We start from the raw sequence: 144,179 nt of genomic DNA, 5'->3' as shown, positions 1-144,179 counted from the left end.
AGTTTCCATGGCTTTGACCCAGCCTTTCCTGAGCAGGGGCTGCACTGGTCACTGCTGGGGAATAATGTTCTTCTCGGGCAGAGATGCAGACCTGACGAGAGGACAGCTCTTGCTTAAGAAGCTCGCGTGCTCTGGGGTAGTCCCTCAGATCCTGCTCATGTGAGCCCCTAAATGGCCAGCTCCCGAGAGCAGAATCCACAGGAGAGCTTCTCTTACACTTTTCCTGAGGATCTACTCTAAGGCGTGCTCCCTATCAGCTACTAGAAGACCCAACATGTCCCAGGTCACTTAGTTTCCAGAGCCTACAGGACTCATAGCAGGTAGGCAGCAAAAAACAAATTATAGAGCCAGGGGAATGATTCTGTAAGTAAAATGCCTGATTTGTAAGCATAAAGATGTGAATGCAATTCGTGTGAAAGCAAGGCATGGTGAGCATCTGTAACCCTAGATCTGGGATGGAGAGACAAATAGATTCCACGGGATCCCTGGTTAGCAAGTACAACTGAGCTCTATACTCAGTAAAAAAGAAAAAAAAGCCCATTCCAAAAAATAAGTCGAAGAAGGAATTGAGAAAGATTTTGGGTGGCAATCTCAGACCACCAAACATGCCCACATGGGCTTGCATACCTGTCAGAGGCATAGCATCTCCTGAACCCTTGCTTTTCCTGGATTGGCTTTTCTGCACCTCTTTGAGGATTATTTTCTAAATACCTGCATAACTCCTACTGCGTGCTAGATGTGGAGGAATATAGCTATGAGTAAGATCCTGGGCTCAGCTTTGATCGGCATGGGAGTTTTGATCTGTTCCATTTCTGACCTGGGACATTTTACCTCTCCTCACCCCAACCTGGTGAGGAGAGGTAAAATGTCCAAATCTCCAAATCTCATGCTTAGCTTTGAAGAATTTGACATATAGCCGTAAAAGTGAACCAATCACCTACTGAGAGCAGTAACATGTTTTGGAAACAGTAATACTAGAGACGGAGCAAGCGGAGGCCTGTGCATAGCGGTGGGTTGGCCCAGGGCTTCAGAAGCCAGGGAAGGCTTTCGATGGGAAGGGTCGAAATGGAGGCTGGCTCTCCTGGCTGAAGGAGCGACTGGAAACAGCACCAGAGGCCTGGTTGGAGACAGTGAGTACAAGGAGCTGGCAGGCGGATATGCACAGCTCACTTTTTTTTTTTTCGGGATTTGCACACTGGCTGCACCACTTTATTTCCCCCCTGAGGTGGCTGCACAGCATAAACTCTGAAACGTGACAATCACATGATTTCTTCAGTAAGCTCCCAGGTAGATCCTGGCTCTCCTGGAGCTTGGAGTCCTGAGGTTTCAAATGTCAAAGCTTTCACCACAGCCACAAGTTTCTGTGATGTTGGGGTTATTGAAAGCAAACTCACTGGATAGTTTCTCCTCCATGTAGTCCATTTCTATTAGCAAATGCCAAGAATCTTGGACTTTACTCTTCAGGTAACTAAAGTAAGGGCTTAACTGGGGGAGACGATGTTAGTGAATGAACATTCGGGCAGGGTAAACTCAGATGTTGAGTAGAGCATGGTTGTCAGGGAGCAAAGGAAGTAGGGGAACCATTGGGACAGTGTGGCAGTAACCACAACAGGGTTTAATGTGGTATCAGGACACAGAAGTAAAGCCAGAGGTCAGAGCTTCCTGGAGGAGCCATTGAACAGGATGGACAGATGGGCTGCTACGGGGCTGGACACAGAGAGAACAGCGTAAAGATAGCCCTTGGGACTCCAGCTTGAGGGGAGCGGTTGGTGGATGGGCGAGGAGCCCCATTTCACCTTGTTTGTACTTAGCCACACTTCTATCCAAGATTGGATTCTTGGCTTAGGTAGGTGAAGCCAAGAGGCTTCTGCACTCAGAACCATCCAGGCTAAAGTCCTGCAACAAGGACGAGGGCTGTTCCACCGAACTAAGAATCACACAAGTCCTCTACTGAGCTCAGCTTCGTCAGCAGGCCCAGAAGCCACAGCAATGTTTCCCCTAAATTACATTTTCCTCTTGGAAAACAGCCTTTGCAAACAGAACGTTCTTAATTGACTAGATATTTAGATCTGTGTATCACTTGTAAGGTGCCCAGCTCCCCATGGTGACATTTTAATGGCCAGGGACATGGGGAGGAAGGTAAATATTCTTTACCTTTGTTGCAAGCCCGGGAATTCTCCTCATTTGTCAGATATGATTAGCTGTTACCCTTCTGGTCCCATTGTTATTCCGGTCCCCACTTGTCACCGTCACACCTCTTCGGATGCTCATGTCTTGCTTTCTCTCCAGCTCTCTTTCCCTCTGGTGGCACCCTGACTGGCTAGTAATTTATGTATGACAATATGAGACTAATTCGGTTATTATGTCAAAGGGAAATTGAATCTGGGGTTTTAGTGCCGCATCTGGGAGAAATCTTCCAATGAATCTAGAGTGGAGAAAAAAGCCTCAGACTTCGATTCATCCGCTTGTCACCCTGTCGACAAGATTAAGTCATTATAGAGGGCTAAGCTGGGCCAGAAATGGGACTGTAGAGGAAGGAGATAAAGGGAATGAGAACGGGGTGGGAGCAGTAGAGGGAAGAGGACCAGGGCAAGCCTGGGCCGGTGATGGGGAGCAGAGAGCCCAGCAAGATGAAGAAGGGCTCTGTGCCTCTCTGCTCCAGGGAATCTCTTGTTTATCCACACGGCGGCCTGAGCAGTGTGGCAGCTAAGGGACAGATGGACAGGGAGGAAGTTCAGTGGGAGGACATTTATGCAAACAGTAGCATGTCTGTGCTCCCGGGTGTCTTAAACACTGCGAGAGTTAAATCTAGCTTCCCGGTCCAACGTGAGATTGGAGCATTCTGTTGACTGCCAAGAACCAGTGACATTTTTTTCTGGGTACCTAGGCCTGGGCGAGGGGCTCTCTGGCTTCACACAGCAGTTGTGCTTAGGGTTGCAAAGGTCTGGAAAAGTCCTGGTGTGGGAGGAAGCACCCACATCTAAGTAAATGTTGGCATTTACTCTGGCCAGGAAAGACGAGAATGATAGCATGGAATCTTGGGAGCCTAAGTTGAACTGTCGAGAAATACGGAACAGCCAGCATGGAATACAAAAGCACCCGATTCTCAGGGTCTCTGGAATTATTTTATTAGCCTTTTCTACCCTCCAAGATACTCCAAATCTGCTTAATATATCCAGTTATTAACTAGACTGATCTTTTCTGTGATTTGTCCATCCTCTAGCTCTCTGGAATGGGCTTCCTTTTTCCCTTTATCCTCATGGTTCTCCCATCCCTGGCACACTTGGTCTCCCTTTTTACCTGTGGGACTTTTTCCCCCACAGGAAAATCACGGGGGCTTGGCAAGGCAAGCTGCATTTGCACCGAGAACGGAAGCTGCCATGTTAGTTTTGTTTTTTGTTTTTTTTTTTTTGGTCGTTTTGGTATCTGGCTTTTGAGTGTTTCTCTGAACCTCAATTTTTGCTTCTCATAAACTAGGACCACCCACTCACATGGGGAAACTGAATTGCATAGTTACCATGACTACAAGTTTCCCCTCAAGCCTCAGGGGCATCATTCTTGCCTCCAAGAAACCTCTAGCCAAGATTCTTCCAGCCCTGGCAGAAGATGCTGGGGGTCATTTTGGCCATGTCCCTGCATCTGGCGAGATTCCAAAGACAGGACCAGAATGGGAACAAATTGAGGCTCTATCCACCAACTTCCTTGGCTTATCCGCAAAAAAACAACTTCTTTTCAAGAAAAGGAGGTCGTTCAAATGAGAATGAGAGAGTTCAAAATAACCCTCGGTTCTTAAATCACGTCAATTTGATTGTTTCTTCCAACACCCACACATCAGCTTTGACCAGACATCCACCTACCAGTACTTATGCAAAAGATATTGGCAGTTGCTGATAACCCAAGAAACATCTCAGCTCTCCAAGCGGCTTTGTTACCAGCCTCTCTCAGTTCTGTGTCCCCAGAGCTGATTCCTCATTGGATGGGGGGGTGGGTTCTAATGCCCCCAGGAGTGGTCTCAGCTGCTGCAGCTCTGCACCTTCACCCCACTTAGCAAGCAAGATTGTATACATATCTGTCCCACACCCCATCACAGTGCTAAATACCATGTTCTTGTTCATTGGATTGCATCATCTTGAGGGTGGTTATTAATAGATATTCAGAGCCCCGGGGAAGTGATGATAGCCAGAGAATCTGAGAGAAGGCAAAGAAAGGAGAGCCTTGACAAGGGTCAGAGGAGGGGTCTGTTTCAATTCTAGGTACACTGCACCTTAATAATGGTGGAGAAGAAAGTCCATCACAGTCACTGGAAAGAGACCTGCTCTGCTGATGTCAAAGCAGGCAGCCAGTAAGGTGGACACACTCAAGCCACTGAAGAACAAGTGACATCCTGGAGGCCTGGGAGGTGAGGAAGTGCCTCACACCATTCTGATAAGCTGTGGGTACCCAACTAGCTAAAGAAAACTGGTTCCAGGAGCCTTGCTGATTTCAAAGTATTTGTTACCAGGCACTGTGGGGGCCTCACATAGGGTCATTATCAGGGGTCATTTCATTTATCTTCCTGCCTTTGAGCTAGCCACATATAAAGTAGTCTGAAGAGCTAGCTTGGGGTGGCAAGCTCTCTTCCTTCTAGAGTTTTCTGTGCAAGAGCACGGCACAGCTCCCTACAATCCTGCACTACAGTGCCTCCCTCCAGAAGCCCTCCCTAGAATATGTCACACTGCAGATTCAGTCAGAAGAGCCAGATGGTCAGGGAGGTCTGAGCAGACAGTGAGGGGCCTCGTGCTCGTCCCCTGCTCCCCACCTGGATTGCTTACTGGCTCCACTTGAAGGATGCCCCACCAGAAGACTGAAAAGAACGCAACACTCAGTCAACATAGGGCTTTTGAGACTTCCCATCTTCAAGATGAAGAGGTCACTGTGGGTCTTATAGACCAAGCCATGGCCTGGAGGAGGGGGACAAGTCCAGTATCTCTTGCCACCTGTCCCAGCCATGGGCCCAGAGACTCTCCACGTCACGTACCTACTCTTAGTGGTAGCTTCGCAGGAGGTCAGGGCAACTGAGCTCATCAGACAGGAAGAGGAGGAAGTGACAGAAGAGCACCAGGAAAGGCCCCTGGGGAACATGGGTAAAGACATCAGGGTCTTTGTAGAGAGTGATCTGGGGTGGGGGGAAGGAAAGGCCCCTGGGGAACATGGGTAAAGACATCAGGGTCTTTGTAGAGAGTGATCTGGGGTGGGGGGAAGGAAAGGCCCCTGGGGAACACTGGGTAAAGACACCCAGGGTCTTTGCAGAGTGGCCTGGGGTGGGGGACTGGACACCAGGCGACAAACCTTCATTCAGAACTCAGGACTCCCGAACTGTACTTGATGGCTTCTAGAGCCCAGGACAGTATTGCTGGGGCAAGGCAAGGCCTGAGGGTAGAATAAACTGAAGAGGGAGGAGGGAAACAGACAGGGAAGGCCAAGTGCCAGACAGTCTGTTTCAGAGCAGGACTGGTGGCCAGGAAGAAGAGCTACCCAAATAAACCGAGGCTCGAATTAGGGATGAGTTGCATTAGAATTTGTTGCTGGCCTTGTCTCTCCAGCTCTGTTTGGCTTGCGAATTTATTTACTATGTTATCATTGTTATTGAGACAGGGGTTCACTATGCTCCCCAGCTAGTCTCTGGTCTTAAACTCCCAGGCTCAAGTGATCCCTCCCAAGTGTGGGGCCCACAGGCGTGCACTACTGCAACCGACTAGAATGTTTTAAATTTTTAATTATATTAGCAGGCAGACATTCTTAAAATCATTCAAATCATGCAAATGAAGTAAAACTCAGGCTTTTTTCTTCTCGGCCCTTTCCCCTTCCCCAATTCTAGGACCTTCTTTAAAGGAAATAACAATATCTGATTGTTGTTAGCACGGAGATATGTGGGCAGATTGATGATGGATAGATACATAGAGAGGTAGAACATATGTGTGTGGCTAGAATTCACTTCCCAGTATTCCTTGGTGTGCTTCCAATTCCATTATGGAGAGGTCCACGTGTTCAGTTAATTGTTCTGTGGAGCTTCATCCACAAAGGGCCCCATAGCTAATGCAAAATTACTGATAGATATTTATCTTGTTGTGTTTATTTATTATGTTGCGATAAGCATCTTTCCTCACAATTTGGCAGATTTTTAAACGAGTTCATAAGTGACTAGGGAGACAGGAATCTCTTGGGACAGTCCTGGAGTGTAGAGCAACTAAGGTGAAAACAGATCCCTGAATGGTTTCTGGATGACCCAGGGCTAGGAGCTTCAGGCGCTGCATTTCCAAGGTTGGTCCTTGCTGATATTATGGCCGCCCATGGCGCAGCTAGTCACATCTACACATGCAGGCCTTGCAGGAAAAGGCGCAAAGTGCATGCTGGCCAGACCCAGGCAGTTAAAACCAGAGTCTGGCACTGGAACATGCCTGACAATAATCCTCTCGCTGGACCGGTTTCCTGCAGACTCTCTCCCTCCCGAAAATGATCACAGGCAGTATTCCTGCAGCAGCCCCAGCTGAGGGACAGGTGCTATTTTGAGCTGTTTTCTGTAATTGGTAAATGCGGGGAACGCGTGGGAGGAAGGCGCAAGGGCCTTTCTGGATGCAGTGTTGACGTCACGGCTGAGTTTTTAGAGATGCGGTTTCCTGTGTGGTTTGGGGAATTGAGGCTTCCCTAGTCACGTGATCCTTGGACAGTCAGTCAGCAGGTGACTCCTTTGTTCTCAAACCCTAGGACACCTTGGACTGTGTTCTCAGCCCAAAGTTATAGAAAAGATACAAGCAGCCTGCCAGGAGACCAGGAAAGCAGCCTTGAGGTGTCTGTCTATAATGGAAACTTTCCATAGTCCCCCTTTCTTCTCCTGTCCCCATCTGCTTATTGGCCGTGTTTTTTTCAACAGCACTTGAAGTCACAGCATCTGATAGGGGCAGAGATTCCAGGACTGGGCACTGACCAACAGCACAAACTAAGACACAGCAGGAAGGAAGGAAGGAAGGAAGGAAGGAAGGAAGGAAGGAAGGAAGGAGAAATATTAAAATCTGTGGGGCACTTTCCTGATTAATGATAGATGTAGGAGGGCCAGCCCACAGGAGGTGCTACCACCCCCAGGCAAGCGGTCCCGGTTATATAAGAAAGCAGATGGAGCAAGCCATGTGGGGCAAGCCAATAAGTGGCATGGCCCCCAGGACTTCTGCTTTAGTTCCTGCCTTCAAGTTCCTGCCTTGAGTTCCAGCCCTGACTTCCCTCAAGGATGGACTGTGATGTGGCTGTCTAAGAGAAATAAACCCTTTCTTCCCCATGTTGCTTTTGATCATGGTCTTTAGCACAACAATGGGAAGCCAACTAGGTCACTGACAAATGATAACAATAACTTGTGCTCCCCCAGAGCTTGACAGTGAGGGTTCAGGAAGAAGAAGCACAGTGGGTGGTGAATCCTTCAAGGATGATGTCATTCGTCTCCTCAGGTTGCAAGACTCTCTGGCTGTGTCTTCCACCCGCTTGGGTTTTTCCCAGAGACCCGATCTGTCTTCCTCACTGCCTGATCAATGCGAGACCTCACAAAAAGCTAAAGAATACGAGGTCTGGAAGATGATAAAGGCCTTGATTTACAAATCCTTCCTTCACATGTTGGAGGCTGTTTCCCATCCTTGGTTTAAGCAGGTTGCTAGAATGTTCTGAACAGTGGAAGGCCATGCAGGTGATGCCACGTGACCTCCAAACCCCAGACCTTTCTGTTTCTGCTCCTGGTCTCTTGCTGCCCATGGACGCCATTTAAGGAAGTCCAGGACAGTGTCCTATCCTGTAGCTGAGGGTGAGAGGTGATTCCAGGCCTAAGAATGAGGTGTTTCCAGCTTACCCACTGATGTCAGCTGTGCAGGTGACCCCAAAGCCCTGCCCGAGTGGCAGAATCTGCAGTAAATGGATGGTTTCTATTTTTAGCCACTATATCATAGGGTATAATTTTTTCTTCTTTCTCTCAGCAACAAATAAATGAGAGCAGAAGCTCGGGAACAAGTCATCTCGGAGTTCCTAAGAGACAAAGGAAGTCATTATGGACAGAGCCAGAACGGACTGTAGAGTTCCAGACAGGGAGGACTGCCTGGGTACAAAGAAAAGGCCATCACTGTCCTGGGGAGGATGCCTCAGGAAGGCAGAGAAGTTTCTCAGATATGACATTCTGATGCTGTCAGCCAAGGAACACAAGGAAGAAAATATTGGGGTGGACGGAGAGCCCCAATGAGGAGCTCAGATTATAAAGCAATGGAATAGGAACACATTATCCCTCAACCCTAAGCCCAACATAGATCTGCTGAAGAGTACCAGTGGCTCCACAGTCCACAGCGAGCTGGGAATTGCAGGGATAATGAAGGGCGCACATTCAAGACTTGAAGCAAGAACAAGGGGAAAGTAACACCATAATCGAGGGGGAACATTGAGATGCTGAGAAAAGCTCAAGGAAAGCAAGGCTCTCCTTTGCTTGCTTCCTATCAATGAAAACTCTCCCAAGTCTGGAGGAAGTGGACCAAGACAGGGCTAAAGCCCATTTAAGACAAGGCCGGGGTGGTGTACATGGTTCTGCTTGTGCATTTGCATCCCCCAGCCAAAGTAGCTTCCATCTCTGAGCTCCAGACACGGACACAGTGGGCACACTCTTACTCACTGCAATGACATTCTTCTCAGGAGTGTCCATCTGCCTGCATCAAGATCCCCCAGAAATGTTTGGCAAGAGCACAGATTCCTGCCCACAACCTCCCCAACTCCCCATCCAACCAATAATGTAAGGCTCTGAGGCTGGGGGTGAAATCAAACATATTTAGCAAACACGTTGGCACGGTCTCCTCTCATCTCCATGACAATCTTTTTGTCTGAAGCGTAGCATCCAGAAAACTTCAGAGTCTGTAGCATCTCAGCTCTTCCGGAACTAGGGATATTCAAGGGGTGCTGACTCTGATGTAGCCCAGAGCACTTAGCAGAGGGAAGCCAGCAGGGCTGGGGCTAGAATATGAGCATCTCCTCTAGTTAGGCCCCGGGCCTGTTAGCTAAGTTCCTCTGCCACTTGTCTATTGTGAACAAGCCCCACAGGCTTACCCCTGTATGCTTACATTTGCAAACTGTTGTTCTCAAGAATTCTGGTAGCGGGTGGGGGGTGTGATGTCTCCAGCTTCAAAACTGAAGAAATAAAATCCTTAGGACAGCCACAAGACAGGTAAATGACTATGGTCACTAGACTGGCTGGTTTTATATGTCAACTTGACACAAGCTAGAGTCATCATTGAGTGAGGAAGCCTCAGCTGAGGAAATGCCTCCATGAGATCCAGCTGTAAGGCATTTTCTCATTTAGTGAACAATGGAGGCGGGCCCAGCCCTTGGTGGGTCCTGCCATCTCTGGGCTAGTGGTCCTGGGTTCTATAAGAAAGCAGGCTGAGCAAGCTGAGCAAGCCATGGGAAGCAAACCAGTAAGCAACCCCCCTCCGTGGCCTCTGCATCAGCTCCTGCCTCCAGGTTCCTGCCCTGTTTGAGTTCCTGTCCCGACTTCCTCCATTGAGAGACTGTAAGTCAAAGAAACCCTTTCCTCCCCAGCTTGCTCTTTGGTCATGGTGTTTCATCGCAGCAAAAGAAACCCTAACTAAGACAGTCACTACGAGAAAGGGAGAGTTACAGGAAGTGGCATGGCTTCACTTGGCAGGCATTAAGTTCCAAAGCTCACTTAACCTTACTGAGAGCAAGGTTGGACCAGTGTATGGAAAGAGTGGCTAACATTTCCCATTATCCACTCCACCTACTACACCCTAATGACTGGCTCAGTTTGGGGGCAGGTTGAGTGAACTGAGCCAATGAGATAGTGAGACACTTTCCATCTCCTCAGATGGGAGCAAAGAAGTATATTGTCACAACTGGAAATAATGCCTGGTGACCCTGAGGTACCTAGACTTTAGATTATGCTACCGTTATTGATAAAGAGAACCATGTAGAGCCCCGGTCTTTGACAATATCGTCAAGCTACTGTGTTGACCAACTTGAAGCTGTCTCCTTCTCTGAGAGTCTTGTTATGTGAGACCCTCAGCTTTTGTCCTATTTCAACAAATTAATTTAGGATTTTAGGAAATGCCTTAGACACAATGCATTCCAACCTTTAAAAGTTGCCTATAAACTCAAAGACAGTCTTGTAAGCAAATCAAAGAAACCAGTAGGAGGTCCCAAGTTGATCGAAGCCAAGGAACTCAGGCAACCAGGTACCCATGCAGAAGGTTGCATGCTTGTATTTTTAACAAGCATCCCTTAGCAGTCTTCTGGAATTGGTGTGGACACTGCCGGGAGCACCTTCCTGTGTCTGTGTATTCCTTGGCCTCGGCCCGCATCTGGCCTGTGCTCCCTTTGGTTGCTGATGGAGCAGACACAATTGCACTTTTGCCCGTCAGTGGGCCCAAGGTTCTCAACTTTGGCATCTCTCCTATCACATTCCCCTTTCCTTCTGTATGAGAAATGAAATTTGCCCTCTAATGCTTTAGAAGGGACCCCTGCCACATCTTTGGGCTTAGTCCAAACCTACAGTTGTGGCTGGCATTTGGCATCAGAGCCATGCTTTGTGGGTCAATGTCACTAGATAGGTGGTCTCTCTAGTCGATGAAGCAGAGTTGGCCCCTGAATCTTGGCCTGACTTTGATCACTACTCGGCAGAGAAAGCTTGCTTAGCCAATTTGCAAATGTCTCAAAGCTGCTAGGCTGGCTAGAGCACTGGCTGACAGGCTAGAACTTCACACGCTCTTCTGAGAAGCTGAAATCATAAGCCAAGCACATATTTTTTCATCCCAACTACAGAAGTAGCTGATAGCAGTTTATATTGAAAAAAAAAATGGGCTAACTAAAATCATATGAAAATCCCCAGCTTCCTTAAAACAGTAAAAGATATGATATGGTTTGTTCAAAAAGCCAATGGCATCTTAGGAAACAAATTAAAAGTCCAGTGCCCAAGCAAGGGGACAGAATCCCTTGGGAATTCTTTCGGGGATACACATTTGGAAGAGGCTTCCAAGAAGGCATCAAAAGGAAGGACAATGGGGGAGGGGAAATGCCTCTTCGAGACTCCAGAACTCCACCCAGGAGTCAACCCGTGAGACTCCGTGACAGCAGAGCAAAAGCTCATCCAGAGGCCCCGTCCTACGCAGCATAACTGTCCATGACTCAATCCATGCAAAGCCAGCCCCCAGCTGTAACCCCAAGTCTGCCCCATGCTCTAGTGCACCACTGAGGAACGTCAGCAAGAGACTCAGTTTGAATTTTGGTTAGATAGAGAAGAATATCCAGCTTGCTATTGGAAATGGTCTGTCTCAGGGTTGGTGGCTTAACACAGTGCCAGGCACATGGTTGGCAACCATCGGCCTATGGTGATTAGCACCAACCAGAGTGACCTAGTGCTTTCCCGGTAGGGGAGTGGGCTCCCCGGGTAAGGAGTATTAAGCAGAGGCATCAGATCAACACATCAGGAATGTTTGAGAGCTCTAGGTTGGAACTTGAAAAAAACTGATTTCTGGCCAGTTTGGGGACAGTAATCTATTATGAGAACCGAAATTCCCCGCAGGCCTGAGAGTCCAGAAATCTCACTGTTTGAATTACTGTTTGTGTTTGCTCAGTGTATCCCTGCAGGCCTCTCTCTCCTCTCTCTCTCTCTCTCTCTCTCTCTCACACACACACACACACACATAAACAGAGAGAAAGAGATGGAGACAGACAGAGAGAGACAGAGACAAAAAGACACACAAAGAGAACTCTAGCTGTGTGTGAGAGAGAGGCAAAAACCTCTAGTTGTATATGTGCATGTGTCTGAGAGAGGAAGAGAAAGAACTCTAGTCGTGTGTGTATGAAAGAGAGAAAAAGGTCCAGTTGTGTGTGTGTCTACATGTGTTTCCATGGGGAACTATACCCCACTCTGTGAGACATCGGTTGACCATGCATGTAAACACTCCATTTAACAGCACCGATTCTAAATGACCAGGCTCACGTTTACTTCGGCTCCTCTGCCAGGTCTTCATCCCAGCAGTATGTCCCCTGCCTGAGTCAGTACTGTCAGGTTTGGACTAGAGGGAGCTTATCAATAAGGGTCTTAGACCTGCTGATTCTTCTCAACCTTGGAGGGTCAGACTTGGGGGCTGGGTTTGCTAGCATGTGACCAGTAGCCAGCCCAGAGTGATCCTTCCAAAACAATTCTGTAAGCACCCATAGTTTGGCCTCAGTCCCACTAGGCTCCCTTTCTAGGAGTTCTGTGTCTTTTTTTCTTTCTTAAAAAAAATGATTTATTTCATTTTTCATCTCTTAGGGTGTATGTCTTTACAAGTATATGTCACATGTATGAGGGTCTCTGAGGAGACCAGAAAGGGGAGTCAGACCCCTGGAGCCGTAGTAGCAGGCTGTTGTGAACAGTCTGGTGTGGGTGCTGGGAATTGAACTCAGATCCTCTGCAAGAGCACACTCAATGCTGAGCCATCTCTCTAGACCATTTTGTGCCTTTTCTCATCCCATCAGAAGTCTCTTTCTGTTTCTTTTGACAAACTGTTTCAGTAACCCCGCTTTTCAGGAGAAAAAGTACTATACTGCCAGATTGGTTCTCAGAAGCAAGTTCCTAATAGGGCTGGGCCTATAATGTGCCCGTTGCCAGCCAGTAGGGCTTATAACACAGCAGGAAAATCAGAGGCAACGCCCCCCCAGAGTAGGAGCTCAGCAGTGCCTGTGTGGAGGCCAGGGCTGGGTGGGGAGTAAGAAATCAGTTTCATCTCTCTGAAGGTGTGGTCTCCTCACTCAGCCCCACCCTAATAAAGGTTAGTGAAGGAAATCTGCTTCTACGGTCACTAGAAGATGGCAAAGCTATTTTGGGATATTTCCCATCATCCCATGTGAGGAATATTCTAATAAAGACGAGAACACAAGGATATAGAGATGGCTTGGCAGTTAAGAACTCTTCCTGCTCTTCCAGAGGACCTGAGTTGGGATCCCACCACTCATGAAAGGTAAGTTTACAGTCACCTGTGATGCCAGCTCCAGGAGACCCAGGGGTCTCTTCTGGACTCCGAGGACACCTGCACTCACGTGTGCACAGACTCGCACGGAGACACATACATTTACACACAATTTAAAACTAAAGATGGGAGCAGCAGAGAGGCTCTGCAGTGAAAGCACTTGCTGCCTTTGCTGAGTATGAGGGTTTGGTTCTCAGCACCAACATGGCGACTCATGACTGTCTGCAACTCCAGTTCCAGGCAATCTGGTGCCCTCTTCTGCCCTCCCTAAGCACCAGGCACACATATAGTACACAAGCATGCAGCCAAAGCACTCGTACACGTAAAATGAAATATATAAAAATCTTTTTAAAAATACCTTGGTAAACTTTACAGGAGGCTTCCAGGTCCTCTTATAACTGGCGTCTTCTCACAGGGACTATACAGAGGTCTAGCCTTGTCTCCAACTGCTACTAAGAAGCCCAAAGCCCTGGGAGGTTATGACACATCTCCAGTGGGGATGTGCCAGAGCCCACGCTTCAAACAAGGACTTCACATTTCAGGCCTTGTGTCTTTCCTACACACCTCCTCTCTATCAGAAACAGCAGAGCTATGTGCTGGTACAGCTGACCCATCCTTCCATGGCTGAGTTCTTCTCTAACCTTCTAACTGGCTGCCCTAGAGTCTAGACATCTCCTTAACGGTATGTCGCTGGGCTACCTCTCCCAGGGCCAGTACTGTGCACAATCCCAGCAGACTTCTTGGCTTACCCTCTTCCCTCATTTCTAGTCCCACCTCCCACATGGCTGGGCCCCCTCCTCATTTGCAATAGCCAGGGCCTGTAGGCTGCCTAGCCAGGGAGCTGGGTGGCTTGGCCAATCAAGCATGGTAGCTGGGCTGATGTGGGCAGACAGAAAGACTCTTTCTATTCCCGAGCTATCTAGTCCTGTTACCACGGGGTCCTTTATAGACTCCCTCCTGAGTTATACACTACTTATTGTTGTTATTGCTATTGATCCATCCTCTAAACAGCAGAGGTCCCAGGGCTCAATTTAAAGCATCAGTTACATCGATAATTCCTTTATTTGTAAGGTTGTTACTTCTGACACTCTTTGGATGCCTCTCAAGACCCAAGAGAAATGTCAGAACTATTCTCTTAGGAAAACTGAGGTACATAGAGATGTGGAGGTTGGCCAAAGGCCCCAGAGTGGAACTGGCTACAGGATCCTGATAAATCACTAGGTTATTTGACTCTGGGCCTGCCGTCTCCCCTCCACTAAGCTAAAGAATGCTCAGCATTCTGCTGAGATCCTCAGGCTGGTCATGGGCTTACTATAGCCCACAAAAGCAGTGTTCCCTCTGCAAGACACTATAGGCATTCAAGTTCCCCCAGCCCAGGCGGTCCTCAGCCCTGCCCTCAGCCCTCTGTGCCCCAGCCGCAAAGCAGAGACAATGAGGAGCTTTCCCTTTTTCCTTTATCTCCACCCCCAGGTGCAGAGATCTGTTTTGCAAGAGCTGAAAAGACTCTTTCCTGTAAATGGAGGGGTGGGGGTTGGGGGTGGATGTAACATCACAGATGCTTGCCTTTTCCATTATGAGAATATTGGCAGGAGAAGGAGAGTTAAGGTGGTACGTGGGTACCCGAGTTTCCTTATACGCACAGAACAACATGTCTTCCGGTGGGGGCACTGTAACCTCTTGTGGGAGCCAGTGGGAAACAGGTTCTCTTTTCCCCAGGCCCACAGGCCGACAACAGTGGTACCATCCGGGCCCTTCTGTTGTGGGGTAGAAGCTGATGGCGAATGTGGGCAGCGTTCGTGCCGTTACTCAGCTCCAAAAGTGTTTATAGTAGCAAGATCCAGGATGGCCTCCACGGGGGATGACAACTGCCGAGTATGTGCCTGTTCCCAAGAATACTGGCCCCTTCTTCCTGAGCCATGTGTGTCTGGGGCTCTGATGCCCCTTTTCTGGTGTCCTCTCTTATGTGCCTCGCCTTTGAGCTTCAAGGTAAGACTCACCTGTTGTAGGAATGGGTATGAATCATGCCCATCTTTGTAATCCTCCAGCCTCATAAATTTGCCACATTTGCAAGGTAGGGTGGCCCATCCCTTATTTCATCTCAAGGGCTGGGACGGGGGCAGGAACAGATACAGCTGACGGATGAGAAGTTTAGAAAACGAAGTCTTACAGATCGATAGAAGAATACACAAGTGATGTATCATGTGAGTGCCTCGTGTCTGTGCCACAGTAAATCAGAAGTTACGAATGGAAGGTTTTTGCAGCACGGGACCCAGGCTGCTCCTGGAGGCCAAGGGCTGGCCTTGTGAGCTCATTCTCACAGTCCGAGCACTTATTTTCTACTTCAGTAGACCTAAAAATAAACCTGGATACTGAACTTTTTTTTTAATATCTCTGCCATCCACCCCCAACTCTTTCCCTCTTTAATCTCCATCCTGTGGGCACTTAGCGTCCATGCGTCCCTTGTAAGGAGCCACATATTGCAAGATAAGCTGCCTCAGTGGCTCAGCCCATACGAGCCCCCTCCCGTGGGCTGTGTTACTGTGATATTAACAAGTTCAGATCTGCTGCCGTGTGAACACCTCAGCGCCTCCAAAATGATTATCTCTGAGCTTCCTTTTACCTGGGCCAAAATGGTGCTCAGGGAAGTGGCTAGGACACAGGGCTTGATGGGATTGGCCACGCGGCTGGGCCTCAGCTCAGCAGCCTCTGTGTCACCCCTTGCCACCACCTAGTGTCCTCCAGCTCTGACTGGAATTCCTGTGTCCTGCTTCTCCACAGCCTTCTCACATGGAAGCTATGTTCTCTCCGTGGTCCCTGTGCCTGGAGGCAGAGTAGGAGTCCTCCTGGCTCCCATGGCTCAGCTTCTTGCCAACATCCATCCCTCCTCTTGAAAAACACCCCAAGCTGAATCTCTAGTCATAAGCTCCTGAATGCAGCTATTTACCCACCCCAGGCCCCTCTCCCCTTTCCTTAAACATTTTGGCCCCTGGATTGTGGTGACTCTTGCCAATTCGCTCTCACTTCATTAGCAAGGAGTTTCCCAAACCCCGGGCCGCCTTGCAGTTTTAGTTCCTCACCTGAGGTGAGTTGGTCTTCAATCTTTCTCTAGCCACTATTGCATGATCTTGCCTCAGACCTTGTCATTACCAGCAGTTTCTATCATTCTATAATCCTAGCTCAAGACTGCATGCTCCATCTCAAGACCCTACACCCTGTCTTAAGACTCCCTACTTTGTCTCAATTCTCCATACCTCAACCCAAGACCCCATACCCTGTCTCAGGACCCAACATTCTTTCTCAAAACCACTTACTTCATTTCAACAATCCCCACCTTGACTCAAGATGCTACACTCCCAATCTCAAAACCATACATTCTGTCTCAAGACCCCACACCTCATACACAAGCCCCACACCCCATCCTAAGACTCCATTTCAAGAACCTATCTTAGACCCCACACCTCATCTCAGCTCCTCACACCCTGCCTCAAGATCCTACACTGTCTCAAAACTCCGCAACCCTTCTCAAGACCCTGTTCCATCTCAAGAATCCACGTCTTATCCTGAAACTCCATATCCTATCTCAGAAACCATACCTACCTTGCCTTGAGATCCTTCCTTCTATCTCAAGACCCCACACCCCATCTCGAGACTTCCTACTCTGTCTTAAGACCCTACATCACATCTTCAGATCCTACATCCTATCTCATGCCCTGCTTCGAGATCCCTCGTTCTTTCTGAAAATTCTACACCGTATCTCAAGACCCCCAAATCCATCTTAAGACTGCATTCCCCATCCGAAAACACCACATCTGGGGCTTTAGTTTCCTACCTCAGGTGTCACCTCCCAGGTGTACCGAAACAGGAATTTGTCAGCAGGACCACCCCTCCCTATCCCTTTACCCTTCCTCATCCCAGGCCTCCTCCTAACCCAGTTGCTATTTCCTGATGAGTCACTGCAATCTTCGCAGTGAATGCTCTCAACTCCTGTGCCCCTGTCACCTCAGTCAAACCTCCAGCCGTGAAATCCACCTTTGGCCCTCCGTGGTGACTGCACCTACGCCAGCATAACACAGCTGTGGACGAATCTCCAAGCATGCTGGTCATCTCGCTTTGAATTTATGATCCCTGAACTTAGGTGGGTGTTGCTGGCTGCTGTATCATCCATCATTTCTGTGGTCCAGTCACTCTCCCCTCTCTTAGATGAGGGATCACACCTTCCCCTCTCTCCTCCAGCCTCCACGTCCTCCCTCCTCTGTCCTTGTATTTCCTGATAACCTTGCTTTCTAGTCACTGAGCAAAACGGGAACAAAGACAACTTCCACAAACCCCCACTGCTGCCCTCTTGCCTGTGTCTATTTCTAACTCTTCCATCCCCCTGGTTCTGTGGACAGACTGTATCTGCTTCTAGCCAAGGTCAGGCACCCTGTGTCAAAGTCCTGCAACAGTATCACCCCTCCCTCCAATCAAGGACATTGATGGTATCCTCCCGGCTTTGCCCCTATCATACCTTGTTTACTTATTTCTGGCCTACTCCAATCAGCATCTAAGCCTGCAACAGTACCCCCCCATTCAAAGACATTGATGGTATCTTCCTAGCTCTGCCTGTATCATGCCTTGTTTACTTATTCCTGGCCCACTCCAATCAGCATCTAAGCTTGTTCTTACTGTTCCTGTCTTTAAAGAAAGGACTAGGACCTTCCAGACCTATTTCTCCCTCTAGCTATTTTTAGCAATCCTCTCTGGAAGAGTTGTCTCCTACTCTTTTCCTCTTATTCTCTTCTGGATCACTTAGGTTCTCATCTCACTCTCTGGTCCAGGATACCACTGTTCTCTATTGTGTCAGCTCAGTAGTGACTTCAGGGCCTGTCTTAGTTGGCCTAGCATTAGCACGTGCCACTATTGATGGCCCCTTCCCTTCTCAAAAGTCCAAGATCCTGCTGGTTCCCAAGAATCCTTCTTCCCTGGTCTCTTCTGACTTCTTAATCGCTTCCCCTTCATCTCACCTGCTCCTTGACCTTGGAGGCATCCAGGACTCAGACTGTGAGCTTGTGAAGCCATATCCTCTGAATGGATGCGTCCCATTCTAAGGAGGCTCCTTAAGACTCAGTAGTTACATAAAACTCACAAGGTTTAGGGAGAAAACAAAACTCACAAGTCTCAAGAAACTCCTGACATTTACAAGACTCATACCTCCTAACCCCAAATTAAATAAGCAATAGCAATTTCTGAGTGTGGGGGGGAGACCCTGACCAGCTGAGATGCCTGCAGAGTAGGCAGGGGACATTAGTGGCATGACTTTGTTGAGTTGTTGCTGGTGCTGGGGTTAGCTTTCTTGTGACGTAGCTTCTGAAGTTACCTCCCCCAAAGAACCCTCACTAGAGTGGAACTTTCTTTTGGTATGTCTAGGGTGAGATGTTTGTTTGCATCTCCCCAGCAAAAGTCAGAACAGAACCTCTTCTGGCTCCCTCTTCACACAGAGCCCCTTCTTCATCTCATCCAGATGTATAGCTTTACACTGGTTCTCTACACCGTGTCCGTGGTGACAACGCCAAATATATAACTACTCTGACCTCCAAATTCTTGGTGTACAACTCTCATGCCTAAGTGCTCCAATGACTGCCCTCTGCCTGAGGGGTAAAGTGCCAAATCTTCAAAGGACGTGAAAGCGCCTCAATATTCAGCCCCATCTCATTATGGCCCATAAGTGACACTGGGCTCTCATACTGCCTGGTCTTCTCATGACCCTCTATTCTGTAAGTTGCAGCTCACCTTAGCCCTCTGCACAGTAGTGCCCCCTCCAGGCACCCCCTGTGCTTCTCCTCCTTGGCTTTCCATGTCTTCTTTGGAAGACTGTGTGCTGGTCAAGCTTCCTTGTGGCAAGAGTGGCCATGTAGCCAGTCCTGTCCCATGGGCTGCAGGTTGATAGTTCTGGGACAGCTTGCTTTTCTAAGGTCACCACTGCTGCTCCCACTTTCCTTCTCCTGCTGTGGGGCTAAAGGAGAAACAGCTGTTGTGACCCTGAAGAGTAGGCTATGTGTTAAATAGCTACGTGGAGAGGTAGTGAGAAGTGGGGACATCAATGACATCATGAAGTCTACAGCTCTGGCGTCTGATTCTAGGAATGTGAAACCAAACAGGAATGCCCCTTCTCCCCCAGCCCTTCCTCGGTGTTTCTGTGACACACCACTGATTCAACACCCCAGGGTAATGGCTGCTCGAAGACAGCTCAGTGGGCTGAACAATTGGGCAGTCTGCCTATCATGCTTGCTTTCCAGCCTGTCTGGACCACTCACTTCTGCCCTTCTTCACTTGCTGATGGGAATTTTCTCTCTCACATCCCACTGTGAATGATGCCCCTCAAGCTGGCCTGACCCCTTCCATCCTACATATGCCTGTGTTTATGAATGCTTGTTATCCTTACTGAGCCTGGTGTGACATCTGGATAGTGGATCAGTGAATTTACTCACCTCCTCCCTACGTATTCCACAGCCACACACCCCAAGTAATATAAATCTCTGGTTATCATATTTCAGTTGAGATCTGTGCCTGTTCAATAGTCTAAGACACCTCTTTTCTCTGCTAAATTTCTTCTGACTATGTCACCTTACACTTTGTTCTACTCTTGGTAACAGAATATCTCGCCTTGTCCTTGTTTCTGCTGCCTATGAATATAGTGAAAGTTCAGGTTAGACACAGTTCCCACCTAGCTCTGTTTCTACTCTCTTCCCCATTCCTAAGATACCAGGGGAGGCATGCGTGCTAGTTAAATGCCTGAATGCGCCATGTTGCTTGTAGCTGCCGCTGCTGGGGTCCACTCCCTCCCTTTGAAGGAGTTTAGAGGACAGTCTGCCTGTCTCTCTGAAAGTTGTCCCAACATAGCATTGCTTTCCCAACCTGGATCCCAGGCCTCATGGAGAGACTCCAGAAATGTTCTGGGAGACCTGGCTCTTTTCCCTCGATGCAGATTTTCCAGAACTCATCCAAGTTCTTGGAGGCACAAATTCTGTAAAGCTACACACACACCCAACTCTTCTCCAAAGTTCTGCAATGTCATCTGCTCCCTTCTTTTTTCAGATCACCTATAGCTACAGACAAGCTTTGCATTTGGGGGACAGATCGACTCTAGTAGTCCCTATAGAGGACTCCTTGAAAATGGACCAACTGAAATCCTAGGATTTCATCCTGTAGTTACCAAGGCAAGAGAGGGTCTCAGGAAACAGAAGCATTAGACCAATGAACTTGTTTGTGTGTGTGGCAGGGGGAGGATCTTTACCCTAGGTTCATAGAGACAAAAGCCTGCAGATGGAGCAGAGGGGCTAATAAACCAGCTCCCCCCAGTGTCTAATCTCAGGTGACACAAAGACTAGGAAGTGCTGTGGCGTCTAGATGGTAGATGACAATGACAAGAGACATTCTCCTCGTAGGCTGAAGACTGTCTTTACTAGGATTCTTCAGAAAGCAGAGCCTGAGCTGGTTCTGGAAGGGGTGCTAGAGTTATAGGTACAGGCAGAGACAGGAAGGACAAGAGACAACATGACTGTCTTCATCACTCCAGCTGCCTGTGGACAACCCCTCACCCAAGAAGCTATAAAAACTCTTAGTGGGGGGGTAGATGGACTCCAGCATCCCACTGAGTGCCACGCTTCTTTCCCTTCTGGACTGTGAGCTTGAAAGGTAGTATCTGTCCCTTGGCACTCCTTGCCATATAGCCACGGTGCAGGAGGAGAGAAGCATGTGTCAGGCCACACAGATGTGTCCCTGGTCTCCTGGCAGAGCTTTCTCCCTCTGGTGAAAAGGCAGGTAGGCAGCCTCAGGGACCCTTAGATGTGCTTAAGAAATGTCTGCGGCAGAATATCTGACATTGTTGCCACGCCTCCAACTTTTCATCAGGGCCGGCACTCCAGCTTGGATAATGGGTTTCTTGGTGGGAAACAATGTTGAGGGATAGTATACTAGGAAATCAAGTATTTTATAACTCAGTTACTGGCATTACTTGGCCTTCATGAGCAGTTTTCATGTACACAGACCGACATCCACATTAGCATTCACCTTGGTGAAGATGAATTGCTGCCCCTGGCAGAGTTCTGGGGTTAGATGCAAGCAGTGTGCCAGCAGGTGCCAGCACATCTTCTTAAGAATCCATACCACACTAAGAGATCAGCATCACTCTCTGCTGATGACTGTTGGCATGTTCACTAGGGCAGTTACAAGGTTAATTGAGGGAGGAAAGCCACAATGTTGGCCCACGCCTAGCCTCCATCCTGCCACCATCATCACTATGTACCGGCACAGTGGTGGGTGACAGAGATGCCAACTGACACACCTGGGATGTGGCATTCTTTTCTTCTAACTGCTTAGCTCCTTCTCTGATATAGATGCTTTTGGTGGCTATAATAGGTACGATGTCTACATACTTTATGTTCACTCCATAGACAAGGCTTTCTCTCCTTGACTTTCCAAGGACTTCCATAGGTATCTTTGTGTACCACACAGGGCCCTGGGGATATGTTTGTTTAATGCAGCTTGCAGCAGCAGCTAATCCCCCTGCATAGTTCTCTGTCAGTTTGGGTCCTACTAAAAGCAGGTAGCTTGGACTGACAAGGTGGCTCATTGGGTTAGGATGCCTGCCACCAAGCCTGATGACCTGAGTTCAATCCACATGGTAGGAGAACTGAGTCCAGTAAGATGTTCCCTGACCTCCATATGAATGCCATAGCATGCACTTGCTTGAGTAAATACACACACACACACACACACACACACACACACACACACACACAATATTAAACAAAAATGAAAAGGGCACCTAACTTTCCATCCACCACACAGCATTCTCACCTGCCCTGTATTAGACACTACCTCAAATTCTCAGAACATTGCCCTGCAAAACACTGAGCGTCTCCCTACAGAGAAAAAGCCTACAATATGACAACTTGTATTTTACCTTAGAGGGTATGTCCTAGATCTCCAGACTACTGGATCCTCCCCAAACACCCCAATATCACCAGCCCCTGGCTCTCTCAGTGGTTTTCTCCACCTCTGGTTTACCTAAACCTTACTTGAGCACCTGACAACGTTTTCTGGGTCTCCCTCACCAGGCTCAATTTACAAGACACCGCCCCTATCATGAACCAGGGTAGTGCCCCACAGAATTCACAACTGGAGGCCCGCTTGGGCTGCACTCTTCTGGAGTGCAGGAAGAGATCTCTATCCCGCGAGTGAGACAGCAAATATGTTCCAGCCATATGATGGCGAGGAAGAATGTATTTGCTTAAGCTATAGCCTTGTCCAGGTGCCAGAGGCAGTTTGACCTGCTCCAGTAAAATGACCACCTCTGGCATGGAAACTGCAGTTGGTATTGCCACCAGGGTTAACAGATGCCCACCCAAGGTCATTCCTAAGATTGCTTTCATGTTAGCAGTGGGGCAGGGGCACTTACTCTCCATCTTGTAAGTTGGTAATGTGGCGCTAATCTTCGCAGTTTTGTCCGGAATGTGCCAATAATTCCTCCAATTTATTATCTTGTCTGAGCTGGAGGGTAGTTGCCGGGCCTCCCGCTTGGCCCATCCAGTCATAATGGTCCTTTATTCACCATTTGTATGATCATGTGGGAGGCCTCTGCAGGCTCTGTGTCACTACTATCCCAGTTACATACTCGAGGACCAGTGGGATAACTCCAGGTGGTAATAGACCCCAAGGGACCCCCCAGTCCATTGCTGGTGCCAGGCCCGACTCTGCATTGAAGAATCTTTAGGTTCCTGTAGAAGGATGGGGAGTGTGTATCATGCACCTATACTGGCACTGGGGGGCCCTTTCTCCAGGGCACCCTCTTCCCTTCCCCCAGTGGCTGCTGGCTCTGGCAAATGACACAGCTAGAAGTCAGGGGAAGTCTTACACTTCCCTTTACTTACTGTCTCTTGAGATTTTTTTTACAGGTATTTTATTGCTTTATTTCTATTAATAAAATATATACTTTACAGTAAAGTTAATATAACATCTTCCTACAATTGTCAGGTTAGGAGTGAGAAGCCATCTGTTAGTCATAATCAACTTTCTAGATGTCTCATAGCAGGAGAAACAAGGTCATACTGTTGAGTCTTCTTATCTTCCCACCTACTGTCTGCAGCCAGGTCAACAGTTGGCTGCAAGGCACAATTCTGTGCCCTGACAAAGATAAGGTTGTGCCCCCTTTTTTTTAACAACATGTTCAGCAACTCCCTTGGCAGCTGAACATTCTGGCTGACTGATCAAAGCCTTAGATGTCACCTCAGCCTTGCTTCTCACTCTACCTCTGAGGTAGGAGCCCACCCTTGGCCTCTACTCTTCCTGAGTTCTGTGATACCCAGGGCCGCCCACCATCACCCCCAGTTCACTGAGGGTAGCTAGTATGGAATTTCTCTCCAACTTGTTCTTCTCTAACCAATGGCTGCAGTTTAGTTTGGTTGGATCTCCCAAAGTTCCATTTCCACATACATCACTTTGCAAAGACCAGGTGTTAGATTTCAGTGCATCCCTTTGGGGGTCACAATTGTAACCCACAGCCACAGCACAGTCTGCTCTAGATTGCTGCCTGCCTAAGCCTCCGAGCCCTCTTTGGAACTGTGCTGAGGAAGCCGAATTTCACTATCACACTGTCATGACCAAGGTCTGTTTGGATCAGTTACACACCAGGGCCTATGTCGAGAACAAGCGTCCCTGTATCAACACACTTGACCCCATGCAGACCTCTCAACACCTCCCCCTTCTATCTATGGCAATGTCCAGGTGCCGGGTTCACGGCCCAACCCAGAGCCTCATCTTAACAAGCACCTCTTGTCCACATGCTACAGGTGAGTGCTTTGACCACTGTGGTGCCATTTTATGTCCAAGTGTTTACCCCTCAACTAATCATTAACCATGAAGTTCTTTTTTTTTAATATTTATTTATTTATTTATTATGTATACAGTATTGTCAGTATTCTGTTTGCATGTGTGCCTGCAGGCCAGAAGAGGGCACCAGATCTCCTTACGGATGGTTGTGAGCCACCATGTGGTTGCTGGGAATTGAACTCAGGACCTTTGGAAGAGCAGTCAGTGCTCTTAACCTCTGAGCCATCTCTCCAGCCCCTAACCATGAAGTTCTAATTGCTAGAACCCCGGTACCAAATCCAACTGGTACCCTCCTAAGGGCTGATTTCTAGGGTTGCTCCCTAATATGAGCACCGCCTTCTCCTGTGCTCCCCGAAAAGCAGAGCCCGAGGCAATGGCAGTACTGATGTCCTCTTCCCGCCTGAGGAAGCACAGTCTGGGGCTGGAGGGGGTAGGGAACCACTCGAAGGATGCATTACGGAGCTGGGCTGCTGCTGAGTACGACTGATTGCTCAATCTTGCAAGACCATTTCAAAAAGCTGTATGTCTCAGGAACATCTGCTGGGAGGGAGCGAGAGGGAAGAATTTTCCACTAGCTCCCATTTTCCATTGATCAAAGTTTTGCCTCGCTGGCCATTAACTCCCTGGCACTTTCGGGTCATGCACAGTGGGTGCTGAGCAGAGCTCTGCATCCTCTGCCTCTCAGAAGGGAAGCCTAGAGCTTTGAGGCCCAGGTCCGAGGCACCTGGGGCAGGCAGCAGGCATGGAGTGTCTATTTTTACCTGTACGCAGTCAGTGGAGCCACGGGGAGCTGGGAGTTGCTGGCATTCTAGAAGCTGGGGGCAGAAGAGGCTGAGAGGGACAGGAATAAGAGACCAGAAGGGCTTATTGGAGAGATGAGGGGATGGGGGCTTGATGGCCCATGTTTTTTGTTGTTTTATTTTGTTTTGGTTCTTTCAAGGCAACTAGTTTTCCAAGTTTTCTTTCAAGTTCACACCATGCACATTCAAAGTATGCAGGTCCAAATATTGCCCATGGATGCCCACTAGCTTGGAACAGTTGGGAAAGAGGGCCAGAAGGAGAGAAGGGCCAAGTACCAAGGACTTGGTGCCCAGTTCTCTGCATTGTAGGTCAGTGCTTTCTCCTTTACTTTTAGAAGGCGAGTCTTAACATTCATTACTTCTACTGAGCTCAGTGTTCTGTCCAGAGATGAAAGATTATCATCCTCTGTCCCACCTAGGGCCCCAACTGGCTCTGAGCCTCCGTTTGGGGGTTCGGTTCTTTGGTTCCACTGATTCTCAGCCTCGTTGGCCTGGCTATTGAGATGAAGCTGGCAGATTCCCGCCACAGCGCCAGCCCAAGACCCATCAATCCTGCTTCCCCATTGCAGAGGACACTTCGTGTGAGGGATGAAAGGCCCCGGCCATGAATCATCTCCCTTACCTTTCTCCATCTCTCAGCCAGCTTCTCAGAGCCTGAAGATGAATGTCTGCAGACTCTCACCTACCCCCCTGAATAATTTCCCTTTAAAAGAGGCCACTTATCAGTAATTCATTACTTACCTTTGTTAGCACAAAAAAGGCCTGTGAGGTGGGATGGAGAGGTGGGGCTTCCTGCTTATCCCATCATCCCTCAGGCAAGGTTGGACCCCCAACCTCAGCTGGCCTTCCTTGCTGTGGAGCAAGGCAAACTGGGACCTAGTGGGGCTGCTCCAGCTGGTGGTACCCACCCCAGCAGATGGCATACAGATGTTTCTGGTGATATCTGGATGAGCACAATCAGATCCAGTTGACAGTTTCCTTTAATCTTGAATTAAATGTCAAATGTTGACTCTCTTTTATGGCCTTCCTACATGTCTGTCTGTGTTGTCTGTAACTACAGAGTAACATATTCCTGACCAGGGACCATTTCTTGGAAAGTCAGTCTTGTCCCCGTTCCTTCTCTGTTTGTTGGAGCATAAAATGAACCCTATAGTGGGCATGAGGGACGTGGAACAGCTCAACATCAGAATGACAAGGCAAGGATCATTGATTTGAGCTCATCCTGCTACCGCACAGCCTTAGGTGGCTGGGGGAATGTGGCATCAACCTGGGTACTGGGTACTAAGTGGTGGTAATCTCAGCCGTATATGGTTTCACAGATGCCATTCCAAGAAGGTAACCCTGCAGGGGGGTGAGAACTGGCCCCACCTGGCACAGAGAAAGGGAGCTAAGAAGAGGACAGCAGGTTCTAGCTTAGTCTGTAAACCGAGGCTTGGTCTTATCCGTCACTATACAGGGACCAGGAAGAGGAGGTTCTTCTCTGTGCCTCACCCCACAGGGACCATAGCAGCATGGCACACAGTATTCGGGGACAGCTTATCTAGCTCTTTTCTCTCAGAACCACTCTTCATCAACTAAAGGGGCATCTTTGAAATTATGAAACTGATCAGTTCATGCCTGGGATTCAAATGATTTGATGACTGTCTTCTCATTGCATCAGGACCAGGTCCCAAGTCTTGAACATGACCTGTGTGTGTATCCTGGCTTCCTACCACTCTCGACTCATCACGCTCCACCCCCATCATACACATCTTCATTCATTCTAAAAGGGAGCGATTTGCCCTTTTCTGCCACAGAGTCTTTGCACACATCGGACCTTCACAAAGCAGCCTCTCTACCATCCTCCCATTTAGTCAGCCCCTGCTCATTTTCAGGTCTCAGCATTAGAATCAGGTCCCCGTGAAAGCCTTCCTACTGTATCAGACTAAACAGGGCACATTATGTTCTCCTCACCTTACCCTCAGTCATTCAGTGAACTTCGAATTCTGCCTCCCACCAGACTTTGCATCCATGAGTGGAGTCTGTTTCTAATGCTGCTGCTGGCTGTGCACTGAGCACAGGCCTGCCCAGAGGGACCGCTATGGAATGAACAAATAAGTCCCAACCAAGACCTTCACAGTGGGCCTCAGTGCAGATTCCTTGTTCCCAGCCTCTGGCTCCTTCTCTGCCATTAAAGACCTCTGTCCTTGTCTCCACAGCCTCGGCTATCTCTCCTAGTCTTTCCTGGTGTCTGGTAATGCACAGTCCCTTCTAGGACCTCACACCTACCTCTGTTTTGCTTCGGAGTGAATTGAGTTACCTTAAGGACTCAGGACCCCAGCTCCCCGAGCCCTTTCTGTCTGGGAAGGTTTCTGACAGTCCAACACTTTGTGTCTTCCACGCTTGGTGGCTCCAGGTCTCCCCAGCCACAGCGCACACCCATTCCCAGGCAAACTCCCGGTGCTCACACTGCCCATCAGCAGCTTCCCAGACCCCGACCCAGGGTCACAATCTCATCCAGACAACATAGCCATCGATCAGTACAAAGGCTGCATTTGCAATTCAAGTGCTGCTCTCCCTCCTGTCACCAAGACCTGAAGGGGACCAGAATGCAGCATGATTTTAAGGAGGTCTGTTGATTTGGCTGTTTGCCCCAGGATGGTGGTGTGATGACTGGACTCCTGGCTGCAGGAGGCCAGATGCCCAATGACATCCATTAATATTCTTTTCTGGGAAGCCTGAAGGAGGTTGTGCCATCATTTGCATAGATTAGCATATCCTGTGCCGCCATCTATCCCAGGTTCTTTAACCTCTGTCCAGGAACTACACTGGCTAGGGGGCTGGTTTTCTTTGGCAGACAGCCATGCCCTCCCCTCAGCTCTTCGCTGCAGCGAATACAGTGGCTGTATTACCTCTCTTTAAAGCCCCCGAGAATGGCTCTTCAGCTTCCCACTTTTGAGTAATGACAGCATAAATGTATCTCACAGCCTTGCATCTCTGGGACAGGGCGGGGAGCCTTCTAGCCCTCTCTATACCAAGTGGAGAAGGCTTGGCATCCTGGCATTTGTGCATCCATTCAGTGAGTAATTTATTGAGCACTTACAGTCAGGTGCTGTGCTGAGAAGTGGGGATAAAAACAGAGTAGATAGATCACCCTGGCACTAGCTCAGCCATTGCCTCTCAGTCCCAAGGGTCCCATATCCTAGACCTAGCCTCTCCCATGTCAGCCCTCATAATAGACCCAGCCACAGTGTAACTTCTTCTTCAATGCCACCAGCCACCTCTATCCACCAGGAGTCCTTGGGCTGCCTGATGATGCCAGTGACATCTGGATTGCAGCAAGGTAAGAACCCTTCCTGTTTGGTACAGATGTGGACCATATCCAAAGATCACTTTGGAGTTTGTTTCTCGGTCCAGTTGGGAAGTTGAGGTCCAGTGGTGATTTTACTTTCTTGAGCTTCTGCTCCAAAAACAAGACAGGCAGGGAAGCATGGGGCCAGTTATAGAAGGCACACTCCCAACTGGGCCTTTGGAGAGGGGGAAGCAAGAGATCTCTACCCTTCTGTCTTGGCCTCTCTGATCTGGACTGTGTTGGCCAATTCCCAAGAGGTTATGGGAAGCACCTTTTTCCAGTTCTATGCAGATGGAAGCTGTGTGACATATGCCTCCAGCAGCCCTGTTCCTAATTTCTGTTGGTCTTGTGTACTGCCATTGCTCTGGGACAGAAGCCACACTCTTTCTACTTTTCTCCTAGAGTAACCCCAAGTGCAATGTGTTCTCACATACCATCCTGCCACGTTCCATGCAGATGTCTGTCTACTCTACCCTCCTGGGCCACTGATGTTGGTAAATCCCCACCCTGCCCCCTCCGCCTGCTGTTACTGCAGTCTTCCAGTTTGATTCAACTTAATCCACTGCTAGATTAAAATCCCAAAAACAAAGTCCCATAGGCACCCCCAGGCTGTGCTTCCAAGAGAGCAGTCTGCTTCTCTGCACCATCGCTGCCATTAACACCTGAATGGTGCCTTTGGCAGTGATCATACCCACAGGTAGCATTCCTGCATCCCTCACCGCATGCCCAACTCTGGCTTAAGCAGGTGTCCTATCTCAGTTAAATCACTATGCACTCCTAGAAAGAAGCTTTCATTTGTAAATTTCATAGAAAAGGCACAACGAGATAAAGAACCCCACTCAGAGCCAAACAGACCACAAATAGTTGTACTAGGATTTGAAGCCTTGATGTCAGAGTTCATGTTCAGGAACCATGCAGAAATACCCTCCTAGGAGCATATACATATATATATATATATATATATATATATATATATATATTGTGCATAAATAGGAAATGAAATGAATGGGTAAGAACGTCAAGTTCCTCCATCTTCCAGGCCACCAGATAAAGGCCCTGGCATCTTCTAGAACAGTTCTCCTGCCTTCTAAAGAGAGGAAGGCGAGCATAAAGGTTAGATGTAGGCTACACAGTCAAAGATCTGAGTTCAAATCATGTTGTCAATATTTATTGGGCATGGAACTTTGAAAAAAAAAAGTATTTAAGCCCTGTGGCTTTTGTTTTAACTTCTGAAAATGGAGCCAAGACTTGCCATGACTGTGGGTACATGGAAATGGCCCAACCCATAGCCACAATCATTCCTGTAGGAGACTGTCCCTTGTCTCCCTGCTCTTGTAGACAGCATAGTCCAAAGAGGGGGATTTAAACATGCAAGAAAAGGGTTGTTCTCCGTCAGTAAAGACAACAGGTGGATGGATAATGAGGTAGAAAAAGAAGAAAATAGTGCATTCTAGGTGAATAAAGGGACCCTGGGAAGAAGATGATCCAAGATCCAGGAAAAGGTCCTCCTGGCTGAGAGGGAGCTCCACCGCCTTCTGCAATTCTCTCGTGAGACTTTGCCAAAGCAGCCTCGCTTCCCTCCCCTGTGCAACATGAAACACGGCACATGGTAAGAGTTGATGAAGTCATTTTTTAAGCCATAAAACACTGCAAACACATTTGTATTATTTTCCCTGCATGCCAGTGATGGGTTGTCTCCCCACCTCCCACCATCCTGATTCTCAGATGTTTGGCAAACACAGACTATTTTCTCCAGAATGCAATTTTGTGGATGGATACATTTTAAAATACTATGCTCTGGTCAAACCTTCAAATGACTGTTTTTCTTTATTGACTTCTCAATTCAGTGGGTCAAGGCTGAGAAAACCTACCTGGAAGCTAGAACTGTCTGTAACAACACCGGTATGACCCACACTCCAGTCATCTACCAACTGGGAATAAGGACTGGACCTGCCTTCATCTTTAGCTTAGGAGTCCCTTGCCCTGTCCACAGCAGGCTAGATGCCTGATTACTACAGACTAGGTTCCGGGAGCTCTGAAGGTGGCTGTGCCAACTGGGGGAAGGTGTGTCAAGCCTTCAAAGCTGGACTATTTCATCTGCAAAGTGGGGCAATCCTATGCGATGACATTATTATTAAGTTTTCTTCCCCTTTTTCCTTCTCTCAACTCGATATTTGGCTGACATGGTCAGCCATGACATGGTGATGGGGTTTAATCTAATGCTAGGACCCGCTGAGGTCATCATGCCTTGGGTCACCGCTAAATGCACTATCTCCAGCGATGAAGAGTTGGGGCAGTAATGTGAGCACCTCCCATCTACTCAATGACGTCACCAGGAGAAGCATGGCTACTGCTGTGGGTGGTTAGTCTGTAGAGTGGGGGTGAGCCAGCATCTGGCTGTGCAGCCCAGGTTGGGTGTGAACTATCAATCTTCCTGCCTCTGCTTTCCATTGCCAGTGCTGGGATTGATTATAGGCCCACATCACCATGCCTGCCTAGATGTTCCTGTTTTTAGGATAGACAGGGAGAGGGCATCAGGGAAAGGGCATGGATGAGAATAAAGTATAACATACACACACTGTGAAGATGCTACAGTGAGACCCAGTTCTTTTATGTTTATCAACAACATTAAGGAAAAGAAAAGATGGCTACACCGAGGTTTGAAGTGTGCAGGGTCACATAGATAGTAAGCATCAGGATTCAAATGCGAGACTGAGTCACCTAGAATCCAGAAAGTTATCTGAGGTGACAGGATAACAGAGGGAGATAGGTGACTTTCAAGGTTAATGTGGGGGCTGTGAGGTTAGAGGCAGTCACTGAGCAATGCATTTGTTTGGAGACCCAAACACGTGGTCTATTGATGTAATGAGACAAAGGTACGCTCCATTCCTCCTTCCCTCCCTCCCTTCGATCCTCTCTTCCTTCCTTCCTTCCTTCCTTCCTTCCATCCTTCCTTCCTTTCTTCCTTCTTATTACAGTCTCCATACAGTCTTGTATACCCCAACCTGGCCTCAAGCTCTCAATCCTCCCACCTCCATCCCTGGATGCTGGAATGGCAGGTATCGCTGTGAACTTCTAATGCATTTCTTCGTGTGTATGTGAGGTGGCGTGGGTGGGTGTTGTGCTCCAATATGGGTGTTCACATGTGTGTACATGCATGTGCACCTGTGGAAGTCAGAGCAGAATGTCTGGTGTCATCGCTATTAAGATGCCGTCTTAAGATGGACTAGAGAGCCTGTTGAACTTGAAGCTTGTGGACCAGCCAGTCAGCAAACTCGCTGGATCTACCCAGCTTTGCCCACTCACCACCACAGGCTTACAGGCATGCGAGCCATGCCTGCCCTTTGTCCACATATGCAGGAGACTCAAGTGTGGGTCCTCAAGCCTTCAGAGTAAGTGTTCTCACTCACTCGTCCGTTTCCTCAACCCTTCTGTGTATTTCTCAGGAGCTAGTCTCTGAAAATGCTTCCCCCTGCTCTGCCCTTGGGCAGTGCCCTGCTTGTGAGCTCAGCCAACTCCATCGCTTGAGCTTGGCCAGCGACTTGTGCTAGATGTGACCCGGTGTGATGTCTCAAGAAGCTAAGCCACAGAGCGGCCTTGTCTTCTTGGAGGCTCACTATGTCAGAAGATGGACATTGTGAAAGCACTCTCTCAGAGCCTGACCCTGAGATAATGTGCCTAAGGAAGTCGGGCCAGCTTTGTACAGGAAGCACACAGGGTAAGGGAGGAGCCTGACTGGGCCTCTCGGACGCCTAACCAAGGCATTCACGGTGAGAGGAGAAACCATGTAGATGAAGCCAGGCCTCCATCAGACTCTCACTGTATGAGAGACTCCAATCATCTCCACTGTATGAGAGACTCCAAGTCATCGAATAGCCAGATACAATGGCACATACCTGTGACCCCAGCACTTAGCAGATACAGCCAGAAGGACTGTGAATTTAAGGCTAATCTAGACTGCGTAAGGAGACATTGTCTCAAGATTTAATCCCAGCACTCAGGAGGCTGAGGCAGGAGGATTGTTGCAAATTGGAGACCAGTCTGGTATCCACTGCAAGTTCTAGACCAACCAGGGTTGTAGGCCCTGCCTCTAAAAAAGAAAGAAAATTAATGGGACAAAACCATCCAACTAAGCCCAGTGAGCACACATCTGCTCGGATGATAATAGTTTTGAGTCTCTAAATTGACTCAGGAAAGCATTATGCAATGGTGGGAAACGCAGAATAGTCACCAGGATTATTGGCAAAGGGCTCTTGTCTGTTTTCACACATTGGGCTATCTTTATAGGCCTGGAGAAACTCCCAATCTCTGGCCAGTCTACATGGCTGTCATCCATTCTTCAGTCAGAAGTGACATTCAGGGCCTTGAGAGCTGCTCTGGCAAGAGACCCTTGTTTGTTTCCTGGTTCTTCCATCCCTGGCTGCACGACCTCACACAATCAATGCTCTCTGCACCTATTAGCTGCCTACAAAGTTAGATAGTGGAGTTCAAGATGCTTAAAGATTTTTCTGTTTCTGACTGGCGAAGATTCACACTGTTGTCTGGAAGACCAAGGTGCTGTGTGGCATTTGCCACACCCCAGGGCCCTTCTTTGCCTTACTCTGAGAGTGGACACAAAGGCACAAGGAGAAACTAGTCCTTCTGGACTCCGGAGTCTCTGGTTGGCCAGTGAGCCCCAGGGAAGGCCAGACAGGCAAACAGGTACCAATCCTCCATCCCAGTACCTCAATCTCCCTAGAGGTTTTCAATCCTGAAAAGGGTATACCTCTGCCCAGACCAAGGTGACTCTGGAGTCCTTGCCCTACCTGAGAAGGGGAAGCTCCCTTCTGACTAGGAATAGGGGGAGGGAAGCTCCTGGAGAAGCAGCTTCTAGGGAGACTGGTGACAATACTTGTCTCTAAAAATACAACAGCTAAGAATCAGCTAATTACAGCCTCCGGAGTCATTCATAACTTGGCATTTCTCATCATGCTTGCTTTTCTCCCCATGCCCCTCAGCCACAGAGGAGGCTACCCTCAGGTGGAAACCCAGAAAGGTTGGGCCCAAAGGCTATGGATTCTTCTTCCTTGCTACCCTGGTCTGAAACTGGTGCACTGACTTCTCTGATCCGCTGAGTTCTCCCTGCCTCACCTATGTGCACTGACTTCTCCGATCTGCTGAGTTCTCCCTGCCTCACCTATGTGCACTGACTTCTCCGATCCGCTGAGTTCTCCCTGCCTCACCTATGTGCACTGGCTCTGGCCTCTGGCCCACAAGGGTCCATGCAGTTCCGTGGGTCCCTTCATAGCAAGCCCAGGTACAACCTCATATCCGTACAGTGGCTGTCTATTCACAGCGAATACTCAGAGTTTGGACGTCATGGGAGGGCCTGTGGCAGGCTGCTACCTGGGACCTCACAGCCCTTCTGTGAGCAGCTTTTTTCTCCAGGATTTCTCAGAGGACTTGAGTCTCCTTTATAAGGAGGAATGGTCTTGGAATCAAGGACATGGAGAAGGGGTGGGTTATCTGAGGATATAAATAAATCCTAGTCTCTGCTATTCTTTAGTCTCTGACAGTGGGGAGGTCATGGTAAAAGTCAGGGAAGGGACTTGTGGGAGCTTGTCCTTTACCCTGTCTGCAGCAGGGAAGCATTTTGAAAACACAAAGCTTGGCTACAGTTTACCCAATATGTTTCACTTGGCAGGTGCCTAGTGGGCACAGGCCTAGTGCTGTGTGGTCCCCACATCATTGGATAGGACAGTTGTTATTTTACTATTATATCCCCTTAATAGATAATTAAACTGAGATTTGGAAATAGTAAGCGCTCAGAGTTATCCAAGTCATCACTAACCTCAAGCGTAAGACTTTGTTGCTTCACCTCTGTCCGTGGATCTTGCTGAGCCTCAGGTCCAGCCCCAGTTCCCAGTCCATCCTTGAGGCTCCACGGTCAGCCCCAGGGGATCCTCAGCAGCAGAAAATGTCACACTTGGGACTTCCCCCACTCAACTCTAAACCCAACCCAAGCTCAGCGCTCTCGTGCCTCTCTGGCTTCTGACAGCAGTGAATCCCCTTGACTTGGGGAATCCTTTGGCCTATGGTCTACCAGAAATGAGCCAGAGATTAAGAGCAAGCATGTACGGAAGAACACACGAGAGGGGGCAACTTCAGGTCTTGGGGACAGTGCCCCATCTGTTGTGGTCAGCACTCTAGCAGGCTACTGGGATGGGCCAGCTGGGGCTCTGAGTGTCAAGAAAGAGCAACTCTGAAGCCTGGTTGGAGAAGGCCAAGACCATGGACAAGGTCTGTCCAGGCATCATCAGCCCTGCACTGGGACAGCATCTGTGCATGTATTGGCTGTCCCCACTCCGTTCTCCCTAATCACAGTGGGGCAGGATGAACTGATGTCTTTATACTCTTAGAAAACTCAGCTCAGCAATGACTCCAGGCTCTGCATGAAGAATGAGGATGGCTTTGACTCCTAGAGTCACAGAAATTAAATATGAAAAAGGAGGCTGAGGTCAGAGGCGCTGTCCCCAGGGGCCATGAGCAGTTTTTTCCTCGTAATAAACTTCTGCCCCTCATCCATCCACATCTGCCTCCCTGAAGTCCGCTCTCCAGTGCTTCTCAGAGTTCACATTGGTGACAGAAAGGAGAGGCCCTCACCAATCCCTGCAAGATTTGTCTTAAAACGTGTTAATCATCAGAAAGTGGGTGAGGAAGGCAATACTGAGGCGAACCCATCTTGTAGCCAGTGTGTGGGAACCCTTGGCTTTCCAGCTTTCTGGCCTGACAGCAGGGGTCGGTGCAGGCTGATTATTTACTTTCTATGTAACCTCTGGTAACATTTTAACTTCCCTGAACCTCAGTTTCCTCATCTGCAGATGGAAGCTGGTGATACTTAGTCAGGGTGTCAGTGGGCAACTAAGGAAGTTGAGGCTGACAGCTCTTCACAAAGTACCTGCTCTGTGGGATTCACTGACAGTCACTATCTTAGTCACTGGTCCATGAATGGTATCTGCCATAGTTAGGGTTTCTATTGCTGTAAAGAGACACCATTACCACGGCACTCTTATAAAGGAAAGCATTTAATTGGGTGGGTTACAGTTCAGAGGCTCAGCCCAGTTATTCTCATGATGGGACATGGCAGGATGCAGGCAGACAGGGCGCTGGCTACCTTGATCAGAAGGCAACAGGAAGTGGACTGAGATACTGGGCATGGCTTGAGCATACATGACACCTCAAAACCCGCCTCCACAGTGACACACTTCCTCCAGCAAGGACATACCTAATCTAATAAAGCCAACACCTCCCAAGAGTACCACTTTCTGTGAGCTTATGTGTGGGGGGGGAGATAATTACATTCGAACTACCACAGTATCTACAAAGGGGAACTTCATTGGTATCTTTAAAATGTCATGTGTCAGTCTTGTCTCTCCAAGTCCATCCTGCTGTCTGTAAAAGAGGAGCTGAGTCCCAGGCTTCTGCTTACCTCATTTCGTCAGCACAGGCAGAGTTTCTGCCATGTGTTGAACAACTAAAAAATGTGATGATGACCAAGATAGACAGGCCCTCTACACCAGCAGTTCTCAATCTTTGAGATTTTACTGGGGTCACCTAAGACCATCCACATATCAAATGCTTACATTATGAGTCAAAACAGTAGTAAAATTACGGTCATGAAGTAGCAACAAGCTAATTTTATGGTTGACGGGTCTCCAGAACATGAGGAACTGTATTAAAGGGTCGCAGTACGAAGAAGGTTGAGAACCACTGTTCTAGGTCCACCAAACTCACCATCTGTATTACTGACTTTCCTCCTTGCTGAAGCAAAATAACCAGCAATGTGACTTAAGGAAGGAAGGAAGGAAGGAAGGAAGGAAGGAAGGACTCCTGGCTCACAGTCTGAGGTGAGCGAGTCATGGAGGAATGAGCATGAGGCAGATGGTCAGTGTAGCGCATATCACACCCACTGTCAGGAGGGAGAGATGGATGCCGGTATGTGGCTTGCTTTCTTCTTTTTACGTAGTCTAGGACCCCAGTCCACGGGCTAGTGTTGCCTGCATTTACAGTGGATTTGGCTGCCTTAGTTAAGCCCATCTTAAAAACTCCATTGCAGACATGCCCGCAGATTTGTCTCATAGGTGGCTATAGATCCCATCAAGTTGGCAATATTAACCATCAAACCATTTTTATGAGTTTCCAAGTTGCTAAATGCCAACAGGGACACTGATTATCTGATGTGATAGTCTTCCCACACAGGTGTGACCTTCTTACTCACTGGGGACATGGAAAGTGTCACAGAAACAGAGAAGCTTGCAAAGACAGTGAGGAGTGTGGTTGTCTTGGCTCCCAGCCTCGACTCCTACAGTTGCATGACTTCATCGCCATCTTCTCTCATGAGAACTCCCCTTCCTACTGCTCTCCAGAGGTCTACCTGCAAGGTGATTTTACATGCACAGACCCTTCTAATAGTATCTAGATCACACATAAGTGACTAGGGTTATGCAGGAGTGTGTTTTACCCATGATGCAGCTGGACTCAGTTGTACCCAAATCAGAGCATGGTGGGAAATACAACATTCAAATTATTTATGTCTCCCCAAGTTCTAAACAGTGGCTGTCAGAGGAAAAAGGTAATAAATTCTGATCTTTGTTTTGTTTTTCCACTTTGTTTAGTGTAGTGCATGAATGCTTACACATCTGTGAACACACAGGTTCATACGAATGTACGTGCATGTGTAGGCCCACGATTGATGTCAAGAGTCATCCTTGCATACAACTTCACTTTATTCATTTAGGTAGGGGTCTCTCAAACCCAGAGCCCACCATATGGCTCAACCTGCTCTAGGAATCCCCTAGAGTCAGGAGTTAGAGGTGGGCCACCACACCCACCCATCACTTTATGTGGCTTCCGGGACTCCGAACTTTAGGTCTCACACTTAAGCAGCAAGCACCTTAACCACTGAGCCATCTCCTCAGCCTGTTCTTCTTGATCATTTTGAGACGGGGCTCTCACTATTCAGTCTGTATTAGCCTCATAGCAATGATCTTCCTGTTCTGACTCTGGAGGGCTGGAGTTACACATGTGGACCACCATGGCTAGTTTCACTGTCTTTTCAACAGCCCCCGATAGCCTCAGTTTCCCTCTCTGGGAACCGAGGATGCCTGTTAACCAGGCTATGATGGAGGTGGGAAGATTCCAGAAAGACCTCACAAAGCCTGCCTAGATGACAGTTGATCCTGTGACTGCAAGGTAGAGACTCCCCGGGAAGGAGGTGCCAGTCAAAAACCTGTCCTTGGGGATCGGCTTGAAGAGCATACAGAACCCACCAAGTGGCCACCCCAGCTGAACCCTGCCTCTTCACCTCATCCCCCCTCCTCCACCAAGGCTTAGCGCCACTATCTCTAGATACTACTGCGTTTCTAGTTCTTTCTACCTAAAAAATATCGGTCATCCGCAGCCTCAGTCAATCACAGTGAGAGCCTTATCTGTGAAATGTGAGCCAAGGTCCTTTGAAGATCCCCACAGGAAAGTTGGGGAGGGAGGTACTGGTCTGAGACTAAAGGCAGGAGAGACTGGAAAGGGGCCAGGGACAGCGTCAAGAGTGGCGTCCGGCTTGGCACCTGTATCAGACCTTATTGCAAGAGGAGGCTGAGCCAGTGTGAAAGCAGTCCCCTCTCACCTGGTTCATGACCTACATTGGAAGCGACACACGAGGACTCCGAAATGCTTGCAAGGCAACATGCTTGCAAGTGCAAAGTGGTGAGTCAGGCTGAGGAAGGGAGTGAGGGAAACAGCTGGGTGAGAAGCGGAGCTGGGGAGCTGGAGGGAGGTGGTGCAGAGAGGGCCTGAGAGATGGAGTGGGAGAGGAGATTGTGACCTGATAGTGGGCAGAGAATATGGGAAGGTAAGGCTTTCTGCATGCAGCAGGGGGTTGTTTTACGAAAACTTGTTTCAAGAATGTGTGTGCTGTGTCCTGATTGAAAAACCTCTTACTATGAATCATGATCTTAAAAAGCGGGCATAGATTAGAGTCTATACTCGGAGTGGTCACCATGATTGCCAGTGCTAACCACCAGTTTAGCACATTCTAGAATCACTGGGAAAGGGATTCTTAAGGAGGGATCACCTAGATCAGGTGGTCTGTAGAGGAGTCTCTTGATTATGTTAATGGATGTGGGAAGTCCTGCCCACTGTGGGTGGCATGATTCCCTAGGTGGGGGAATGCACGATTGTTTGTGAGTAGATAAGAGTTCTAGCATGAAGCTGTCACTCCGTTGCTCTCTACTCTTGACTGTGGATGTGTCTCTTCTTGCACACTCCTGTGACCTTGGCTTTCCTGTGATGAGGTTAACATGACATCATGAGCCAAATAAACCCTGTCTCCCTTAGGTTGCTTTCGTTGTGGTATCTTATTGCAGCGACAAGAAACAAAACCGAGACTAGTCCCTAACCAAGCCCCCACAAAACGTGTGACCAAGCTTTGGGTTTTAGAAGCATTTCACTATCCAAACATGGACCAACACTCCCTACCCTCCTGGTCACCTCGCTGGATTGGCTGTAGAGCCGTGATAAGTTATGTGAAGGCGCTTCATCAACTAAAGACTCCGAGGGAGAAGGTAATGTTTAGCGGAGTTCTCATCCAAAGAGCTAACACAAGAAAGAAAAGGAGCAGGTGTGGGTAGATGGAGGGATGGTAGGAATCCTTGGAAGGAGCTTGCTATGGCTGGTGGAGACACTGTCCTGGGGTGGCACAGAACACGGTGGGGGGAGGAAGCAAGACACATCAAACCAGGATGGTAAGGCTGGGTGCTGGGTGTCCTTCAGCACAGGGACAGAGGAAGAACTGGTAAGAGCTGGAGGTGTCGAAGTCGCCAGCAGAGGAGTGCTGAAATGTGCCCTCCGTTTTCTTCCATCAGGAGAGCAGGCGGCCATAGTGTTCCTCTGAACTGTGTGAGTCCTCCCACCAGCACAGAGGAGTTGTGAGAAGGCAAGGACTGTCCTCCCTCCAGTCCTAAGCCTGTGCTCAGCTGCACCAGCATCTCTGGACCACAGAAAATCTGGAGTCCTGGTCCTGGGCCAGGTAGGCCCACACATATCTCAGATGGCCATAGTCCTTCCTGGCTAGAGGCTCCTGCCCACTTTGGCTGAGGCAGGGGATAGTGGGGAGTTGTGATCAGGAGCAACTGACGACCTGAGACAGGAAATTGGAAATGCCAATCTCCTAACAATGGTTTTTTTTCTACACTGCATTTCAGGAAGAGACGGTAAGTGCCGAGGAATCACAGAGGTCCTGTATGTGCTCAGTATTACCAGTCAGATCCCGCTAATGCAAGGACCACGGCAGTGAAACTTTCCATATGACAAAAGCAATTTCCCTGGCCTAGCCGATGGCCCACTTATTTCAACAATATTCAATGTGCCCACGGTGATAGCTCTCTTCTCCCGGCACTCAGCCTGCTCATTGTCTGTCCTGATCACGCTCTAAGCACTTGTCATCGAATGCCAGTCCCTGGTGTTTGACACTTATTCTTCCTGCCTTCCCGCCTGCATGAAGACATCCTCAAGGCTGTACGAAGCTGGTCTTGCAGCAGAGACAGGGACATAGACTGGCCAGGCCTTCGTCAGTTCCCACTCTGAAGGCTTTCTCCTCACCCATAAGTGCCAGTCACCTGGGAGATGCAGATCCCACTCTCTGGGGCGCCACAGGCCAATGCCAGAAGCAGACAAGTGGACTACTATCGTGATTCAAGGTGAAAGGTCTTTCCGCGGAGAAAATTCAGAGCAGGGACCCACGGAATCAGCATCTAACACAGGCAGCCGGAGTCCAGGAAGACATCTTAGAGGAAATGACATCCTACATCAGACTTGAATGACAGACAGGAGTGATCCAAGCTCAGGGGGGGGAAGGGTCAAGGCATTGGGGAAAAATGACTGGACTTTTGGGTGTGGGGCGTTGTAAACTGGTCAGTAGCTCAGTTAGATCGCAGACTTACTTTTTTCAGGAACACAACAGACGTTTCATATGCATGCTAGCATCTAAGCCTGACAGTGACCCCCATGTTCCCATTCCATGTGGCAAAGAAAATAAAGAGACATATTGGGTGGCCCTGAGTAGCCTGAAGGCCATGCTTTGTGGTTTTGGAAAGGCCGCCCTGGCTTCATTGTGAATAGCAGACCCAAGCGAGTGCTGTTGGAAGCAAGGAGGTGCACAAGGGGACTGTATTCGAGTCTAAGCAAGAGACAGGAAGCTTGGTGTGTGTTGAGAGGAAGAGATGTGAACTTGAGCCTGATGGGGCCTCACTCACACACAGTGGGGAAGAGGAAGGAACTAGTCACAGCGGCTGGTTCCAGGATCAGATGGAGCCCCCGAAGCTCCCACGATCTGTGCTTACTGGACTTGAGAGGAACAAAGGGCTCTGTGGGTGGCCGGACCGCTATGTAGAGGGTATCTGAGTGGCAGGTAACCGCAGGGGTCTCATCAGGTAAAGCCTTGGTGTCTGCAGGAACAGTCCTTCTCTCAGAGATGCCAGGCACCTGGTGCAGCCAGGCAGACTTCCTTCACGAGCTGCATAAGGGGAAAGTGTGGTCCTGAGAACAAGGGCCCCGTAATCAACATGGGTGAGATGGTATAGGAACAGCAGGGTTTACAATCCCAGGGCTCCCCCAGTTCATTTTTTGCAGGCTACCCATGGGATTTTATACAGTGAAAGGATTCCACAGACTTGGGTGGATTACTTTTCTTGGCAATGCGGCAAAATACCTGAGGGAAACAGCGTAAGAGAGGGGCTGTCGGTTTGGGCTCACAGTTTCAGAGGTAACAGTCTGTCGTGGTGGAAAAGGCAAAGTGCTAGAGCAGCTCTGCCTGTGACTGTGGCACCTCTGGCAGCTGTGGTCCGCTCACATCTGGATAGGTCAGGGAGCAGAAAGCTCAGGTCAGAAGCAGGAGGGGATGTCACCTTCAAGACTCATCCTCAAGGACCTACGCCTGCTAGCTAGTCCCTGAGTCGTAATGGTTCTTTGATTTCCCCCAAACAGTGCCACCAGCTGGGAGCAGGGATTCAAACACATGAGCCTGTGGGAGGACATTTCAACAACAAACCACAATACTGGGGAATTTATAAACAGGAGGATTGTTTGTTTGATTGATTGGTTGTTTTTTGGCCCACGAGTCTTGGAGGCTGGAGAGTCCAATGCCAAGGTACTGATGGTTAAGATCCAATGAGGCCCTTTACCCTGCATCATGCCATGGAGGAAGACAGACGGGCAACAGCCTGAGGAAGATGGACATGCATGAGGCTGGAAGGCTGAGGAAAGTCATCCTTTTGCCTAGAATCGATTCTCATAATAACTCGTCTGTTTCCATGATAGCAGAGTTCATCATTAATCTAGGAGCTGCTCTCCCCATGGTCTCCTCAGCCTGGAAATTCTCATCTCTCAACCATTTCGCACTGGGGGATTAAGTTACCAGCACACAGACTTGGGGGAGCACATTTGAGCCCTGGTATTAAAGTACCCGGCAGGGTTCCGGGCTAACAGAAGAATTCACCTTATCCTTCCTGAGAATCAGGGCATCGGGAACTCTGTCTAGGATGAGCTAAGACAGGAGTGTGGTTTTGTCTCTTTCTTGGGGTCTGGCTTGGAATGAGACCCATGAAGGATTTGGGGCGATATGATGAAATCCAGCCTTCAGCGTCATGTTCCCATGCACACTGCGCACTCCACGTTTGAAGTTTGAGGTATTGATAGAGTGTACTTTGGAAGTTCTGCCAGGGGGAGACATCGCACTCAGGGGGCTGTTCTAAAATAGGCTCGGGTACTCCCCAGCCAATATGTTGTCTGTTGCTGGAAGAGAAATATTTCCAGAGAGCACAGCATCAGAGCGCCAGAGCAAAGCTCTGGAGAATTTAGTGCCTCAGCGCCTCTTCTCCCTCTCATTAGGAGAGAGCAGTGGTGTTTTAAATGCTTTAAAGTGGCTCTTCAGTCAAGGAGGAGTTTATAAAAATAATTTCTGTGCAGGGAGGACAGAGGATGACAGGCAGTAGCTGGGTGAGGGTTGAGAGGCCTGGGAAGGGAGACTAAGGAGACCGCAAGCAGGGGCTGCTGGGTAAAGCCGGCAGGCCGCTTAGCCCCCAGGTCAAGTGGAAGATGCTTCACCATACTTAGCCTTGGGTGCAACGAAGCATGTAGCAGAGAGGCACTCAGGAGGCCAATGACCCAGCTGATGGCCTTCCACCGGTGGACTCTAGAGCTCAGTTAGCCTGGCACCAGGCATGGCAAGGGCGGGAGACCTCTTTAGGTGATGTAGTTCTGCCTCAAGGCACATGGCCAAATCAGTCCCCAAGTTCCTTCTTGTCCTGGTACCCTAGAGTAGAAAGAATCTGCATTCCTGCTCACAGCAGTCCCAAGGAAGAGGCTGGGGCTTGTCACTGTGACATTCTGGAAAGTGGGGCCAGAAAACAAGTCTGGAAATCATGGTGGTCCTTTAAACGAATAAGGAAGAGGAAGAGGAGGAGGAGAAGGAGGTGGAAGAGGAAGGTAGGGGTGGTGATCCAGGAGCAGAGAGAAGTACTGATTAATCAAAGCAAAAAAAGAGGGCAGGGAGAGGGGTGTGTCCTCTTAACAATCCTTCATCGGCAAGAAGCTCACTAAGTTGGCACTCGTGGGAAGGGGAAGGGAGCAAGTATCTACAGCTCAGAGCTCTTTCCGCTTGCCCAAGGTTTCTGGGCAAGGATGGGGGGAAAACCGCACTCAAATGCAGACCACCTGGCTTCAAGTTCATGTCTTCTTAAGGAGCCTCAGTGTGACACACTTTCTTTCAAGGTAGGTATCAACACCTGCCCCCCCACACACACACACAAAATCTGTACCTTTCTGCCTCTCTCGCTATCAAAAGGGGACCATATATTTCCATTCTCTCTGAATCTGGCTTGGTATTATAACTCGCTTTGAGCATCGGAATGTAGATGTGGTACCACTGGGGGTCCAGGCATTGACCTAAGAGGCCCAGAAGCTTCCACGTTTGATCTAGACACCATGGTGCTATGGTTTGAACATGATTTGTCCTATAATAAGGCTAACTCTTTATTGTGGGCTGTTAAAAGGATGAAAACTTAATCTACTGTGGGGAGGTGATGGGATTAGGTGAGCTCATTGGGTGGAGCTTTGTAAAGGGTCTTTGTAAAAAGAGGAGGACAAACTGAAAGACATCAGCATGTAACTTGCTTTTTGGTCATCGTGTTTCATCACAGCAATAGAAACCCTAACTAAGGCAAATTGGTACCAGGATCATGGGATATTGCTGTGAGAGACCTGACCATGTTGTTTGGGGGAGGATTGTGGAACTCTGTGCAAAAAAAATTCACTGAGTATTCAATGCTTATGGTGACCTTTTCTGTAGAAAGATAAGCATGTTGAGGGCGATGCAGAAGATGGAGGCCTGGCTGGTGAAGTTTGCTATTTTGAATGAAGATTCTGTGATTCTGGTTACCTGGGGCTGAAGCATCAGTTATAATGAGCAAGATACCAGAGCCACTGGGATCTCAGTTGCTGGGATGCTCCATGCTGGTCAGCTGGAGCTGAGCAATTCTTGGTGATCAGGAAGACAGCAGCATCACTGAGGTGAAATCTTCTGAGAAGTGTTTCCTCAGAATCAGGGCACGCACAGAGCTGTGGTCCAGAGGCAGCCAAAGCTGTAGCTCATGAGGGCAGCAGAACTTAATAGTGTGGAGCCACCCAGCTGGTGCCAGTTTTGAAGGCATGAAGGAGTCTGAAAAAACCATTGAGACTTGGCACGCTGAGAGGCCCGGGGAGGCCATTGGTGGAGGTACAGCCTCAGTGCCCATTGAAGGCCCAGGATTGAAGGGGTCATGCGGAAAATTTGAGGCTTGACACCATAAAGAGAGCCTGTGAGAGGCTATTGGAGAAAGAGCTGCCCAGGTACAGCAGAAGACCCCGGGGTTTTGGAGATGCCAGGACCATGGGACAACAACCACCAAGAGCAGCAACAGAGGAGTGGAACCAGCCAGAGCCTAGAAGACAATCTGTGTGGTCACAGAAGGCAGAGTCGGAGAGTGACCCAAACCCCTTCCTCAGAGGAGCCCAGATGATCATGAGTGGATCCCAGACATTGAACATGAGTTATTTACACTTCTGGAGTTTGGTTTTGCTATGATTTGATTGTGACTGTGCCCTGGCTCTTCTCTTTTGAAGTAACAAAGTGTTTATCTTTATTTTATTTTACGGCAGCCCTCACTTGAGAGACTTTGAATTTTCAAAGACTTTGGATTTTAGAAGAGATTGGCTATTTTTAAGAAATTGAACTTTTAGTGTGTTTGAATTTGTAAAGATGGTGGGATTTTTTTTAAGTTATTTATATTTTTTAATGTGAGATCTTGGGGCTGAGCGAGAAAAGAAAGGTTGTGGCTTAACAGTGATGTGTTTTTGTATCAAGTTGACAAGGGGTCACTTGTGCTGGACAAGTCAGCTTGACACAAGCTGAAGTCATTTGAAAGGAGGGAACCTCAATTAGGAAAATGCCTCTATCGGATTGGGTTATAAGCAAGACTGTAAGGTATTTTCTTAATGAATGATTGGTGGGGAATGGCCTAGCCCATAGTGGATGGGTTCATCCCTGGTCTGGTGGTTTGGGTTCTATAAGAAAGCAGAAGAACAAGCCATGAAGAGCAATCCAGCAAACAGCAGCCCTCCATGACCTCTGCTTCAGTTTCTGCCTCCAGGTCCTTGTCCTGTTTGAGTTCCTGTCCTGACTTCCTTCAGTGATGAACAGTGATATGGAAGTGTAAGCCAAATAAACCCTTTCCTCCACAGCTTGCTTTTTGGTTGTGGTGTTTCACTGAAGGAATGGAAAGTCTAACTGAAACAGCCTGCATGCCTACTGTCTGCTCTTACCTTAGAATGATCTGTGCCACTTCTGGATGCTGCCATCAAAAAGGCCAATACTAGACTCGGGCCTCCATCAACCTTAAACCCTCAGGACCGTGAACCTAAATAAGTCTCTTTTCCACAAAGCCTACCCAGTCTGTAGGATTACACTGTTGGCGATGGAAAGCTGATTGATAGGCATTGTGATAAGCATGGTGAGATGTTCTTGTAAAACAGTGGGTACATAGATCCGTGGGTCCCATGACAAGGAATGGGACCCAGATGCGCCAGCAAAGCCATATTCATGCTCTAGCCCTCAGATAAACACGGTCTCAGGGATGATCCAACCTGATATCACGTGGAAGGTCTGTGAGTCCCAGCCTAGACACCCCCAAAGAATCATGGACGATAAGAATCACAGCTGCTTCTTCTGTGGTATTGGATACTGAAGGAGCTCATTAGCACAGACTTCCTCCCTGGCATTGGAAAGACTCACCCAGCCTGGCTTTCTGGTTCTGTGCACAGAACAACACCAAACAGGGTTGATCTACAGTTCTGGCTGCCATTTATGATGCTGTTCCTCCCCCAACCTTGCCATTCACCTGAGGCTGAGTTCCCCGCCCCTTCCCCAGCTATGTTCTCCGGCTCACCACAGATGGAGATCCCTCAGTCTCGTACATCTTTGCTCTGCTTCCTCTCCAGGCTTAGAGATACTTCTCTATACATGAAGCATCCTTAGTTTTGATGTCATCTGTCAGCTGGTCTAGCTATTAGGTTAAATGGCCAAATCAGACCCGACTGCTAATTCATTGCAAGTGCCACTCCACTGAGTGGCTTTTATCAGTGGTATAATTCAATTTCCTTTTTTAATATATATTTTATTGCCAGCCAAGAGATCTTGGTCCAGCTGGGCAGAGCAGGGTTTTCCCACGGCCACTGTACTGTTCCTTGCACCACAGAGGCCACTGAGCAATGGGCCACAAGGGGAATTCAGAGTACTCCCTACCCCATGCCACCATCTTCTAAACTGGCTGTACCTTGTCATACATGCTGTGCCTCCGCTAATAATGTGTTGTCATATAAATTAATTACAAAATGATTAATGTTAATTTTCCTTTCACCACAGATGGTAGAAGGACTGAGGACCTGCGGAGAAGAGAGGAGGAGAGTGGAGGATGGGAAAAGATGGGGAAAGGAGCTCCCTCCTTCCCATGGAGAGAGAAATGCCACAGTATCCGGGCACTCCCTGCATCTCTCCACCTTCAGCCACCCTGTGAGCCTCTGCAGGGAGATTTTTCTGAATAATGGACCATTTTCTTGTTTTAATCAGATGCAATTTTGCAAGCAGTTTTTATGATTTAGCAAGTCCATTAAAACTGGCATTTGTTCTGCTCTGACACGCGAAAGGGGCTCCACAGAGCATAAACATTGGAAATTACTTATAGGGAGAGACAATATTAAAATTCCCCAGCCCGAGCCTGTTGTCTGAGAAATTCTGCTATCAAGCATCATGCCAGCCACCATCAGAGGCGCCCGAGATGGAGATGTATACTGCCTCCTTTTTACACGCCGACTGGGGGCTCAAGAACTCAGGCAGCAGTAAAGAGGCTGCGGCTTTGCCTTCAACACTTTAGGCATCCGGAGAGAAATGGGTCTTAAAGAGAACTCGCTGGAAGAGCAGGTCACAAGTGCAAGATCTCAAGGAAGAGGGGGAGTGAGGCCGCCTTTAAGAGCCAGCGTGGGAATTGCTTTCCTGCCCACAGTGAACGATAGGGTCTATTGGTACATAATTAAGAGGTTGTTTTTGTCGATTTCACTTGTAGTCAATTCTCAATTATCCATGTACTAACAGATGACCTGTTCAAATAAAAACTCCCATTTCTGGCTCTCTGCTTTCCATTAAGGCTTCCGGTCTCCATAGACCCAACCCGAAGCTGTGGCCAGAGAGGCGTTTGGGGAATGTTATGGCTTGGGTCAGAAATAAGCTCCAAAGGCCATGGGTGGAAAGCCTGGCCCCCAGCTCATGTTACTGCTGGGTGGTATGCTGTCTTTAAGAAGAAGAGCCTAGTGGGAGAAGGTTGTCACAACACCCTTGGTGGGGGATGTTAGGACTCCAGTCTCTCTACCTCCTTCCCATCCGCCGTGAAGTCAATAGCCTTGCTTGTCATTCACTGCCCACCATGATGTTCTGACCTCCTACGGGTCCCAAAGCAAGGAAGCCATTAAGCTTGGCTCCATTGAAATCTCTTAAACTGTGAGTCAGAATGCATCTTCGCTCTTTGATGTCATTTATCTTGAGGGTTTTGTATCCGTGACAGAAGGCTGACCGGCACAGGAGCTTGTGTCCTCTCTGAGCCACTGTTGAAGTTCCGAAAGGTTGAATGAGCAGTGTATCGAACTCCACGGAAGTCAGCAAACTGAGGAATAGCTTTTGGGAAGAATGAGCACTAAATTAGAATGTACTGGTGTTCAGTATTTCGAGGTGTTAATGTCTTCAGAATAAGCATTAGTATGTAACTAGATCGGAGCATTCTAGGAGCCAATACGGAGGGGGCTGGGGAGAAGAGAGCAAACGAAGCAGGCAAAGGATGGAAATAACGGTTTTTATGAAGCAAAAGACTTGGGAAATGAACATATGTTCAAGAGGGCAAACTCATTTACAATGCAAGAAACATAAAGACAAAATAACATATAAACATGGAAAATGAGACGTGTGTTTATTTTCTCTCCCTCCTGAATTATGGGGTTTTCTTTAACACAGAATTTTGTTGATTATTTTGGGAATTTCACATAATACAACCCTGATCACACTCACTTCCCAGTTTTCCCAGGTCTGCCCCACCCTTGTGACCTCACTCCTTCCCCCCAAATAAAGAAGGAAGGAGAAGAAAGACAAATTTAAAAGTCCAATTACATTGCCCATATATTCAGTGGGACACGGTCAACACCCCAGTGGCCAGCCTCTTAAAGAAAATCGAGTCCTTCCCCACTCACACCCCTGCCAGAGGCCATCAGTTATGAAGAGCTACACTTTAGCATTATTATCGCTATTTATTTATTTATTTATTTATTTATTTATTTATGGCATGGTTTCTCTGTGTAGCCCTGACTGTCCTAGAACTCTCTCTGTAGAACAGACTGGCCTCAAACTCACAGAGATCTGCCTGCTTCTGCCTGGGATTAAAAGTATGCTGGGATTAAAAGCCTGTGCCGCCATATCACAGTTTTTAAGAGTTCTCTTTGACAGTCTACTGTCTAGGCTGTGACCTTTGTGGGGGGAGAGGGATGGGTTGTCATGGATGCCTTCTCTGACTCCACTGTGAGTCTGCAGTCATTAGTAACACTGTAAAAATAGCTTCCTTGCCTACTTTACAGTCATCAGGAGCACGGATCATGGGCTTTCACATAATTTCTGGTAACAGCTCGAACCACGAACATCCACATGGCCTCTGCATTAGCATGTGCCACAGGGCCTCAGCATGGTCTTCAGTGGCAGTACAGACCACAGACAGCAACATGGTCCTTTGCCATAGCATGTGCCACAGACATCATCATGGCCATCTATCAGAGACAGAACAGGCCACTGATAATCAAGGTGGCTTTTGGGGCAACAATGTGGTCTCTGGGGCAACATGGGCCACAGCCAGCAACATGGCTCCAGGATGTGACATAGACCACAGAGCTCTACATAAGCTCTACATACATAACTGTGGTAGCACAGTTCACAGAAATCAACACGGCCCCCAGCTGCAGCCGGACCATAGACCCCAACATGGCCCTCGGTGGCAGCATGGACTCTGGACATCAACATGGCCTCAAGTGGTACCATAGACCACTGAATTTTTATTGAAATTAAAGCAAAACACAAAAGAAAACTCTAAACTCACAAGAACCAAAAGAGCAAAAAAAAAAAAAGATCATGGCCATCAACGATGTGAACGGCTTCAAGAAGACAGAAGGTGAGTGGCGGAAGCATGTGAAGAAGAGGGCCGACAGGGAGCCAGCTGGTCCATCCCCAGAACTCCGCAGGCACTGGACCCAGAGGGTTCTTAGTCTCAGGAACAGCCAGGATTGCCCTCAAGGCAGATCAGCAGGCTTCAGACACTGGCAAGAAAGACACAGTGGAAGGTCTTGTTGGGATTCAAAACTGAGGAAGAAGGGCAAGATTGTTTGTTGGTTCCAGCAATGCAATGGCCCAAATAGCCACAAAGTCACAGTGGAACGTCCGTGACAATGACCTAGAAAGGCAAGCATCCTTTAAATGCATAACTGACCTTTAAGAAAGTACAACTTACCCGCGAGCCAGACACAGAAGAATCTAGAACAGGAATCATGTGTGTTGACACTGTCTCCCCTGCAGCACCTTGACAGCTGTGGGACCAAACATATGGGGATAAGGCTCACAGGGGACCCAGGGACTGGTAGAGGCATTTGGTTTTCTGAAGTGGAGTGCTGGGACTGAGATTTTTGGTAGATCCTTCACCTACAAATGATTACGTCCCATGAAAGAACTCAATAGAGATATGCTAGCTGCTGGGTGAGAAGGATGATAGACAGTTGATCTGCCTTGATTTCTTCAAGTTCTCATGAGGTAACTTATGACTGCCAAACCAACTCTGCTTGTGGATTTGGCCTCTAACTTTATTCTAGTGTCTTAACTCAGAAGTAATGAGTTGACTCTATTATATTTAAAATTTGGGCCTGGGTTAGTGATGTATTGAGACTTCTAAAAAAAAAAAGCAAACAAAAATGCCCTTAAAATATCATATCCTTATGTAAACATCTCCAGAATTCCAGAGACACTTCAAAGAAAAGTTTACACTCAAAACTTCAAAACCACCTGGAAAACATAGATGTGTAGGCTGGGGATTTCGCTCTTTGAAGGGGGCAGAGGCAGGCAGATCTCTGTGAGTTCAAGGTCAGCCTGGTCTACAGAACTAGTTCCAGGACAGCCAGGGCTGTTACATAAAGAAACCCTTTCTCAAAAAATAAAAACAAAACAAAACAACAACCAAAAAGAGTTAAAAAGGACAAGAAGAAGTGATCACATTCGAGGTTGAGGCAATCATTTTCTTTAAAAGACAACGGGCTGTGACTAAAAAGAAAAAGAAGAGGACTCTGGGTAATAGAAATCTTCTATTTCTTGGACAGAGGAAGGTATAAAAGAGAGAATTAAAACCATGAAAGTCACTGAGAAGGCAGGACAAAAAGTTTGGTCTCCCAGAAGTCTGGAAAGAAAAGACATAGTTAATAAAGTTTAAAATTCAATGGAAAACTTAAATAGCATGTTAAGTTTGGTGTGATGGCACAAACCTGTGCTGTACCTATGATCCCAGTACTTAGGAGGTCGTAGCGGGGTGGTAGGAGTTCAAGGCTAGCTTCTGCTACAGCAAGCGTGAGGATAGAGGAGGCCGTATCTCAGGAAAACAAGAAGACAAGTGCATTCAAGCATGGCTAAAGAATTCATGAAGTAAGGTGAGACGACCAGGTGTGGTGACCAGGTGTGATGACCAGGTGTGGTGACCAGGTGTGGTGACCAGGTGTGGTGGTATAAGCCTGTGAGCCTAATACCTGGGAAACAGAGACAGGAGGATCACAAGATCAAAGCCAACCTGGTCTACACAGAAAGTTCTAAGCCTATATAATGAGATCCATTTAACAAACAGAAAAAAAAATCAATAAAACGAGCAAACAAAAGAATTGGAGAGCTATAAAATAAACCATATAAAATTTCCCAGAATATAAAGAAATTAAAAAAAAACAACAAAACCTCTTAGCAGTTAAGAGATGGAAATGACCCATACATAGATTCAGCATATACACCGTAGGTGAAAATGGGAAAAGAGCACCTAGACAGAAGAGGCCGTATTCTGGCGATAACAGTCAGAAACTTTCCAGAACTGGAGATCCTTGTACTTGATCCGCGGCACTAAATGCTTGCCTGGCAACATTGCTGTAAAGCCTGCGAGCAGCAAAGGCGAGAGGACCCCTGGAACAAGCGAGATGAAAGGTATGTGTTTCCTACAAAACCGCTGCCTGCGGGTTCCTGGAGAGCAGCGGGCTCCGGAAGGCTCAGGCTACAGTTCCAAGAGAGAAGAGCCAGCAGCCTTCATTGTAGACATCACTAAAGCGTTTTTTTCAAGAGCGAAAGTGAAGTAAAGACATTTTAGATATGTATTTTTAAGGAAAGTGTCTATAAAGCTTTGAGGAAGATGCTCTAATGGAGTAACTGCCAGAAAGCCCGATAAAAGCATAACGCAGAGCAGGGCTCACGCCAATAGTCTGAAACAGGCTATGCTATTAAAAACAAAAGCAAATTATGTGATAATTACTGGGGTTATACATTGGAGGGGGATTAATCTTCCAACAACCTAACATGTAAATTGAGGAAAAGGTGGGCATTCATTGAGTTCTGACATCTTTTTTTAGATGAGGAGAAAGGCATAGGGTGATTTGCTTTGTATTTTGTGTGAAATATAAATACAAACATTTTAAAGGTATTTGTTTAAAAAATAAAAGAGTCTATAACTCCCAGAATAGTAGGTGGAATATGTGGGGATAATTTTTACAAACCTCAGTCATTCCAATAGAATGCTAAAGGGGGAAAAAGGACGCAAATGAAAACTAAGGTGCTAGATTGAACTTTATGAAAAATAACCCAATAATATGTCTGATCTCACAGGCTTTTCTAGAACTTAACCTTGTCTAGCAACAGGTAGAACCCTTTTGCTCCTGTTTTTGGACTTGGGAAGCACCCTCCCTCCTACCCTTCCCCATCCCTCTCTCCGAGTCTCTCTCTCACTCCTTACACACACACACACACACACACACACACACACACACACACACACACACAATCTTACTCTATAGACCAGACTGGCCTCAGATGTGGCCGCCACATAGTGAGGACCCCAGCTATACAGAAAGATTAACCATGCATCATACAAACTGATAAATTCCGCTAAGGTCTCAGCACCCAGCCACCTTTAACTACAAGACATATGCCAAAGAACAAAACTACAACAACTGAGAGAGCTTATTTGGCTTTATTTTATGATTCTAGGATTGGGCAACACTTCATTCCATAAACTAGAATGCATGTCCCAATGGTCTAGGCATGGGGCTGACTTTACAGACAGAGATAAAAACAGAAACAAAGGACAAAGGGTCATCAGTTGTTTGAAAGTTCCTTTCCTTGTAAGACAGGCGTAGAGAGACAGAACATCGGGAAATAACTGTCAACTTCAGGTTACTTTTTAAGAGTTTAAAGGACACAAGGATTTAAATAGAAAGGATGTCTTTGTGCCAACTGTTTGGAATATTTGGGTGGCCTTCGTTCTCCCAAGGCTTCTGACGGTCAGGAAATGACTTCATTTTGTCTTGGTAACTTGAAACTTCAATATGGGTGATCTCTTTATTTGGATTGTTTTAGATGCGGTCTTATTTTTAGCCGAGATGCAGTGATAGCGTGTATTCCTGGGACGCCACACTTCGCTCTTGTGCACAGTGGATAATGATGGGATTAGGGTAAATGCTGTCTCTATCATGTCAGGAAATGATCATTTCTTTGATTTTTAGTCTGGTCTACTGGGGTACAGCACAGGAGTCTAGTTCAAAACTATGGTTTCCTGTAATTCTTTTTTAACACATATAAGTAAATAAGTCCTGGGATTATATCAGCCTTTGTGGCTCCAAATGAGGGTCCAAACATGTAGAGAACTAGTGAGCATGTCGGAATGCTGTCTTAGACCCCCGAGGTTGGGAGAACTTGGTAAACAGACACAGTAAGGGGAATACAGAGTGAGTAAAAGACACAAGATAAAATAATGATATTCAGCCTGATAAAACACTGATTATTTCCTGATGGTCACAAAAATGGAAGTGGCCTAAAGTCATCTGCTATAAACTGGGCATGGTAATGTAAGCCCACATGCAATCCTGGCAATAGGAGGATAGAGACAGGGAGGGCTTGAATTCAAGGTCATCCTCAGTTTTACGGCAAGTTCTAGGCCAACCTGAGATATATGAGACCCTGTCTAAGTAAACATATAAATAAAGAGGAGTGGGAGATGCGGCTCAATGGCTAGAATGCTTTCCAAGATGAACAAATCAATCCAATACCCAGTACCACATAAACTGGGCATGGGGGCACATGCCTGTAAGCCCAGCACTTGGGAGGTTGAGCCATGAGGATCAGGAGTTCAAGGCCACCCTTGGCTATAGAGCAGATATGAGGACAACAAGAGATATATGAGACTTTTAAACACATAAATGTTACTTGTTAAATGACTTTCAAATCAGTACTTAAAATAAGGACATGAAAAAATTGAAAAAAAAATTAGAAAGGGCTATCCCAGTCATATCCCAATCTAAAAAAGACTGAAGCACAATTATTTTGTAGTATGTTATTGAAACATATAGATATCACATAATTAAAGGGAACCATTGCGGTGAATATATAATAGTCTGAAATATATAGTAGTGCTAAAATATCAAATATGAAGCTGGTAATATAACCTTTTTGCTTGATTGGCTGGGGTTTGAGGTAGTGTCTCACGATATCCCAGGCTAGCCTGAAACACAGTATCTTCTGCCTCAGCACAGCTCTGCATTAAATACACACATAAAGCAGCGAGGCATGGGTACCTGTACTTTTATCACTTGGAAGGTTGAGGCAGGAGGAATACAAGTCTGAAATCAGCCTAGCATACATGAAAAGACACTACCTTAAAAAATGTGTGCATTTGTGTGGTGTGTGTGTGTGTGTGTGTGTGTGTGTGTGTGCAATCAAAGCTACTCAATTCAAGGAGAAATTTACCTATTTAAAACCATAATGACAATTACAACACAGTACTTAGCAACTGATAGGTTAAGCCAATTAAGAAGAGCTAGGACAAAAGGATAGAAAAATACAGCCAGCAGGCTAGACCGCACCTACTAAGAGGTGAGCACATATTCTTTTCAAGTATTAATAATGTGTCTGCAATAGAACATGAGCGGGATCCTGGAAGAGGAGGCTCAACAAATACCAAGGAGCTAATATCACCTGGACCATACACTTGAGCCATTGGGTAATTAAGTTAGAAATATACTTCAGAAGTATTTTTAGCATATTCTACATGGTCATACATTTAAAGACTTTCACATAACTCACAGGTCAAAAAGAAATAAACATGGAAATTAGAAGACACTTGGCCGTAAAGGACAATCAAAACAGAACACATGAAAACACATAAGATGCAACCACAATAGCTATTCATCAGAAATATACAGCCTTAAATGTCAAAGTCATTAAAAAAGGAAAGATTAAAAAGCTAGAGGTTCCTCTTAAAGAATTGGAAAGGAATCAGAAAGTTGAAGTAAGAAGATAAGATAAAGGCAGAAATTAACAGCTATTTTCACTTACTTAGTTATTAATGAGAATGCTGTAAGCCAACAATTCCATAAAACCAGAACCATCGGAAAGAGTAGGAGAGGGAGGAGGAGAGAGAAGAGGGAAGGAAGGGGAGGGAGGGGAAGAAAACTCAGAAAGCAGAGACACAGCTTTGCATAGAGCAGAGAGAGTTTAAATCTTAATATGAATATCTTCATAAGATATACTAAGAAATTATAAATAGCAAATACAATTTTCTAGACAAATGAACCAATAACCCTTACTCAGAAGATACTTAAAAATCAGAATGGATTTATTTCAATTCCATCGTTAAAGAAATTGAATAAGCAGTTGAAATTTTGCCTGTATCCAACAACGGCAGCTACAACTAGCAAACACAAGTTTCTGGTGGTTGTAGAGAAAATTATACCAAATGTTCAAGAGACAGAACCCCAGCCTTCTACACAATGCTCTAAATTATGTTTCTCAAACTAAACCGTGCAGTCCAATCACTTGGCCCTCACTCAGATAAATATTGTGGTCCCGCAGCTCTGGGATAGAACTTGAGATCCAGCATTTCTGACAAACTCCCAGGTTACTCCACATAAACAGGCTTCCATAAATCAATGAAGTAAGTAAGCAACTCAATAGGAAACTGGATGGAAGGTATGCTCATTCTGTCCACAAAAGAGAAAACCTTGAAAGCCAACAAAGACATGCTCCACTTGGCTGTTATTAACAATTGTTGACTAAAAGTGACATCCTGATTTCCACTGATCCAATTAGCAACTGTGCAAAGGAGGAAATTTACCAGTTATAAATAAGTATACTGAGCAGGAAAGCCCTCTGGAAGGTGGGGTGGGGGTGGTTTAGCATGCACAAGACCTTGGGATTGATCCTGACACTAGTGGTGGGGAGGGGACTGGCAGCTTTAATAGCAGAAGGAGGATGAATTGATACAAATACTTTAAAGGCAACTGGCCACAGCCTAATGAATTTGAAGAAGTCAGTGATATGAATAGACACAGAAGATATATCCAGATTTTCATATGTGCTCAGGAAGAAACCGTATCTTCAGACCAACACACCAAATGTGCAGGTGAGCGGTTGGAATAGTCTAAACCTCCATGTCCAGGAGGACGCTGACTGATTAAACACTAGAGAGCAGTGAAGGGACCTGTGGGGCATTAACAGACCCAAGACATTTTTGAAAAAAAATCAATTTGAAGGTTTGTAGGTGTCACTTCAGACCTTTAAATGAAAATGCAAAACATGCAATATAATAGCATCATGTATCATGTATATGTAACAAAAGTATTGATGTGGGATTCCCTTCTGTATACTGCAAATATCATTGGTTAATAAAGAAACTGACTTGGCCTGATAGGGTAGAAAAGAGCTAGGTGGGGAAAACTAAACTGAATGCTGGAAGAAAGGAAGTGGAGTCAGAGAGAAGCCATGGAGATGCCATTGGAGACAGACACGCTGAAACTTTGCTGATAGGCCACAATCTCATGGTGTTACAGAGGTTAATAGAAATAGGTTAAATTAATATGTAAGAGTTAGCCCATTAGAAGCTAGAGCTAATGGGCCAAGCAGTGATTTAATTAATTCAGTTTCTGTGTGGTTATTTCGGGAGTCTGGGTGGCCGGGAAACAAACAAGCAACCTCCTACTACAAAGTATAAACATTCAGAATTAGAAAATACCAAAGTTGTAAGAGTGGTTTGTAATCAAGAAATGGAAGAAATAGAATGAGATTAAAAAATTTTTTTTGTAAGTAAACCCTAAAAATATTCTAATCAGATCATCAAGAAAATTAAAACACCGGTGTGTGTGTGTGTGTGTGTGTGTGTGTGTGTGTGTACATGCACAAGAATGGAATTCAATTTAAAAAGAAACAAAATACAAAGTATGTATTGAAATATGTAATATATATGATCAATACTTTGTGATTTAAAACGGTCAGTGGAAAGCTAAGATGATATGGTCAAGGGAATCTTTTTGAAAGAGAAGAAAAGAAACAGAAAAGAAATGTGAACTCAAAAAAAGACAGAGAATCGATTCAGGGTGATCTGATTAAGATTATCTCAAAAAGTAAAGCTAAGGAAGAGCAATTTAAAAAGTACTGCAAAAGAACCATCAGGAGCTGAAGAGACCATTCTGATAGAGCAGTTCTGTGCTCAATAAATGAATGAAGATTTAGAACAGCAATGCCAGAGAAAGGTGGAGTAGGGAGAAGGGAACACTGGCGGAAGAGAAGGTTCATCTACAATGCACTAGAACCAGGCTAGCACATACCTTTCATCTGTGATACCTGATGACCACAGAACAAGCCCTCAAAGTTCTGAATGAAAATAGCTTCCAACCCAGAAGCTCAGTCAGACTCCTGCATCCAACAAGAGCAGAACAAACACACTTTTGGGCTCCTAACAATGCAGATCATCTATGCTCATGTACTCCTCCTTAGCATGACCTTAAAGAGTACCCTGCAAGTTAAATCAAGAGGGAGGAAAATAGATGGACTGAAGAAAACATTGACTACAACCCAAGCAAGAAGCAGGACAATACACCAGGCAGTGGTGGTGTGTGCTTTTAATCCCTACATTCAGGGGGCAGAGCAGGTGGAACTCTGTGAGTCTGAGGCCATCCTGGTCTACCAGGGCTACACAGAGAAACCCTGTGTTGGGAGGAGGGGGAAGGTTGATAACAGAATGGCCTGTGGGGGGGTGGGGAAGGAAGGTCAGGTTGATACCAAAATGACCTGTTTCACCTGGTCACCAAAGAAACAACAACAATTGGACTCTAGGGGTATTAAAGGACAGGCTTCAAGAATGCCTCAAGTCAATATTTAAATCCAAATGAAATATGTGATGTGAAGAAGAAGAGAAAGAGGAAGAAGAAGGAAAGAGAGAGAGAGAGAGAGAGAGAGAGAGAGAAGGAGGGAGGGAAGGAAGGAAGGAGGGAAGGAAGGAAGGAAGGAAGGAAGAAAGAAAGAAAGCCTGGTGTGGGTCTGGGAATTGGCCCAGTTGGTAGAGCATTTGCCCAACTTATACAAAGATCTGGGTCTGATCCCCAGTACTGCAGTAAACAGATGTGGCAGCACATGCCTGTAATCCTAGTCCTTGGGATGTGGAGACAGCAGGGTCAAACATTCAGAACATTCATTCTGGCTATTAAGGGAGTTTGAAGCCAGACCTTGACCCACCTCCAAAAACAGAATTACAGATGTGAGGAAATATTGAAAGACAGAGGAACCATGAGGAAGTCTATAAAGAGAAGTAAGACCCAGAGAAAGAGATTGGGAGCTAGGAGTTGTGCGGACAATACAAAAGGATGTGGAATTAGCCTGATGAGGTAGTAACCGACATTTCCATAGGCAAAGCAGTAGACGCCATTTACTGATTTTAAAAATAGTAGGAAGGAGGGAGTTGGGGTAATATAAGAAAATTCAACACTTGGCCAGCATAATAGATAATCAGTAGATAACGTGTGGAGTGCATACATCAAGATGCATTAGTTAAAACATACTGTTTAGAGATATGAAAGCAACTCCAGAGTAAATCTATAAACACTGCCAGGGGACAGTGTGGAGGCCGCTGAGAGGAGCGGATCTGGGAACAGCCATATTTCACTGGAAGTTGTTTGATGCTTTTGTGTTTAAAACATTTCTCTAATTTTGACTTATTTTTAAAATCAACTTTTTGGGGAGTCATGAAAAACTTTAAATGTTTTTTAAGCATAGAAATTGCATCCTATTCTGTTTGCACAGAAAAGCCTCAGGGGAAGGGAGTCGGGAACTCTCTGGGAGGGGCATAATCAGATGTAGACTATGACACAGCCAGGCCTCTCTCCAAATGAACCTTCCCAAGCTGAATATGTTCCACACGGCATTGACCACTGGTGGCCAGTGAAATCCTGAATCAAATGCCCCAGGCTACAGCCAAATGGAGCAGGAGGGAGAGGAAGAGGAGGAGGAAGAGGAGAAGGAGGAGGAGGAGGAGGAGGAGGAGGAGGAGGAGGAGGAGGAGGAAGACTAAGTTTTTGATCTTTTAGACCTCTAAAAAAAGCAAAGACATTTCCATGAGGAAAGGCAGGCAGGATCTCCTGGATTTATTTACCCTTATTTTCTGGCTTTATATGGATTTATTTTGTATTATGTAAGCAAGTTGGGACCTGGGTGTACCTTTACAGCTTTTTAAAAAAAGTTTGTTTTGTTTTATTTGTTTTTGGTGTTTATGAAGGTCTTTAAAATTCGTGGTTTAGCCTTGACTCTAGATAAGCATAAATCATCCTGGCCTGTTGTCTTCCATGCTCTGCAAATTTCAAGTTATGGGCTGGAGAGAAGGCTCAGCGGTTAAGAGCCTGGCTGCTTTTCCAGAGGTTCTGAGTTCAATTTCCAACAACCACATGGTGGCTCACAGCCATCTGTGATGAGACCTGGTGCCCTCTTCTGGCCTGGGGATACATGCAGAAAGAATCCTGTATACATAATTAATGAATAAGAAAAAAAAGATCAAGTTCTATTGGACTCAAACAGGCTCCTGGTCTAGTTTGTGCTCCACTGCCTTGACAAACTGCTGGCAAATCGTTGCTACCATCAAACCATTCTTGTGCAAATTCGTTCACAGACTCAAGTGTGGGGTAAAAAATTACCTATCATAACTCCTTAGCTTCCATCCCATAATACAATTTGGTCATATGTTGATAAATGTTGACCCAATCCATCTTCCTTCCAGACTTCAAGTCATCTAGAAATTGAACAGATTTTTTTATTATTGGGTTTGGATCCCAAGCTGTGTGCAGTGGGATCAGGTGAAGTAGTCCTATAATACAAGGGATTCCCGAAAGGGCAAGACTTGGACAGATGGCTAATGAGCTTCAACTTGAGAAACCTAATGGTCAATGCTGGTCTGCTGGGAGCCCCGAGCGGAGGATTGCAGAGCCCCCCATTGGGGTCAAAAAAAAAGGTTGATGGGTTGATGATGCCTGCAGGTGATATTGGGTCACAGTCCAGTCCAGAAGCCACTGCACGACATTTGCATGTGTGCTTACAATCTCTTCCTACGCACTGAATGGTTCTGCTCTCTGGCCCTCATTTCTCCGCCTTGTTCATAGGGATGGAGAGTCTGTCAAATCTACGGCTGAATCAATACCCATTAAGCCCATAACATTCTCTTTATCTACAGCCTCGGAGCCCCATCGAAGACGAAATTGAGGCGAGGGAGGAATGCTTCATTCTCCAAGGCAGTACTCGTAATGACCACCACTGTTTTCTAAAACTGGGCATGGGCTCTCTCGAGTTCCTGTTTTCTGGGTAGAAGCCTGGCCCATGAGTTCTCTGTATATTAGATGGTGGCCCTGAGTTCCTATCAATTTTCAGAACCCAAAAAGTCAGCCACCTGGCCTGGCATGTGACTTGGGGCAGAAACTAAGACTTCCCTTAACGTCCTTTGATATATGCCTTGGATTCTTCATAGAACACAATGTGTATTTCTGTCTGTGTCATTGTACTTTATTTGCCTACAATCATAGTTTGTGCATGATTTTATAGTCCGAGTTTTGTTGCTGCTGCTGGTGGTGGTAGCAGTTTTGTTTTTTAAAACAGACTCTCTCTGCATAGCCCAGGCTGGCCCAAAACTCACCATGTCACGCAGACCAGCCTCAAACACGTGGCAATTCTCCTGCCTCCGTCTCTCAAGTGCTGAGATTGCTGCCACATCCAGGTTGTGATTTGCATTTTCACAGGCCCGCACCCCATGACTTTTTCACGTTGCCATTAATTTTTCATTGGCATGGTTTTTAATAGCTGCATGATATTCCCTGCATCACAGCTCCCTAACCATCCTGCTGCTGTTGGCCAGTCAGAGAGTTTCCGCCCTACCTCCCCTCTTACAGCCTGCTCTCTTAGAAGTTCATTTACTAAATACTGATTATGAATACAGAGCTGAGAGCTGGGCTGCAAGAAAGTAGGCAGGCAGGACCAACAGAAATCAAGCTGGGGACACCTCTCTCTGGGTCTAGGGCAAAGGGTGCAGGTGCTAAGAACTTTACATGCTGCACAAGGAACTGAGACTGGGACTCCAGGACCCAGGTGCAGTAAGACAGCTTTCAACAGAACTTCCTGGTGAGTTTCTCCCCTGCCCTAGCAAGCCTAATGACCTCCAGAAAATGGTTTAACCCCTAACTCTCGTTTTCTTTCTTTCAAAATTAAGAATGCTAATTGATCCGCTACTTACTGTTCAGGGTTATCGTGAAAATCAAAGTGAGCTGATCAATACTGTTTTGTCAATGTGCAGGGTGAGGCACTGTGGCACAAGCGAGTGCTTGTGGGGTTGAAATTTTCCTCCCAGACAACCTCTTCTCAGAAACCTGTCTGGGAGGAAAAGGGACCTTAGAGGGTGGAAGCAGGGAGTGCTTCCCTCTCCTGGGCACCTTCAAAGCAACAACAACAACAACAAAAAGCTCTAAGACTCTTTGGGGAAGAAAGACAGCCAGACAAAGAAACTTTTTGTGTGAGACTTTTAGGGCCAGTTCTCACTCTCAGAGCATCATACATAATCCATACATCTGTAGACACACGCCCCTTGATGTAGTAAATAGGGACGGCGGGGCTGCATCCCCAGCACCCTGGCTGCCTGGCTAGTTTATGCCCGAAATAACAACACACAAACTGTATTCATTTAATTACTGCTTGGCCCATTTCTATCTAGCCCTTACTGGCTAATTCTGATATCCCGATCAACCCATTTCTAATAAACTGTAGCACCGGTCTTACCGGGAAGATTCTAGCCTATGTCCATCCTGAGTCGGAGCTTCATAGCATGCGTCTGCCTGGGAGCGGGGCATGGCATCTCTCTGAGGCGTCTGCTCCCGAGGGGAGAGCTGTGGAGTCTGAGCTCACTTCCTCTTCCTCCCAGCGTTCTGTTCTGTTTTTCCTCCCACCTATCTTCTAACCAATAAAATGGGCCAAGGCAGTTCCTTTATTAGCCAATGACCTTCCTCCATCACCTTGAGAACTCTCTGCATCACTCTGCAGAGCTTCGAACGAGTGTGATCTCATCCTTGTTCCCTGCAGGAGAGGCAAGTGATGCTGTCTTGCTAGCATTCCCACTTCACGAATATGGGACAGGCTATGGACTGTTAAAGCAGAAGTGGTTTTTGAGAGGATGCCCTAAGCTTTTCTTCCTAGCCTTCTAGATATGAACTCCTGGATAGGCAGGAGTTCAAACAGGCACCTCTAGCTGGGAGAAAAGGAGACTGGGTAATGGCCCAGCATCCCCCTTCAGTTCTCAGCATGTCCCCAGGCATGGGGTCGCAGGAAGGGTCCCTGGTCATGGGATCTTGACTGTGGAAATCTACATAAATATGTAGTGACCCCAGAAACCCAGAAAGGGCAGGCCTCCTACTTTCTCCTAAATGGACAAAGCATCCCCAAGGCCGGCAGATGAAAGAAAGCCTTCCGAGGCTTGCAAGGCATAACGGATTGCAAATTGTCTTGGCATGATCAAACCCCAAGGCTAGGAAGGTAATTCCATCCCGAGGAATGCCTCTTGTTGCTTTGTTCTGTTTTCACTTCTAATTTGAGACAACAGGGTAAATAAGCAAGCAAAAGTGTTCATGCAAATATCAGAGTCTCAGCAAAGAGGAAGCCTTAGGCTTTGACATTCTCTGCATTTTTTGGCCTTGAGCCTTTTTGGAAGTCACAATTGCCTATTGAGGGAACTCTTGCTACAGGTGCCAGCAGATTCACATTGTCTTTATCCAAAACAAAGCCCTTCCTTTGGGGGTCTGAATTCCAAACAGCATTGGGTGGGACAGTGGAGCAGTGGACCTCACCCTGCCAGCACTCCCTAATGGGTTTTCTTAAGGATTAAGAGGACTTGGTGAGAATGGCTCAGTTGGTAAAGTGCTTGCCGCTCATGCTTGAAGAGCCGAGTTTGATCCCCAGTACCCACATATGTACCGGCATAGCGGTACATACAGGCTTGTAGTTCCAGTGAAGGAGCAAGGAGGACAGAGGGCAAATGAAACTGGAGTCACTAAGCTGCTACCCTAGTTTACGTTTTGTTTAAGTTTGGTGACCTTGTCTCAAAATAAGGAGAGCGTCTGAGCTACAGCACTCAAACCTATCCTCAGACCTCCACATGCATGCACACGCTTATGCCCCTGTATGTTTACGTGTACGCTATGTGTACATAAACACACACACATGGGATCACGTGAGATCCTGAGTCCCTGGGCTGTCCCATTGCCTGCAGGCATTTGGGAAGGACCCTCCACAGACTTTCAGGGTCTATAGCTGTCTCGCTGTTCCCATCAAGCAGGGAAGTATTAGAAAAAAAAAATGCTTCACCTTTCTCTGCTTCAGCATCTGTAAACGGTCCTTTGAAGCCATCTTTTTGCAAGACCTATTTATGCTGTTATTAATGTTAGCCAGTAGGGGGCGCCTGTTGGAAAGTGTCATCACATAGAAGAGGTGGATTAACACCATTAAAAAGAAGGCTCTTCACTTAGAGCTTATGGAATGGGCAAAAATAGTGAAGACTATAGTGGGTTTTTCTAGATTCTGTAAGGTGATGGCTGCCCCCACAGAGGGAAATGTGGAAAGCTGAAACTCTTAGGACCAACAGGACAAAATAGGGTTTTTAACCCCTGACAGGCTGGTCACAGCTGAAAAATGAGATGGCCAAGCTTTGTCACATTCTGTTTGCTCTTGTGCTATCCCAGTGGTCCCCATAAAGCATCACCGGAAGCAACTCTCAGTGCTGTCTTCCCTGTGCTATGGAGAAGAAGGTTTTCCATCACTCCCTAGAGGCGGTGTGTGGGAGACAGTGGGCTTGGGTTATGAGGAGCCATGCGGAAGCTGACTCAAATACAGAGACAAGATGTGTGGGCCATTCGGCTCATCACGCTGAGAAAATCCTTCCCAGTAGCCACTCTGGGGGTTCTTGTCTTATTTTTATTAAGGAAAGATGGCATTTTTATGGTAAAATATATTAAAAAGTTCATTCTGAATTATTTTCCTCTCCTTGAGCAAAGGGACAGTGGGAGGCAGAGGCCCCAGGGATGAGAGACCATCAGAGTACACCGATTTCAAATTTTCTGTTAGCTGCAGGAGTCTCTTTTTACCAGAGGCATCTATAGGATATCAAAATATAAATCGGATCAGGGTAGAGGTACTGTGGGGAAAAGGGGATATGGAAAGCCTTTCCCGGCTGGACCCCTCCTGTTCTTATCCCAGTCAGTCTCCATGGCATTACCAGGAGTCCCGGGAAATTCTTTGACAATTTCCTTTTAATCAGCTCTTTCATTCAAAACTACAGAAACCTGAGTTCAGAGTAGAAAGCTGACCCACCCAAGGACAAACAGCTCCAGCCCCAGTGAGCCACAGGCCAGCCTTCTGAGTGATGCACCTTGGCACACAGGGTGTGGTTACCTGGTCCCAAAGTTTCCCATGTGAGCAGGAGGGAACTGAGGCTATTGGTGTTCCCATGCTGAGGACGAAGAACAGGATGTAACGGTGGGTCTCATAGCACCCATCAGGAGACCCTGAACAACTCAATCACATCCTTATGTCACGGCACATGCTTCACATTGTTTGGAAGAGTCTCTGTCACCTGGATGTTTCCATGACTCGACAACAGGTGGCTTCCTTTAGGGTAAGAGGCCCTGTGGAGATCAGAGGACTTCTAGAGCGGCACCGTGTGATGTGTGTTTTATTCGAGCAGACACACAGTACAGACTCTAAGAAGTTGCCAGTGAGCAGGGGGAGGGAAGCTGGGGTGACTAGAAGCACTGCAGCTCCTTTGCCATTAATGACATCTAAGCCAGCTGCAGGCTGTCTGCGCCAACAATGCACCCACCTGTTCCAGGTTGGAGCGTCAGCACTATTGTGAAATGCTCGCTATGAAGAAGCTCAATAGCATTCAAATCCATTAGCATTATCGCTGGATATTTCAACATTACGTCTGCCAATGAAAGAAAAGGAAGAGCTCGGAGAGTCTTTAAATATAATTTCAACTGCGGCAAATTTTTGAATGTGCTGCCAGCTTCTGCATGCAGAGCTTCTTGTCAATGGAGATTATCAAGAGTTTGAAGACAACGGACTGAAAACCTGGAGTCACAATCACACGAAGCCATTGCAGGCACAAAGCCAGGTGGACAATGCTGTGCTTATGGGTTTATTGTTTAAGACTGAGAAACTGTGGTCTGCTGGCTCGTATCTATCTTTTAGGCAAATTGACATTATTCCCTCCCTAATGCTTTGTGTTTTCTTCATTCTTCCAGAAAAAGTATGAATTGAGAGTCAGGCAACATTCTAGCCCCCAGAGAACATGCCACTGGACAGGAGAAACCTCTGAACCCTTAGAGTTGGCATTCTAACACAGACAGACAAAGAGCACATAAATAAAAAATAATAAACAAATGCCACATGTCAGGTGATGAGTCCTGTGGGGAAAGTAGGACCGGAGAAAAGAGGGGGTCTTGGCAGGCCTCATTAGAAGACAGCACCGAACAAAGGGGCGGGAGGAGATAAGAAGGAAGCAATGTAGATGTGTGGGAAAGAGTGTTCTGTTGGGAAAAAGAATACCTGGAGCAGCTGCAAAGGCCAGAGGCAGAGCACAAGGGCCATTTCTGGAGCAGGAAAGGGGCTTTACAGCTAGTGAGCCGTGAGCATGGCAGGGAGGAGCAGATATCAGCGGTAATGGAGTCCAGACTGGGAGGACATGTGGAAGACACCTTGAGAACACTGCTCTTCCTATGAGGGAATTGGAAGCCATGGAGAATTTGACATCACGTGATGTGTGTTTTCAATCTCGTGTACCCAAGCTGGTCTCAAGTTTCTATGTAGCTGAGGACACTAAACATCTCATCATACTGCCTCCACTTACTGAGTGTAGGGTTTGCCAGCATGTGCTACCACACTCAATTTATGCAGTGCCGGGTATTGAACTCAGGGTTTCAGGTGGGCTAGGCAAGTACTCTGCCAATGGAATTGCATTCTAGCCCATGATATCGGCTTTTTAAAGAAAACTCTGGCCACTGTGATAAGGAAAACCTTGAAGAACAAAAGAACTAATTTAGAAAGCCATTATAAGAATCCAAGGAGGAGGTGATAATACTTGGAACAGAACGGCAGCTGTGAGTGTGGCAAGTTCGCAAATATGGGCGAAAGGAAGTGGCCCAAAAATTTTTGTGGCATTGCGTATATGTATACATGTTACATAACACATGCATAGACAATGGATGGATGGAGAATATGGAAGAGTCCAGGAAGATCCTGAAGGGATGAGCCTGAGCAAACAGCAGGTTAAGCAAGACCTCGGCTGAGCTGGGAAGATACAGGGAGCCAAGGCTGGTGGTGATGGCGGTGATGGAGAACAGGCATGGAGACAGCCTGTGCATGGAAGCCGAGATGGCAGGCAGGCAGTTGGGTAAGAAGAGCCTCAAGTTCAAGGGGATTTTTGTTTTATTTTTGCTGTAATAGTATAATGAAAAAATATGTAATGGGCTTCTTCTCCCCCAAATACCTTTTCAGGTCAATTTAATTTGATCGAATCTAATACATTTGTTTACTATTTAACATCTATCAACTTATAATTAGTGTATCTACTATCTATCAATCATCTACCATCTATCTAATCTCTCTACCACCTAATTATCCTCTGTAATCTATATCCATCTTTTTATCTGTCTGTCTGTCTATCTGTCTGTCTGTCTATATATCTAGGTCCCCTCAACTACCATCCACTTATCTTCTATTATCTATGTATTTATCTCTCTTGTCCACCATTGACCTATCCTCTATCAACGCTATCTATCTATCATGAGTCTATCTACCTTACTAAGTCAGTCACTGGAGGGACACCCAAGTTCACTTGTCATCAAAGATGGTCACGTTTTATGAAAAGTTTAGGGAAACATGGTCTCAACAGCAAGGACGCTGGCCCAGGCAGCCAGGAGTTTGAATTTTGCTTTGTTGATGTAGAAATAACAGTCAGCTGGTGACATGGCATTGTCATGGCCAAATTCAGGTCTTATTGGCCTCAATTCTGATTGGCTGGTACCTCATTATTGGGGACTTTGTAACACAGAGAGTGCCTGACTGGAAGCCAGGGCAACCTAACCAGCTGGGAGTAGTCACCTGGCTTTCGGGTCCATCAGTGTTGGCTGCTCATCTGGGGACCCCTAATCTGCATTTGTGACTCAACACAAATGACTCCTGGTCAAAGGCAGGACTGAGTCAAAGTGCCCTGTTCCTAGGCACTGAGGTGTGATGTGTGACCTGCTGGGCCTTAGATACCAGGATAGACGCAGAGAGTGTCAGTGGCCCTAGTGGCACCCAGAATCCAGGGCTCTGGCCTCCTAACAGACTCCTCCTAGACCCTAGGACCTAAAGTGACAGTGACCTTGGCTCTGACTCTAATCTTTGGGGCTCACACATTTTTGTTAAGTTCTCCCGAGGCCTGGGAGCTTTCCGTCTCTTCCTCCCAAAGGTATTTTCTGGTTACATTAGCTAGAGGTGATTTTGTTATTTGTGGTCATCATTGACAACTGGTACTCAGAGAAAGGATGATTCCTGGGTTTATGATGGGCACTGTCCGTGCAGCCCAATTTTCTCTGCTCTATACGGAGGTGGTACCTATTACACAAAGTAAAATAAAATAATACGGGAACGTCTGGCAGCTAACCCAGAGCTTGGCAATCAGCAGCATAAAATTTAAACAATGTTATTTTTCCTTGGCTGCCCTTTGTCACTTCATCTCGGGTAGAGATGACAGGGAATCCTGATGCAACTCACTTTCTCTCTCTTTGAATCTAGTTAGAGGACCGCAGACTGGTCCACAAGGTCATGGCACCTGGCTCCCGGGCCTGCTTAAAAGGCTGGAGGGTGAGAAGAGGCTAAAATTAGGGGATTCGTGGGCCAGCTGGTGTCAGGAGTCTTGTTAGTGGGTTCATCGCTCAGCACATCACAGCAGCAGTGGCTGACTCCCGAGCTTCTGCAGTGTGGGGTACCACTCATCCATCAGCTCTAGTGCAGGCATGCAGACAGGAGCCACCATGTGTGCCTGAGTTAGCCAGGGAGCAGTCAGTTCAGGGAGGGATGCCAAGGCAGCGAGGTATCAGTTTCACCAACACCTGGCATCTCCAAGGCTGTATTAGCAGGGGGCTGTCAATCTCCAGACAGAAAAACAAGAGACAGAAAAGAGAAGAAACAATCAAGAACGAGACGGTAACGAGGGAGAGGAAGCGAGAGGCTGGGGGACTATTTTAAGTAATGCTTGATAAATTACCTGCCTGTCCTGGCCTCCTCATAAAGGGGATCCTAGGAGCTGATGTTTACATTTGACAACTCACCAAAACAGCATGCTGCAGGCATGGCAGACCAAGGCTGAAGCAGACAGCTGTGGGCTTCAGAGCAGGGGCCTAGAAGGGAGGGGAGCTGTCCACACCTACTGATCATAGGTTCACTTGTGACCACGTATGTAGTGCTGCACACATACATGGAAATGTTCATGTACGTGGAGGAGGCAATGGTGGGACTCATTGTTATGCAGACACACAGCTCAAAGACCTGACCGTGGATGGCATGTACCCACACATTGCACGTGAGTCCTTTCCTCTCCCAGGTCAAGGGAAATGCAAGACCCATGTGTTGAATAAACTGTCTTCAGTAGGTATGGGAGAACATGCACTTAGTAGCAGGGGAGAGGAGATGGGGCATTGCAATCTTCCAGAAGTTAACATCATTGGCTAGATCTTTGGGCTGCCCTGGGGACTGCCCCACAAGGCCCATTTAGCAAGTATAATTAGTTTAACTAATAGCCATCTGTGTAAGTAGTAAGATCACTGCAGCAAAAATGTTTCTAAATAGGTATCAAGGTCTGCCTGGACCACAGCTGCCCTTTTCTCCACTTCCTGGCGTTGAACCCATGTCCTGCTTTCCAGAATAGAAGTGTCTGCGCTCAGGTGGATCACATCATACTTCTTTCTCCCTGCAAAATACAGATGGCATATGTCACCCTATATATCTTCAGGTCCTACATGTAAGGGTTCAACCAACTGCAAGGTGAAAATCCCTGTGAAGAAGTGGGCATGGTAACATGCACTTTAGAGGGCAAGGCAGGAGGCCTGCAAGCTTGAGGCTAGCCTAGAGAATATTGAGAAACCTTGTCTCAGACAGTCACACGCATACACGTAGAAAATACATAGAAGTAAGTATACTCTTGTACTAACTGTACAGGCTTTTCTTGTTATTATTTTTTTGCAGTTATATAGTACCACACTGATTTGAGTATGATAAGGAAATCTAATGATGATTTAAAGTATTTGGAAGCCAGGTATCACATGCCTTTAATCCCAGCACTTGGGAGGCAGAGGCAGGCTGATTTCTGTGAGTTTGAGGCTATCCTGGTCTACAAGAGCTAGTTTCAGGACAGGCTCCAAAGCAACAGAGAAACCCTGTCTCAAAAAACCAACAAATAAATAAAGTATATGGTTTTCTATAAAGGACTTGAGTACTCATGGGTTTTGGCGTCTGTAAGGGAAAGGGAACCCTGAAACCACTCCCCTGCAGATACTGAGGCAGGACTCTGTACCTATTTTCAAGCTACAAGATGGCATTAAGAGGAGCTGTGGTTGCCATGCAAAAGTGAAGACCTCAGTCGGTATGACAGCTTTGTCATTTTGACACAACCTATGGGAAGAGAGCCACAGTGAGGGGTTGTCTGCATTGGGGTAGCTGTGGGCATGTCTGCGGGATAGTGTCTTAACTAAGTTAATTGATGTGGCAAGCTCTAGCCCACTGTGGGTGGATCCATTCCCTAGGCTCCCAAACTTTACAGGTGTGGAGAATTCAAGCTGAGCACAAGCAAGCCACACACCTGTGTGTGTTCATTTCTCTCTGTACTTGACTATGGATGTGATGGTACTGGCTGTTTGAAGTTCTGGTCTTAACTGCTCCCTTAATGATGGGCAGAAACCTGGGAGTTAAAATAAACTCTTTCTCCAACAAGTTACTTTCTGTTGGAGTATTTTATCACAGCAACAGAAATAAGGCTAGGTCAGCTGGAGCCCTCCTGCGACTTTGAGCAGAATGCCAACCTTTGCATTATTGTACTCTGTGGACCTGGTGTTTGTGTGCCTCAAAAATCCAAGTGTTAACAGGACTGGAGAGATGGCTCAGCGGTTAAGAGAACTGGTTCCCTTTCCAGAGGACCCAAGTTCCATTCCCAGCATGAATATGGGCAGCCAGCAACTATCTGTAACTCCAGTCCCAGGGGTTCCAGTGCCCTCTTCTGGCCTCTGCAGGCACTGCATGCATAAGGTGCACATACACACGTACAAGCAAAATGCCCACACGCATAAAATAAAAAAAGTCTTCTTTTAAAAATTCAGGTACTGTAATCCTACTCCACAAGAAGATGAGACCTTCAAGAATCTACTTAATAACATTAGTGCCATTAGAAAAAAGACCCAAGAGAAACCTTTAACCACATCCACTGCATGAGAACCCAGCAAGAAGAGTCATTGTCATCAGTGAGTCAGGAATTGGGCCCTCAGTGAGACACCGAATCTGCCAACTCCTGACCCTGGGCTTCCTGACCTACAGAACTATGAGAACAAGTTTCCAATTACTAAGTCCTCCAGTCTGTGGTATTTTGTCTTTACAGCCTCAGTAGTAGACAAACAGAAACACTAACCCTGCTGTACAGGTCCAGTAAGTGAAATGACCCATGTCAGTGTGCTTTGGAACCAGACTATCATGCTAGCTTGTGACCTAGTGATAAGAGACTGGGGAACTTGCCTTTCCAGGACAGTCCTGGAGCTATCTGGGAGTTGAGCCGGCAGCTGGTGTGTGCTAGCAGTCTGGGGCTATGTGGGCAGAAACGGACAGACTGGTGTCTTTCCTGGAAACCAGACCATTATCATAGACTATAATAAATCCAATCTCCCTCTCGCCTTCCTTTCCCCCTGCTCATGGGGTGTTTGATAACCTGGACGTCAAGAGAAGCGATGGCCCCAATGCTTCCTTAAATCTTACTTATTGAAGTGCAAGGCTGAGCTGTGCTCCCGAGTCCTACTCTACACAGCACAGCTGTATAGGTTTCCCAGGGAAGAAAAGACATCTCATCCAGAAGGGTCCAGGCCTCCTGAGAGGAGAACAAAGCCAAAGCCTGGCTTTTCAGAAAATCTGCTGTTGCTGAGCTACCCCCTGGCAGCTGGGTCTTGTCTGCCTGCCTCAGCAGAATGGCACGGGCCACATGTGGAGGACCTTAGGGAACACACATAAATAGCTGGCATGGAAATGTGTGATCCAGGAGGACCCTTTGCAATTCTCTCATGACACATGTCCTGAAGTCTGCATGGGCACTGGAGACCGTGGGTCACACAGGGCTCAACTCCAAATGCGTCACTGAATCTGCAGCCCAGCCCAGATCTCCACCGTGTCCTTGGCTGTCTTCCGGGCCTCTCTCTGCTTTTCTCACTACAGGACTGACATCTGTATCACAGGGATGCCCTGGAAGGGTAGGCACCGCCATGTGTAATGATCCAGGGCACTCAGCCAGCCCCTCCCAGGCCTTGTCCAGTACTGAGGATCTGGACGATTAGAGACCCTGAGCCAACATGTAAGCTGCTGGACTAGTAATCGGGGAGGAGTGTGCTGGACTGTTTGGACCTCTTCGGAGCTGTGACTGCCAGATGTGAGGCTTAACTAGGACTCGCTTCTGTTCTCCAAGCCCTCACTATCCAGATATCTCTGACTGACGGCCAGGGCCGGGGAGAGGGAGCAGACCCCCGAGCCATAGAAAAGACACCAGCGGCAGTACATTCCAGCCCTGAGCCGGTCGCTTCCTTCCATGGGGAAAATGGTCCAAGCATTTACTCTTCTCTGGATGCTCTCTGAGCTCAACACGCAGGCCTGGTGGGGAACCATGGAATAGAACATTGTCTTCCAAGTTCAGCGCTGTCTCCTAGGACTCCAGAAGGCCGGTGTGGCTGCCTGCCCAGCACGAGCCCTGAACAGATTTCTGCAGTATTGTTACCTTCTCACCGCTGAGGATCCGCTTGCTTTTCAGTCAGCGGACAAACAGATCTGACTTGAGGAAGGAAACACTTTGTCGTGGGAGGAGGCTGAGCCTGGATTAAGGATTCCAGGTTCTAGTCTGCTTAGTGGGGCATCTCAGCAATTTCTTACCTGCAAGGCGAGATGAGCAACGTCTGCTCAGCTTGCTTTGGAGCCAATGAAACGGAAGGTACCCAATCGGTTTGAACAAGGGACGAAATGACGTAAGTATGGAAAAGCTGCGGTGTCGAGTGTCCTCTGAATCCTGCAGGTAGCTGCTACGGTCATTCCATAGTACAGCTGGGCAGTGGGTCACCATCCCGGACCTGCCACACTTGTGTCACTTAGGAGTACAATGTTGAGGGCTGTTTGTTATTGTTGTTTTGTTGTTGTTTTTTAATATAAAAGTATTCAAATACAAATCCCAATATGCGGTACTGAGACTAGTCTAATAACTATTTTCAGGGCAATTTCCCTCCTGGAGAAGTTTCTGATAAACCTTCTCTATGCCTTAGAATAAAATCTTACCCTCTATTTCAGAAGCCTTGGGTCCCAGATTTTGCAGTAAGGATAGCCTAGACCCCCATTCCTTCCCCAGAGCGGAGGCTGAAGCAAGCCTACCTTATTTGTTGGGTGACCAGTTCTGAACTCTCTCCCTGGTGTCTTTTTCCAGCTACAGAGACAGCTTTGAAGTCTCTAGTTCTGTCCCCACACGGGGTATAATTGGCTGCAGTTCCTCCTTGCTTGGGCATGTATACCCCTCTTATGGGAAATATCCCGTAAGCGACTTGATCTCAGGGCTGGCACATGGTCGAGCTGTCACAGTTGTAGCTGCCTCGGCCATGCGCCTCCACACTCCAATTAGGAGCTTTCCAGTCACTTAACTCCACCATGGGCCTGAAGCCAGAATAACAGTCTCTTGGGGGTCCTTGGAGCTCTCCTCCTACGCCAACGCTCCAGTTGACTGTCACTCAGTAGAGAAGGTAAGAGTGGGGGACAAGATGACAAGCACTTCCTCCTTGCCCACTCTGCCCCCTCACCCCAAAAGCATCATGTCCCTCCAGGAAAGAGCACCCTGGGCTCTAGGTGACAGGCCTTCTCATTGGTGTCTGTGCAAGGTTACCCAGCACAGAGGGACAAGAGTCACAGGATGCTGCAGACACCAAGGCTCAGCTAAGAGCCAGAGTACCTGAGGCTATTCCTCAACCAGGCTAGCTCCTGGGTGGGGTTAGGTCAGGTAGGCCCATCCATGGCAGTCTATCCCAGTGGTTAAATGTCCAAGCCTTGGACTTGAACACCCTTTGTCCTAAGTATAGGTTTTATTTTTTTTATTTTTTTAATTTATTTATTTATTAAAGATTTCTGTCTCTTCCCCGCCACCGCCTCCCATTTCCCTCCCCCTCCCCCAATCAAGTCCCCCCCCCCAGCCCGAAAAGCAATCAGGGTTCCCTGTCCTGTGGGAAGTCCAAGGAACCCCCACCTCCATCCAGGTCTAGTAAGTTGAGCATCCAAACTGCCTAGGCTCCCACAAAGCCAGTGCATGCTGTAGGATCAGAAACCCATTGCCATTGTTCTTGAGTTCTCAGTAGTCCTCATTGTCCGCTATGTTCAGAGAGTCTGGTTTTATCCCAGGCTTTTCCAGACCCAGGCCAGCTGGTCTTGGTGAGTTCCCAGTAGAACATCCCCATTGTCTCAGTGTGTGGGTGCACCCCTCGCGGTCCTGAGTTCCTTGCTCGTGCTGTCTCTCCTTCTGCTCCTGATTTGGACCTTGAGATTTCAGTCCTGTGCTCCAATGTGGGTCTCTGTCTCTGTCTCCTTTCATCGCTTGCTGAAGGTTAATATTCAGGAGGATGCCTATATGTTTTTCTTTGGGTTCTCCTTATTTAGCTTCTCTAGGATCACTAATTATAGGCTCAATGTCCTTGGTTTATGTCTAGAAACCAAATATGAGTGAGTACATCCCATGTTCCTCTTTATGGGTCTGGCTTACCTCACTCAGGATAGTGTTTTCTATTTCCATCCATTTGCATGCAAAATTCAAGAAGTCCTTGTTTTTTATTGCTGAGTAGTACTCTAATATGTATATATTCCATACTTTCTTCATCCATTCTTCCATTGAAGGGCATCTAGGTTGTTTCCAGGTTCTGGCTATCACAAACAATGCTGCTATGAACATCGTAGAGCATATACTTTTGTTGTATGATAAGGCCGCTCTTGGGTATATTCCCAAGAGTGGTATTGCTGGGTCCAGGGGTAAGTTGATCCCGAATTTCCTGAGAAACCTCCATGCTGCTTTCCAAAGTGGTTGCACAAGTTTGCATTCCCACCAGCAATGGATGAGTGTACCCCTTTCTCCACAACCTCTCCAACAAAGGCTATCATTGGTGTTTTTTATTTTAGCCATTCTGACAGGTGTAAGATGGTATCTTAAAGTTGTCTTGATTTGCATTTCCCTGATCGCTAAGGAAGTTGAGCATGACCTTAAGTGTCTTTTGGCCATTTGAAGTTCTTCTGTTGAGAATTCTCTGTTCAGCTCAATGCCCCATTTTATAATTGGGTTGGTTAGCCTTTTACGGTCTAGTTTCTTGAGATCTTTATATATTTTGGAGATCAGACCTTTGTCAGTTGCGGGGTTGGTGAAGATCTTCTCCCAGTTAGTGGGTTGCCTTTGTGTCTTAGCAACAGTGCCCTTTGCTTTACTGAAGCTTCTCAGTCTCAGGAGGTCCCATTTATTCAATGAGGTCCTTAATGTCCGTGCTGCTGGGGTTATACGTAAGAAGTGGTCTCCTGTGCCCATGTGTTGTAGAGTACTTCCCAGTTTCTCTTCTATCAGGTTCAGTGTGTTCGGACTGATATTGAGGTCTTTAATCCATTTGGACTTGAGTTTTGTGCATGGTGATAGATATGGATCTATTTTCATTCTTCTACAGGTTGACATCCAGTTTTGCCAGCACAATTTGTTGAAGATGCTCTCTTTTTTCCATTGTATACTTTTAGCTCCTTTATCAAAACTCAGGTGTTCATAGGTTTGTGGGTTAAAGTCAGGGTCTCCAAGGAGTCATTGTAATGATTGTTGTATCTCTTTAAGAGATAAGCCACGCCCACTCCCTCCCCCATCTGCTGAGGCAGGCTGATCTTTAGCTTCTGGCCTGAGCTTGCTCTCTTTTTTGTCTTCCTCTCTCTCTCTCCCTTCCTCCCTCTTCTCCCTTCCCCCTCCATAACCCCTGAATAAATATTCAACCTCACTCTGCATGTCGTGTCTATCCATGTCTCTGTCTCTTGCCCACCCACCATGTGTCTCCCTGCCTGGGACCAGTCACCACCTGCTACCACCATTTGGGGACCTACAGCATTTCTGCTGCCTACTTCCGCTGGGGATCCTGCAGCATTTTTAATTTTTCCATTACAGTCATGAGCCACAGGTTGAGAACCACTAGCTTCAAGGGAAGCAGGATCCCAACAACACCCTTTCAAGGATATACCTCTTCGTGTATTCACCTTGAGAGTAAGATTTCAGTGTTCCCATTTAGGAAGACCAAGTTAGTCAGTCCACAGCCCATGGTGATGTTAGAGGTGTAAGTAAGGTGCTGTGAACCTGTCTTGAAGGGTCACTGAGGAGGAGGGGGCTGCTGTGTCACAAGCACAGAATACAAAGGATAAGTGTCAGGATGGGTTGAGAGAGATGCTATGGAAACCCATGGTTCCTGTGGAGGCAAGCTGGGGAAAAGGAACCCCAGGGCTGAGAATGCATGAGCTGATGAGAATATGAGGGTCTATGGAGCAGGAAGGTGGCTAGGGCATCACAAGAAAGGGTGCACATCTTTTGCACTCTCAGGGACCTACAAGTCTCACTTGTTCTTAGAGAGGAGTAGGGGAAGAACCAGCTCACAGATCACCTCATGTATGTACCCAGAAGTTAGGCCCTGCTGCACAGTAGATTCTTGGTCAATACTGTAACTGAACTAAAGGATAGCATCAACTCTGAAGGAGTTAAGCCAGGGGTTCCCTCCGGATAACAAGGAGAGGGCACTCACAAGAGGATTCAACCCAGGGTGAATTAATCCAGGGTGCAGGAACAAGACCTCCCAAGCTGTGTGTGTCCTGGTCCAGGAAGTAGGGCTTTGGTTCCATCTCTCCAGCTCCTCAGAGAAGCAGAGCTGTGACAGGCAAATTTATGCTAGCAAAACCCTCTCAGAGGTCAAGGGTTGGTTACACATTCTTGAAGGAGGCGCAGAGGTGTGCAGGAAGTGAAATGGTGGATGGACCCCTTGTTCCCTAGCTGCTCCCTGTGCTCCACTTCAGTCCCCAGCCTTCAAGCAGAGGACCTTGGCCTAACAGCTCCAGGAGCTCCTGTCCTTCAGGAGTTCCTAGATCCCCTATTCCCAGGAGACAATAGGGATGAAAAGGCGCTGGCTGCACCGGCCCTTCCTCCAGCGTGGTGACTGCAAAAGCATCCTTCCAGGTAGCCTGTGGCCCAAGCCTTTGTCTCACTACCAGGAACCAGCAGGTGGCTTTCACCCTTCCTGGGACCAGGCATGTGACTGTGAGCAGACGGAAGGCCCAGGTCCCAGCAGTGGGCCAGAGGGCTGGTGACAAGCAGGAGGACGTCCCCCAGTCAGCTAGAGCTGGGAGGAATGAACTGCCAGGAAGAAGGGAAACAACTTGGTCTTCTTTTTCCTCTCCCATCCTTCAAGTCACTGACCCCTTTTGGTTTCATAGAGCATCCCAGGCATAGAGTCCCAAGGTGGAGTCCCAGCAAGCCAGGGTGTACCAACTCTTCTTTGTAAACACTGATGTTCTGACATAAAACGATGGAATGGCCTCCTTTGCAGTGAAGTTGGAAGATAGCAACCCTATTTGATACAACAAACCCTTATACATTGGCTCATTCATTCATTCATTCATGCATGCATTGCATTCTTATACCCACACATGCCTGGCCCTGGGTTAGCCGCTGGATATAGCACACAGTTGCATCTATACCTTCAGAAAGCTTATAGAAAGAGTCACTACATGCTGGCTATGCCTCTGTCTCTGAGCTGAGCAGCAGGGAGCCCCAGCTTGTTGTAGACTTCTGCTTTTGGGAGCTCACACGCCACAACAGACAGTCAGGCCCTGGTGATAAATGATCTGCCTGCTACCATAGGTCCCCAAAGACAGTGCCAGTGACCTGTGGAAGTCTCTATATCCTGAAAAGGGGGATATCTCCCTTATTCTCCTTAAAAACCGTCTCTTTTTCTAGTACTCTTTGTACCAAGATGGCTGTCCTGGGGTCTAACCTGACCCTCTTTAGCAGCAAGAATTTTCAGTTTTTATTATTTGTTTGTTGGTTGGTTTATTTGATGTGGGTGTGCACACATCCCAGTGAGTGAGTAAATTCAGAGGCTCACTTGCAGAAGTCTATTCTGTCCTTCTACCACGTAGGTCTGTCTTAGGGACTGAGCGCAGGTTGTCAGACTTGGCATTCAGTACCTTTAGCTGCTGAGTCATCTTGCTGGCCCTCTTGCTGCAGTTTACTTTTAATTTTTTATGTCTGCGTGTGTGTGTGTGTGTGTGTGTGTGTGTGTGTGTGTGTGCACCATGTGTGTGTGTGTGTGTGTGCACCATGTGTGTGTGTGTGTGTGTGTGCACCATGTGTGTGTGTGTGTGTGTGTGCACCATGTGTGTGCCTGGTGCCCATGGAGGTTAGAAAGGGGGCACTGGATCCCCAGGAGCTGGATCTATGGGCATCCACACATGGGTGGTAGGTACCGGACCCTGGTTCTCTTTTGAGCGGCAAGTGCTCTTAACCTCTAAGCTATCTCTCCAGTCCCCATAGGTGCACTTTAAAAACAATACCTAGTAATTTTAGTTGCAGTGGCTATTTTCTCTAAAAACTTTCTTTCCAAGCCGGGTGGTGGTGGCGCACGCCTTTAATCCCAGCACTTGGGAGGCAGAGGCAGGTGGATCTTTGTGAGTTCGAGACCAGCCTGGTCTACGAGAGCTAGTTCCAGGACAGGCTCCAAAACCACAGAGAAACCCTGTCTCGAAAAACCAAGAAAAAAAAAAAAGAAAAAAAACCTTTCTTTCCTGTGGACACTATGAAGGAAGATAGCTGGAGGCTGGATGGGGTCCTGGAGCTGTGACCCCATGGATTCCACCAGTGGGGCCATACTTTTACTTACCTAGCCTTCATTTCTCCATGGGGGACAAATGACATCTACTATATGCAACCTGGTGTTGCAAAATCTCTTAATAGGTACAAAGTCACAGTAATAACAATTGTATCTGTCTTTTATTATGTGCTCTGGGCAAAGGGTTTTGCACCTGTTTTCTCTCCATTGAACTTGGAAAGACTGACAGCTTGCCCAAGGCTACATGGACAGAAAAATAACAAGGTCCAGATTTGAACTCAAGCTACGTCCAAGGACTGCCCAGCACTGACTGCTCCCAAAGGATCTCACAGATTTATGAGGGGATGTGCCCACAGTTGTACATGGTAATGGCCCTTCTCCAATGCAGTCCCGTGTGGAAAGTACTTCAAGCCATGAACCCCAAAGCTTTGCCATTCTTGCCTCACCTCCTTCTGATGAGGACCTCTTCCTTCCCTTCTACTTCAAGAAGTAGGGTGCACAGGAAGGCAACACTGTTGTTGCAAGATTCATTTATTTTAATAAAAGTTAAATGTCTTCAGCACGATTTCCATCCACAAACCATCAATATTTCGGGACTATTGCTCAGCCCAGGGTGGCAGAGATGGCCCCCTCCATGCCTGAATGGCAGCTTCTAGTTAAAAGTTCACCACAGAAAATTTGATGCCTAATAAATTGGAGCCTTCCCTGCTTTAAATCATTTTTAAACCACGATTGCTGCACAAAATATAATTATTACAAACTGGTCATTTGTAACAGAGAAATCTCATTAAAACGATTCCATGCTGGAAAGGCAAGTGGGAGGGGGAGAGCAAGGAGGAGGCGGCGGCAGTCTAGGGAGGAGGGGGGACTGGAGGAGTGGGAGGCTGTGGAAAGGTGGGAGAGGGCTGGGGGGTGCTCTTAATTACAGATTGATTATTTCTGGTGATTGAGCATGGAATATAATCAACCAGGCTCGAGCAGAAGTGGGGACGGGCAGAGGGGCGAAGACTTGCAGCTCTGGGTTGTTTTCTGTTCAGCGACTAGCTGAGGAGCAGTCTGGACTGGGCACAGGTCTGCCTCCCTCCACTGCCCCGCTCAGATTTCTGGCAGGTCCCTGGCCGGGGGCGGGTGGGGGGGGGGGGGTGACTGCTATTGATCACGGGCTGAGGAGCTGCCCCTGGTCCTGCTTATTCCCCAGCAGAGGACATTACATTGTTGCTAAAAGTGCTGGGTTCCTTAACAGGGAGGTAGAAGGCAGAGGGGTTCCAGTCTTACCTTTCATCCTCTTCAGCTGGGACCTTGGGGTTGTTCTGCCCAAAGTACACAAGCTTAGGTTTTCTGATGATCGAAATGAGCTGACTTGTGAGTGTATGCACGCGCGCACGTTTGCACACACACACAAACACAGTTTGTAGACAGTGGGACCCTCACCAAATATAAAGCATCATATATCATGCCCTCTCGTACAGAACTAGCTCTGAGAAAACCGCAGGATTAAAAGTCCCTGACAGAGTAAGACGTGCAGGAAGCAGCTGCAGTCACACATGTGACTCCTCTTCCAGGGCTGATGTTTTAACACAAGGCATATTTCTCTCCTTGGGGAGTGTCAGGTCCTGTGGTGGGGTGGAGTCTTTCTTCCAGGTAAGAGAGGGAGGCTGCTGAGCCTCCAGAGAGCCATCTGTGCTGGGTGCCTGGCCCCTGCTGAAGAGCAAAGTGTTCTGGGTGTGCACGCAAAGTAAGCCAACAACATCCTGGGTTTGTCGATTTGTCCTTTTCAGCATCAGGGATGGAGCCCAGGGCCTCACACAAGCTGGACAGGTGTCTCACTACTGAGCAATCCTCACATCCCATATCAGAGTGTGCACTCTCTTCTGTTGCTCATTGCAGAACTTCAAGCAAGCACCAGGTATGTGTTCCAGGACCATCCTTCATCCTTCATGGGAATCTATGGAGGAAATCTGCCTGCAAAGGTACTAAGCTTGCCTGGACATGGTGGTGCACGCCTTTAATCCCTATATTCAGGAGACAGAGTGAGGCAGATCTTTGAGTTCAAGGCCAGCCTGGTCTATGTAGCAAGTTCCAGGTCAGCCAGGCCAACAAAGTGAGACCTTGTCTCATACAAAACCAAATTCCAGGCCTGTGTATGTAAGTACTGAGAACTCCGCTGGCACACCTTCTCCGGGGTTCACTTGCCTCCCGCTTGCTTGCTTCTGCATCCCACACACCCCACACCAGAGTCCCACTCACTTTGATTCTTCTTTTTTCTCCCTTTGCTCAGCTCAGTGCACTTTTCTGAGGTTCAGGCTCCCTGCTGGCTCTGAGGAATACCTCCTGGGAAGAGCTCCTGGCCTTCGGGGCAGTGCTGAAAACCAGTTAATATGGGTGGCCTTGGTCTTGCTTGAAAAATTCTTGGGAACTGGGGAAGGCTGTCCCCAAGGGCATCTACCTCTGCAGTTTCAGGTCCCAGGCTCAGACTGTCAGTCAACCGACAGGATAAGTACAGACAACATAGAGGTTTCCTGAAGGCAAGGACACAGTTCCCTTGATTTTCTCATTTCTGCCCTACACACAGCAAAACCAACTTTGAGGAGACAAAGGTCTACGTGCAGACACCCTCAAACCAGCCACTTCACCACACACTGGGCTTGGGAACCATCATTTCTAACCGTGGCTTGAGAAGGTCATACAATCTCTCTGAGGCTTGGCTTCCTCTTCCATAACTTGGATATGACAAGGGCTGTTTGGTTTATTTCTAGAAGACACTTTTGCATGATGGGACCATCAGAATTACAGCATCATGCCCCTTAGTCGTGATGGCCCTGAGCCATGCTTGGGGGAGAGGACACCTTCTTTGTTAGTGCTCTTCTAACTTCTCCAGTCTTCCCCTTACAGACAAGAGGATGTACTCAGGCTGTGCCTATAGTCAGCCTTCATCCCAGATTTGAAGCATCTCTGTGATTGGCTAGCCAGCTAGGCCCCCTGTAGGTTGGGCTAGTTCAGGGTGGGTGCCGTGGGTGGGTGGACACCCGGAACCCACAGAGGAGACACCTGCATACATGCTCACAAGATTGTGGGTGGCTGGGAAGAGCCACCCACCTCTCTCCTCCCAAATAGCTGTGCAGCAGTGGGGGGCAGTGGGGACAGGCCAGTCATGTGGCTGGAGGTGGGAGCGCCTGAGGGTTGCCAGGGAAACCATGGCTGCGGGAGCCCCCAGCCATTCGCCTCTTTGCCATGGAGACAGTGAGCTGTAGGCAGCAAGGGTAACAGAACAGGTGGCCCCCACCATGGGCTCCAGGAAACCACAGAGCAGCCTCGGCCTTTTACTAGGGGAGGGAACAGTCTTGGGATCAATTTTCCGATTACAAAACCATGTTCAAATGTCAATTTCTTCCCTCCTGCTTGGGAGTTTTTCCCTCCATTTCACCAATCCATTCCCCTCCTCTCTTGTTTCCAGACTTGCATTTCATGTCAGCACAACACTGGTCTTTGAAGAATGAAAGTTGGCAGCAGTCGAGGACCTGCTATGACCTCACAGTGTCTGGCATTTTCAGAAAAGATGGCTTCTAGATTGAAGGAGGGAGGCTTAGGGTGAGAGGGCTAGAAACAGGAGCCGGGGTGTCTAGATGCAAAATGGGCATGCTGCCCAGTGGGGCATCCGGGCACTCCTGGTTCAACCCCTGGCTCATTACATCTGACCATCAACATAAGCCAACCAGCGGTTTCCTGAAAACTCCTCAAACTTCTTCCATGACCAGCTCCTTGACTTCCAACCCCTGCTCAGGTACAGGGAAGGGAATGGTTTTAAAAAAGATTGGCATGGGCTTGCAGGTGCAGAGCCGTTCCCCCACAGTTTCACGGAGCTCTGAACATACTGCTGTTAGCCTTCTCCATAGCTCAAGCTCTGGACACCCAGGTTCGTGAAATGGGGAGACCCTCAGGCTGCTCAGAATGCCTGCCAGGGCTGCAGCTTATGGAACAGCCCCTTCCCACCCCTCCTCTTGACCCTGACCTCACACTTACTTTCCAGGCTCTATGACAAAGCTAATGCATAAAGCATAAATGTTGGATGTTATTTCTTTTTGTTGTTGTGGTTGACTTGAAAGTGGAAGAGAGACTGAGGTGAGGAGGAAGGCGTCTAAAAGGAGATGGACATAGGTATGGACCTTCAGTCCCAATACTTAAGAGGAAGAGGCTGGTGGATCTCTGTGAGCTCAAGGTCAGTCTGCTCTACATAGTGAGTTCCAGGTCAACCAGGCTACATAGAGATATCTTGTCCCAATATGCATACATATATGTATATATATATGTATACACACATATATATTATATATGTATATGGATATATATATATAGAGAGAGGAGTTGAGAATGAGAGAGAGAAGAGAGATAAAATGCTGTGCATTTTTTTCTCATGGGTAACTCTAAAGTTAACTCTATATATGGTGTGTGTGTGTGTGTGTGTGTGTGTGTGTGTGTGTGTGTGTGTGAAAGCAGAAAGGGGAAAAAAACATCAAGGTTGAATATAGAGATGGGAGAAAGTGATGGAGAGGGGCAACTATGAATAAATGTATGTATATATATATATGCATGTCATAACACAACACAATATTTTATAGGCTGGCTAGAAAAAGAATGGCAAAACAAAAGAGTCCTTGGCTAGTCCACCAGATAAGCAGAGGGCTAAGAGAACCACAGAACCTCAGGTCCGTAGGATCCAGTCTCGGCTACTACCATGATCACTCACGTCCCCTCTGCCACTGAGTGGTCCCACACCCGATTCCTTCCCACTGACACAGCCTCTTCCTTCTACTCTGGGTTCCAGGTTGTCATCTAGCACAACCTCCCCACTCACTGGGCCATCTGTCCATCTGCCCTGTTGTCTGTCTTGTCTCCTGCTTGTCGGATGTTCAAGCCCTGGGCTGTGACAATCATATCTGATCATTAATAATGCAATAATGGAATAGTGACTGGAGAGACACTTGGCTAATCAGCTAGCACAGGCTCATTAGTGGCACAGAACAATCACAGCGATGTAATAACAGATCCCAGGAAATTTCAATTAAACCTGGAACTTTGTTAGGGTTTCATTTCATTTTCGGCACGGTGCAGGACAGCATAATTGCAATCAGCTAAAGCCACTACAAATCTCTTCCAAAAGAGCCCCTTCCCCTGGGTGTGCACGGGAATCAGGCCTCACTCTTCCTTCGCCTGCCCATCTGAATCCCGAGCTGGTTAATGAACTCCTTCTCTGCCCCGAGGAATATTCCACCTGAATGCCTGGCTTCCCTAGGCTCAGGATCACCCTGGCTTCTGGCTGCATGGCAGTTGATGCTATGAATCTGCGCTTTCTAGAAGTTTGGGAGTGCTAGCTAACTGTGCTAACTGCTTTATAGGAATTATTACATTTGAACCTCACTGCGGCATATTGAGATTCTGATTCATGGCATCAGTTTATGTGATTCATCCAGTATCAAAGAAGGTACAAAACTGCTTTAGGTTATACATAACTACTATTACTGTTGTAGGCAGAACACAGAACCAGACCTGTTTATATTCAAAGCTTTTCCATTTGGCTTCTTTCCTTCCATTCTCATTATCTCATTCATTTTTTTTAATTCTTTCATTCATTCATTATTTCATTATCTCATCCTTCCCCTTTCCCTTCTCCTCTCCCTCCCACTCCTTCTCCCTGTTCCTCTCTCCCTGGATAGAGTACTGGGTGAACCGCATAGATGCTGCAGAGAGCTGGGGAACCAGATATGTTAGGTCCTTGGCCTTCAGTCTATGGTAGACAACTAAGGAACATTTTAAAGAAGCCCTGGGGGTGGGGGTAGATCAGTTGGCAAAGTACTTGCTACACAACCACGAGGACCCAAGTTCGAGCCCCAGAATGCACATTTAAGAACCAGCTGTAATGGCGTGCTCTTACAATCTCAGTGCAGAGAGACTGGAGCAGGTGGGGCTCTGAGGCTCGCTGTCAGTCAGCCTAGCTTTCTGGGCAAGCTCCAGACCAATGAGAGATTCTCTCTCAAAATCAAGATGACCAGCTCCTGAGGAACAACACCTGATGTTGACCTCTGACCTCCACATGTGCACACATATGCAGGTGCACCCATGCCAACACACATAACGCAGCTAGCCCAACTCTGATCCAATACCCTTCTCAGAATCCCTGCGGATTTCTGAAGCTCTTTTGGTAATTTTAAAGTCCACTGTCCCATTAGTCTGAGTACCCACTTAGAATAAGAAGTGGCTCACAGGTTCAAAGCATAGACTTCCTGGCTGACCCTGGCTTGAGATTTATGTCACTCATGGTAACGAATGAACCTGTCTCAATGTCAGTTTCTTATCTCCAAGCCAGGGAAAAGAAAGATTGTGTTGGGTCAAAGTGTTTAGCAGAGTATAGAAGAAAGTTCCAAAAGCATGTCCTATAGATGTTTGGGTTTTCAGTAAAAATTCTAAGATTGAGACAGACCTTGATTCAAACACGGAATCTTTACTTACCATATGTGGAGCCGCATATTCTCACTGAGAGGAGGGTGATAATTGTGGCCAATCAGGCAAGGATTCCAAAGTGCGGTCCCTAACGCTCACGTTCATCTGCATCTGAGCTACGGGACCATACACCCAGTTAGCACACAAGAGCCCGGGCCCATCGTGTGCCCACTTCCGTTGACTCTGCCCAGTTCAGAGTGGCTCCTATGTTTTGGTGACCACTCTTACCATCCTGAGTCCAACGTCTCTGAAAGAACAGGACCCATCCCCTGATGCCAGATCAAGACTGGCCACACCCTGAGGTGTGCGCGTGATAGGGGCATGAGCAGTCTGGAGAGGTGTCAGCAGTGTCCCCAGTTGAGAAGAGAGTGGAGCGAGAGTAAGTAGTGAAGGAAGAGTGGGGAGGGGAGCACCCTTCCTCCCCTTTTCTACCTCCTTCCTCCCAGCCTATCTGCACCTTGTGTAGTAGCTCTGTGCCGGTCTTCAAGGAGCAGTGTGGCACCGAGATCAGAGCGTCTCCTAGAAGGTGTGCATTTGAATTCTGTTTCTGCCATTTCCAAGTGAACTCGGACCTCCCGTCTCAGAGCTCATCAGAGAAGGAGGCTGTTGGGAGCCGAAGCGGCTCTGGCTCTGTTCTTCCTGCCTTCCTTCGCCTTGTATCCACAAGCAGACTCTCAGAAACTGTGAAATCCTTCTCCTCCCTGCCACCTCTGTCCACCCCCCTGCTTCTCAAGTTGGGACACCCTCACCATCGCCCACGCCCAACAGAGCTGTGTAGAAGCGCATAGCTTCGGGTACCACAAACATCCAGCCATAACAGCGCCTCCTTGGGTTCCTGCTAGAGCACCTGTGATAGGTCCCTCCCTCCATGATAGGCAAAAAGGGCATAATTCCAGTCCTAAGTAGACCCCAGTTAGAGCGAATGAGTGAAGATCTGATTCCATTCTCAGAAAAGCTCTAGAGCCCAGAAGATGCCTGCGTCCTGTTCCCCGCTAGAACAGTACCTCCCCCGCCAGCATTTCTAGCCAGAGTCGCCTATCCTCAGTCCCCTCCACAGCGCCCTAAGCTTGATACACCTAAGAGCCTGTTTGAAGTGAAAAATCCCGCTGCAATTACCTGTAGAAGCAGGAGAGAGAGAGAGAGAGAGAGAGAGAGAGAGAGAGAGAGAGAGAGCTGTGAACAGAAAGAGGGATTTATTTATTTGTTCTCTGGGCTTTGCGTTAGTTTCTAAATTGTCCTTCTGTAGATAAAGGCTTTGCTCTAGCCACTCAGCCCCAGATCAGCGACTGATCTGCATCCGGTAGATCAAAATAGCCCCCAAACCAGATGGAGACCGCACTAGGAGCCCGGCACCGATTCTGAGCGCTTGAGCGGGGGTTTAAATAGAGTTGCGAAGCTTTCTTGGGATTTTTCTGGGGCAAGGTGGGTGGGTACAACGGAGATTTCCAGGAACAGATACAAACTGGAGGGAGGAAGGAGGCAGGGAAGGAACTAGAGCTTGCTCTTGGCTCTCCACGGAGACTTTATACTTCTTATTCCCAGCCTGAGAGGGAGTCGCAGTGTCAGAGTGTGCAGTGCCCCAGCAGGGGCATGGGGGAGGGGGGGTTGGAGATTAAAGTTTCCATTGGGGAGAATGTGTTTCCTAGTGAGAACTCAGGCTGGACCAAGTGTAGGCAGTGCTGTGCAGCCAGACTCTGGTGAAATCGTTGGTTTTGGGGAACCCCAACTTCCGGGTCTGTAAATGGGGCTCATGCTATTTTATTCTCAGTTTGTATGACTGAGCTAAAGAACAGGAAGACGTGTGCATGGCATAGGATAGGGATTTAGTTAGAGCCCCCACACTGGCTTTGAAGCCTTGTACCTGCTAGGCAAGCACTCGGCTACTGAGTTATATCCCTAGCTCTCTACACAGTCTTGACACAAATGTCAATCTCCTGACTATCCAGACCCTTCTGTCCCTATCCCTGGACTGGAGCGGCTTCAAGCTGACAAAAGGCAGGTCCTCTAGGGAGATGGATGTGTCTATTTTGCCCACATCTGCATCCATAGGGCCAACAGGATGCCTTGCTTGCACTTAGCAATCAACTCCTGATTGGAGGATGAATGAATGAATGATACCATCCGCCCTCCCTGTGCCTGGAGGAGAGGGACATTGTGAGCATTATCTCTGACTCTATAGCTCCTGGCAACAGCTTTGGAACATGGAAGAAGCCTGTTTGGTTGCTTTGGTAGAACTTTGGGGAAATAAAAAGCCTAATCTCCGTCCGATAGCTCTCTCAGCCCCAGGCTTGTCTGTCTCTGGCTTAGGCTTCACTCAGAAAAGAGCCCCAGGCAGCCCGGCCTGTCTCGGGCAGTTTCCTCTCATCATGAAACCACAGGCCCTGCATGGTTCAGGGTGCCTACTACACACAGTGCAGCCTGGAGGTGGGAGAGCTCTCCTTCCACCTGTGAGTCTTTTCTTGTCAGGTACCATTGTCCCCTGGCCTCTGATGGGCCCATGTTGACCCCTCAAATTCCCTTGGTCTTCATGAAGGCATAGTCGGCCTCCAGACCCTTTCCTTCCTAGATGCCCTTCTATCGTCTATGTAAGAGTTCACTTTTCAGGTGAGCTAGGGACAATGGGAGAGAGCAAATGGGAGGGAAGGCAGAGAACTCACAAGGAGGCAGTGTCATGTGACGATTGGGGACCAAGAGAACCGTTGCTTTCTTTTTCCTCTTCTATCCCCCCTTCTCTTCTCCCATCTGCCATTGCCATCACACATTGTCCGCCACAAGCGTTGCTCCTTGTCTGGAGTTGCCAGGACTAACCTGTGCAGGTGTTCTCTTCCCTAGGCCAGCTGCCTGATGGGGCAGAGAAAAAGGAAATGGAGAACCAACGGGCCCAAGAGCTGCAAACCTCATTTCTACTTTGTACTTCAGAGACCAAATCATCTGAAATTTCTCCAATTAGTCACTTGAAAACCAAGAGCAAAGACTTGGGGGAAACTACAAGGTGACCTCGAACTCAGAAATAGTTTCCATAATCCAAGCCCCACTGCCCAACTGGGGACTTTCTGCTTCAGGTGGGGCATAGTCTTCAGAAGTCTAGCCTTGTGTGGCCAGTACAGGGCCCAGCAGGTGTCTGTCTGATGGGAGAGCTGGTGGGGCGGTGGTGGGAAGGCTGTATGGGAGCGGATGCTCTATCCTGTTGGTCATGACATAGTCGCTGGTCCTAAATGTGGTTGCGGCAGCCATGCAAAGGTGACTCTAGTGCGGCCTGCCTGCATTTTGCCCTTCCCACTCATCTAGCCCTGACCCAACACACGGCCAGGTACTCCGTGCAGTGGGCTGCACCCCCTGTAGCGGGCTGTCCTCCAGGTCCTGGCCTGGCCTGCAATGCACATGTTTATCCTCTAGCCAGTCCCCTGGGGCAACCAGACTTAATGAACTGCCGAGTTGCCCAGGCAGCCTTTGATCCTAACAGTTCAGCAGAGGAAATCAATACCATTAACAGCGAAAATCTGGGTTGTGATGTGAAGACTGAGGACAGGCCTTTGGCCCATGTGACTGCCACCTGCTGCTGCTGGCACCGAGAGGGCATGGCGGGACTCTATGCCTGTCTCCAGGGGCTAAACCCCAATCCTGGAGCTGAGAAAGGTGATCGACACCTCAGGCCATTCCCAGGCCAGGATTGGGCCAAGGTTTGAGGAGCGGCGAGCAGCCTGGGCAAGCAGGAAATGCTGGAGCAGTTACCACGCGGCAGAAGATGAACTCATGCTTAGGATGAACTAGGGGAGGCAGTGGGCAGCAGGACAGCCAGGGTCAGGGGGGAAGATCATGGGGACGGGAGCACCAGGTGGCACAGGAACCGGTAAAGGTAAGCTGCTCGGTGTTGCTTGGTGTCGCCAGACAGGCCCCATGCAGACAGGCCAGTCTAGAAAGCCAGTTCCAATGAAACCCAGGAGATCTGAAGAAGGTGGGAATGTCCTAAGGAGCGGGTTGGGGTCTACTTGGTCACCCCGTACACCCCACAATTCTGTCATGCTCCAACTCACCCCTGTGTCTGACTCATCCCCCTGGAATGATACATTCTGTCACCATCCAAGGGCACCACCCACTGCCAGGACTAGGGTAGAAACTCAGTCAATATTTACATAAGTGCCAGCTGGCCGTGTCACCCGGCACCGCATTCTTGTCTTCAGGCTTGGGGTCTCCCTGCTCCCTTCTCAGCACTTCCCCTCCATATCGAGCAGCAGGCTGGATGCGGGCCCCTCTCCACTGGACATCCCTGTCCCGCGGTCCTGGCTAGCTTACACGGCAACAGTCCCCTCCATTCTGGAACTGTCCCACGGTTCAGACCCTCCTCCCAGGCTGGCCGCAGAACCCACGCTGAGAAGGAGTGAGACTTGACTGCCCACTCTCCATGGCCTGTGCCCTTCTCCTCTGTGCCTCACTTGTCACTTCCCCTTTGTGCTCCTAGGTTCCCTTATCTGCGGGGTGTACGCGGATCCATCTCATTCAGATTGCCGGCATCAGGCTACATTGTGGAAACAGCACTGAGGGTCCAGATACATCCAGCTGCTTCTTTTCCACTGACGTAAATGGCGCACTGCAGGAACCCCATTTCCAGGCCTGAGCTGACCCAGATGCTTTGGGGCAAACCCTCTGATGCTGGGGAGCACTTACAGAACATGACCTGGACAGAATGAAGTCACAGCAAGGAACATCACAATCACCAAGAAATATGTAAAACTTCGGAGGGTAGAGTTGGACAACCCTGCTTTGGAAAGGGCATTCTGAGAATGCAAACACCGTTGGCTAGAGGCAGCAAGGAGGTGTAAAGACAGAAGCAGAATCCCTTTGTCCTGCTAATAGCGGCAGATCCTTAGGGATGTGGGCAGCATACTTCCACCAGTCTGGGTCACAGTCCCATTTAGGAACACCTAGGAGGAGCCTCACCTGGTGCACACAGCAGACCAGCTTTCTTATCTGGCAGAGGCAAGGAAGTGCTCAGGTATAGCACATCTCACAGCCACCCCTTGAGCTATTGGTGATCTCCCATCTTCATCATCCCCAGCTGGGCCCCTGGTTAACAAGCAGGAAGCCCTGAGCCCTGCTGGGGAAGGACGAGGCAGGTGTTCTGATGCCTGCAGCCAGAGAGCTGTCACTGAAGGGGGCAGAGCAGGGGTCTGACGTCAGGAAATGATGCCAGCCAAGAGGATGCATGCCAGTGGGACTTAGCAGAAGCAAGTCCCAGCAGGACAACTTGTTCAGCCTTCTGAAACAAACACCCATGGCCTCCTCCCTGGCTCTGGTCTAGAAAGATGCTTCCTCCAGGATTTCAGCCAGCCTCCTACCCCTGACTGTCCTGAGATCCAGAGCTAAGCAATATCCAGAGAGCAGCTCGTTTAGTACACACTCCAGGAGTCCTCATAATGCATAAGTGACCTTCATGCCTCCCTTTAGAAGGTCTTTCAGCTTCCAGACAGGGGAATGGGGGTCTTCTGATGAAGCTGTAGCCAGGGAGCCTGCTTGACAGATCTTGCAGAATCCAGAGCTTGCAGTGAAAAGGCAGAGGAGTCTAAAGATGCCAGTTCCCCCATTTCATCACCAGAATCAGAATGAATAGGGACCCCAACCCTGGGATGATGGTCCCACCAAAGCCAGAAGGATTCTGACAGCCTTCATTGCTCATCTTCATTCATGAGCCCCCAGGGGCAAGAGCACATTGTTGGTGTGACCTAGAGGGCAGCACCTCATGTTCCTAGCCTCTTCCTTACTCCAAATGTCTCCTCCTCTGTCACACAGGCTCCCAGGATGATATCTGGAAGGACAGTGGGTTGGAGGCTAAGATGGATTCTACACGACATTCATTTTCAGGAAATGAGATTCCCAGAGGACCGTGAGAGGCCCCTGAGAACCGAGCACTGTGACAAGACTGGGAGAGGAAACAGCTGGAGCCAGCACAGCCTTGACCAGGACTGCCTAAGTCATGCTCCTCTGTGTGATGTCTGATCTGGAGCCAGATCGGCTGCTTATCCTGTGTGCCACACAGTCATGGAATCTCCCAAACCTCAGGTTCCTCATTGGAAAACGTGTATGCTGTATACACTTCCCAGATCTGCTGCGAGAATGAGCCAGAGCCCGGGTGTAGCACATGTGGCAGGACATGTGGCTCCCACGAGACACCCTCCACGGTTCTCCTCTCCGTTTTCTTCCTCTCTTCTCTTTCTGTTCTTCAGTTTAGTGAACTGGAAAAGTCAGACAAGATTTCATGAATTTTCTCATATTTATGATCACTATTTCCAACTGCAAAGTCACTTTTATAATTCTGCATACATTCTGCCTAACACTCCTTCACCACACATGCATGTATACACGTGTACTCACACAGCATATGTGTGCACATATATGTGCACACGTATATGCACGTACATACCACACACTATTCACACACACCATGCTCCACACGCATACATATATACACACATCATTTACACACATAAATACACGCAACATCATGAACACATGCATACAACATACTACACAAACCATATACATATATACACACACCACACACTGCACAAACCCACCTCCACATGCATACACATACATCATACACATGTATACATACACATACTACAATACTACATTCACACCACATACAGCACACATACACACAACATACCACTACACCATACACACACTTACCACATACTACACACACACACACACACACACACACACACACCACAGACACCTACCAGGTATGCCGAATCCACAAAATAGTCTCAGCCTGGATGATGTGCATCCTGTGAATACAGCATTCATAGGTTTTCAGAAATGGTTCTGATTTGCACCTGCTTGTCAGCTCAACTCTGACATTTTCAGAATGAAAATGTTGCCAGGACAACAAGAATAAACCAGGAATGTCCTGGGAATCCTACAAATCCTCATCAAGACCCCAGTCTCAGGTAAAGCTTCTGCTGTGTGTTCCTGCTGGGGATGCTTTACAGTTCCTGGGCAGTCACTCTGGGGAGACCCCTGAACCCACAAACCAGGCTCTGCTCGGGCTCTGACCACCTGTTTCAGGTGTTTCCATCCCCTTTGACTGCTGCTGCGACATCACCTCCTTGCTCCCCCCCACACATACTCATCATGTTCAACCTGAAGACAGGAACCCCATCCTTGACACTGCCTAGAACATAGTAGATGCTCAACAAATGTGTATGGAAAGAGAGAGCCCACGAATGCTCTACCCAGAAACACTGGGCAGAGAATAGGTTAATGCAGCTCCTGCAGGAAGCTAAAGAAGTCAGCTTAGCAATACAGCGGAGAGCTGTTGCTTCCTGCCAGGCAAGCCTAAGCAGGCATCTTCACTGCCCACCCCCGCCCCTTCTCCCTGCACACGTCTTTGCAAATGGCACCTGGTGGTTGGCCAGGGAGCTGACATCTTCTTGCCTACAGGTGACAAGCTCAGAGGACAGTGTATTCTTTGTTTCAAGGCTTTTAGGATTGGAAAATCTATACCCCAAAGAGGAAAGGAGGTTCGGCCCCTGCTAGGAGAGTTTCCCTCCTTTCTTGCCCAGCTGCCCCTCCTTGAGCAAGGCCCACCCCAGGCACAGCATCCAGAGTGGATCTCCTATACACTCTCCCTAGCAGCCTGGGTGCCATCACTTGTCACTTGACAATGGAGAAGGATGTTTCTCTATTTTCCAGCTCAGATGAGCTTTCGAAGATGCTATCTGGCTATGATATAAATCCATTGAGAGAGCCCTAGAGGGAGCCCCTGCAAAGCCCTAAATTGGACACTAAAAACAGATAAAAGCCAATGGTTTAAAGGCTTTACGTGAGCTCCATTTGGGGGGAAGGAGCGAAAACAGGGATTTAGTTTGCCCTCTCCCACCAACATACTCTGGGCAGCTGTGGCTAGGGATTGTAGGTCTTTTGTGTCCCACCTGCATGGACCGGCGTGGCCTGTTAGCCAGTGCTATAGAGAGGGCCTCACGTAACAGATGTTCTCAAGGGACCCTGGCTCCACTGGCACCAGCTCTCAGCCTCACTCTGTTGGCCAAGTGAAGGGATCAGCACTGCAAGACTGCCTGCCGGACAGCTGTCTCCAGGATGTTCAGATCCAACCAGATGGCCTTTCCTTGCTGTGAGTAGCTCACACCCTTGTCCTGCTGTGTCTGCAACCTTGGGACCCTAGCTTCCCTAGACCTGGTTGGTGGGTGGCATGTTGCCTACCTAGATGTCACCTTCCTTTACTCCTGTCTTTCTTAACCACTACTCTAGAATCACAGAAAACTTGGCCTTTGGGAAGACAGACAAACATGAGAATTCCGGGAAACACAGTGCTTGCTAGATAAACACGAGGCTCTGAGACCCCAGAACCCACAGAAAATCAAGCACAGGCAGTGTGTGCCTATACCCTCAGTCTAGAGGCAGACACAAAAAGATCCCTGGAGCTTGCTGGCCAGCCAGTCTAGCCAAGTCGCTGAGCTCCAGATACAATAGAGACCTTGTCTTCTCAGTGGGCAAAGGAACTTGCTGCCAAGCCTGGTGACCTGAGTTCAGTCCCCAGGATCTTTTATGATGGAAGGAGGGAATCAGCTCCTGTAGGTTATCCTCTGATCGCCACAAACATGCTGTGGTTTTACACATACACTCCAAAATAATTTTTTAAAAATGTGGACACTTGGCATCAACCTCTGGCTTCCACATGCACACATAAATGAGCACATGCATACATTCTTTTTAAGAATCGTGATGTTGCTGGGTGGCGGTGGTACATGCCTTTAATCCCAGCACTTGGGAGGTAGAGACAGGCAGATCTCTGTGAGTTCAAGGCAAGTATGGTCTACAGAGCTAGTTCCAGGACAGCGAGGGCTATTAGACAGAGAAACCCTGTCTCAAAAAGTCAAAATCGAAAACAAAAACCAAAACAAAAAAACCATGCAATTTGGAAGGGTTCCAAGATTCTTCTTCAAAATGCCAATGCCCAGGTCAATTAATCAGCATCTTAGTAGGTAGACTTGGTCATCAGCATTCTTCAAATCGAACTCATATTTTCCAAGTAATCCCACTGTGTAGTCACTGTTGAATCTAACAGGCTACATTTACTAATGGAGATGGGGTGAAGGGTGCCCATCTTTCTCAAGTTCCTTACCCAGCTAACTTCATTCCCTCTCTTTGCTTTATACATGAAGTAGGAAGCTGCAGGAATGGCCAATAAAGGATGAGCCTGGCTCAGCTCTAGACTGATCAGGATTAGTAGGAAGCAGCCCACAGGGCTTGAGGGCATGGCAGATCTTGGAGGGATGTTGAAATCATAAAATCCAGTGTCACTTCCCTTCTACACACAGAGGAGGACGAGAGGGTGGGTTGCTTGGTGGAATCTTTGATGCCTTCATTTATTTAGTAGCTTCTGTCATGGGTCTTCTCACTCATCCACTAATGCTGGCACAGCAAAGCCTTTAGCTTCTGACAGCTCCTTGTTGGATGCATAGCCAGAGTCAGAGAGCCCGATGCTGGATAGAACCATCTACAACAGTGGTTTTTGCCATGTCAAAGCTCTGTGCTCTTGAAGCTGTCTTGTCCCTTCTGGGCTTCCATTCTCATTTGTAAGAAGAGGAGGGATTGACTGTCATATGAGGTTGTTAAGTAATGCTTAAATGAGACAACCGTGTAAAGTCCCCGTGCCACACGATCAGTTTAGGAAGAATTACTTTCCTCTCTTCTCTTTCTTTTCCTGGTCTTCTAGAATCTAGGCAGTACTTCCTACCCATAGAACCGTGACCCATAGCCCCAGGAGACAGGCTGACATACACAGCATGTTCCGAAAGGATTGGAGGTTAAGGTCTTTGCTCTTTTCCTTTAGACAATCCCTTGGATTACAGTAGGGCAAGGCCTTCAAATTTCCTCGGTGTGTCTATATAGAAGGTTCGGGGTTCCTGAATGGAGCCCTACCCCACAGGTGGCATCTTCTATGGTCTCTATTCCAACTGGCTTGGAATTAAATGAAAAATTAGTTTTTGCAACAAGTACCAACTGAACACCTCTTTGGTGCCAGGAGCATGGGGGTGGGTGACAAGTGTGGCCCCTGCTTGCTCCCAGGTGCAGACAGAACCCAGTGGGGTTTCATCTAACTTCGCATCCACCACAGCACTCACATGTTAAATCTCTGCCCCCAAGTCACGAGATTAAGAGAATGAGCCTTTGAGAGGCGGTTACTGCACCAGAATGGGATTAGCATCCTTGTGAATGGAAGAATGGAAGAGACCCGGGAGTGCTTCTTTCCCTTTTCTGTCCTGGGATGTGGGGGAACGGGGGGGGGGAGGGGGGAAGGGGGAGGGGACGACGACACACAATGAGAAAAAGAACGTGGAACCAGGCAGCAGCTCCCACCAAACGCTGGATTTTCCAGCATCTTGACCTTAGGTTTCCCAATCTATGCAATGACGAGCAATGCAATAACAATGCATTCACGCTGTTGGAAGTCACCCAGTCTGTGGCATTTGGGATAGCAGCATCAGGAGACTAGAACAAAAAACGGGTACCTAGCAGTGGGATTGAGGTTGTGTCAAATACCTAAAGCTATAGAAGCAGCTTGGGGATTTGGTGGCAGGTAGAAAAGAAGAAGGGTTTTGAGGCACTTGCCAGCCAAAGCCCACATTGCCATGGAAATATCACAATGCACAGTCATAAAGGGGGCTCAGAGAAGAGGCAAGCTCTAGAGGAAATGTCAGTCTTCCCAGAGAATAGCTAAGTGGTCATGGAGAGAATGTTTAGAGAAACATGGACAGTAAGAGCCATTCTGCCAAGGTCTTAGAAATAAGAAATGTGTTCGCGGACACTAGAGGAAATGCAATTCTTGTAATAAAATGGCAAAGAACTTGTCTGAATTGTGTTCGCGTCCTCATGTTTTGCAGAAGGTAGAACCTGTGAGCTATGAAATAGCGTGTTTGGCTGAAGGAATTTCTAAACAAAGTATTGAAGGCACGGCTTGAATTCTCTTGACCACCTGTGACAGAATGTGAGACGAGAGAAATTATTTAAAGATGGAATTTCTAATCAAAAGGGAAGCAGGACTTGAGGATTCAGCCTGTGTTGTTAAAAAATGAAATAAAGTAAGAAAGCAGATCAAAGGGAAACACTCAGGGTGTGGCCGAGTGTCCACTCCAGGAGAATAATAGACACTATACAGGTATTGCTTGTCACAACCACTGAGGAATGACCTTGAAGGTATTTTGGAGGTCATTGGAGTGGTTTCTCCTATCACAGGAGTCAGGCCTGTGCACGATGGTGTCAAAGAAGGAGCCATAGATAGCTAAGGGGACCAAACGCTTCCTGCCCTGAAGCATTCTCCACATCCCTTGGCCGTCCTAAGTGGGTCCAGCAGGCCCAGCAGCGGTGTAGACATGGTGGCTACCCCTCTGGCAGGCACCTGTGCCTTGCCATCTCTGCCAGCTCACAGAGGATGTGAACCACGTGCTTAAATTCACCAGCAAGGCCACAGAGTAAGACCACCCAGGGTCTACATGACCCAAACTGTGGAAGATAGGGCATCAAGCCAGAGAGAGCTGAAAGATTTACTTTTGTATACCCTGCATGGGGTTCAGACTGACTTGGGACCTGTGACCTCTTTCTTTCCTATTTATCCCTCTTGGAAGGAAAACAGCCATCCTATGCCTACTCCACCATCGAATTTTGGAAGCAAGTACTGTTTGATTTCACAAGTTCACAGCTGGAGAGCAATTTGCCTCAGGATGAATCATACCTCGAGCCTCATCCATATCTGATTTAGATGGTATTTAGATGTGACTCTGGGTTTCAGACTTTGGAGTCGAAGCTGGGATGAGTTAAGATTTCTGGGAAGGAATAAATGGCTTTGCATATGAGAGGGATGTGAACTGGAGCGGGGTCGGAATAGAATGCTTAGGTCTGATGCTTGTTCCCAATCCCACATCTAACCCCCCAAACCATGGTTTTATGAGATGGGGCTTTAGGGGATGAAAACTAGGTAATGGGGACAAAGATGGCGTGTTGTGGGGATTTTGATTATGCTGTGACACTCTGAGACTGTTAAATAAAGTTTACCTTGAATCAGGGGTGAAGCTAGAGGCTAGCTGGCCAGAACTGGCCATAGAGAGGCCAGCAATTTGGATAGAGAAGATGCACGGGAAGGAAAGGGGGCGAGTTGAATTTGGTTTAGACTTTTGGTTTTGGGAGGGGTGAAGAGACACATCTCTTGCTGGGTCTCTGGCCAAAATGCAAGGTCAGTTGGTTGCTTCTAGGCCTCTCTGATCTAGCAGGTTTTCACCCCCACACCTGACTTCCAAGTCTTTGTTGGTAAACCCAACAGTAGAGATTTAGTTTTAACCTTCATATCTCATCCTTGGCAGAGCCAGGACTGAGGGACCAAAAGGCCCTTCAGTCCGAGGCCTGAGTGGCAGGTGGGGTGTTGACTGTGGGGCTGTGGGGCCACAGACAGTAGTCAGTAATCAGTAATCAGTAATCAGTAGATTCGTGTGCAGCCACTAAACCCACAGAAAAATATCAAAGTGGGTCATTTTATAAAGAGTAAGAGCAGTTATCAAAGCATAAGTGAAGGGGCTGAGGAGATGGCTCAGTTAGTAAAGTGCTTGCTGCACAAGCAAGATGACCTGAGTTCAAATCCCAGAGCCCACATAAAAAAGACAGGTGTGGTGGCCTATGCTTGCAATCCCAGCACTGGGGAGGCAGCGGCAAGCAGATCTCTGAAGCTTCCTGGCCAGCCAGCCTAGGCTAACCATTGAGCTTCAAGCCAAGGAAAGACCTGCCTCAAAAATCAAGATGGATGACACCAGGGCAACCGAAGGTTTTCCCTGACCTCCGTGCTTATGCTGTGTGTACACGTGCACACACAGGTGTGCACCTGCCTGCACATACACCATGTGTACCTGGATGCACGCATGTACACATGCACCTGCAGGCACGCACACACACTTGCCCTACAAGCACACACATGTGCACCTGCATGCACACAAACAGACATATAAATAAATAGATCACTAAGGGAAGAGAAATTGCAGAGACTTAGGAGTGGGGCTCAGAGCAAACTCCCTGGAGGAGGAGGTGACTGCTCCAGAAAATAAGAATAAGTGGGACTTATCCATGAGAACTTTTGGGGAGGAGCAGTGTTCTAGGCAAAGGGAACAACAGAGTTGACACAGACCTTAAGTGACAAAGAATCCCCCATTTTTGAAGATCCGACAGACCACTGTTGAGATATACAGAAGAGTGGCCAGCAAGAACAAGAACAGGAAAGATCTAGTCTGGAGTCTCAATGGAATGAGCATTAGCAACCAATAAGGACGGGACATCCCTCACCTCCAGAATTTCTGACGCTCACTGTGCCAAGCCCGACAATTTATATTTCTAAAGGCTTCTTGGTGATGCCCATCAATTGTTCAATGCCAGATTGTTCTAGGCCAAAGTAGGTGGTGAAGACCTTTCCCTAAGATGGGGCCTGGTGGTAGTGTGTGTGTGTGTGTGTGTGTGTGTGTGTGTGTGTGTGTGTGCGTGCGTGAGCGCGCACATCTTCTGTGGTTCCCAGCTAAAGTCACAAATCGGCTCTCAGGTTCTGAAAGCTTTCCACCCTCCTCTAGAGACAGCCTTCCCTTGGGAGGGAATTTTCCCCAGGCCTCTTGCATTTGTGCAGTCTGCTAATTAATTGTTGGGAACTATCCCCTCAAGGATGTTTGTACAGCCAGCAGCCTTGGGAGACAAACGGCAATGTGTCTCCAAAGCAAAGGCGAAGAAGCTAAGTGCCTAGCATTAAAAACACCTCTTTCTGGGGCAAGGGGTTATAGGCAGACCAGGCTTCTTTCCCTCAGAAGAGATTTAGGTTCCCTGATGTTTTCTCCGGGAGCACGCCCCACCACGTGGGCATCTATCATGCACCTGCGCCCTGACCATCTTCCAGGCCCACTGTTGGAAGTGGGTCAGGGGAGCTATTTTAACCTTAACCCTCTGGCTGCTTCCTTTCCTGCGTAATAACGTGCTTTGTCCTGCACCCAGGAGGCCCATGCATTCTGCCAGCATGCCTGAAATTACAGCAGGCTACTATGTCAATGTGCGAGTCAGGTAAGGCACACACTCCCTCCCTACAGCTGTTCACGGGTCTTCAGCCTTGTTACATTATCCTGTGTCCCCAAGTGGCCTGTCCTCAAAGCTCCTTTGTTCACAAGATGACATCACTGCAACTACAGCAGACTCCCCTGTGACACTCCAAATTAATATTGTTTGCATCCACCCATCCAGGCTCTGCATTCACCTGCAGGAGGATTCTCTCGCCTCCATTCCCCATCCTGGGGGTCAGTGTTAGTTAGAAGGCGGGAGCACCTTTCTCGTGACTCCACTTGGCCTCGGAGCTCTTGCCATAACAGATCTTCCTAACCCCACTTTCCTTTTTCCTGCCAATGGGGAAATTGAGGTACACAGATGCTGACTCATCAACAGAGCAGAATCACCCCGAGGTCTGTGCCCTTTTCGTAGTGGCACGGTTGCTGCTTAATGCTGTGTTTTAATGTTAGCCTGAGCCGAGCACGGTAAGGCCGGATGAAAGATGAAAAGAGGAGCCTGCGAAGCTAAAGAGAAATGGGCAAGAACGACATTAGCATTCCTTCTGGAGAGCAGCCAATACGTTAAAACCTTTCCCGGCTTAGGGCTCACCTAAGGCAGGGAGAAAGAGGTTCATCATTCAGCTTTAAGTGGGGGTGGGGCTGCAGGTAGCAGGTTTTCTCTTTAAACTGTCTAGGTCAGAGAAAGGCTACCCAGGTGGTGAAAGTAGGGGAAGTGGAGGGGAGGGGAGCTGCAGGCTCGCTCCAGGTAGCCGGGTTTGTTTTTGAATTGTAGATTGCCGGGTTTGATTGGAAAGTCAGAAGTCTAGCCAGGCCCCCTGCAGACCTATTTATGTGGAACTGGTCTCTTCTCACAGACCAAACAAACATCAGAGGCTACCCAGTCAGCCTGACAAGTCCTCCGTGTTATCAAAGCAGGAGCCACTGTGCCAATGTCAAGCTGAACCAGAGCAGTTGGAGAGCGTGAGGACCCTGAAGAGCAACCCCCACTGGCCCCACCAGCCCAGGCTGCTCTCAGAATTCCCCTGCCTGCTTCTAGCCCCATGAAACTTTTAGCAGCCTGCCTTTTCCCCTCAGCTTCTGGTAAGTCCCCATCCCTTCTTTCTCCTCTACCACTTCCGTTTCATCTCTAACTGATCTAATATTAATGTTCTAGTCATTACAGCGTTCGGAGGCAAAGAACGCGTTTTGTCCGCAGAGAGAGAGAGAGGGAGTTGAGAAATTAATATAATATTTGTTCAGGATTGATTTCAAGCCGTAATCCTTGCTGCCAGAGAGACCCATCTGTTTAAAACTATCAGACACTAATTACCCAGCTCGTGAACACAATAGCAGGATTGAGGAGCAGGGTCCTGATGCTCCCCCCCGACACACACACACACACTTGCAATTTAGCACTGTTATTTATTACAGGGGGAAAAGAATCTCCCAGTGAAGAAGATGGATCTCCCATCCTCCTGACTGGCAGAGGCTCCCAGAGGACTCACACACAGCAGGGAAGAGGTCTCTTGAATTTCTTGATCAAAGAATACGAGGAATTGAATTCACGTGGCTGTAAAGGTGGAGCTCATTCCACATGCTTTCTCTCTCCCCCTTTGACTCAGTCCAGACTCCCCACCAGATCTGCTTTTTAGTGAAACTTAATAAAGATACAGTCATCCTTGGTGGTGGTGGGGAACAGTTGAAAGAGCTGATTCATACTCCCAAGGTGTTTTCCCTTCATCTTCCCTGAGTAATCAGATGGGCTGTGCAATCTCCTTCCCAACTCTGCTCTCACAACAGACCCCTCCTTTTCCATTCAAACCTGATACCCAAATGTTTGGACAATGTTCCAAGCTACTGATGTCTACTTCCGGTCCCTATTCCTTTCTAATGCCTATTGTCTATCTGTTGCTTATCGTGATCTTTGAGAAAGAAAGAAAGAAAGAGAACAGGAGAAAGGGAGGGGAGAAAAGAAGAGAAGAGGGAGGAGAGGGAGGGGAGGGGAGGGGAGGAATCAGCAAGAGGAGCTTAACTGATTATGTAATTCACCTGCTCTAAAATCTTCAATGGCTCCCCTTGGCCACCAACTAATTGGATATTTCACACCCTCCAAGTTCTAGCCTCCAGGCACTTCCCCGCTGTCCTCCATCTTTCCATTCTGTAAGCCAATCAGCTGGGTAAAGTGAGCTGCCCTGGTCTCCACAATTTCAAGCTCTCCTCAATTCGTTCTCAGCACATAGAAGGCCTGGCCTTGCTCCTGTGTGCCTTCCCTTTTGGAAGCCTTGCTCCCACAAGATCCCTTTCTTCCTCCGAAGCACTGCAGTGTTGTGTCTGGGGGCCCTCTAACTTATTTAATGTTTTCACAGTGGTCCTAGCAATCCCGAAAGCTGGTTGTATTGATGACCAGTATTTCTGGAAACTGGTTGTATTGATGACCAGTATTTTTGGAAGCTGGTTGTATTGATGACCAGTATTTCTGGGACTCATGCTAACAAAACAGACCTGGTCCCTGCTTTATGAAGATTGTGGCCTGGTGGGAAGACAGACCCTAAGGTAATGACTGTGGCATTCATGAGAGTACAGAGACCGGAGAAGTTCAAGGGGCTAATGTCGCAGAAGATAGTTCCCCGTAGGTAGTGAACGACAGAGCCTATGGTGGACCATGAGCTCCTCCTGTGGCACACGTGAGCTGTCCCTTAATGGGCCAAGCGGTGCTCTGGCTGGGCTCGGGAGCATGCATGAGGCACGTGAATTTCTCAACAGCTCAGTCTATGGTGAGCTCAGATGCCCAATCCCAATGAAGATGACCTCAGTCTCTATTCAGTTCCTTCCATGAGATCCATGAAAGCCCACCGGACAGAACGGCACTGTGGTCTTCCTCCCTGAGAACCCCTCCCATGCTCACTCTGCTTACTCCTTGCCACATTTCCTTATCTTTCTTGGGTGTGAGTGAGACAAGAAATTCATAGGGTCCCTGGCTCAGGAGGGAGGGAAGAAAGGAAGGAAGGAGGGAGGAAATGGGGTAGAACAGTAAGACTGGAGATCATCAAATCAGTTAGGGAGCTGCGGTTGTTTGGATGTGGTTTGTCTCCCAAGGATCCCTGTGCTGCAGGCTGGATCCCTGTGCAAAGTTGGGAGATGGAACTGTTTGGGTTCAGTCTTTAACCCTGCCCCTGGTATCCATATATCCAAAGAGTCTGAAATGTTTGGGTGGAAGATTCCATCCCAAGCTCCCTCCCCTAGGAGTTGCCTCAGTCCAGACTTCACCTTCGAGAAAGCCCACCAAACAGTGACCCCTCCCCAGAGATGCTCAAGACCACTCCCATAGGATTTAAACTGCCCATCCCAGAGAGTAAGCACGTGGTTTTCCAGTCTTCCTTCTCTGACTCCTGGGGGCGGGGGAACTGGAAGGCCACCAGGGAGCGTTGGTATCCATTAAACCTGGGTTTTTTTTCTAATTTGATTTGATTTGGTCTGATTTGGATTATTGTGTCAGCAGAGAGGCTTATCGGGGTGCAAAAACTTTTCATCTGAAGGTCCCATCTAGGGGGCTGTATTTCCCACCGGCCCAGGGCCACAAGGTAGGAAAATACCCTGCTCCACACCTGCTTTCCACCAGGCTAAGGTCGGCTTTGTCTGGGTAAGTTCCGGTTTCCAAGTCATTGCCTTTAGAGGCCCAGGGCCTCATACGACGTTTGGGCTGTCCTGTTGAAGAAACGGCCATGCCAGGCACCCAACCTGACTGGGACAAGGACCTGCCTTGTCCTGTGAGGTTCCTTTGTCAGGAGACACCCTTTTCAAGGATTTTTTCACACTCCTCTGTTATTTTGACCCAAAGTCTACCACAGTGGATGCTTTGGGTTTAGCATAGACTTACGGCGGGTATGTACAGTTCAAGACCTGATCCTCTAACGCCCTTGGGCTGCCTTAACAAAACCCTTTTCTGTTGGGGCTCTCTGACACCTACATCCTTCATGCCCAAGATTATTGCCAACATATAAACAAGTAAGCAAGTCCCCATATGCCCATGGTTTCTGGGTGCTGTGGTCCCACTCCCCATTCCCAATTCTCTTAGCTGTTTGCTGTTTGTCCGCATTCCTGGCATGTAATCTGGTTATGCTGGGATTCTCTCTACAGTGGATCCATTCCCCCTGTCCTTCCACTCTAAAACCACATAACTGTTCGGTCCTTACCTTTCTGTTCTCCCTTACAGCATCCTCAGTGGGACCACCTATGTGCACCCCTGGCTTCTGCAGCCTACTCCAGGATTTTTAAGTTAGTCAGCTGACACAGGTTCCTAAAAAAAGTTTTGTTTGTCTGTATATATATATATATATATATATATATATATATATATATTATGTGTGTGTGTATAAATAATGTGGCCACAGTATGCTTGTTTTATGTCTCTGTGTGTTTGTGTGTATGTTTGTTTTAAAATCTGTAAAACTTGTAACTCTAGATTATAGTAGCTCTGGAAAAATACAAACACGTGGATAGCCGCCATTTTTACCTCAGTGCCATCTTTGGTAAAAGTACCCACGTGTGCTCGTCCTACCAAGGAGACATTCTGCCTCCAATGTACTCTGACTTACTAAAATAGTCCTTCTAATCTTCCTGCCTTTACTATTATTGGTAAGCAGTAACTGGCTGGGTAAACTATATGTCTAAATTTAACTTATATGTCTGGTTTGGAAATACCTGACAGGTAATGGTACCCTGATTCTCAAGCGCCTTTACAGATCTGAGAATATGGCATTTAACAAAAGAATTTCTTGTGACAGAGAGACATCCCAGTTGCTGCAGCATCCTATAGCTCCTCCAAGAATATGTATGGTTGCAGAAGACCTTCTGCCTGAAGGCTTGCCTTTGGATATGGCAAAGCCACCCCCACATCAAAAAACTGTCTTCTACCTCATTAGTTCTCTGGACAGTACTCTGGGTTATCGATTGTCTTATCCTGCCAAGACAGGTAGATTGAACCCTACCCTCACAGGAAATCTTCAGTCCTCCTGGACTCAGCAGCTAAAGGCAAGTACTGCTTCTAATACTGGTGTTTGCCAAAGACTACAGAGAGTTTTGGGATTGCCTGCATAGCTAAAAAAAAAAAAAAAAAAAAAAAAACCTGTCTCATTTCTGTTCATTTACTTATCCCTCTCAGATCTGTCTGATGGCATTTGATAACTTAAGATACTGGTAGTTCATTCCTTTATTAAGTTTCCTGATAAAAAATACAGACAGGTGTGCCTCTTTCACAGGCTTCATAGCTCAGGATTAACAGGCTTCAGGTGTATCTTCAGAGGTTCAGAGCTTCCAATTTCCTTTAATTATCTTCTAAAATGTTCATGCCTTTTAACCTAAAGCCATAGCCTTTTGCTGTGATGCCAAGATGTAAATCTGTTCCAGTTGTCTTACAGATACCTGCAGGTTCCTGGAAAATGTTCTGCTGCTATATCAAGAAATCAGGTCTGGTAAAAACAGTCTCCAGAGCCTATTTTAACCCCCACCCATTTTCAAGCATAGTTTAAAGGTCACTGCTGCTGTCTGGGCCAAGACTAACTTATAGAGGGCTCTCTAGATGATGCCAGTACCTGTACCAGCTCCTGGGACTTCACCATTGGTACCACCTCTCCTAGCTCAAATGGACACCTACCCAACAACTAAAATCTGGTTTTTAAAGGACATATATGCTCTCATGTCTCACTTATTCACCCATGCGCCTCCTGTACAACCAGGGCACTTTTCTGTCCTGTTCTTTCTGGCAGTTAATCACCCTTCCCATGGCTAGCCCCATTCATAGGGCTGGTAATAACAATCTATTTTTTCTCCTAATAATGTGCCTTCTCATCTCCCTCAGGGAACAGATGCCTGAGGTCCCCAAGATGGCAGTTAGCCGGATGTCTCTCCAGCAACAGCTCCTGCTAAGTGTGAGCCCACCAACTCCCAACTCTCCCCTCCCCTACTTGGCCCCATGCCCATAGGAAGTAGCCAAACTTCAGCCAGCACTCTATACTTAAAGAGTCTGAGATGTTTGGGTGGAAGCTTCACCTCAGCCCCTGGCATCCATATACTCAAAGAGTCTGAGATGTTTGAGTTCAGGCTTCAACCCAGCCCCTGGCATTCATATATCCAAAGAGTCTGGAATGTTTGGGTGGAAGGTTCCATTCCAAGTGTATCCTCTGGGAGTTGCCTCAGTCGAGACTTCACCAACGAGAAAGCCCACCAAACAGTGATCCTTCCCCAGAGATGCTCAAGACCACTCCCACAGGGTATTTAAACTACCCACCAGAGAGCAAACGCATGGTTTTCCGGTCTTCCTTCCCCAGCTCCTCTCTGGGGGGCTGGAAGGCCACCAGGGAGCATTGGTATCCATTAAACCTAGGCTTTTTCTAATTTGGTTTGATTGTGTCAGTAGAGAGGCTTGTCAGGGTACAAAAACTTTTCAGGAACCTTTAAGGGGTGCAGTCTAGTGAGACATCTTCAGGTGAGTTGGGGATGTGTCTTCAAAAGAGACAGTGGGAACTACCCAATCTCTTTCTTTCACACACGCCCCCACCATGGCCATCTGATGTGATGCAGTCATCAGTGTCCTCACCAGATCTGACACAATGTCAGGTATACCATACCCTGGAAAACCAAAACTGCGAGGAAAAATAGCTCCCTTTTCCTTGTGAGGAGTCTGCCTCTGCTGTTTCATGACAGTAGCAAAAGCTGACTAAGATAAAAATTAGATGTGAGGGAATGACCACCTCAACTGGCCTGGAGAGAAACACTTAGAGTTAAGAACCGTTAAGGGAAGAGAATTACTAGAATGTACTTTCCATTTGACTCTTGGTGGGAGAGCGAAAAGAAAAAAAAACAGTGACTCCATTTTCTGGGTTCTGAGTGATTGCAACCAACAGAACAAGAACAAGCAAGAGGCAGGCCAGGAGTTCACACTTGGTTAGATCCAAGCCACTAGTGAGACGCTAGAGGGGGAGTTCTAGCCCTGTTAGATGCTACCATGTTATTTGTAAGAGATGTGATCGGTGTACAAAAAAACTACACGTGAGGTGTGCACAGTTTGATAAGTTTTGACTATAATGAAAATAGTGACCACAACCATCAGCAGAGGGCTTCGATCCCCAGAACACATGTGAAAGTGGAAAGAGAAAAGTGACTCCACACAATCGTCCTCAGATTACCACATGGGCACCCACATCCACATTAAACGCATGTACAATAATAAAATAAAAATACATTGAGTATAATATTTTTATTAACTCTTTGAGAATTTTCATGCATCTATATGATCTCCATTGACCCCCTATTCCTCTTCCTAACTCCTCCTAGATCCATCCCTTTACCTTCTCCCAACTTCATGTCCTCTTTATTTTATTTTCTAATAACCCACTTTCCTAGTCAGGGTTACTACTGCTGTGACGAAACACTGTAGCCAAAAGCAACTTAGAGAAGAAAAGGTTATTCGTCTTGCATATCACAGTCCATTGGAGGGGAACCAAGGCAGGAATTCAAACGCAGCAGGAACCTGGAAGCAGGAACTGTTGCAGAGATCATGAAGGGGTGCTGCTTACTGACTTGCTCCTCATGGCTTGTTCAGCCTGCTGTCTTATAGAACCCAGGACCACCGGTCCAAGGGTTGAGCCACCCAAAATGGGCTTGGCCCTCCCATCAATCACTAATTAATAAATGCCCTATAGGTCTGCCTATAGCCCAGTTCTATAGAGGCATTTTCTCAGTGGAGGCTCTTTCCTCTCAGGTGAGTCTAGCTTGTATCAAGTTAGCATAAAAGTCGTCAGCACACTCAAGTACAATTTGTGTTGCATGTATACTCATGGATATGGGGTCATCCACTGGAACATGGTTGACCTACCAGGAGCCACATCCATGAAGAAAACTGACTGTTCTTTCCCCAGAAGTTATTAACTGTCAGTAGCTCCTTACTTAGCTAGGGGTTGGGGCTCATGAATTAATTTTTTTTTAAGTAAAAGATTTTATAACTCTGCCAAAAATTTCCCTTAGCCCCGTAATCCATCCATCCATGCTACCCCAGGTGTGTTGTCTGCTCTTATCACTGTAGATTATGTAGCATTTTCTAAAGTTTTATAAAAATGAAAGCATACAGTATAGAATTTGCTTGTTTGTTTTGTTGTTGTTGGATTTTTGGATTTTTGAGATAGGGTTCCTCTGTGTAACAGTCCTAGCTGTTCTGGAACTTCCTTTGTATACCAGGCTGTCCTTAAACTTGCAGAGATCCACCTGCTTCTGCCTCTAGAGTGCTGGGATTAAAGGTCTACGTCAAAACGCTTGGCTTAGATGTAGTTTCTATAGTCTTTTTCTTTTCTTTTCTTTTCTTTTCTTTTGTGTAGCTTTTTATTTATAATTATTTTGAATTCATACTACATATTTCTTCATTCATTTGTTTTTATTAATGGTAGTATAGTTATTCCAGAGGGTCTATAGTACTATTTATCTAGTCACCTACCAATTGCTCATTTCTGATTTAGGATTCTTAATAACAAAGCTACTATAAACATCTTTCCATAAGTCTCCTACTTGGTGAAAACCCATACATTTTTTTATCTCTCAGGTAGATACACATGGTGGGATGACTTCATACATATAGCATGGTTACAATACTACAGTGATACCCTGGTGCTAACTATTTGATACAGACTCCACAGATCAGGAGCATCATTTCCAACAAGAGTCCCACTTCAGATGGCACCCTAACTTTTGATCAACTGGCTGCAAATGCCAGAGTCTTCGTAACCTCGTCAGGTTTTATGACTCTCTTGACTGATTTACAGACTCAGCAAAACGCTGTGCATATGGCCTTAGGACAAAGAATATAAATTGGGACCAGTCAAATGAAGGGATACTGGGTCGCTACAGGCTGTCCCTGCCCTCTGCTGGGCTCTGATAATCCAAAAGTCTCCCTTGAGGGTTTTTTGTTTGTTTGTTTTTAGAGGGAGGAGTTTTTGAGACAGGGTTTCTCTGTAACCCTCACCATCCTGGAACCCTCACTTTGTAGACTAGGCTGGCCTTGAACTCAGAGATCCTCCTGCCTCTGCCTCTGGAGTGCTAGAATTAAAGGCACGTGCCACCACCACCGGGCCTGGAGTCTTTTTATGTAGGCATGATTGATTGAATCATTGGCCGTGGAACTGACATCAGTCTCCAGCCCCTGTCCTCTCTGGGGGAGGTCAAGTTGGTGGTATCTGGTTTGATGCCATATTCTCTAAACACATGACTGATCGGTCTCCAGCATAAGAAGCCCCCTCCTGAGTCATCTTCTCCGTATAAACTCAGATTTAGTTCACAATACCTGTCAATAGCAAAGGGACTTCCATCATGGGAAGATAAGCAGAATCCTTTATTTCATAGCAGCTCTGTTTATGTTCAATAAGCCTTGGTTGAATATATCACAGAGACTAAATTAATAAATACACGACCAAGAATAAATTGTTGATTGGCTACAGGGGAAAGCAAACTCTATGCAAAATGTGGGTTCTCATATTAAAGAAGACAGCTGTAGTATCAAAGACAGAAGGATGAGCTCTAGGTGCCCCACCATCAGGGCTTGGAAACATGTCTTCTCTCTGTTTGTCTCTATTTCATCTGCAGAAAGCCTAGTTTTTTTTCTTTCTTCTTGACAGGAAACTCTATAATTGAACTACTCTGAGCCATAGCTCATTCCCCCATAGCTCATCCCCACGCGCACCCCTCTTAGCACGGAGTTCTAATTAGCCCTTTTAGAATCGGGTGCTCAGCTCTGCGAGCAGTTACTGTCCCAAGCGAAGGGACAATTGCCCAGGCCTTGAGCACATAGTTAGCGCTGTGGTCTTCCATTATGATTAACAAGTGAAAGAGAACAATGAACACTAGATGAAGGCTAAACATGACAGATCTACCACGCTTCATATCTGCTTCGCCTGCTAGTGTAGGGAGCAGTGCCCGCAAGTGTCGTCTTGCATAAGTAAATTATCCGTAGCAGCCCTGGGAGGCAGGGGTGTATTTCACAGACAGCAGCCTGAGGGTTGGTAAGAATAAATTGTCAGGTAAAAAATGTTTAAAATGACTAGGATGGAATCTTTGAACCACAAATCTAGGAAAATACATGTTTAGTTTGTACGTTAGAGCCCAGGAATAACTTTTTCTAGGTTTTTTTTTGGGGGGGGGGGTTAAATTTAATTTTCTTTGTATTACTTTTTATTGGCACAGTAATAGGTTTCTTTATGGCATGTCTTCATTTCAAAATGTGTGTGTGTGTGTGTGTGTGTGTGTGTGTGTGTGTGTGTGTTTGCACACATGCCTAGAGAAGCAAGAAGAGGGCATTGGATAACCTGAAGCTGGATTACAGTGGATTGTGAGCCACCTGATGTGGGTGCTGGCAGCTGTGGCAACAGAACTGAGGTCCTCTGCAAGAGCAGCAATTGTTCTTAACTGCTGAGCCATCTCTCCAAGCCTCGCTGTTACTTTTTCATACCACTTTGTTGGGAGCTGTGAACCCCCAGATCCTGAATTTCTTGTAATCAATGTGTTATGCTTGCAGCTGCTTTGAACATGAGACCTTCAGGAGTTCGTAATGGCAGGTTAGTGCTTTCTGGTGGGTTTGGCTGGAGCGTGGCTATCAGTTAACGATCCCTATATAAGTGGCTCTTGTACACAATAAAGGGGGCATTCTTGGGGCATTCCTGTTTCAAAGATGACTCATGTCTCTGTCTGTGTGTCTTTGTGTATTTAAATCTCCAGGCCCTTGCCTGGCTCGTGGATGGTCCTGTAGTGCAGGCGCCACACTGCAGGCATAGTGCTGAAGTACACAACACTTGTTTCTGTCAATTCTCCTTCACTTCCCTCTCTCTCCCCCTTCTTCCTGTTTGTCCCTTTCTCTCGATTCCTCCTCCTCTTCTTTTTATTCTTTCCCCCTTCTCTTTCAAATACACAACACCCCCCCATACACACACACACACACACTCTAAAATCTAGGATCCAGATAGAGGAGAAACACAGTGTTTGTCTTTCTGAACCTAGTTGATTTCAGTTAACATAATAATTTCCTGTTATATGCATTTTCCTGTGAGTTCCATGATTTATTTTTCTTTATGGCTGAATAAAGTGTGTGTGTGTGTGTGTGTGTGTGTGTGTGTGTGTGTGTGTGTGTATTATTTACTCAGTCATATGTTGATGGGCATCTAAGCTGGTTCTGCTTCTTAGCTATTGTACACAATGCAGCAATGAGCACAGATGAACAAATATCTCTGTGGAAGGACCTAGAGTCCTTTCTGTAGTATAGCAAGTTTCATTTTGAGTTTTTAGGGAACCTCCTACACCAATTTCCATAATGACTATATCAGTTTATCCCCGACCAGCAGTGAATAAGCGTTCTTCTGTCTCATATCCTCACCATTGTTGGCTGTCTTTTTTTTTTCTTGATGGTAACCATTCTGCCTAGAGTTAGATGGAATCTCAAATAGTTTTAGTTTACAGGCTTCTGACTAGTAAGGGTGTTGAACACACACACACTGGCCATTTGTGTTCCACTCTTGAGAACTGTTAGTGTCTACTCTGTTCATTAGCACACGTATTGATTGGAAGATTTGGGGGACGTGTTCAATTTTTGTGGTTCTTTATACATTCTAGATATCAGCCCCTCACACCCTGTCTGAAGCATAAACTATCCACTCGCATACTGACTGTACACCAGCAATTCAGCAGAGGACTTGGGGATACAGAAGGCCCTGTTGCTGCCCTTGTGGAGCTGACAGCTCCGGTGGGGGAAACAGAGAATGGCTTTAACCACAGTGGAATGAAGACAAGAGCTACAGGGTGGGGCCTTCTGCTGGAGAAGAGGCCATCATGAGAGCTGACCGGACACCACCTGCCCGTTCCTTGCTTCAACTCACTCTGAAGTGGCCCTGGCCCGTGCAGTGTTCACCATCAGTGCCACCGTCCCGCCACCAGCCCACCCATGGGCACCCCAGTTTCTCCACAGCGAACATGCTGGGTCTGAAGGGTGGGGAGGATGAGAATAAATGAAGCACGATCCAAACAGTAGCTCGAATGACTTTAGCACAACTAAGGATGTGATTTCAGGCTCCTCTGATATGGAAAACCTCCTTCTTTGGGACGAAGCGAGTATGTTCACCTGGTGAGGATGGTTTTTCCAGGACCCTGTGTGGTCTTTCCAGGGGCAGAGAATGTGAACTAACCGGGATCTGTTCCAGCTCCGAGGCTTTGAAGCTATGATGCAAACCAAGCCCCTTCCTGGATCCTGAAACAAAGAGAACACAAAGAGAGTGACATTCCCATTCCATTGGGAAGCTGGCCCAGTCTCCCTGGTAGCCAGGAAACCATGTAATACATCCATGTCAAAAGCAATGACTCCTCGGGGAGATTATCAAATTAAGATCCATCCATCGAAAAGCCTAATGCTATTGATTAAAGAGCAAACACCAACATCCGCCCTCCTCTGGCCCCAGAGCTGGATGGATTTATGTTCTCCTTGTCTCTAAATCTTGAATTAGGACACATTTGGGGCGCCTGGGAACTCAGGCTCAGACATAAGCAGTTCCCTCTGTTCTCTTCTGGGAAGATTTCTGCATTTGCTCAGTGAGGCGTGGAGGGCAGTCCTGGCTCCAGAGCCATACCGGCTGCGTTCTCTAGGTGATTGGGTGTCCCCAGCCTTTATGAACAGCAGTCAGTGCCACATGGAAAGGGACCCAGGACACATCGTTGATTAATTAGCTAGATTTCCTGCTCCTGTGATAAAGACCATGACTAAAAGTGACGGGGGGGGGCGGGGGTTATTCGACTTGTATGACCCTATCTCAGTCCATCATCGAGGGAGCTAAGGCAGGAGTCAAGCAGGGCACGAACCTGCAGGCAGGAACTGAAGCAGAGACCATGGAGGAGTGTTGCTTATTGGCTTGCTCCTAGGGCTCACTCAGCTTGCCTTTTAAAAGATACAACCCAGGACCACCTGCCCAGGAATGGCACCACCCACAGTGTGCCGACCCTTCCCACATCAATCATCAGTCGAGACAATGCCCTCCAGACTTGCCGACGGGCCAATCCGATGGAGGCATTTTCTCGACTGATGCCCCCTCTTTCCAGATGACTCTCACTTGTGTCAAGTTGGCAAAAAACCTAACCAGAACAGTTGGCCACACTAATCACACATATCACTTGATTGAAATAATTGATGATGCATTTTATCACTTCAAATCCTGTCATTTGGTGCGTAGAGACAAAGCACTCAGAAAGCAATTGAAACGAACAGGGTAGTATACGCCACATCAGAATGACCAGCTGGTCCACACTATAGCATCCGGTGGACTGACTGTTCATACTACAACGTCAACTGGACAAGCTAGTCCACACTGTAGTATCAGAAAAGGCTGGCTGGCTTACATGATAACAGAAGACAGATCAGCCAGAAAGAAAAAGACATACAAACTTAATCTGTGATTTATCTCACACAGGTATTTTCTTAAGAAAAGAAAAGCCTAGCAAATTAGTTAATCCAGCTGTGCATCACAGCAGTACTGATAACAAACGGGTAGCCGTGGAGAAACAGGACCGGGCAGAGACTGAGATGAGCATGGTGAGCTGGGGTGACTCTGCAAGGCTTGCCCATCCGAAACCCTCTGTGTTTCTTCATCAATGAGGAAGTGGGAGCATCTTTCCTCGCAGGTATAGGAAGGGTACCTCTCACATGATCATGTATTGCCTTATTTGTGGAGGAGGGACAGGGGAAGGTCAGAGCGACTGACTGACATTTCTCATGCTCTTTCAGCAAATGATACTCAATATGCCAAGGTACCATATTTGGGGGATCGTACATCCTGAATGGAATCACAGGTGGCTGTGAACTGTCAGGCATGGGTGCTGGGAACCTGAATTCAGGGACTCTGGAAGAACAGCAGGGGATCTTCATCACTGAACCACCTCTCCAGCCTCCCCTTGTCCTCCAGCTCTCCCTTCTTGACGGTGTAGAACTCCTACAGAGGCCCAGTTCCAATGTTGTCTCTGCCCGACGCCTTCATCGAAGCCCCAGGCGTGTCACCGTTCTTTGTCATACATGGATTATCATGCAGCGAGCGTTGCAGAGTGCACCTGCACACATTTCTCTCTCCACACTCAAGTGTTTGGGGAGCACGCCCCATCTTTTCATCACCCCAGTTTTGTCTGGGATCTGCACAATGACCGACTAAGGCTAGAAAGCCAGAAAGTTTTTTCAAGTGAAGAATTCGGGAAGTGGGGGAATGCACAGACCAGCACCTTCCCTTGCTTTGAAACCTCTCTGGCAATGGAGCCCCGATCAGAATCTTAGCCTGCTTCGGCTGATAGTGTCATGTTCTCATCATCCAGTAAACAGTCCCCAGTGCTGAGCTCTCTCTGAGGAACTGTCGCCGCTCCATTACTACTGGGGATTGTGTGAGAGGGACAAACAGGAGCTCGGGGACCTGCTCGGACAGCTGGTACAAGCATGGACACCTGAGTGTGAGTCCCCAGAGCCTGTGTCAAAAAGCCGGACACAAGCACACACCTGTAATCCCAACACTGTGGAGGTGGAGACAGGCGGATCCTTGGGGCTCACTGGCCAGTCAGTGACAGCTCTAGGCCAACGAGAGGACTTGCCTCAACAAATAAATAAACAAACAAACAAACAAATAAATAAGAGGAAGACTGAAGAACACCTGACATCAACCTCTGGCTTCCATTTGCACATATGCATCTGTACTCTGACACACACACACACACACACACACACACACACACACACACCACACGAAAGTGACTGTAAGACCTGAACTAAATTCCTGAGTCAGATGGATGCAATTATGAAACACACAGGGATCCCTTAGGTGATCAGCCAGACCAGCCTTGAAGATCAATGGCCCGAGAGAACACATCCAGACCTATCTTTCTAAGATAAGTTCATCTAAAATGACAGGGAGAAAGATTTAAGCCAGACCAATTCATTCCCCCCCCGAGAACATTCCAGAACTGGAGAACACGGATGATAGATGCTAGGACTTCTCTCTCTGTACTTCTTCAAGGAGCTGACTTCTTCCATACCGCCATCCCTCCTCAATCTGTGCAGACTGGCTGTGGGCCAGTCCTGCCCGAGGCAATAGAATAGAGGCTGGGATCTCCATCAGCAAAGGATTTATGGGAATACCTTAGCTTTTGGTTGCCAGGATACTGGGCAGACCACCAGGGATGATGTGAAGGCTTCTCCAAGCTCCCATCCCAGACACAGAAGCCACCCCATAGAGCAGAGCCACTGGGTACCAGCCTTTCCTCCCCAGCCTAGGAGGTACGGCCAGGAACAAGAAGCGGTTGATTTAACAATGTTGTAGGGCAGGAGGAGAAAAGGATGGTTGGGAGACAGAGGAAATGCTCATTCCAACAAAAGGAAACTAAAGCCCCAGACGCTTCTGCCGGGAGGAAAGGTGAGTATGAAGGAAATGAAATGGAAAATACCGACAAATTGGAAACCTGGCCCAGAGGTGGAGGGAAAGAATTGGAAGGCTCTGGAGCAGGGAGATACGTCCCTGAAGGGTTGGTCCAGAGAAGCCCAGAGCTCCTGTACTTCTGAACCACATTGTCAGAAAGAAAGGGCAGTCCAGGGTGCTGCTGCTGCTTCAGGCAGTGGAGGTCTGAGCTGAGGCCCAGCTAGAACTGTTTTGTGTAAAGCTAACCTGCAGACCCGGTCACCTCAGGAGACGAGTGAAGTGGTCTTTTGCAAAGGGCAACTTCTTGAGGAAGCAAAGAATTGCTTGGTCATCCTTACAAACATCTCTTAGCTTGACTTCAGTGGGGGTGCTGGTGGCCAGACATCTGTGCATGCTGAATGAAGATGCCTTTTCTAGAAGTTCTTCCACTAATGAGAATCCATTGAGGATCCTCTAGGGATTCAGCCTTGTCTTTATTTGAAGGACAAGAGGAGCAGATATACCAAGTCTTGGGAACGTATACTGAATCTCCAACCCCGCTAACTTCCTGTTACACACACACACACACACACACAAAAAAAAAAAAAAAAACAACCCACCATCACTCCTAGACTTCTGCTATTATCATCATAGCATTCTGCCTCCTCTCCTACACCTTCTTCTTAGTTTTATTCTGCCTGTGAACCCAGCTTCTAGAAGCATCGGCCCCACAGCCTGGGTGTAGCTCTACCGTTTTCTCTGTTCCCTTGTCTCTTCCAGCTTCCTTAGTGAATGTCATCAAGTCTTCTTTACGTTTATTGGAGGGCCATGAGAGCTAGCTCAGCTGGATTCTCCCCTTCATCTTTCTGTGAGTCCAGGGTTTTGTGCAGAGCCTCCTGACCACCAGAAGTCTGAATCCTACCAGCTGGACAGTATTCTCAGGGATAAATGATTACCTTCATAAACCAGCATGCTGGGTCTCGAGATGTTCACGTTTTCTGCCCAATTCCCAAGGAAGGAGCTTGACATGAGGTGAGTCTCAAAAGTTCACATTCAACCCAAGGCACTTCCAAATCTGTGCATGAAGGAAATAGACTTTCCTATCTTTCTGCAAGAGAGATGCATCCCTGTATGTGGCAGCACCCTTCTGGCATAATCCAGGCTGTTGGAGAAGGGGGATGATGCAGCAGACTTTCTTTTGGGCCACCAACCAGTTCCCAAATCATGACTCGGAGACTTATTATTTATTATGAATGCTCGGCCTTAGCCTTTCTTGCTAGCTCCTATAACTTAATTTAACCTGTTTCTCTTCATCTGCGTTTTCCCCTAGGGCTTTTTACCTTTCTATTTGTCCTACTCCGCATCTGTCTAGCAGCTGCCTGGCTGGCTCTGGGCATCTCCCTCTCTTTCTCCCTTGTTCTCTCTCTCTCTCTCTCTCTCTCTCTCTCTCTCTCTCTCACACACACACACACACACACACACACACACACACACCTTGATTCCTCCTATTTATTCTCTCCACCTACCAGCCTCGCCTATCCCTCTACTGCCTAGCTATTGGCTGTACAGCTTATTAGACCAATCAGGTGCCTTAGGTGAGGGAAGCAACACATCTTTATATTGTTAAACAAATACAGCCTAAACAAATGTAACACATCTTTGCAAAATTAAAGAAATATTCCATGAAAGAATAAGAGTTCACTTCATGCTTCGCTTGGTGCAAAGCATGAGCCCGTGAGGATGAACGCAATATGTAGAATTCCACTCAACAGAAGGAAGGGTGAGGACCAGTGTGGAGAGCCTGAACCTTGCAACACGATGAGAATCCTCATACAAGAAGACCACAGCTGGAATGAAGGCTGCCTGCATCTTTTTGCCTGCTGCTGTGATAAAATACCTTGGCAAAAGCAACTTCTGGGAGAAAGAGTTTAATTGAGCTCATGGTTCAAGGACACTGTCCGCCACAGCGGGGTGGGGGTGGGGGTGGGGGTCAAGGGCTTGAAGCAGCTGGGCACCTGGCCCCTGCAGTCAACAAGTAAAGATGATGTATGCCATTTCTCAGTTCCCTTCCTCCACTTATACAGTCCAGGCTCCCAGCCAGGGAATGACACCACCCAGGGCCTGCAGACCCGCCCTTCTCAATTAATGTGTTTAAGGTAACTCCCCACAGGCAAGCCCAGAGGCCAGCCTACCGGGTGATTTTTTGATTCGGTAGCATTGACATTAACACTAACCATCGAAAAAAACTGTGTCTCCAAAATGGCTGCTCAGAAGAGGCAGGGAAGACAGCAGGGGCTGGGAGGAAAGCGAGAGTGGGCCAGATGGCCTTTAAAGCCTTTCATCTCCACAGATTCTGACATTACTACGGAAGGGCAAGGCTTAAACAGCAAATGACATCAAACCTCCAGCAACTGCTCTCTAATCACGGCATCAGAAAGTCTGGAGAGGGTTCTATCCACTGTTTCCTTTGACTTCCCATCCCTAGGCAATGCTGCCCAGCACGATTCATCAGCTAGGGTTAGTCCAGATGTTTTTACTAAAGCTTGCTGGAGGGTTTGTTTGGTTGGTTGGTTGGATTTTTTTGTTTGTTTGTTTGGCAGTAGAGGGGGAGGAAACTTTCTGGGGTGGGTATCATGTTGTGAAAACATCACAGAAGCTCTCCAGTGTTCTCTGTGTTAAAGGAAGAGCACTTGGTGTTGGCAAGGAAAGCCCTGCTCAGCTGGAAGCCAAGGAACAAGCTCAGCCACTGTTGAGCCCCCTTGCCAGCTGCTGATGAGGGCCGGTCTTAGGGACAGATGGAACGTCTGGGGGGCTGAAAGTGGCTCAGGCGCTCACAGATTCTCCGGCACCCAGGCTGTGTGCGCCTTGAGTGACGAGAAAGGGGCCCAGCAGAGTGACAACTGCAAGGGAAATAGAGGCTGATTTCCCAGTGTTGCTACTGCTCCCCTGCAATTCTCCTTCATTAAGGAAGCTTCCTTTCAAAACACCTGGGGAGTGGTGTGACTCGGATTGCGGATTGCGCGATGTCTTTGCTTCCCAGGAGCAAGGAGCCAGTGGCTCACTGTAAGGCAGCTGTAGGACTCAGAGCAGGAGCCAGGCATATTTCCAGTATCCCCGCTCTGGGGCTAGCCGACACTGGCCAGTACCCGCCTCTGTCATGCCAGCCTCTGATCTTTGGAAGGATCTGATGAGCTTCTCACTCGGCACAGGTGGTTGGCAGACTGCAGGATCACAGAGTGGGAAGAGCTGAATTGTCCTCCTGGTGATGTAACAAGAAGAGGAACTGGGCTGGGATCCCATCCCAGGGATACTTGTGATGCTGATGGATCCCAGGGATGCTTATGATGCTGATGGATCCCAGGGATGCTTGATGCTGATGGAGGATCCCAGGGATGCTTGTGATGCTAATGGATCCCAGGGATGCTTGATGCTCATTGAGGATCCCAGGGATGCTTGTGATGCTAATGAATCCCAGGGATGCTTGATGCTGATGGAGGATCCCAGGGATGCTTGTGATGCTAATGTATCCCAGGGATGCTTGATGCTGATGGAGGATCCCAGGGATGCTTGTTATGGTGATGGAATCCTCCATCTCCACTGGTCCCTCCAAATTCTGAGTCTGATGCTACCCCTGGTCCTTGTCGCTGTGGATTCATCTTCCCCTTTCTCCCCCTACGATTTCTACACTACCCAGGTATGTTTGTCTACTTACCTGGCAGATTCCAACATCTCCCACCCCCACCTGGCCCCAGGATCCTCCAAAGCATTATTCAACCTTTAAATCTGTGCTGGAGAATACAGTTCACTCATGGACAGAGCAGGCCTGGGACCAAGGTAATCAAGAGAGCCTCAGTGTGCCAAATTCAAGGAGAAGCTGTACTCCTGGGCTCTTGTGGTGTGAGTCCCCCAAGAGACTTTAAAAGGACCAGCTAGCTCATTCCTGCACTGGTCCTCAGGGACAAAAAAGGAAAGACTATTAATTATTGAGGACCAACCCGGTAGAGGAACTCTGATATTTCATTTGTCCTCACAGTAACCCGAATGGGAAGTGACACCCTCATTTATTAAGCAGGAAGGAACTTGGTACAGTTCTGTACCATGTGGACGGTCCCAGAACCAATGCTGTAGGACCAGAGTGAAACTCCACATCTTCCTGACGTAAGCCCTGCTCACTGTGACATCTGATGGCCCCAGCAAAGAGTGCTGCCGCCATGCCAAGTTAGGTAAGGGGACACGGGAGAGGTAGCTCTCTGCAGGGACAGGCGCCCACCACTCTAGACAGGAAAGGGGGCAAACGTTGCTCTACACGGCACTCACCCTGCCCCATTTCAGCTGGACCACTGTGACCAGGGCCTCAGGCTGTGTCTGGCAAGCTCTCTAGCTAGTTCCTAGGCATCATCTGGCAGCAATAGGGTACCTTGCAGCATCCTTACAGAACCCCTTGGCTCTGCCCTAACCTCTAGGTCTTTTATGGCAAACCCCTCCCCTCATTTCTTAGCCTTGATAAAGGCAACAAAACCATCCTGCCCTAGGCAGACAAATTGCCAAGTTGCATTGAAAAAGCTGCTTGTTAGAAGGTCCCACAGGCACCAGGAGCCACCTCTGAGGGCATGTGTTTAACCAGTTGTCCCAGGTGTCAGGAGTGGCCGTAGGAGTGACCTGGCACAACCCAGATGCCCTGCATATATTCACAGATAGCCGCATGGTGGATAAGGATGGAGGTCTTTCCCAGTGCCCTCTGAGGCCTAGATGGTTCTGCAAGCCTGATTCCCCTCCCCAGCACCCACTTACTTTAGCATCATTACCAAGAGTTTAGTCCAGCTGGTCCAGGGATCACACAGGGAGCAATAGAACACACAAAGGAGGGCAACTAGGGGGAGTAGGTGACAGGATCAGGCTGAGGGAGGCCTCTGGCCCTCCCAAGAGCAAAGCCCCTACAGAAGCAGAGCCAGCGGCAGCCAGGCCACCCAGTCATGTGCCAGGTTTCCAAAGAGAAGAGGAAAGGATCCAGCCTGGGATGACTTCCAGGCATGAGGTGGCCCAGCTTGGAGACAACCTGTCTTGCCTGTGAGAGACCAGAGGCACACCCAGGAAGTAAAATTTAGGGAGGATCTTGCACCTCCTCCAGGTGCCACGCCTCTCATTACCTCAGCTTTGACCTGAGTCCCGAGCCATAGTCCTCAGATGACCCTCCTGGTCCCCATACTGCCCGCAGCTACTTTGTCTTCTCAGGTGCACCTCTACCTACTTGAGCCAAGGGCCAAGCACCACCTGCTATTCTGTTCCCAGGGACCTGATTTGTTCCAGACTCCAGAGTATTCCCTGCTATTCCCTCACCCTCCATACCCCCCATCTCTGGCCCATCAGTCCTGCCCACCTTCCCATCTTCTCATGACTCTGTTCTTACTTGTCCAGCTGCTGATGGAGCCACTAAACCCATATTAAATGCTGCCCCATCCTTCCCTGTATCCCGGGATCTTTGACATCTTGGGAGCCTTCTCCTAAGGCTCGCCTGTAGTATTAGCTACACTCCTCATATGCCCCCAAACTAACCTGTAAGACAGGGACCATTCTGCCCATGAAGGCTTCCCTTATCCACAGCTCTTCCAACACACGGGTACACTCGGCCGTCACTAATAAACAATGAGATCAGATATGAAGCTGTCCTTAGGTTTCTGACGCTGCGGAAAGCCCTCTCTCCCAAAAATTTCCACAGAAAGAATCTCCTGCTCCATATCTGGCCTCATTCCACCCTTGTTGGAGCTCATTTTCATTCCCCGGTGGAGATGGGAAACGATGGATCAACTTCTCTGAGATCATAGGCTTTCCGAGGCTTCAACACCATTATTAAACCACCTTTGAGCCACCTGTATTCTTCAGGCTAAGTTACCTCAGGTCTTTTCATGTGCTTCAATGTAACTTCCTGCCCTGTAATTAGCTTAGCAACACTTCTGAATTCTCTCCAGATCCTCCACACCCACAACAAAGATGGAACTTGTGGGAGAATCATGGAGAACTGCACTGAGGGCCTACTGTGTGCAGGGACTACTCTTCCCCTCACATCTGATTGTTCCCAGCTGCTCCTTACCCCACTGGACAGAGGGCAAGACAGACTCAGTGGGGCTGACAAATTCCCCAGCCCTCGTGATACTGAGGGCAGATGCTCTTTCATCTTGGGGAGGCGAGCGCTGTCCTCGCTAACAAATATGGAAATCCCAGTAGCAGTCCTGGGCTCTGGGACCTGATATAGTAGGAAGTTTTCCTTCCTGACCATGGTGGCAACAGCAGCAACAACAAAAATGTATCCAGATATTACTAAAAGTCCTCTGGTGGATGCAATTAACACCCCCCAATCAAAAACTACTTTGTTAAAGGAATTTTCCAGAAATCAACCAACTTGTAAGTAACAGAAACTGAACACTGATCTATCAGCATCTAAAAATTTTTCTTTCTTCTGCCCCCATAGAACTGCCTGAGAAAGTCTCTCATCTGGGAAAACAAAAGGAGGGTGTGGTTATGTTTCCCACTTTGATCTCTCCCCACCCCAGCATTTAATCCTCCGTATGGGTTGCTGAGATAGACTAATAGATTGTTCTGCTCCAGGCTAGCCCACTCTCTGTCTACACACCCTGAAGCCGAAAGCCTTAACTGAGCCCAAAGACATTCCCCATTCCCCAAATCAGTGGTTCAGTATTACTAACTTCAACGCAAGCAGAACACACAGGAAACGGATGCCTCGTGTCGTAGAATGCTGTCCTTCAAACCTAACAGTCGCTGTCACCTTCATCCGAGCAGCTGCAACAGCCAACAAGAGACCGCCAAGATCAAGTCGATCAATGTCCTCTCATAGGAGGGCACGGGAGGGTCATCAGACTGAGCCTCCTGCTGCTCCTTCTTACACCTCCCTCCAGGGGTCCGCACGTGGGTCTGGGGTCTCCGGTGACAGAGAATATAAAGTATGGGAGATCAGTTGAGAGGGTGACTCCATTTATTACAGGCACGGAGAAGTTGTCATCCATGCTGGGGTGAGAATTTTTGGTGTTGTGGTTGTTCAGGGGTCATTCTCCTATAACCTCTCAAGCTCTAGAAATGAGCCCAATAAACATGGTTTTTGGTTGACTAGAGTGGCATTGTTATTTTGGTTTGTCATTGATACCCTATCTGGGAGGAACAGACTTTTTTTTTTTTTAGTATCTCCCCACTGAGAGGTAATGCAGAATCCCCATCCCACTCCCGAGCAAAGGTCTAGCCAGGGAACTGCATCTGCGCATGGGCACTTCAGTTCTCATGCCGATGAGGGATGCATGGAGCTGTCCCTAAGCAGCTGCAGGAAAGCAGGAACGTGGAATCCACCGAGCAGTTGCCAGGCAGTCCCTTCGGCAACTGTGAAGATGCTGCGTTAAAGCCAAGCAGATGAATGTCACGCGCTGCAGGTTATGATGGGGACATGTGCGCTGATGGGACTCGGGGTGACAGAACCAGGTGACTGTGTGTCGTGTCTGCTTTCTTCTCACAGACTGCCCTGGAGCCACGCGTCTTCCTCAGAGGCTACTGCTCCCCTTCTCCCTCATCTGTTCCAGGTGTCGAGGGTGGGAAACAATGCCAGGTTGGCACAAGGTGAAGTTTTCCACTTGTTCTCCGGGCATTCGTTCAAAGCCTCGTGCTCCGTCATCTCTCCCTACCTATCAAAGTCTGACTTTGTCTTTGGGTTCCATGTAAACCCTGCCTCAGCGTGCTCTTCCCATCACCCATTTCCTATTGATCTGTAGACCTCGCCGAGACATCCCCAACTTCCCATCCATGTTCTCTTTCCTCTCGCATCCTTTAATCCATGTGTGCTGCACTCTACTCTAAAACTAGCCCTGTCTCAGCATTGAAGATGCTGCAGACACAAAGCAGGCTTGCCCCCATCCTCTGTTCTTGGGGGAAGACACTGGTCTGCGTATCTAGCATAGAGAGATAGTAACAGCACACAAGGAGAAACAAGAACAACGCCTCATAAGGATTATACATCTCTGAAAGCCCAGCAATTGTTCTAACTACTTATTACTAACTATCAGCTCACTTGATCCTGCCAGCAAGCCTGTGGGGTTGATGGGAACTTGTGCAGGAAGCGGAAGTAAGGGAGGAGGGGATGCTGGCGGCAAAGGTGGTGCTGGCAGCAGTGGTGGCAGCAGCTCTGATAGTTTCAGGTGCCAGGGGAGCAGAGCAGGTGGTGTTCCAGAGATGGCTTTGGAGTAGGACCTGTGCTGTAGTCCTGGCTCCATCACAAACCAGCTGGGCAACCTCGGGCAATTGGCTTCTCTTCCCTTGTTTTCATTCACTTTACTGTGAAGTGGGGACTATTATTGCACCCACATTCTGAAGTGATGTGGTACCATAGCTAACTCAGCATACCTGACACAATATGGTTGTTACTAATGCCTTTGTTCTGTTTTAAATATACTTCATCTATCATCTATCTATCTATCTATCTATCTATCTATCACCTATCTATTCTTTCTCCTCTCTCTCTCTCCCCCTCTGTGTGAGTGTGTGTGTGTAAATGTGCCTTCACACTGAGCCATCTCACCAATCATTTTTCTTGACAGTCTCACAATCCCAAGATCACCCATACTCACTTCCCCATCCACACCTGCTTCCTTCAGGCAAAAAACAATCTCAGTGCATGCATGGAGGAAATACTCCAGTGTCTACACATTTGACAAATGAACCCTGAAACAAATAGACCCCAGATATCAAAACTCACGTGGGTACCAGGCAGGGTAGGGACTCTGCCTGGATGTCGAAAGCGCACTGAGGACTCAAAGACTGGATGCAAGAGCCCAAGAAGATGAGGCTGGTGAGCGTCTCTTCTCCCTGACCATGGAGATCCATCAAGCCCTTTCATGAGCATCTGGTGCTGATGTAACATAGAAGCTTCAACTCAGTGACTGGGTTGAAATGGATGGACTGGTTGGATGTGGGCATCCAAAGATTTCCTAGGAGCAGTGTGGGGGTGTGGGGGTGTGGGGGTGTGGTGTGTGCTATTGGCTAAGGACTCATCCTGTACTTCTTTGTGTCGCTTGGCTCCCAGCTCATGACCTTTATTCAATACACGCATTACGGGGAACCTGCAATGCCCACCCCTCCACATTTCTCTTGCTTTCTTAGTAGTTGGGGCACATGGCCACCTCCTTTTCCTGTGCTTTCATCTCTACAGCCCTCGCTTCTGCCTGCAGCAGTGAAGCATCAATTATACACTCCAATTATGCGATTATAAAGATTTTCACTAATTAATAATAATTCTTGCTCCTCATTCTGTCAGCTCCCACTGGAAGACTTTGGAGGGCATTTGAGAGGATAACCACAGCTTTGTGTCCCTGGAAGGAATGTTCTACCGTAGAACTCCTGAGATTAAAGGGAAACTGAGGCACCATGTGGTCCCACCTAGAAGTCCATGAAAGAGACAGTCACTGAGTTGAAGACTTGACTTTGGCTTTGAAGGGCACTTGGTCAAGTGTATGGACCCATTGAATGGGGATGTGGTGGCTCTGTAGGGCGCTTGTTCAAGTTTATGGGCTCATTGAATAGGGATGTGACCCAAAGAATAGTTTAGCTCAGGGCTAGTACTTTGTGATTGTCAAATTGACTATCAGTCATCGATTTTCAGAGTTCCCCTTATTTATAAAGGTTTTTTTGTTTGCTTGGTTTTCTGGGATTTGTTTGTTTGTTTGTTTGTTTTGTCACATGCTGTGACCTCATCCTCGAGACTTTGCTTAATATGCTGTGAGGAAAAGTTACTTTGTAGTCTAAAGAAAAACTCCTGTCTGTTCCCTAGTCAGACACCAGAGGCAGTGCTCTGTGTGGTCTAGACAATGTTCTACGGTAGCCATGTGTTTTGCTTTGAATGAATAAGTTTATTAAATCTAGAGCAAGCAATAAAGACTGATAAAGCTAGAGAGAAGCGGTAGATGCAGGGAAACATCTTCGAGTCATGAACTTGCAAATGGCAAACAGAAACCAAGGAAGCGGAGGCAGCCTACTGGGGTTCCTGGTGGACAGCGTCCCAGGTGGAGGGTCCTCTCTGCCCTCTCTCCCCATTGATAAGTTCCTATAGCTGAACTTCTGGCTTCCAGTTTCCACCGGGGGCCTTCTGAAATCAAGAGATAAATGCTAGTAACTTCTGCTGGAAATAGTTGGCCTCCTAGCTGTTCTCAAGAAGATACTGTTTCCAGCACCCTTTGCTGCTTCTTGTTAGAGAACCAGCCTGCCCAAAGAAGGTATTTTAGAGAACCCTTGAAATAAACATTCTGAGTCTAAAATGGGAGGTCCCTCCTCAATCCCAGAGATCACTTTCAACAAGCTTTTAAAAAAAACCACAATTTACCAATATAATGTACATTGCAGGTGCAATAGAAGCAGTCTATCCCACTCAGCTTTTACAGGTAGAGGCTTGAAGCCCAGAGCCAGAGAAAACGATAAGTATACCTGAATGTCAGGTCCATTGTCAGCATTAATCCTCAGAACACTGCAGGTAACTTTCACTGCTTGTGTTAGAGAAGAGGACCCGGATCTTAAGACTGATTCACCCAAGGTCTTAACGACTCTAAGTAGCACAACTTTGAATAAACCCAGATTCTGGTGCATTCCAGAATCAACACCTCCTCCGTTGTATCACGCTGATAACACAGCCTGCTCGCGGCACAGAAAACTCTAGCACTTTGATGCATGTGCCAAATCTGTGAGCCCTTGCAGTCGGAGATAAGCAAGATGGACACAGAAACTAAGATAGTCCGTGTAGTGGAGCCTTTGCAAAGCCAGATTTCATTTTGATTGAGGCCAGCGGACAGTAGCCCTAGTGGAGGAGAAAGAAAATCAATCAAAGCAGTTTTCCAACTGATCACACTGGTCAGTTGGTGCACTCGACCAGTTAAGTCAATTGTTCATCCAGGTCAAGGGAAAGGCCCGGTGCTGGCTGCTGAGTGATGTCTGGATTATGTCTGCACACACAGCTACAGATATATCTTGCAGAATGCAACCCAACCATCAGAGTGTAGACCGCTAGAGCAGCCCTGGCCTCACTGCATGAGCCATAACAAGCTCAGATAGCCAAACATGCTGCCACCTCAATGAGGAGACAGGATCAGAGTCGGTCCTGCATCGACTCTGCAGCCCCGGGCAGAGCTAGCTTCAGAGACTGGGAAGTCCAGGCTGGCTCACACCTTATGCCCAGGAACAAGGAAACCAAATCAAAGGAGGTGAAGCTCTCTCCAGCTGTAGCCTGCTGTTCTGTCTCTCAGCAACTCCACCCACTGTCACCTGCCCAGCAGGGTTGCCCACCAGAGCAGCAGCCATGATCTGTATCATCCCCATCACAGAAGCAGGCCTGAGAACCCTGCCTGTCACCTGCCCTAGCTACTAAGTTTTGAGGAAATCACAGAGTCCCAGCATCCTAGCTACAGCTCAGAGATCAACTGTGAGCGCTCTCTCTCCCATGGCTGATCAGTTCTTTTCATAGAACTGATTTACTATATTGTGCACTAATTATCTGCATAATCTTCTATTGCCTCGATTAGAGGTTGAAAGAGTCGGCATTAACATGCTATTATACTCAGAAAGACACACAAATGGTCCACAAGTACATGAAAAGATGTTTGGTGTTGTTAGTCATCAGGGAAATGCAAATCGCAACCACAATGAGATGCCACACACACTCATTAGAGTGTCTACAATTTAAAAGGATGAAATTGTAAGTGTTGGCAGGGCACAGAGCCCGTGCTCACCCCTCAGATTTGCATGGTGGGCGAGAGCACGCGCTCCTACAAGCTGTCCTCTGAACTGCACATTTGCACTGTGGCACTGGCGCACATACACACACACTCACACACACACACAAATAATAATTATAATAAAATGTTTTTTAGAAGAATTAAACTGGCTATTTAGCTCTGTAAAATATAGAACACTTCAACATGTTCAAGAGTTACCTGATATTTTGATTTTATAATTGTTAATGACGAAAATTCTGCTTTGCATAAACACAAAATGGCAGAAATACATTTATGGGCCTTTCAGAAACTGTTGAAAATTCTGCCTTAACCTCAAGCCAACATTCACTTAGCCATTTCTCTTTTTATGAAACTCATGTCAGCAACTTAAACAACAACTTTTAAGACCAAACACAGCCCAATCCAAAGATGGACTGATTGGATACGTGCCGAGGGATGGAGGTAGCAAGCTATGTATCGTCTTTGGTTTCTATAAGGAGGCCTCTTCATTTCTTGAAAGAGCAGAAAGCTTTGGGTATCCAATGAAAATCCTGCAATTCACAATGAAGGGAAACCTCAAGTCTAGCTGCAGGGCGTCGGGCGGTGCTCTGTGGTGTTCTGTGGCTGGAAGGCCTGTGCAGGGCAAAGCGCACAGTGTGAATCCTGCACCAAGACTACAGTGCCGTCACAAGATGCAAGATGGGCGAGCGCTGCCAGGAACACCTCAGATTAACCTCACTTTGAATTTTGAATGAATTTTCAATTGTTGCAATTTGAAAATTTTTCAGTGTTGCCCAACTTATTTCTTTTTTAACTTCCTTTTTATTTATTCTTTGTGTCTTTCCCATCATGCTTTTTGATCCCATTTATTTCCCTGTCCCTTTGTATCTTCCCTCTGCCCTTTCAACCTCTCTCCCAAAATAGAATAAAATAAAAGAGAAAAAAATGGAAAGGCCAATCTCGTCACGGAAGCTATATTGTGACGCTTTGTCCATTTATCTTTGCTTGCAAGTGTTCATTGCAAACAGTCATTGGTCTGGCTCGAGGCCTCTGGTTTCTGCTACACTATTGATGCTGAACCCTCTCTAGGACTCCTCTTGGTTACCCTGTTGCTGCCCTGTGTCATGGAGGTCCTGCAGCCCTGGTTCTGCAGTGCTGACCCCTTCATGTGCTCCTGCAGATCACTGATGGTGTGGGACAACTCCTAGCCTTGGTTCTGGGCCTGGATGTTGCAGGGTTGGTCAGCCCAGCAGCTCTCCCCTGCCCTTACCACCAGGGTGAGCTCTTCAGCATTGCCCTGGCTAGTTCACCCCTTGCAGTGATGAGCAAGGGGTACAGCCAGTTCTCCTGCTCTCACACTCACAGGGTTGGCTTATCCACACCCCATCGGTAGAGTCAGCTCTGCTATGCTGCCTAGGTAAGGCACAGGGCCTACTCTTGAGTACTGCAGCTGGTGAGGGGCAGGGGCAGCTCCCCTGCTCTCAGGACCTAAAGGGTAGACGGGCAGGCTCTCCCAGCTGCCTCAGGTGTGAGTATGGGGGGGGGAGGTGCTATCTCTCCCCCATGCATGTCACCACAGGACAGACAAGAGGCAGTGTTGCTTGGTTTTTTACAGCCTTCACATTCAGTTACATTTACAGGCTGCAAATAGGTAGCATTCCAGAGATGAAGAAGCTGTGAGAAAGACATAGTGGTGCATGTCTTTAATCTCAGCACTCAGGAGGCAGGGGCAGGTGGATGTCTATGAGTTCCAACCAGCCTAGTCTACATAGCCAGTTCCAGACCATCCAGAGTTACATAATGAAACATGTTGATAGATAGATAGATAGATAGATAGATAGATAGATAGATATGAAAAAAATCACAGCACTCTGGGAGGAGAGGCATAGCTCTATGAGTTTAAGATCTTGTCTCAAAAAAAGAAAGAAAAGAAGGAAGGACAGAAGGAAGCTGTGAACTACATCAAGGCTAGTACAAGGATATTTGTAATGACTTTATTGCTGACACCTCAAACTGGGAACAACCCAAATGTCTACCTTCAGCAGATGAATGGATAAACAAATCCCACTGCAGCTATGGAACCAGTGGAATGTTGTTCTGAAAAATAGAAAAGGAACGCTATTAAATGCAACAAAATAGATAGATCCCCAAAATACAGAAAGTGAAAGGAGATAGACACAAAGGAATATGCCCTGTATGCGTCCATTTATCTGAACCTCCAGAGAAGAGAAATCTAATCTCTCATGGCGAGAAGGCAGATCAGTGATTGCCTGGGACCGGGAGCCATGGGGAGATTAAGGAGGAAAGAGTAACAGGAACACTCGGGGGCGATGGGAAAGTTGGTATCTTGATTGTGGTGCTGGTTTTGTGAGGGCTTCATTCATCAAAACTCACTGAGCTCTCCATGCTTCAAATAGGCCCATAAATTATATCTCAGCAAAGACAGGGAGAGGCCGTGGGTGAGATTAGCACAAACAGCCTTAGCTTTGGATTTAAACAGGGGGCTTTACATGAACGACAATTAAATCCAGCCCAAATTTAAAACAGAAAGAACAAGTGTCAAATAAACGTTCAAGGAGGAACATACACACTACACCCGTTCACCTCTCCAACACACGTCTACATGTATACACACATACATACGTTCACATGTACACACAAAGAAGCCGTTACAATGGACTCTTTCCTGATGATCCAGAAACACATCAATAGCACTTCTAGGGAGTTCCTTATAAAGATGAGCTGCACTTGAGAGGCAGAGGCAGGTAGATCTCTGGGAGTTCAAGGCCAGCCTCGTCTCCATAGTGAGTTCCAGGACAGCCAAAGCTACATAGTGAGACCCTATCTTGAAAAAAACAAATCAACCAAATAAATAAAACAATAGGCTGTACTGGGCATGGTGGCCCATGCCTATAATTTCAAGAATTGGGACCTGAGATATGGTGAGGATTCTTGTGAGTTCAAGGCCAGCCTGGGCTACGTGGCAAGACTGATAAGACAAAACGTGCCGGATTGTGTAACACAAAGAGAAAACAAGATGAGAAGTGTGCTTTTGTCCCTCCCGGCCTGTGTGTCCCCAAACTCATTCAGAGTTCCAGCTAACTAGACCGGGCTCTGTGATCGGTTCCTTTGCTAAGTTAGGGGCCTTGAATGGTATAAACTAAAGAAACCCTCACCCCCTACTCCTGCTCTTAGAGCCCAAATGCACCTACCCTTTCCTCCTAAGGCACACCGCTCTACCCCAGCTCAGAAGAAGCCAAAAAGGAGCGCCAGCCCCCACAGGCTCATTCAATAGGCCATCAGCCAGAGACACTCACAGCCTAATCTAAATCTACTGAGTCCATAGGCTAGAGCAGGGCTCACAGACTCTTGTTCTTTCCTGTCTGGTGAGGGGTCATTAATGCCAGAGTGAGGTGGGCCCCTGTGAAACCCGAAGAAACAATGCGAACTGGAGCGGGCTCAGAACCATGCAAGTCCTGTGTCAAAGAAGTGCCAGGTTTCAGAGCCAGTCCACAGCTGCTCTGTGGAAACGAAGAGCTAGTACTACTGGACTTTGAAAATTTTTTTTAACAAAGAAGACCCCAATTTAGACTTTCCTGAGAGCCTTTTCAGTTTTAGATCATAGTAACAGTGAAAGTAACAACGACGACGACGACAAACCCACTCTGAAATGCAGCATGCGCTAAGCAAAGCATGAGCCATGCCAAACCAATGAGGAGTCGTCAGGCTGTGACGGTGCTGTACAGTAATATCCCCCGTGTGCGGCGGCCCTGGTGGTGTCTGGGGCTGTACTCCCTGCTTTAACAATTTGGCTTAGCTTCCCAGTCAAGCATAAACTCTGTATTCTACATCCTCAGAAAGTCACACCATCCATCCTTAAAATCCCTGCCATCCCTTCAGGACTGGCTACTTCTTTCCTCTCCCGGCTGCAGTTGGTCGCAGGCTTCTCCAGGGCACAGCTAAGATGTTGCACATCTCAGGAAGCTTACCCTGACAATCCCTCACTATCTATCCCGGATACTCCCCCCCCCACACACACACCTCCCTCACCTCAGACTTCTCTTATCTCAGTTCTCTCTCTGCTGTGTAACCTTATGCATCTTCCCACCAGACTGAGAGCTTCTGAGAGCCAAGCTGTGGAGCCAGCAGTTAACACACGCAGTAGGTATGTCAACAGGCATGTCCTGATTGAATGTGAGAGGGGAAAGTCCTTTTGGTTCCCTTCAGGACACTGTAAGTGTATTTTCCATTAGGCAACCAGAAGCCACAGGCTGGGTTTGAGTGTCTGTCTGTTCAGAGCTCACACAAGGTCAGACATACCTGGTATCACCCCTTCTCTCCCCGTGCTTGGCTTCCTTGTGGTACCCAAGTGGTAACAAGATGGTAGTCAAAGGGAGATGATCCAGAGTGCATATACACCTCCAGGTTAACCCCTTTTACAAACAAGGAAACAGGCAGGAGGGTATGAAGTAACTTGCTTGGAATACCCTGGCTTTAATATATCCTGACAACAGTGGGTGAACAAGGGAACACTCCAGATATTAATGGCTATCTGGTGTGCCGGACCAAAACTTCCAAGGGAGGTGATCCATGCTTAACTAACACAAATACAGGAGGCCATTTAAAGCCCTAGTTCTCCTAGAAGTCTCCCCTTGCTTCTGACTTCTTGGGACCTTCCAGGGACCCAACCCCTCGAGGATTGATAGTCAAAGGCAGGTAACACAAATCAAGATGCTGGGGGAGGGTCCTCAGGGTGGGGTTATAAAATTTCATAACTCCCAATAAAAATCAAATAAAAAGGGTGAGATGAGGCAGGACAACAGCGCAAGCAGAAGCAAGCGCATGCAAACTCACAATTCATTCAATTTGCATGTGCAAAATTGGCCAAGACAACCTGTCAGCAGCCCAAAAGCACAGTAACTAATGATGTGCACTCCTAGTCATTCACAACACGCCAGCAGCCGCTGCCAGTTTTAAAAGGACCAACCAAAACGGTTCCTGCGGCAACTTAATTTCTCTAACCTCACAAAACCCCCCACCTTTTTACAATAAGGAGCTTTTGTATTGGAATCTCTCAGAGTCTGTGGCATTGCCTCCAGGTCTTCTCACCTCCTGACCCCTGGAGAAACAGGGATTGCACAATAGACTCACAACAACCACAGTACCCAACTGTGAGGCAAAGGATGGGGGAGGGCACATTAAAGCTGTCACTGCCCCTCATGCTGTACCTTTTTGTTGGTCAGCTCCAGGTGTGATCTCTTAGGGTTAGATGACATGTCTATAATACAGTTACTACCTCCCCATCACCACCTGTGATGCCAATTGTGGTAGAGAGAGCAGGATAATGCCAACAAGGAATAGTGCCGCCACTACCCCCTGCTCCACTTCACACACCATTCCCAAAGGCATCTAGTGGACAGAAGGTCTTCTTCCTTGTGGTGACTTCTAAGAGACCTCCCTTGTCTGCTGTCTTTGAAGGCCATTTGCGGAATAGTCCTCTACCTGGTGCTGATATGGTGGTGGAGACCTGTGTGCCTCTGAACGCCTTACGAGATGAGTGTCCAAGGTAGGTGCTGGATCCGATGTGCTTATTTTTTCTATAGAATGCTCTCGATCTCCAGTAAGTTGTGTGGTCTACTTCTGTCTTCTCCTTGAGTTAATACCAAACCCCATCTCTCAGTAAGCCACAGGATTTCAGCTCACATCCTGGCCAGCACTCAGCCATACTCCCAGGCAGCAGATCACTCCATCCCATCCTACCTCCTCGAAGACACTTGAAATAGTGACCCAGATGATGGGAGGAGATGAGCGAACTCTCTGACCCCATGTGTGTCCTTTTTACTAAACAAGGAAGCACACCATGGGGACCTGGGGAGAATCTGGGATCTCAGTGTTTCCAGGCAGTGTGTCTTCACTCAGCATCCTGCCCGCACAGGCCTCCATGTCTCTGATCCCCAGCTGTCATAAATTGCAGGTCACAGGCAGGAAGTGGTTCTCTCAGCAAAGCCTAAAGTAAATGTCATGTGTTTGTGAGGCAGCCCATTTCAACTTGTGCTTACTACTTCCCAGGGAAACTTACAGAAGGTCACTTTTGTTTAACAAGGACTTCAGCTTTGTCCCAGTATCTCTGGGCCCTCCATACCGGTCCATCACCGCCGGTCATCCATCATCACCACCACCACGGGTCATCCATCATCACCACCACCACGGGTCATCCATCATCACCACCACCACGGGTCATCCATCCATCACACATCACCACTGTTGTGGATTGCGCACCCCGACTCCTTCCACTGCCACCAGATGTGACACATTCCCACTGTCATTCAGGTCCTTATGAGTTGTGTAGAGTTGAGTAATGACATTTGCCCCCACCAAAGTTCCCAGTCACCTCAAGTCTTTGACTTGTTCTCACTGTCTCTCAGTCTCTCTGTCTTGTTCATTCTCTATGTCTTCTGCTCTCTCTCTCTCTCTCTCTCTCTCTCTCTCTCTCTCCCCCAAAAAGGTCTTTAGCTCTTCCTCCTCCCCCAGTAAACCTCTTGGCATGATCTCTTAGTGGCTCACCTTGGGCCAGCCCGCCAAAGGCACCCTTTCCCCACTTTTCCATTACAACTACTGTTCATCCGTCCACCCCCCTCACCTCCCCTCATCTAGTCCATTGTATGTGCTCTGGCCCTTGTGCGTCTCTGTCCTGGTACTTCCGACTACATCAGCATTGTTTAAAGAAAACGGAACTTCCCCTAAGAGGAAAGAAATATATATGCTCAGAGACCCGAGATCTCTGTGCCAGAGTCCACCTCCAGGCTCAGCAGGATCTAGAGTGTATGCCAGGTCACCTTATCATCACTTTCCTCTAGTTCTGGGGTCTGCTCTCTTCCATGTTTTGGTCCCCGACCCCAAGTGCTCTGAAGTTGCCCACAATCCCAGACACTTGTAAGTGCTAGAACTCTGAGGGGAAAGGTATCCTGGCAGTGGGAATCCAAGGAATAGCACAGAGTCACACCATACAACAAACCTCTGCTTGGGAAAGAAGCAGTGAGAAGGGGTCAGACTTTATATAGGGTGTGTGTGTATGTGTGTGTGTGCGTGTGTGTGTTTGTGTGTGTGGTGGCCTGGGATTGGTGGGGTTTAGTGGCCTGATTTTAGGGACTGGTGGGATTCTGTGGCCTGGTCTCGGGCTTTTCCTTTTTTTTTTTTTTATTTATTTTTGTTTTGTTTTGTTTTTCTTGAGGCGGGGTTTCTCCGTAGTTTTGGAGCCTGTCCTGGAACTAGCTCTTGTAGACCAGGGTGGCCTTGAACTCACAGAGATCCACCTGCCTCTCCCTCCCAAGTGCTGGTATTAAAGGCATGTGCCACCACCATTAGGGGTAGGTTCCTTTTTTTTGTCTATAGGATGGAGCTTGGTCATCTGCATCTTGAGGGGCTGGAACCACTGTCGAGACCAGTAGAGTAGTTCAGGGACCGGCCTGGCCACTCACAGGTCTTGAGGGGCTTACACTTACCCTCATCCCAAACACACCCAGCAGGTAAAGTCAGAGTTCTATGACAGACAAAACAAACGAACAGGAAACCCTCAGAGACCCATATTTGTCACAATTTGTCGCATACCCGTCCTACAAAGAACTACAGCTGGCCCAAGTCACCGAGGCTAGGCTTACAATCTTTCTACCTCACCACAGTGCGAATGTGCTGATGATACTCATTTGGTACAAAGCATGCATTGAGTTTTGGACATTTATCAGCTCCTGGTCTCAAAAAAGGTGGGTCCTCTCTCTTGATGCTGGCCCATGGCAGTAAGTTGAAGCAGCCAAGATGGCAGGGAAAAAGCACCAATGCTCTGCACTGCTAAGGATGGCGGTTTGAAGTCAGGTGCACTGAATGCGTGTTCTAGTTACAGTATCTTTATCTAGCAGTGGATTTATTGTACTCCATCCCAGGTCAAGAAGAGTCTGTACAGCGCAATGGAGATACAGTGCTCTCATTGGCCAGGCATGATCACGTGTCCGTTTGAAGGCGGAGTCAACACTATCTAAAAGAAACCAGGTTTTAAAAAGGAGTCTATTGGCCGGGCGATGGTGGCGCACGCCTTTAATCCCAGCACTCGGGAGGCAGAGGCAGGCGGATCTCTGTGAGTTCGAGACCAGCCTGGTCTACAGAGCTAGTTCCAGGACAGGCTCCAAAGCCACAGAGAAACCCTGTCTCGAAAAACCAAAAAAAAAAAAAAAAAAAAAAAAAAAAAAAGGAGTCTATTTTTCAGAGAGAAATTAGGCACTGGTTGCCTTATGCAGAGTGAGTGCAGTGTGGGAACCAAACAACAGAAGTCTGCACTCCTTTCTCTTCTCCCAAGAAGTCTGAGGCAGTCAACAATGCTTCGTCCTAAGAAACCTGCCTGACTGCATCTAAAATGAATTCTTAACTGGCTGTAAGTGGTGAATTTCCTCTCAATTAAGCGTGTTGGGTGTTTAACTTGAGGCTGGAGTCTTCTGTTTTTTCCCCCAGCGGATACTGTTCTGACAGTCCCTTCATCCCACAAGCGTAACCCATACTCTGGCTGGGCAGGGCTTACCAGAGAATGCTAGCTCATGATAACTGAGCATAGCACACAAAGAAAGCCAACCCAGCAAGGGCTGGGGGAGGGGCATAAAAATCCTTCAGGGAAAGAGGGAGCTGGGAGTGCTGGGGACAAGGGAGTTATCGGTATGTGTGCAGAGGAGAGTGACTTCCAGTGTTCTGTAGCCCAGTAGAGCAGCTGAGGCTGACGGCAATTAATTGAATATTTCAAAGCAGTTAGCAGAGAGGATTCTGAATGTTCCCAACCCAGAGAACAAATAACCGTTTGAGGTGATGGAGCTGTCAATTACCCGTTCTGATTATGACACGCTGTACACATGTACTGAGATGTCATACCACATCCCAGAAGGATGTACAATTACTGTGTGTTGTGGGATTGTGTTTAAGCTTCCCAGAACCAGGTTTGGGATTTTCTTCCCAATGTCCCTGGCCATAGGACAGACACCGTGGGAGCTTGTCACACTCTATTATCGGACAGAAACTAAAACTGTCACTGGCATGGCCACTTTCCTGAACTGAGCAGGGAGGAAGTTAGATAGGCAAGGAATTTAGTACAGGAGCAGAGCCACCTGAAAGGACCAGTCAGGTGGGGACAGCTAGCAGGCAGAGGCCGCTCCAAAGGCTGTGATTTCCAGGAGTCCCAGCCCTAGCCTGATCTTGTACATAGCTCTCAAGGGCAAATATAATGTAGGGATTGCTATTTTCCCTCCTACCTTGAATCAAGCCCCTTAGAGGAAAGGTATTTTACTCCCTTTCCAGTAGTGATGGGTGCAGGTGAAGGGGTCATAACTCACTTAGGTAGACTGTGCAGAGGAAAACAAAGTTTGATTTCTCCCTCTCCTGTCATACAACAAGCAACACAGAAGACCTCCGTCTGCACGCACCAAGCATACCCTGTGAGCGTGGGTTGAGCTGTCTCCAGAATACTGGTCAGCTCTAGCAATGTCTGCCTTGTACCAACTCAGATCCCCCAGACTGGGCTTTAGTTCCCCAAGAGTCCACTGAACTTGCCCCAGGTTGTTTTTGCCTGTACTTCTGACTATCCTGGGTTCTACAAACCTCTCCTCCATTTCCACCATTTGTTAAAGTGCTCACAAGACTCAGGAACCCAACTTAGCAGCTCACTATAGAGGATACAGAAAGGGATGGGTAGGATGAGGTATGGAGGATGGGTGTCAGCTTTCATGCCCCTGCCCCCAGACTCAGTACCTTCCAGGAACCCAGCCATCTGGGAGCTCCTCTAAACCCTATCCTTCTGCATTTATACAGGGCTTGTATCTGCATAAATGTCTGCAGACTGTGTGACCTCTCCGTGCTGAAGAAGGTTCTATGATAACCCCCCTCGGACAAGAGCAGAATAGGGATTTTCTTTCTTCTTTTTTTTTTAAGCAGTCCATTGCCTTGACCTTTGTTACCTCATCTTTATTTCTTTGACTTATTTATTTTATGTGCATGAATGTTTTGCCTGCATATACACCAAGTGAGCACAGAGATCAGAAGAGGAGATCAGGTCCTCTAGAGCCAGAGTTGTGGACAGTTGAAAGCTACTATGTGAGTACTGGGAATTGAGCCCATGTCCTCTGTACAAACAAGCACACTTACCCACTGAGGCTCTCTCCAGCCCCTGAAGAATATCTTTGTAGTTGACTCCAGCAGTGGAAGACAGGAAAGATCAAAGCTTCTATGCACCACCTTGAGTGTGGGACATTCTAGTTCCTATAGGTCACCTTGGAAAGGGAATTATATGCCAGAAACTGTGGCCAAAACCCAAGATCTATAGTAACCTCCCAACTGCTTGGCTGCAGGGTTTTGGGTGCCCTGGAACAATATGCCAAGGGATGTAGGTGATGCCATAAGCCCAGGGCATGAAGACACAGAAGCCATTACACAGGAACAGTAATGCTCAAAACCCATGGGGATGCTAATGGTCTGCCCTAAGGAGCACCACAGAAAGAGAAGGCAGTGCTCCTGACTTCCAGACCACTCCCTCCAGCTCTCCTCCTCACACCGTGACCTCCCTTTGGTTCTGTCTCCCCAGTCTGCCCCAGGCTAGATGCTGGGAGTAAACCCAGTTAGGATCCACTCTCCCTCTCCCCTCCTCCAGTCCAGGACACCAGCAAGCAGCATCCTGATTTCCCCCTGGAACCTGATGCTCTGCCACCATTGCCTGCTCAGCAGATGGATTATAGTGAGTTTGAGTTCCCTATCAGTCATGAAATGAGTCGTTAAACTTATTGACACCGGCGGACAGCCTATGTGCTAGCAAAGAGGCTAGGTATTTTTCCGCTGCTCAGAAGGGGCCACCTGAAGTGTCTCACCTACTCCAAGATGCCTGAAGCCAGCAGCCCATCCCTGCTCCTTAGGCCCACAGGGTGGTACGGAGGTCATGGGGATTTGTACTTGGCAGGATCCTTCTCCAGGCAGCAGCTCTGACAGCTGGTCCCCAGGAGCTAGAGACGGAAGGGTAATCCAGTTCTGAAGTCATCAACAGAAAAAGTTTGGTTGACTAGGTGGGGATGCGTCCATGTGTAAGGTGTAGGCGCTTCTGGGAGTCCATGAGCTGGACTGGGAAGACAGCTCACTGGTAAAGGCTTTTGCCACATACACTTGGTGACCTGAGTTCTGTTCTTGTAACCCACATACAGGTGGATGGAGAGGACTAACTCCACAAAACTGTCCTTTGACCTCCACACACAGGCTGTTGCATGCATGCCTATATGTCATATACCATGCAGTATTAATAATAAATGATTCTGAATTTAAAAAAAAAGCCCTCAAGTACTTCGAAGCCATCTCTCCAACCTAACATCTGGGTCCCTGTAGGTGTCTTCACAGTTTCTCACACTGTCTCATCAAGCCTCATGACAGCCCCATGTCTGTTACCATTTCATGGAGGCCCAGAGAAACCCAGTGGCTTACCCAACCTCACACAGCTAACAATCAGCAGAAGCTAAGGTCCGAACCCAAGGCTGTCTGGCTCTGTGGTCAGTCTCAGTCCCCCTCACCGGCTCTGCCTATCAGCAAAGATTCTCTCTCCCAGGCCAGAAGTGCTTTCTGATGCATGAATCAGCTCCCTCTACTCTAACAACCCCGGGGCCTCTGCTCCCTTCATCTACTCGTGGATAGAGGTTTGCCTGGCCCGCTGCTGTCTTTGCTTTTTCAGTTATTGTTTTTGTGTTTGCTTTTAACACACACAGAGGGAGGAGAATGCAGAAAGGAGGGGGTGGTCATGAGGTGGATGAAGTGCATGCCCAACCCCAACCGAGATGGCACGGGACACTGCCAGCCCCCGTGCAAACGAAGATCCACATAAACAGACCTTTTAGTTCAAAACTGTGTAGCCTCCCTTGACACACACACACACACACACACACACACACACACATTGCTGTGCTTGGGCACATGCAGAGGGTGTGCAAACAAGTCCCTGACATCTGCTATTGTGGACAGCTGCCCCGGCTCCACCTTTTCTGTGAACCACCCTGACCTCCAGATAGTCACCCTCAGATTTGTGCAACACCCCTGGCCCATCCTCTCTCCAGTTAGCTTCCCCTGAATAGGTCCAAGAGCCGACCCCCACTGTTTCTGAGAAGCGCCATGGAAGAATAACTGTGCTGTGATTTTCAAAGGAAATTGAAATCTCCACTTTACTGCCTTCTAAATGAACCTTACCATTCCCCTGTCTCCAACATTCCAGCACACTGTACACACTCCCCGGCATATTCTCTCTCTCTGTTTTTTGCCTTCCTTTCTGTCTCCCTCTCTCTCTCCCTTGCTGATGGAGAACATGGAGGATCCAGCACCAGCAGGCCAATAGGGGGTGTACAGACCTTTGGCAGGGCCAAGGAAGGGACTGGTCACTCCGGTGGGACCCAGAATGAGCTCCAGAGGAACCACAAACACCAGGCAGTCTGTACCTCTCCATTCTTGTTTCCATGGACTGGAGCTTCAGAAATGGGACAGCTAGCAACAGTAGGTCATCTCTCTCCATCTTAGCTCCACTAAGGATGAGTAGTACATCCGGGCTTGTCCAAGGTTTGACCTGCTCAGCCTGCCAGAAGGCGCCAGAGCATCAGGAGGAAGGGCAGTCAGAGAGGGGCACAGGAACTTGGAGGCAATGGGGGTGTGCACTGAAGGGCAGAAGGGACACTGTGGGAGGCCAAGAACAACAGCAGCTTTAATGGAAAAGTCACAGAGAGATCCATAAGGAACTCAGTGTCCAGACAGAGAGGAGAGAAGGAACCAGATGAAGGATGATGTGGGTCATGGACTCTTGGGGGATGTTCATGGGGCATGGTGGGAGGTCTTCTCTCAGCAGAGGCACTGAGTCCAGTCAAAGGTGAACCAGGGTCAACCCTGAGCCATGGGGAGCCAGCCTGTCCCCAAAGTGTCCAGCTTCCCTGGGGCAGTGGTCTTAGATACTTTAGCTGTAAATCTACCTTCTTCTGCTACTCCAGAGTAAACAAACAACTGAGACCCAAAGCTGGAAACCAGGCATCAAGGACAGTGTGTCTTCAAATAAGTGGGTGCATATTGCTCCTAGGAGCTACCAAGAAGGCGTCCTGTCTCCTGACTCCTGGCTCTTCTGTGCTGTCAGTCCGTGATGGCGACCTGTGAGGTCAGGAATCCTATCCCTAAGGAAGAGAGACCAGGAGTTTAGAGGGTTAGAGAACACTGAACTGGCCTGGAATTCCTTTGGTGATGATGGTGACAATATGAGGCCGAGACACAGGAGCACCCACTGCCTTCCAGCACCTGTGTGCTGTCCCCTCCCTCCTCTCACGTACAGGGGACCTCTAATGGGAAGGCAACTAATGGGTTGTGCCAGACAGAGGTGGCCCCCAGCTCTTCATTCTTAGGGAAGGCTGGCCCCAGGCCTAGACTGTTCAGCTTGATATTCGATGAGCTACAATTCTTCATGATTCTGGAATCTAAAACTTGATTTATTTATTAATAGAGAAGTTATTGAATCCACTCAACATGTTGTCAAAGAGACAGAAAACCATCTGACTTCAGCCTGCAGTTGAAAACGGTGACATGAAAGAAACATTTTAAATAAATATTTGATTTTAATGCCCCACTGATTCTAGTGTGAATGATAGGTCAATTACACAGGGGACAAGCTCAAACACGTGTGAGGAGGAGTGTGGAAGGGATGGGTGTGGTAAGTAAGAGAGACAGAACCCCAAGGAGAGTTTAACCTCAAGTTCAGCCTCCAGATCCTAGTGCATGAGGGATGTTGGGGAGCCACTTTCGGGAGAATAAAACTTTGATGGTAGGGTTCACATCCTGGTTCTTTATGGGCCTGGGAAAGCCTTTAAACTCTCTGCTTCTGTGTCTCTTTCCTTAGCCGTAAAAAATGGGTGAGTAGCCTCTACCAATAACGTAGGCACGAGGACCAAATGAGTTGACATGGGCTAATGTAATACCTGCTCTGGCCAAATTCTCTGCTTCCGGCATTTTACCCACTGGGCTTAGTTGCTTTCCAAGGCCCTGCATCTTCTCTGATTCTCTTCTTACTTCCTAGTGTACTGTGCCTTTCTATTCTTCCCAGCATCTCTTTGTCATCCGCAGTGGCTTATGGTGTACCCCAAGCCCCATGTCAAGACGTCTTGCTCTCAATGCAGACTTTGGTATCTGTTTCCGGGTTCCCTGTCAAAGGTGGTTTGGCTTTTCCAGTTCAATTACTCGAGAATGAGAAACCGCATGGCTCAGCCCACCCAGTGTCGAAAGGCCATGCAATCCAGCCCCTCGTACTGTCACTGAAAAGTTGTAGCTCAAGAGAGAGAAGTCAAATGACGTAAAACATGGCCAAACAGGCTGGTCCCATCCCCCTGGCTTGCTAGAAGAAGGTAGGTGTAATTTCTCTTAGAGAACTGTGAGCCAGGCAGACCCATGGTTCTTACCCATACGGGGACTCATTCATCTGTCTCCAGGCTATAGCAAAGATTCACAAAGGGATGGAAGATGGCTTGGGAAAATCCCATCAAAGATGTGTGGTCAGCAGCTTGCATTTCCTAAATTCACAACACAAGTTCATATTCAGATCTTTACGCCTGAACTGCCCATGTCCCTTTGATAGATGGGTTTCTGTTCCATGCCCACAGCCTCTCCCAGAATCTACTAAGGAGCCACAGAGATGGAGCAACAGGAAAGGTGCTTGCTGCATAGTCATGAGAACCAGAGTTCGGATCCCAGCACCTACGTAGTAAGGCAGGTGTCCTGTGCATGGTAAAAGCAGCAACATGAGGGCTTTAGGGTCTTACCAGCTGCCACCCTGGCTAAGAAAATTTGAGCTGTAGTTTCCAGGAAAGAACCTGCCCCAAAGTGTCACTGTGACAAAATCAAAAAGGCCAGCCAATACCTAACTAATGCATGTGCTGAAGGCGTCTAGGAGAATGGAATTAAGCCCCTGAAGCTAGAAGAAGAAAAAGATTTGAATGAGCACACATAGTAAAGGGAATACATTCTGGAGGCACAGACAAGCTAGCCTGGGCATGGACATGTGAGAGGATGAGATGGGGTACAAGAGGGATATGGATGCTCAGAGAGGTCAGTGCCAGTCTGGTCCTCTTTGATGGTAACAGAACACCTGGCATGAGCAACTTGAAAGTAGGTAAGACATATTTTAACCCACGGATTCAGAGGTTTCCATCTCTGGTTGGCTGAAGTCATTGCTCGATAGCTCCATAGTGAAGCAAAAATGGCATCCTTTCTCTGACTTCCTGTCCGAATTAGTCCCCCCCCCTTCCCCGCCCCCTGTTTCTACAGACTTGTACCTCCCTACTTTGCGTTCTCCCAGAGGCAGCTGTCCTGATCCCTTCATGAAATCCACTGAAATCCTACCCTGATTAAGCTGGTTTGCCATAGGATGAATGCTGGGACTGAAGGGCTATCTTCATCAAGATCCTGAGCAGACATTGCCTTCTATTGTGACCCCCAAGTTCTGCAGAAGCCCAAAGCCTTTTCTCTCCCTGTTCTCCTTCCCCAAAGCTCAAGTTTTGTTCTGGAGCCCTTGATGTCTTCCCCACCTGTCAAATAATGGGGGATTCACCTTTACTCCAGACAAGTGAATCAATGCTGCCACTGGTCTTGAATTAAAAATTGCCTAGAGACCTCAGAAAGGGCTTTGTAATCTTCCACCGTCCGATCCCATCCCCTCCTGGAAGATACTGGAAGGTGGTTTGCCACATTTCTGTGATGATCCTACGCCCACCCAGCCATTCAGCTCTGCTAGGGAGGCACTGGAGCAAGGAAGATGCATATTTACTGAACTCGGTGTAAATGTTTCACACTTGGTAGCATTATCTCATTTAATCCATCAGTAGGAGGTTCTGAATTCCTTCCCTCAGGGGACTCCTTTGGATTCTTACACAAAGAAGCCTTGGGATTTCAAAGCATTGAAGATATCTACTTCCCTTTCATCCCCTCCCTTTTCCCCCATCTCTGCCACTTTCCTGGTACTGAACCTCAGGTCTCAATCTCACCTCAGCCAAGTCACTCGGGGAGATACTTAGGTAATGACCCCAGTCCTCTTGACAGGACTTGGGTAAATCTGGCTGGTCAAGCAACCACAAAAGATGCTGATGCCCCCAAAATTGAGATCGGCAGGTTGTTGCGGCAGGTCCATGAAAGCCCCCCCCCCCCCTGCAGCTTCTTTGTTTCATTGAACCGATCAAAAGATCAAAGAGAAGTGGTGGGGTCACATGGGAGTGCGGGGTAACTGATACAGTCTGTAGCTCCTCCCTCATGTCCGCAAATCAAGTCTCCTCACAAACCTGTTCCTGTCAGGTTTTTGGGGGGAGAGTTTGAACTACAAAGATGGTGAACAGGCCTCCCATGTCTTCTACACCCTGCCTCCTTCTTTCTCCAAACTCTCCCATCCTTCTGCCTCCCCTCACCCCAGCATTGTCTCCCTACTAGGCTTTACCCTCAGGCTGCCGCAGAAGAGAAGAGAGGCAGACTATAGCATCAGCATCTCAACTGCTTGTTTACCCACTGGGCTCACAGGCTGAGTTATAGCTCACTCCCAGGGTACCCTCAGAGCCTGGCACTGGCCTGGTTGAACCAGGGAGCTGGGACACATTTGCTGACAGGGTCTACGGAGAGCCTGAGTTAATGACCTCATTGCTTACTTATCAAGGCTTGTGTTGATTTTTAGGGAGATGCTTAGCCGAAAGGCAGACCCCGTTAATGGAATTTTAGGCGTTGTGGCCCCAGAACTCTTCCTGGCATTTCTCAAGTCATCTGTGCTTATGACCTGAGGGTTCTGAGCGGGCTTTCTCCTAGTCTTGCCTCCTAGTCATTCAGATGAGCTCTGAGACCCTGCCGTGGCTCTGTGATGGATGTTGGGTCTCCTTGCTTCTCTCCACGTTCAGATAGGCTCCCTGATGTCTGGACTTCTCATCACTCCTCCTGTTAGCTAGGCACCGAGCCCCAGGCTGCACTCATCTGGGATTCCAGGTTGTGGGTTTTTAGATTTGGGGCAATGAGAAGGAGGCTGCCAGTTCTTCTACCCATGTATTCCCTGCTGCCTTCACCCTGTTGGGACTTCTCCATCCAGCCCCGTATCCAGGAAGCCATTGCCCTTGACATATGAGCTGAGGGGTCTGTTGGTACCTCTCCCAAGTTCCCGCCTTATGCTGACTATTACCTAACTGTTCATGTTACTAGAGGTGGGCTGGAGGGGTGTTAGAGGGACTGCGCTGAGACTTACTGTGTTACAGAGAGGAGCAGGCATGACAGGGTGTATACTGTGGTCCCAGGCTGAGTGAAAAGAGCTGGAATGCATTCTAAGGGAAGTTTCTGGACTGGTGTTCTGCCACATGGGTAACACACATGACAGACAGGGTTCGGAGCCCCGCAGTACCTGGTAGAAATAATTATTGATTATCCACCCTTCCCAATAGCCTCTGTGTCCCTAAGAGAGGCTGCTTTGATTTTCAGGGAGTCTTCAGAGCCTTTCTCCCCTGCCTGGCACCTAACTCAGAATATCAGGCATCTCCATATGTAAACAATGTCCAAGGATCATACCCCAGAAGCCACAGCCACCAAGAGTTCCCATGGCGGCTTTCGGTCCTCCCTCTACTGTCGGGGAACGCGTTCTCTTAGACACAGACTCGTGATACTATTGAGGCATTTGGTCTAAATGAGACAAGCAGCAGAGCCAGGAATCTAATCTGAGTTTGTCTACCTATTTATCCGTCTCACGTGACCAGAAATCTGAGCAAGGCCAGCTCCGGGAGAGACCTGGGTAGCTAGCTATGGGCCCAGTCCCATCCTCTCCAGGTTCTGGTTCCTTGAGAACAAGCCACAGCAGGGAATGACAAGAGTCCCCCTAAATCTTTTCTAGAACAAGACTGGGCAGGAAATAAGACACTCAGTGATAAATTGAGGGCATTTTCCATACGCTTGAGAAATGCATTGGAGTTCTGCTCTCCGGTTTAAATGGTTCTGGTCTGAAACCTGACTTCATTTCCTCTCAGCTTTTTACCTCAGAAGTGTATCTCAGAGCCAGCAAGACGGTTGAGAGGGCAAAGGTGCCTACAGACCTGATGAGCTGAGGACTTACAGGATAGAGAGCTAACTTTTGCAAGCACTCTACTAATCTCCATACACACACACACACACACACACACACACACACACACACACTATTGTTTAATGCATTTCAGGCTAGAGAAATGGCTCAGTGGCTAAAAGCATCTGTTGCTCTTGCAGAGGACCCAGGTTCAGTTCCCAGGACCACCTGTCAGCCACTCCAGTTCCAGAAGATCCTACACCTTCTTATCTTCACAGACACTGTATCCACACGGTGCACAGACATACCTGCAGACAAAACACCCATACACATAAAACAAAAATCAATAAGTCATTTTTTCCCAAAAAAAAGTGTATTTCAGTTAGCCACAGTATTGTGGCACGTAGTTCCAGCACTTTAGGAGACAGATGTAGGCAGATCTCTCTGAGTGTTTGAGGCCAGGTTGGTCTACATAGCAAATTTCAGGCCAATTGAAGAGAAGGATATATAGTGAGACCCCATCTCAAAAAGAAAGAAAGAAAGAAAGAAAGAAAGAAAGAAAGAGAAAAGAAAAGAGAAAGGAAGGAAGGAAGAAAGAAAGATGAATGGATGTAGGGGCACATACCTATAAAACCCAAAAGGCTGAGGCAGATGGATCAAGAATATCAGGCTAGCCTGATTTTTTCCAAACATCCAGGAAAGCTCAAGGAATAGCCCACATGCTCAAAACGGGCACTGTGCAACATTTGCTTCAGCTGTGTGTTTTTCTAGGTCTTTGAGTGTAAGTTGCAGCCATCAAATCAACACACTACTAAATATTTCATCCTATTTCTCGTTAAAAAATAAGGATATGCAACTCCAAACACCTTAGGTAT

This window comes from Microtus oregoni, unplaced genomic scaffold (assembly GCF_018167655.1).
Source record: "Microtus oregoni isolate MIOR12 unplaced genomic scaffold, Mior012 000055F_ref0000237, whole genome shotgun sequence".
In the NCBI taxonomy this organism is placed as follows: Eukaryota; Metazoa; Chordata; class Mammalia; order Rodentia; family Cricetidae; genus Microtus; species Microtus oregoni.
Note: the sequence above shows the minus strand (reverse complement) of the source record.